At 44.9% G+C, this 123766-nt stretch overlaps 1 protein-coding gene across 3 annotated transcripts; it reads left to right on the plus strand.

The window, feature by feature from the left end:
* Positions 1-15387: 15387 nt before the first annotated feature.
* BCL11A (BAF chromatin remodeling complex subunit BCL11A) lies at positions 15388-115125 on the plus strand. Of its 3 annotated transcripts, none has more exons than XM_039240351.1 (5): positions 15388-15690; positions 22606-22935; positions 99441-99542; positions 104831-106573; positions 114616-115125. In XM_039240351.1, exons 1-5 carry the CDS (start codon positions 15636-15638, stop codon positions 114705-114707), a joined length of 2322 nt encoding a protein of 773 aa, XP_039096282.1. In that variant the 5' UTR covers positions 15388-15635; the 3' UTR covers positions 114708-115125. The 3 variants fall into 3 exon arrangements, with proteins under 3 accessions (XP_039096282.1, XP_039096283.1, XP_039096281.1); XM_039240352.1 differs by having other exon boundaries at positions 15521-15690; positions 104831-104973; XM_039240350.1 differs by lacking the exon at positions 114616-115125 and having other exon boundaries at positions 15521-15690; positions 104831-107039.
* Positions 115126-123766: the final 8641 nt, after the last annotated feature.

Consider the following 123766-nt stretch of genomic DNA (forward strand, 5'->3'; position numbering starts at 1 on the left):
TTTCCTCTTTATGTCTACCCTCTTAAGCAGTTAAAGGGGACAGAATACACAGATAGGAAAAAAAAATCTGTCTACAAATAGATAATGGGGATGGGTGTGGGTGGAGATGTAGGATATTCAAGTCAGATTTGATTTTAGTGTCTTTGATACTGTCCGTTGCTTTGGTAGATTTTTCTTAAGGAAAGGCGCGCACGCACGCGCGCGTGCGCGCGTGTACACACACACACACACACACACACACACACACACCCTAGATAAAAGCCAGTGAGTTGTTAAAAATGAATTTGCAGCATTAGAGCTGTTAGCATCATTCAGCAAGCAGCAAGCTTGATAATTTCCAGGTGTTGGGGAACGCTGTTGTCCGGGAGCTCTTACAGAGCTTATAAATCCCTGTTGGGAGGGAGAAAAAAAATCTTTAGAGGTGAATGAAATATCAAATCACAAGACTCCTATGTAGATTTATGATTGCATAAGAAGCTTGATCATTTCCATATACTGAAATGTGCTGTCCTCCTGAGCCTGCCCAGCCCTTCCAGGAGACGAGGCGCTCCGTTCTGCCTTGATCAATGTTGACTATGAAGCAAGAAAGGGGGGGGGGGAGGTGGAAAGCAGGCTGGCACCAGATGGAGCGGGGTCTCGGGAAAGGTCAAGGTTAGCCCAGGCTGCTATTGAGTCGGTAGCAGCCTCACAGATAGATCTCTGCCTCGAAGGCACCCACTGGGGCTTCTCAAAATCAAATCTAATAGAAAAGGCAGTCACAGAATGAAATCGCTTCATCTGAATGCTAAAATTGTTATTAGGCTACATTAGAGAGATATCAGGCACGTGGTTACCAAAAAAGGGAGCATGCCTAGCAGTTTGTGTCTGAAAGAAAAGCTATGAATATGTTGATAACATCAGTAATGGGCAAGTAGAAGAGATGGATATCTTTTTTTTTTTTGTCTGAAGACCAGATTAACATATTAAATGAACATTGTTTTTCTCTTTTCTGCAGAACTACCTTATATTTTGAATTGCTTGGAATTCTTTGAGAGGGGGGCTGTGAAAAAAGTCATTCAATCCAGAAATAGGTGATCCTTACTGATCAAGAAGTTTGACTCACTTAAGGAATTTTGTTAGCATCTTTCACCAGGTGTGTGCCTTTGGAAATTTATTCCTCAGGCATTACATCAGGGGTTGACACTACCATGGAAATAAGTCTTTCTGGCTCTGGATCACTGGAAATCTGTCAGAGGCCTTCCTCCTCTCCCACTTCTTCCCCACCCTCTTTTTCCTTTTGCATTCTTTTTAGAGAGAGAACTGCTTCTGGAGAAAATCTCATCTCCCAGGCAAACCCAGCCTAGGAGAGCGCTTGAGACCAGACATACATAGCCTGTTAGTGTAGCCACACTAGCATTTTTCAGACAGTCTCTCCCCCCAATTATCATAATGAAACCCACATTAGCTGTTTTTAACCTACAGCACAGCCATATCTTAAAGAAGGATTTAGTCTTGTAAAATAAATGCGGGCTACACTAGATTAAACACGATGACTGCACTCCAAGGGTTAATAAATTTAGAATTAACAGATCATCCCAGCTTGATACAGCTACTATAGATGATTTAATATGCAGCCTAAGTAGGTTGACAGTCAGCTCACAGATGCAGATAAGATCAAACAGTCTCTTGATTCAATAGATTGAATGGTTGTACTGAGTGTCTAGAAGGTGAGTGACAGAACATATATGGTAGGGGTTCTGGTAAAGAGGAGCTTCGATTCCCAACTGGTGTTTTGTGCACTGGTTTTCTTTCTTTCTTTCTTTCTTTCTTTCTTTCTTTCTTTCTTTCTTTCTTTCTTTCTTTCTTTCTTTCTTTCTTTTCTTTTCTTTTTCTTTTCTTTTCTTTCTTTCTTTCTTTCTTTCAACAGTTAACCTGTAGCAATAAAACCCATAGCAGGGAGCAGGGCTTTAAACATTCTCCTCCTCATGTAGAATAATGGGAGCTTGTTTAAGTTTTGAGTAAAGAAAAGATGGATACCTTTAATATCGAGATCTATTTCTAATTAGTTCTGCCTGGTAACTAATATCCACTGGTTCCTGTCCTTCTCTCTCCTTACAGGCTTCAGGTCAGGGCTCCACAGACGGGATGCAAGATTCCTGGATGATGCAGATAAAGGCAGGCTCATTGCTAAAATTATATAGGTAATTTCCTCAGCCCTCTACTGTGCTCTAGCTGTGAAGATCTGAATATGGAAATGAAGTGCAAAGCTAAGGTGAAATTCAAACTCCAGTATGTAGCCACTGCAAGACGTGTACACTAGGAGAGAGCTTCCATGTTTGAAATTGATGGTAAAAAATAGCAAAGCTGGAGGGTGGGGGACTTTGGGGCACTGGGAAGCTGGGGGAAGCTGGGGGAGTGTCCAACAGAAAAAGTTCCGAGTATCTATGCATCAAGGCTTACCTTGGTGGCTCTATCTGGAGTCTAATACCTAACTGAGCTTTTTTTCCCCTCCAGTTTAATTTCCTTTATGTATTCTGACTGTAGTATTTAAACAAGACAAAAACAGTTTTCAAAGAAGTGTGTGTGTGTGACCTGATGTGATAGACAAGTTTACAACAGTTTTTATGATTTGATCAAGAGCAAGGGATTCTCTTCAACCCATTAGACTCTGTCATGTGAATATATATTCAGGTAATTTAAAAATGCATATTATGTATTCAGTAGACCGGCACAGGTCTGAATTGTATCGGGTTATTTTGTTCTATCACCCCCCCCTCGAGTCTTAACATGAAAATCTCTAATAGAGTGACTATAGAGCTACGGTAATCAGTTTTCCAATGTTCCTAACTTGGTTGTTTCATTTATTTCTTTTCTTTCATTTTATTTTTGAATATCAAAAGGTCCAGTCCACCACTATGAGGTAATGGCCCACAACATTTTTCTTCAATAAATAAAGCCATTTGAAACTGAATAATAGCTCCACACACTGTTAACACCTTAACTTTTCCCTCCTACTCTAATGTCCTAGTGGGTAGCATGATATTCCTCTAATTCAGAATTTATTATCATTAGTTGGGGCGCCTGGGTGGCTTAGTCGGTTAAGCGTCCGACTTTCGCTTAGGTCATGGTCTCGCGGTTCGTGGGTTCGAGCCCCGCGTCGGGCTCTGTGCTGACTGCCAGCTCAGAGCCTGGAGCCTGTTTCAGTCTGTGACTCCCTCTCTTTCTGACCCTCCCCTGCTCACGCTGTCTCTCTCTCTCTCCTAGAAATAAATAAAACATTTAAAAAAAAAAAGAATTTATTATCATTAGGTAACCTCCAGAGAATTCTTAAAACAGTTTCTTCTTTTCAAAGTGCAGTTTTAGATCTTGGTGTAGTGGTTTTTTTGAGAAATAAAACCTATTTGTGGGTAACCTGCGTATTTAAAGGTTTTGAGATAAAAGCAGATCTTCCCCCTTTTAGGCCAGGGAAGGTGTTTAAGGTGTATTTGTGACGGGCAAAAGGAACTCTGAACGTGGGAATGGCTGTTTCTGGAGCAGGGATGGTCGGCATTTATTTCACGTATTAACCAGATCTAAATGCTTCCGAATTTTATTTTCCCTTTCTTGGACAACCTGTGATTGCAGCAGGGGGCACTACCAACATACGAATTACTTGGGAGAAAGGAACTCCAGCTCTCCTGTTTCCCCGACTACTTGGAGGCAGAGCCACTGAAAACAGTTATCTCTCAGAAATTTGCATATTTATGGTGCCTCCTGCAGGTTCTTGTGATTGCTTTACAGTCAGGAAAGGTAACAGAAAAATATATATCCTCCTTTAAAACATGAAAAAGGATCATATAGGAACAGTGACTCTAATAGGAGACTAATCCTTGCAAAGCCTGTAGCATGAAATTCGTTCCTGGAATATTTTTGTTTTGGTTTTGTTTGAGGATTTGAAGGGAATATTTTGGAAGTTATTGGACGAGGTCCCTGATTCCTTGAAAATAGATAGAGGAAAATACTTAACATCTTGAGAAAAAAAAATTAGCATAGACTTACTTATTCACTGAATGAATACCTCTAAAGAACAGAAAATTCCTTACAGACACAGAAGAGCCACCCAATAGATCATTTAAAAAAAAGCCTGGTTCCCTGGCACATATATTTTTTTAGTCCTAGTCATAAGCAATGCACAAACGTGCAGCGTAGCTTTGGATATAAAAGTTAATTAGGTCTCAGAAGAGAATAGTTTCATTTTTATTGGCTCTGAGTTGCAAGGATACCTTTGATACACCTTTTCTTTGAGCCCTTTTTGACCTTCTTTGTGGAAACTGTACATGGGCCACTCGGGCGTGTTTGGTTCTGGATGCCAGATTTCGGCGACTCTGCTCACCTCCGAAAAGCATCCCACCAATGTAAACAACACAACTGAAGTTACACCCAGGAAAAAATCTAATGCTATCCCCACCTCAGGACTAAGATGCAGTTCATGTGATATTTTATTAGGGGCTTTAGTTCAGGGAGAGATTTCCTGCACTCCTCAGTTGGCGATACCTGAACACAGGAACATGGAGGCTGAGACTTTAATTCTGGGTTGTTCAGTTTCCGTGTATCTTCATCAGGACCTCATCCTCATTTTATCATAAGCGTCTCTACTTAACCTCCTTCCGTTTTTAGGCCAGGGCTCCTAAACCATTACGACAGTCCTGAGCAAACCTCCTTAGTGATGGCGGAGCTCCGCCATCCACAGCCTCCTCTGTAGCCCATCCTTTGCTATGGAAGTGCCTATCAAAATCTAGGGGATGAAAATAATTTTTCCTGCAATTAGACTTTACATAATAAAGACACCATGTCGTAAAAATAATATGTGCTATCAATAATACGTGGTGACATAAATGTCCAAACTGTGAGCAGAAGGATTCTCTTATCACACATTAGTCACCATAGCAGTATGTGTACTTATGTCCTACCTTTCAGTGCCACATTAGGCGATATATCTGTTTGTTATTCTGGCGAGGGAAATTGTCATTAAAATAATTACTGCCATCATCTTATTATTTCAGTGCAAGTGTATCCACAATGTTTAAGCATTCGGTATTATATTGAAAAAATATAGACCTCAGGATTCATTTTTATTTACTTGCTGCTGGTCGATCCCTGTCTCTAAAAAATGAAACTCAGGGTTCTTTTGTCGCTTTTGGCTCCCATAGTGGAAAGTGTCTTCCTTCTAGAATGTTCAAAAATTCAAAGCAATGAATCACAACTTCTAAGCATTGTCACAAGTGTATTAACTTTGAATGTTTCTAGGAACGAGATACCACGTCAGTCTTACTGAGGGTAAAATAGCTGAAAACACAAGCCTGGCCTCAGCTTAAAAATACTGTCTTTGTCACATTAGTTTTAAGGAGATTGAAACACTTCAATGTGAAGACCAGTGGAAATAAAACAATCCAGCTTGGAATTCTAAAGATGTTAGTAAAACTAAAGTTATATCAGTTTTTTAAAAAAGTCGTCCCTCTTTGGTTTGCAGCTGATTTTCAGTTTGATTTATTTATGCTAAAATAAAAGAAAAAAAAATGAAACTTAAAAGTTCCCATGAAGAAGAGTTAACTTCCTATCATACGCTTTAAATGAGCATATTTAAAAATTTCTAGACTCTTTAAATCAACCCATGCAAAAGATCTATAGTCTTTAGCAAAACTCATTTATTTGCTTAATATTCAAATAATTAACAAATATGCTTTCTCTCCCCATGTTCACAGTCTGAGATCAAGTTTATTTTGAAAATCCACTAATCTTGTGTTTTCTCCTACTAATTAAGCTTGGAGTTCAAGATTCGATATTTTGAGGAGAGAGAGATTCTTTTCCCATCTTATGTGAAGAACACATGCTGATATTTCCCTTGCTTCCTGAGCAAGGCCACAGAAATCACTGTTTGTAATAAGTAGTAGGGTGGATGCGAGTATAAGTCTCTATGAGCCTTGCCTCCTTCAAATAAGAACCAGCTAGAACAGGTCATGATATTTGAAGAAGGCAGTATTTGAGAATCAGGCTCCAGAATTAATCTCTCAGAGTTACTCTGTGTTATAATGCACTCAGATTTGAGCTGTTCGAATATTTTATTGCATTTCAAAATCTGAGAACTGAGAACAATAAAAGAAGACATTTGAATTTATGGTAGATAGGATTTTGAAGTTCCTGAAAATCTAAGTGGTCTACTTTGTAAGTCTTTATACCTGGACCAGACATTTTCCTCATGTCCTACTCTGTGCTCAGGGGGGAAAATGATGAAAATGATGGAGGCTCTGCCCTCTAAGCACTGACAACCCAGGACTTGAGTCAGGTAGTGGCGGTGGTTTTTATGATGTAAGTTATTAAATAAAATATATACAGAGAGACATCCAATTGTTTCCACCTGATGCAAATGGGCTTGCAGTTTATAATATGTCAGTTAGATAGTAGTGCAAATGGCCTATGCTTCTTAACTATTTAAAAAGTGAAATAATATAACTTTCCACTGTATGCATATTTACTTTATTAGTGAGCAAACACAAATACTTGAATCTTTTTCACCTGTAGCAGCACCTGAAAATGCATCTGTGGAATTCACTCCTTGATCAACAAATGTATTAAATGCCCACTATGCCTTAGGGAAGTGAAATAGCATCATTTTCAAAAGGCTACATTCACAAATGCATGCTAGAAATAGTCTATAATATTGCCTACAAAACAAATGTAGTACAGAAAACCCGTTTCTCCAAAGTAATTATTTAATAACATCATGAAAACTGAAAACAATAGATTATCACAGATATTCATGACGAAACCTTATTATTTAGCATTCTTATTTATGGGAAACCAAGTTTCTTTCCCTAGAAAGTAAAAAGTCTTGTGTCAGAAGTGACCAGAGCAGTGTTCCCTCTAATCAGGTCCTGGCTAAAGGCTTAGAACTATTCAAATCAGAAATGTGAAGCCAGGGCTATACAAAGCAAGGATAATGGTGTGCATCAGGATGTCTCTGGCACGTGTGACTTGTGAACTTTATGCGATATGCTTGTGCCTGTGTGCTTGCATTCTAGGGCCTTAAAAATAAAAGCCATCTAAGAGTAGGAATCATGTCTCATGACTGTTCAGTGCAGTGCTCCATAAAAAAAGAAAGAATAACAATTCTTAGGACCAGATTTTTCATTTTATAGAAACCTGGAGGCTTAGCTAACTGACCTTGTGCGAAGGATTTTTTTTTTAAGAGAAAGAGAGAGAAAACAGGCAAATTGTGTACAAGCAGGAATGGAAACCTAGAGAGATTTGTTTATCTTCCACCAAGCTGCCAAAGAAAGATGAAATAAGAATAGGCATTTTCTACAAGGAGAGTTCCCTTTGCTGAATTTGGCAGTAAAAACAAATACTAATGATTAACTGTCAGGAGAAAAAGGTATCTTAATTTCTGGAAAAAGGACCAGCATAGTCCCAGCTATTCAGTGATCTCTGGGAATGGTCGGCACACATCTGGAGTGATTGTGGGGCTAGGCATTTGTGGGGTTTATGAGAGATCGGCAGAGAAGGAACTTGAGCCTGGTGACATGCCTTGGTGACTACTTCTCTTCTGTCACCCAACTAATGCCAGAGAAGACCAAGTAAAGCTATTGTGAAGTGAGAATTGTCAAGGCCATACTGGTACATGATGGGTTGTTTTGGCGGTCTGATTTCCATAAGAGAGAACAGAGAAAATAAACTGCTGCTCTTCTTGTGGAAGTGAAAAGATTTCTACATGGAGATATGGTGGCTGCATAGTTCTTGGTGGGTCTTTCTGTATGAAGTCAGTGACCTTACTGTCTCCAACAACACCCAGTCATGGCCACATCTTGGCATGTGTGTGGGAAGGGCACAGGGTAACAAGCGTTTGCAAACTTCCTTTGAACTCATCTGCTACCTGGTGTTTGTTTGTTTGTTTTGTTTTGTTTTTTGTTTTTTGGAATAGCTAAAACAAGAAGAATTGGAGAAGCAAGGGTTTGAGCTTTCTACCTTCACCTTTCATCCTGTTTTTACTGCCCTCTTCTGGACGTATTAACTAGAGAAACTACCACCAGCCCTATCTCCCACTCCTGTGATTATCACTACCATCTCAACCCCCCCTACCCTCCAGCTCCTCTGCCATCACCTCCGTTACCACTACTACCACTGCTGTCACCACCACCACCACCATTACCACCACCATCCTTGTTTTCCTTATGATACAATCAACTACATCCTCACCAACAAACGTTAATTACATATTATATTGGTGGTATATCAGGTTAATCAAACATATGGCAAAACTCTGGTCCATTAGATAATCCAAGGTACATTCTTCATCTACCTGTGAACAACGTCAGGCAGAGGAGTATTTAGTGTTTGTGTATATGTAGTCCTTGGGTAGTTCAACGCTAGCTGTAACTTTCTGAGCAAACCAAGTGATACCAGGAAGACTGCAACTTTCTGAAATAAGATGTTAATACCTCTTTTATTTTTTGCCACATGGTAGATAGACTAGATAGGGAAGATTTGAGGTGCTTTATTTCTCTTTGGTAAATTTATGCTTTTTACCAGAATGTAACACAGAATATACACATCTGTGGATGTATATAAGGTTGCAACACTCCTTGACATATAGTCTGAATTTTAATTGTTTCTTTCCATCCCTCTCCTCCTACCTTCCCGTTTCTCTTTGTATATATGTATATATATTCTAGGATAACAGAATAATAAAAACTTATTATAACAGCAAAGAGTACTTGTCCAAATAAAGGACTAACTACCTATGAAATGTCCTTTTAGACAGTGAAGTCATAGTTAGAAGTTGGTAATAAGACCATCTGAAACCACTAAAAATCATTTCTGTGCTGCTCTGTAAGGAAGACAGGGAGGTTAAGAGGGAAGGAGTGGGGATGGGGGGTGGGGAGAGAGAGAGAGAGAGAGAGAGAGAGAGAGTTCTCCAAAAGCTTTCTCAGCTGAGTTATTCTGTCTTTTATAAAACAACTTCACATCTGGACTGATAAGTTGAATTCCACCCAGTGCCATTTAAATAGCCTAAGTTATAAACCTCTTAAACTTGAGGTTTATAATAGAAACACTGACAGACCCTTAACTATAGTGCCTCTATAGTAATGAAAGCACAACTATTTCATTATAGCAGTGTCTGGCAGGGCCGCTATAATTAAGAGTCTGTCAGCGTTTCCATTATAAACCCAAATTTTAAGAGGTTTTTAACTCACATTGTTTTAAATCACATTGGGCTGAAACTTGCTGTACAAAATGTCAGACCAGATGTGGTGTGTGTGTGTGTGTGTGTGTGATGTTGCTTTTCTTTTTATTTAGCCCTCCCCCTGCCAAAAGAAGCAAATAGGTGAAGCTTGTTTTTGTGATTGGGTGTGATTGGGTGTGAAAAACAGATACTGGAAAAAATGATTCCCTTGTTAAAAGCAGAAGATTCAGAGGGAGCAGAGAATTAAGTTTGAGATACTTTTAATTTTTGGTTGTTTTGATTGTGTTTTTTCCTTTAGAAGTGCTCTCATTTGGGAAACCAGCCTTGTGCATATCCAGAAAGCAATGTTAACAAGGGGATCTTTTGGTATTACATTCCTGATACTGGTTTATTTGGAAGATATTTGATAATGTAGGCTGCTGGAGATGATGGAACTATCTCGCATTTGTACTCTTAATTGTTCAGTTGCTCTAATATTTGGGATAATCTTTTTGAACTCACCATCCTTGGTGGGAATCACTTCTAAGCTAAAATTAGCCCTTACAATGGGGTTGCCTGATCAAAGCCTTCCTGGTCTCTGGGGGAAACTAGTAGAATTTGAATGGTTATGTTGGTTTCATTTACACGGTAATAGGATTTATTCACTTACTCCTTCAAAAACCATTAATGGAGCATCTACTGTGTGCTGGGTATTGAAATACTGTGTATTTCATACTGTGAAACTAGTATGCTTCCATTGCAGCATGTTGGACTGGCTTTATTGCCCAACACCTATTTGTCTTTGATGTCAATGTTAGAGAGCTAAATTGAGTATTTTGCCTAGCAGTGTTCTAACCAGAACTCCTTGTTGTCTTCAAAAGGGCCTCTTGCTTAAATGGTGAGACTGCTTCCCCCTACCCATACATTATTGACTCAGCACACAGCAACCCAGTCTAGAGGCAAGTATAGGCTTATTTAGAGCAGATTCAGCTTTTTTCCTTCTTTTCTTCCCTTCTCCCTTCCTTAATCAGTCCCTCTCTCCCTCCTTACCTTGTTCTCCCACCCTCCCTCCCCCCCTTCCTTCCTTCCTTCCTTCCTTCCTTCCTTCCTTCCTTCCTTCCTTCCTTCCTTTCTGCCTGTCTTTCGGACAGAAACATCCAGGTATGTGAAGTAGCCTGCCAGCCAGCTAAAGGCCCAGGGAGCCTCTGGAGAAGTACCAGACTAAGTGTCCCCGCGCCCCCCCCCCCCCAACCTCCCTGGGGAATGTCTGCCTTTGCATAAGGTGTAGACACTTCCCTCAAGGGGCCTCCTTAGGTCTTAGGCTCTGGATCACACTGGCAGTAGAGGAGGAAGAAATGTTATAGGGAGGTGGGGGCTGAGGGAGGCTGGAGAGAGGAAGGATAAGTGGTCCTTCCCACCTTTCAATTTGGGGTGCCCACGTTAAGGCCCACCCCCTTTCTCACACACGACTTCCTATTTTTTTAAAAATAATTTTTCCTTTGTCTTAAGGACACTCTAGCACTCCCAGCCTCAAGAACCCCAAATACAAAGCTTATGCCAAATACAGAATCTAAACCTAAGTTATATTTTTATGAAAATGACTGCCCATTCTCTATTTTCTGGACTGCTATTAGACAAAAAAAAAAAAAAAACCCTCCAAAGAACAAAAAACAAAAACCAAAACCAAAAAAAAAGACAGAAAAAAGAAAAAAAAAGACAGAAAGAAAGAAAGAACGAAAAGCAGAAAAAGTAAAATCAAAAGCGAGGTGGAACTGATTGCAACAATTTTTTAACCATTCATTCAGTCATTCATTTATTTATCTTTAAGCCTGTAAAGGTGTTTCCCCCTAAAGGCAGATAGTGAATATTTTATTTTAATCTTGTAGTTTCCAATGAGACAGACCTTTTAACCCTTCATTCTCCAGCTCAGCCCGAGTCCCCCGCGCCAGGCGATCCTCGGCACGAGGGCTGGGACTGTATTAAGTCTCCCTCTTGGAGCTGTTTGTTGACCACATTCACGTTCTGAGCCCTGGAGCTAAAAGCACTTTACACCATAAAATAAAAGCACTGTCTTTTTTTCTAAAAGGTTACGTCTGGAGGCCACGCGGCTCATACTTCATACCGAAAACTACTGAAAGGACTATGAAATCCTCTATGATTTACACTCTCTCACTGCATTAGGGTATAGATCTACTCGACTCTAAAAATACGGTGGGTTTCTAACCGACGTGAATATATGTGCATTATTTCAGAAAGTCTGTTAGAAAACTTGTCAACACATTATAAAGCATAAACCAGGACTTGGCTATTAAGTGCGGAGATCAGAGGCGGAATATATACAGCAGGAAGTCCTGGGGAGTCTCCTCCGCGGGCAAGATAAAAAGGGGGAGGAGGGAAGGGGAGGGGTCGTCTGTTGGCCTGGAGTTTACATTCAATGTCGTCACCAAAGGTTTGGGAAAGAGCTCACGGAGCGTAATTAGCAAAGGTTCCTCAGCTCCAAATGAAGTTAACTGAACGGCCAGAAAATAATTTTAACGTTGTCATAATTTATTACTTTCTAAAAGCCACTTTGGGAAAGGTAAATACACTTATTGTGTATCCAAGTGTGCGCGTTTAACGTGACCTTTCACCCTCTACAAAACCACCTGCATCATTAATCAATACTTATGTAATATTTTTAAATCTTTTAAAACAACACATTTTTCTTTCTTTAAACACGCATACAAACCTTTCCCCACCCCCTACTTTTAGGCGCTTTAGCGAGCGTCCAGCAGCAACGAGGGAGGGGGCGTCACTCGTAGAGTCGAGCACAAGGGACCAGCAGTGGGGGTGCGTGACGAGGAGGGATCAAATGCCAATACACAGCCCAGGTTTCTGGACTGGGTGAAATCAGGCTGGGGGAGGGGCGGGAGCAGAGGGCAGTTCCTATTTCACTCTGGGCATTTTATGATGGTGGAATTAAATATATGTTAATGGTGGAAACGTCGCTGCTTACCTCTCCACTGGCACCTTGAGAAAGCAGCTGCAAAACTGGATTTTTAATGTATGTTTTAAGATGTGGTTTCGGAAGGAACCCCCTGGAATCTGAAACAAGTGCAATAACCTGGCAGACCTACTTGTAACTAAGTGCTTAATTTCCTATGATTTTTTTAAAAAAGAAAATCAATAAAATGTTGCCAGTTATTTATTGGAAATAACCACAGATAGCGGCCCTGATAGGGTGCCGGTTTTAGAGAGCACACACTTGTGTAATGAATTGTAATTCAGAAGACTGTTAAATGTGAACCACAGAACCTTTCAGAGGTAATAAAGTCATTACTTTGTACACTACAGACAACCCTGAAAAGCTTAATACACACCATTATATATAAATCATACATATATATTTCCACAACACACATTCGCCCATTTATATACCTTCTCTATACATAGACTTTCACGGATGGATAGATGGGGGACACATTTAAATTTGAAAAACTCGGTTCTGAAAGAATCTGACTCACAATTGTTAGCTGATGAGGCTTTTATCTTATTTATTTTTCAAAGACCTCTCAGTTGCACTTTCTTCTTCCCTCTCTTCGCCTTCCCTCCAACCATTCATCTCCACGCACCCTGTCTCTTGCAATGACACTATTTTGGTCTCTCTAAAGCTAGTTTAAAAAGATTAAAAAAAAAAAAAGACAGTAGTGGGAGATGCCGACCTGCTCTGAAGAACTCATGAAAAAGGGGAAATGGTGTAACGCACACGCTACAGAGCTTTACTGCAAGTGAATCTTCCTGCTTCTTAAACAGGATTTGAACGCCAACCCCCACCCCTAAGCTGGAGGGAAACAATAACAACAAAACACATTTACGCAAACGCAGTTCAGCACACATCTCTCCTAATGTTGGGCATCAAAACCTCCCTTTCTTCCTTAGTGGGGCCCGAAGCTTCGCCGAGCCAGGCAAGCTAGTCCTTTTCCAATAGGTTTGAAACTTTACTAAGACAACACGGAATAAACAGCCGTTTGCCGGCGCGCCAGGGAGGTGGGTGCGCGCTTGCAAGCCGGGGGGCTTTCGCTTAAAACAATAAAGCCCCCAGCCGGGTGGGTGAATTTACAGAAACGACGTCCCTTAGACTAAGGAGGGGGAAAGAAGACGCGAGGGGCTGTGGAGCCGCTTGGAGGAGAGGGAAGGAAGGCTCCTTGCTTTGCAGACACACACTCACACACGTCCACCTGCAGCTCCGAGTCTCGCGGGCCACAGCGACCCGCCTCCACCCTTCACCCCCCCGCGCCTCCCTTGGACTTGAGTCCATTTGCCTCTCCCCACCCCCCACCCCCCTGCCCTTCCGGATTTGGAATCGCAGCTCGGTCTCCGCGGCGGCGGCGGCGGCGGCGGCGGTGGCGGCTGAGGCTACAGGGTGGCGCAGGCAGGCGGGGAGGCTGGGAGGCGGGAGACGCCGGGGGACTTTGCAGACACGTTTCTGAATAAACTTTCCAATCGCAGGGGGTGCTGTTGCTGTACATTTTACGTAAAACTGAAAGTATCCCACGCCAGAGTGAAGCCCGCTTTTTGACAGCGGCAGCACGCGCGCGCGCGAGCGCGCGCGCGCGTGTGTTCTGTGTGTGCGAGAGCGCGTGTGTGCGTTAAAGAGACAGGGGTTTATTTCCAACAGGTCTTCCTTAATTTCCCGGGAACGTCTGTAGAAAGGCCAGAGGGGCCTGCAGACTCCAGGGTGTATGCCTTGGCTCTGGGTGCCTGAGCAGCACGGCGTTGACCCAGGGTAGTCACTCCACCACCGTGGTCTTCCCGCTGCTCCTGCGAGCCAGTCGCTCTCTCTCCAGTCCCCATTTTCTTTCTCCGGGTAACAGCACAGGAATAGTTGTGTCCTGCCTGTAAGAAACATTTTCTTTCCATTCTTCTATGCTCTAGCAGTTGCTCTGGAGTGGGAGGGGGTGTGTCCGTCCCTGGGACCCGGCTCGAGGACCTCCCGCGGCGCCGGGAGCACGTTCCCAGGGACTGGAACTCTGGGGACTGCCCATGCTTTGTCCTCTGGCCCGCGGCCGCTCCGTGAGGTGGACGCCTCGGCGCCTTCCTCGCCTCGGGCCCCGGTACTCCCCTCTGGGGGCTGGAACGTGCCCCGAGTCTGGCTCCTCGTTCTTTATTCCTTGGCCTCTCTCTCCGCGACCCTGGGGGGCCTAGAGTCCGTGCTTCCAGTGGCAATCATGCCAGAGCTCTCAGATCTCAGGCCCCCCATCCCACTCGTCCTTGGGGGTGCCCTGCGGCCGGGACCTCTACCCCTTCCCTCGCTCTTGCCCCCTCTCCCCAGGCAGCCCCGGCCCCGGGAGGCCCCAGAGCTGCCTTTCCGGACCCGCAACCCTCCAAACTTGGGCTGGACTCCGTTTTGCCGCGCGCTCCCTCCCGCCTCCCCTCGCCGGCTGTGGAGCTGTAACTTGGAGGCTCAGCTCTCAACTTCGGGTGATTTTTCTTTGCTAGCCTCTCCTCAGGCAAAGTTTCCCGAGCGCAGCCGCGGGCTCAGGGTTTTCACTACGGCCCCAGGCGTCCGCACGCGGGGAGCAAGCGCGGCCGCTGCGCGGCGGTGAGGGGAAGTGGGTGTGCGCACGCAGGAGGGTGTCCGGGAGCAACTCTACCTGGCTTCCCTCCGCCCGCGCTTCCCCGGACCCGGGCTGCAGCCTCGCGGTACACTCTTGCCTTTTTTTTCTGTTTTGTTTTTAAAGTAATCTTTCATTTTAGGGTCCCCGTCCGGGCGGGGGGGAGCAAGGGCGCACGTCTTGCTCCCCCCCACCCCAGCTACCCCTTTCTTCTCTCCCGGCCACGCTGCCGCCACGGCGCTGGCTGCGGCCACTGGTGAGCCTGCGGCCCCAGCGCCCCCTCCCCTCCGCCCGCCCCTCCCCCGGGGGCCGCGTCTGGCGTCTGCGGAGCCCCCCGCCCCGCACCTCCCCCGCCCCGCACTGGCCATTGGCTTGTCCTGGTCTCTTTTTCATGTCCAGCCCCTGATGTGTGTCCATTGGTGTGAGCTTCCCCTTCCCTCCTCCCCTTCTCTCCTGCTCGCCCTGCCCATGTTTTGTGTGTCTCTGTCCATCCAGACTCCTGACGTTCAAGTTCGCAGGGACGTCACGTCCGCACTTGAACTTGCAGCTCAGGGGGGCTTTTGCCATTTTTTTCATCTCTCTCTCTCTCTCTCTCTCCCCCTCTATCTCTCTCCTCTCTCTCTCTCTCTCTCTCTTTTTTTTTTTTTTGCTTAAAAAAAAAAAGCCATGACGGCTCTCCCACAATTCATCTTCCCTGCGCCATCTTTGTATTATTTCTAATTTATTTTGGATGTCAAAAGGCACTGATGAAGATATTTTCTCTGGAGTCTCCTTCTTTCTAACCCGGCTCTCCCGATGTGAACCGAGCCGTCGTCCGCCCGCCGCCGCCGCCGCCGCCGCCGCCGCCCGCCCCGCAGCCCACCATGTCTCGCCGTAAGCAAGGCAAACCCCAGCACTTAAGCAAACGGGAATTCTCGCGTAAGTAACCCAATAATAGTAATAATAATTATTAATAATCACGAGAGCGCGCAGGACGAGAAGTAAGAGCGAGGGGGAGAGAGGGGTGTGTGCATGCATTTTTTAATTTTTTCACGAGATGAACCTCCGAGAGTCGGGAGAAAAGAGCTTAAAGGGAGAAAAAACAAACAAACAAACAACAAACCTCATCTTATTCCGAACCACAGCCGTACGTACACTTTTGGGATAGCACGCACCTTTTATTTTTATTTAATTTACAAAAATTTGACTCCTCCTCTTTCATGCTTTCCGCTGCTTTATTTCGCTTTTAGAAAAGGAACGCAATGATTTGCCCTCCAATTTTGCAAAATAATGAACAATGCTATGGATGCGTACAACTCTTGCAAACCTAGAGGAGGAAGCTGGAGGGGGAAAGGGGGGTTGCTTCCACTCACCGAAGGAAGGAAAACGGGGCGGGAGGAGGGAGCCCAAGCCAAAAAACAATTCCCAGGGAAAAAAGGAGGTGAGAATGGCTCTCGGACAGCGGCGCGCTCACGGTCAAGTGTGCACCAGGAGGAAAGTAGTCATCTCCACAATAGTGAGAAAGTGGGATTGTGGGAGGGGGCCCCCCGGCGCTCTGGAGTCTGCAGAGTGTGGAGAGGGGCCGCGGCGGCTGGGAGAGCCTGGAGACCGGGAAGGACCGGAGCCTCGGCCGGCGCTGCCGCCTTTTGTTCCGGCCCGAGGTGGGTGTTTGTCCCGCTGCCTTTTGTGCCGGCTCCTCGCGCTTGCCCTTCCGCGCCGCCGCCGCCGAAGGGCAGGAGCAAGGGCCCGGGGCGAGCGGGAGATGGAGGGAGGGCGCTCGGGCCGCCGGCGCCTGGGTTCCTGCTGCCCACCCCTCCCAGCCGAACCTCAAGTGGCGGCGAGAAGACGTGAAAAATAAAATAAAATAAAAAAATAAAAATAAAACAAGGCAAGAGGATATAGAATTTCTTGCCCCAAAACAGAAGCCGAGCGTTCGGTCAGCCGTTTTCTGCAACGCTCTCCTCTTTGACTCCCCCACCCCCCCCTGCAAAAATCTCAATCTCTATAAGAGGGAGAAAAATACAATTACCCCCTTCCCCAAAACCCCTTTAGTTGCAAACTTAGAGCGCCGGCGGCATGGAGAGGGAGCGAGGAACTCCCTCCTCTTACTATTTTTTGGAAGATTTTCAAAAAAAGTGGAAGTGGATTTTGATTGGGAAAAATCTCGTGTCTGAATGTTTACAAGCACCGCGTGTGCGGGAGCCTCCTGCCAACAAACAGACAGAGGACCGAGCGCGGCGCGGCAGCCCGGGAGCGGGCGGCGGCGGCGGCCGGGCCTCGCCGGGGCCTCGCCGGGGCCTCGCCGGGCCTCGCCGCGCCCCTGCCCTGCCCAGGATCGCCCACCCCGCGCCAGCCGCCCGCCCTCCCGCACAGCGGCAAGCCGTGCGGCGACTCCGCGCCAGCCGGGTCCACGGTGCATTTTCGCCCCCAGCACAATGCCCAGATCTCCTCCTAGCCCACCAGACTTCGAAATCGGCTGGGGAGAAACTCAGCTTTACGAAGCATTTTTATTTTGCAAAGCAACTGAAAAAGCGCGTCTGCTTCCCCCTCCCCCGCCCCCCGACATTCTTGTCCACAGCGCCGGACCTCGGGGAGGTCACCACGTGCTTTCATTGACCCCCCCGGCCCCGGTCTGGCCACTACCCCCCCCCCCCGCCTCTCGAGCCTCGCCTGGCCAGGTGGGGGGTGAATTGGGAGGGGTGGGGGTGGGGTGGGGAGGTGAGCAAGGGAGTAGTATGTGCGACTGCGTGTTCTGGGAGTGCTGGATCCTCGTACTCCTTGCACCCCATCCTTGAATTCCTGCCCCCTAGCCCGGGTCTGGCTCGGTCGGGGGTTGGGGGGGGATAGGCAGTGGTCCTTTTGAGTCTCTATGGGGTGGTGGGTGGGCTACTGTGTCCTGGCTAACAGAGTGCGTCCGGGAAGGCAGGCGGTGGGCACTTCGGAAAGTTTGGCAGCAAGGGAAAGAAAGGCGTGAGAGGGCCCACATCCCTTCCCTTCCTCATTCGTGACCCTTATTTTAAATTTTGATGCAATTTTAAAACACCACCTATACCCAGTTCTGTATTTATTAAAGGGGGGTGCGCATAAGGAGTTGGATTTTTCACTGGGCCCTGGAACTTGTCACACACTTCGGAAGCTCCCCCCGCCCCGGCACGTTGCGGGGCCCTCCCTCTCCCCACCCCCGCGCATCCCTCCCTCGCCGCTCTCCCCCGCCCCCCACTCCCCCGGCCGCGCCGGATGCGGAGCAGACGCGGCGTGCGGCGGTGTGAAGTTACAGCCCGGCCAGGTACCGGCGGGAAGGAAGGGCAGTGTTCGCAGGACTCGGGAAAGCCGGAACCTTCTTCTGAAGGATGCACTGGGGGCTCAAAGGACGGACTGAGGCGTGCAATCCAGGCTGCTCCCCTATCCCCCACCCACCCCGGGTCCACCTTGGGACATTCCAGGCTGGGTGCGTTTAGCTGGCCTCTAGCCCTGTCTCAGTGTGGGCTTTGGGTTGAAAGAGTAGTAAGGAGGGGGTGCAGGGGCCAGTTCTTCATCATTTTCTGGGTGCGCAGAGGGGGCGGGAGCCATTCCGGTGTTCAGGACCCCCCCTCCCCCCAATCCTCCGCTTCTTGGGCTGAAGGAGCCATTCGGTCGCTAGGAGGCAGAACAAGATCAAGAAAGCTCAGCGAACTTGAACCTGTACCAGAGCCTCCCCCACTCCCTGCTTTGCGTTTCTCGGCCGGGGAGGGACGAGCTTTGCGAGGGTGGGGGTGGGGGAAACGGACGGTTAGGCAGAATTCCCTTTCTCCCCCCCATCACCCCTTATGTCTTTGTTCTTCATTTTGACTTTAAAAATGCTTCTGGCCAGTGCTGCGAAAAAGCGCTCTGGAGCGCGGCCGACAATCCCGTGCGCCGGGCGCGGAGTGGGGGGCAGTTTTCGCTTTCTTTCGGGGCGGACATTTTTGGCAGGGGGAAAAGCGGGGGTACGCACTCTGTCTTCGAGACAAGGCCAAAGGGCGGGATCCAGCAAGTTTGCACTTAGTCTTCGGGTTCACTTCCACCCCCACACCCCCGCGCTAAGCACGGACAACGGCGGCTACGTTGGGCTTGCACAGCGGCTCTACGGCCCGACCCCTGACTCCCCCGCCTCCCGCAGCTCTCGCCTCAGAGCCCGAAATCACAACAATAGTAATAGTTATCATCATAATGATGCGGGCGAGCAGCGTCATTAATAATGAATAACCGCAGCCGCCGCGGCGCTGCGCACACTCGTGCCCGGAATTGCGGGAGAAACGCATTTGCAGAGAACCCCCAAAGTAAAAAGTGTGAGCCTGGGGACACAGAATGAATTTCAGGGCCCGCGCTTGAGGTGTGTGGGGGGATACGGAGACTGCACCGGGTTAACCAGCCGAGTTTTCCAGCCTCACTTCCCATCTCTCCAGCTGGAGGGGCCAGGGAAAGGTTGTCACCCTGAGGCCGGGCTGGACCGCGGTGGAGGCGGCAGTCGGGGCCCCTGGCTGCTCGTTGCCTCCCGGCCTGGCCAGGGCCCCACGGCCCGGCAGTCGCCGCTGCACGTGTTTGCAGCAAGCGCGGCCGGAGGCTGCAGCCTGCGAGCTGCTCGCTTTGTGCCTGAGTCCCGGCGCCCAACTTCACTTTCTGCAAAGCCCGCCCCCATCGGCCCCGGGTCCCGGGCCTCTAGCCTTAGCCTTCGCTTTTGTTTCTTTGCTTTTCCTCTGCATTTCAGACTAGGTTTGCTTCCTTACCCTGTTAAGACAATCAAAAGGAAGGACTTGGAGCGCAAACTTGAAGGCATAGCTCTTTTCCTCCCTCCCCCTCCCCCAGCAGCCTTCCTTTCCCTCGCTCCTTCCCTACATGTCTTCTAGAGCTTTTTTCTTTAAATTTATTCCTTTGCAACTGCAGAGAGGAAGGAGATCTCAGTCAGCCGCTGGGGCATTGAGACGTTCCGGTCTGTCTCGCTGTTTGAACGTAGAAGCATTTTATTTTCTATTTCTTTCTTCTCTTGTAGAGAATTCGCGGCTAATTATTATGATTATTTGCCCACTCCCTTCCACTTCAATCCTGGACTCCCCGCTTTGTAGCGGGAGGTTTAGGCCGGAGCTTAGAAACGTTGGTATTGTGGGGGCGAAGGAGGATGGAGTTGAATTGAGGGAGGGGGTAAAATGGCTGAGGTTAGGAATGTTTTTAGGGAAAGAGGAATTTGCATTAAAATACAGAGAAATTAACAGATGCCCAGAAAGGAAATGTTGATTACCACCGAGAAAAGATGTCAATGCAAATCAGTAGACTACACCAAGAGAATTGTATTTTCATATTTTCTTTGTGCCCCACTTCGTCTCATTTTTAATAATATAGCAGCAATAATAAGAACACGTTTTGATATTTCTTTGAACATTACTAGCCAAATGTTTTGCAAGAAGCCCGATGTTAGACGTATTTCATACATTAGGATATAATTCTTGTTAATTAGCAATAATTTACGTTAAGAGCATAGAAAATGTTGAGGTTACAGGTTTTATATCTGTACATTTGATCATCTTGTTATTTTCAAGAACTTTGCCTCCTATAAAATTAATTAGGTGAAATGTGGAGGTGTAATCAGCAACCTCTGAATTACCACTTCATTTCCTGGTTTTGATTGTAAATCAGTTCAGTCACTACATTTAGAAGACTTTAACCAAGTCTGTTTTGTACCGCATTACCTTTAACTATTTGATACCTAGGAGAATATTTCCTTTTGCTCCTAAATAATATTTCCACTTTCAGAAATATGTCAGGCCTTGGGGATAAAAACAACAACAACAAATCTTAACGGTGGAGTTTTAAAAATGTGGGGTTTTTTTTTTTTTTTTTTTTGCTAAGGTTCTACACAGTACTAACTTTAATAACACAAAATATTATTCCTGAATCTTTCTTTAATCTATAGCCCTCAGAACTTGCATTTAATGCCGAACAACAGCAAAAAGCCACATTTGTCAATGCATACTTAAAAATCCTTAATTCAAATAGCAGGGATCTTGGAGACTGACTTCCTTATTCAGTCTCTCACTTGGTCAAAATGAAAGCAAATGTAGGAGAAAAATGACATAGAGGCATAATGCAAAAGCACTTCTGTTTGTCTCCTTTTCTTTGAAAAGCATGCATGTGTGTTTTGTGTTTATCTTTGGCCAGTATGTTGGGCAAAGAAACATAAGTGCTTACCTTGCTGTCTTTATTAGTGGGAATATAACCTTCATATTCCTGTGGTGACCTTATGTTAAATTAGGAGGAGTACCAGCGGCTAGAAATTATGACATGTCCTACTTGAGCACAGGTGCAGCTAGGCAGGGCTCTCTCAATATTATTTCACCCAGCACATCTGGGAGTTACTCCAGATCTTCCCCCTCAATATTCAGCCTGGGTAGGGTTGAAATAAATTTAACCTGAGTTCACTGGATTTTTGCACTTTATCAAAATCGGTTCCAATATTCTACACTCAAATTAAAATCTATTTTTTGATTCTCTGTGGCTTTAAGTTCATTAAATGTGAAATTGGCAGCTTGCTAAAGAAGGTCAGACTGATTAACTGTTTAAGACTTGTACATTTTCTGCTTCAGTTTTATTAACTGGCAGCATCCTAGATGTGTTTTGTATTTTGTGATTTTTTTTTTGATAGGGTAAGCGTATGGTTTCAAGAGGAGAGACTTACCAACTCTCTTTTCCCCTTTGGAAGGCTAAAAGATGATAGAAGCTGTTCAAATGAGACGCTAGAGTATTTTGGTGCAAAGTTAAAAAAAAAGGAAACAGGAATGAAAGACATATCTACCTTGTTATACCATCCGCTAGTGATTATGTGTGTAGAAATAGTCCCATAATGAAGCGTTTTGGAGCTCATTCAGAAAATTAGTCAACTTTGACAACATTAGGTGAAGTATTTCAAGTCTAAAGAAAGGACTTCTCAGCCTTGTTCTGAAATGTGGCATTTGCTTGACCATTCTGATTTTTATGTGATGGGAGCCACCAAGTGCAAACATGTTTAGAATATTTTAGGCATTCCTTTCTTTAGAATGAAAAAATGACTAATTGGCTTATTTTCTTAAGTACTCAAAAGTATCCCATTTAGCTAATGTGTCTGAGAAGAATTGCCAGTGAATTTGGGATTTCTTTGATTTTGTGGCACTGCTGAGAGTGAGATCAGAAAGGTTTTTGGCAGTATGAATTATGCTACGTTATGATTATTATTTAGATCCGTTTCACAGGTGAATGCAGTCGTTTGCTTATTATGGCGGTGTAAATGTGGCACGTTTTGTGTGTGAAATAGTAGCTTTATAATTTACGAAGCTAAGTCTCTGTGTACTTAGAAGTATATACATTCACGCACAAAGGGTGTGTGTATTTATTTACCTCTCCTTTTATTCTTTGGCACAATACACAACTTAGTCTATAAGAAAAAAGAAATAAATTTGGTTTAAATCCATGTTTTTACTAGTCTTGGGGATAGTTATCATTTAAGCTTTCTTTATGTCCCCTGTGTTAACTATTTACTTAACAATCAACATTGTTTCTAAACTCTAAAACAAGACACAGTTTATAGTGTGTGTGTGTGTGTGTGTGTGTGTGTGTTTTCTCAGGAGTTATGCAAGTGAGATAGTTTTCTTTAAATATGTGGTGATTTGCCTCATTGATAAATTTGCTTTCTTGTTGATAACCTCCATATTCTTACACGTTTTAGGTGCTCATGTTTTCTGGGTATTATGTGAAGGAGGCTAGAAACACTTTATATGTGGTGGGATGGGATGGGGTTGAGAATGTATTTCCCCTTTCTCTCTATTCTCTGGCGCTCTAATAATTGTGCTTTTGTTTCTCCAACCACAGCCGAACCTCTTGAAGCCATTCTTACAGATGATGAACCAGACCACGGCCCTTTGGGAGCTCCAGAAGGGGACCATGACCTCCTCACGTGTGGGCAGTGCCAGATGAACTTCCCATTGGGGGACATTCTTATTTTTATCGAGCACAAACGGAAACAATGCAATGGCAGCCTCTGCTTAGAAAAAGCTGTGGATAAGCCACCTTCCCCTTCACCAATCGAGATGAAAAAAGCATCCAATCCCGTGGAGGTTGGCATCCAGGTCACGCCAGAGGATGACGATTGTTTATCAACGTCATCTAGAGGAATTTGCCCCAAACAGGAACACATAGCAGGTAAATGAGAAGCAAGGAGAAAAGCTGTTTGCATGTTTTCTTTTCATTTTCAGAGGTGCTGTAGCCAAGCACTCAGGAGTGGTGAAGAGCTTTCTGTATTTCTCCATGTGACTGTCCACGACAGCCCTGTAATGTTAAAATAATCATTTCTATTGCTTACGTCCAGAACACACAAAAAATAAATATTTTCCACTTCACTGAGTCAGATGTAGGTGGAGGAGGTGCGCACACCTGATACCCTCTCTCTGGATCTGTTGATGCTGAATTTTTTCCTTTTTTTCTCCCCTTCTCATTTCTAAGTGTTGAACCTTAGTAAGTATACCTGGCCCAGTTTCCAGTGTCCATTTCCAGCCATCGTGACAAGTCAGAGGCAGAAGTGGCTGTATAGTCATTTTGTAGTTTGGCCAATGACCTGTTTGAGTCAGAAGACCTGGTCAGACCTCCCTAGGGGTGCTGTTAGTTCTCAAGGCTTCCACAAAGGCGGGTGGGCTGACAGGGCGTTTTGGAGTGGGTAGAAAGAGTTAACTGAGTTTCAGGGCTCCCTTGGATCCATATTGGCTGTCAGCCCGTATGGGGCTGTAATTAAACACAGCCCCGTGGTGGGATGACACCGTGACCTTGACTTTAAGATGCCATTTTCGACTGGCCAGGCCAGAGTAGAGAGGGCAGTTGCTGAAGCGCACAGACATGCTTACTCGAAAAGTTTAAGGGCATGTTGGAAATTTCAAAAGGTTGGTTTGACAGGAACGGCTGCTCCCTGCAGCCTGCCTCCTCAGCTAAATGATAAATGCTTCTCTGTGCTCCCTCTTGTCTCTGATGTGGTTTTGACAGATGTATCTTGATTTTGTTTGTGGTTTACACAACCACATGTCACCCTTACAAATGTCCAGTCCAGGCTTCCACTGTTTCTGCTGTAACACAATGTAAAAATTCTCTTGGAAAAATACATACACATATTCAACAGCTTTCCTTCCTTTGGTTAATTTTAGCAGAGAGGTAGTTAGGTGTGTGAGTTTCTCAGCAGCTCACAGGAAAATGAATTAACGGCTAGCAGAGGGACTTAAATCCCTATCCTAAGTAATAAGCAGTGGCACTATATGATGACCCTTGAAACATTGTGTGTGTGTGTGTGTGTGTGTGTGAGAGAGAGAGAGAGAGAGAGAGAGAAACGAGTGATTTAACACACAAGACAAAGTGAATGCAAAGTCTGTGGTGACAAAAATGCCAAGCCTTCTGGTGGTTCCCTCTCTTCTGTTTCCTCTGACCCCTCCCCCAAAAGTCAGAAGGTTTATTTGGTTTTAGGAAAGATAGTGCATATAATCAATTGATTCACTGGAACTTATCTTTCTGACCTCGTTTGATCACAAAGTTGAACTGTAGTAGATCAGTGGTCCAGAGGGAATTAAATTTGTATTATTTCTCCTTCCCCTCCTCTGGAATTTGATCATTAAAATCAAACGTGGCCTTTCCTTTCCTTTCCTCTCCTCTCCTCTCCCCTCATCTCCTCTTTTCTTTTCTTTCCCTTTCTTCCCCCATGCTTCCTGCAATAACACTCAGATACTTTTTCTTTAGTAAAATGAGAAATTTGTACCAGGGAAGCTGCATTTACAAAATATTTTTCTAGAATCCACTGCATTTAGCATATGTGACATGTAGTTTAACATTTTATACCGCCCCCTCCCCCCCCCCCAAGTAGGATATAGCAGTGACCATTTCCATGTGCTGTCTTATGACTGGAAGGAAAATGTAAGGCATGATTAATGAAGCAAGAGCAAGCGGAAGGGGATTTGTCGTCTTTGGAGATCCAAAGCCTTTCTAAATCACCAAATATGGAGTAACACTTGCGTGATGTAACATCGTATTTACATATCGAGCTGCTCGTTTAAAAGACAAAACACAGTGTCTGTCAAGCAGGAATTAAAACCACACTTCTTAACTGAGGTCCCAAATAGGTTATTCACTCTCAGATTAACCAGCTCCAAAATTCTGTGCTTCTGTACTTAGAAGAGGAATCTAAAAAGCTGGGGCGGGGGGGGGGGGGGAGGCACTATAGTCAAAGCTTTTTACTGTTACAATTGTGAATGTACATAGAGAAAGAAAAGATATTTTCCTTAACTTCTGGTTCTCATAAAGGTTTTTTGTTTTCAAGACCCAGTATAATAGCAGAGCCCAGAGAAGCACCCCCTCCCTGCCCGCTGAAAAAAACAAAACACAAAAGAAAGAAAAAAGAAAAGAAAGCAAATTTAAAAGATGTTTTAGAAGGCTAACACTAAATAATTTCACGGAGATGAACAGCAATATAAGGTATCTGAGATGTTCAATGGGTGCACAAATGTAGCAACCCAGGTGAGGTAAACCTTTCATGCACAAATAATTACAAAGCCTTAATTCCTTTCATTGTGTTTAATCACCTGTTCCCATCCTGGAATTGGCTGGACATAAATAGCATGGTCACATCTCAAAGTGAGATGTCAGTAACTAGAATCACAATTTTTCAAATTCACAGTAATGAATTAAGAGTTTCCTATGGTGAAATTAACATTCTACCATCGCACATAAATTAAGATGCCCTGGCCCTCAGGTGCCTCTGAAGGGAAGTTCTGAAAGACGGCTGTGCACTACCAGCCCGTTCTCTCAAGCACGCCTTTACAATTCCAAGTCTGCTTTTCTTTCTGTGGTGAGGAAGGAAACAATAAGAATAATCATCCAGTAGATATTTGAATTGTGTCACAAAAAGAAAGGAGAAGCAATGCTCCATGTTAGCAGAGAGATCTATTGATGAATCTGTAGAAGAATATGTTTGGCAACCACATAAAAGGTAGTCGTTTAAGTGCGCTGTGTAGGAAAGGCTTTATTAAAGTGATGTAAGTTGGATTTGAGCTCACTGTGTGCTCTGTGCCATTTTATAGGCAGGAAGCAGGAATAAAACAGTGACAGATTTTCTTGAGATAAGTAAAGCTTAGCATTGGGGGCTTTCAAATAGGAGAAGAAGGTAGAGTTCTTTAAATCTTCAGTAAAGTGATAACGCATTTTGACTGGACATAGGCCTCACGAAGAGGAGCGTTTTTTGGAAAGGATGATTTTTTTACCTGGCAAATAGATGGCTGTGTGCTTCAACACTTCCCCCATGTAACGTGTGTGCTGATTAGGTTGCTTTTTTTCATTTCATTCACATATTCAAAATACTGTGTGGCTGTGATCCAGTGAGACCATTGACATAGTATTAATTTAACTGGAAATGAGCAGGTCATATTGTGTGGGACCCAGTTCATCTATTTGTATGTCAGATACTCACCATCAGATGTCAGCAGCCTGTGACTGGCAGTCAGGGCTTTTAATAGGGCTGTTGCTGTGTTTTCTAGTCTCATCTTTTATGATGGGAGAAATACTCATCAGAGATTAGTGAATGTGAAACTGGTGTTCACTTATAGAAAAGGCCAAAAATATTATTCCACAGTGTCAGCCTTGAGGTTTTGGCTTATGACACACGGAAATCTTTAAATTAGGGTTGGGCCAACGTGAAGTTAGCTTTTTAAGAGAATGAGGGAAAATAGGACCAGTCTTATAAAATGTAGTCAGATCTACTACTATTGGTATATAATATTTTTTCTCCTTAAAATCATGAACATAGGCTTTTATATCAGGATATTTAAAAATTAATTTGCTTAAGCAATATACTTCATAACTAGATAAAAATATATAAGACAGTTACTCTAATGGAGGGGGAAATACTAATTCAAAACCCGAAACACATCAGCATTTTACTTAAAGGTAAATCAAGTATAACACACTTAACGCTTTTCAGAATTTAGCAGATCAACTTGCCTTCTCTTTTTGTACCCATTCTGATTCTTTCCTAGCTCAGAATGAATTGGGGATGTATCTGTGTACTTCATGGTATAATTGTAAATGAGACTATAAATTATAGTATCCTAATATGAGTATTTTTAATTTCTCTTTATTTGTGTGATTCTGAATAAAAACCACTGACTTCTGAAGTGAATTTTTAGCTGAAAAAGAAAACAACAACCCTCCCCCCCCCCCATATACTGGTGAACATTTTACTTATTACCTTCATTATGCAGAGAATAGAGAATATTGTTCCTTGATATATCTATCTATATATCTCTAGGATTTTCACTGGTAGCCTGTGTTTGTGAGGCCACTACCCAGAGACTCATGTTCGTGAGTCTGGGAGTCCTATATACAAGCTGTATTTGTAAATAAGACCACGAAAGGTTGTGAACTGGCAGCTTGGATGTTTTGTCAAAGTACAATGTCAGAGAAACTCTCTCTAAGACAAATTGTAAATAGAACTGTCACAGTGATTGCATGATTGAGCCACAGAAGTGTCTTACAATTGTTGGCATTGTCAGAGGACTTTTGAAAGCTTAATTAAACACAGTGGCCCGCATGGCTGCTAAATTTACTTCGGAAAGCCAAAAAGGAAAAAAAAAAATCTAAAATGTGGAAGATTCCCAAAGATCTTAAAGTTCTTCAGACATTACCCTTCCGGTGACACAGAAAAGATGCATTGTGCATTTTCCTAGTTGTCTTTTATAAATAATAGTTTTGAGAATAGGGCCACGTGATATGAAGATCATCCTGTGTGTGATGTGGAGATTGTGTTAGTTTTTCTGTCTCCTGCTGTTACAGACAGTTAATGTAAAAATGGCCTTTTATTGGAAACACAAATATGTATTCACTTCAAGAACAGGAGCAGAGGGGGAAAGTTTCCCTCCCATTCTCTGTGTTCATTCTGTGAAAGCTTAAAAAAACAGTGCTGTAATTTCTTAAATCACTCCATTCCTTGTGTTGCAAGTTGTGCCTTTTACTTTAAAGGATCTGAAATCTGTTTTGCACACCTTTCTCCTCATGCATGTGGCATTTAATTGTGGAGCTGCCCATGGGCTGGAAAACGCAACTGGGTGTAGAAACGTGCAGGCAATGTCAGGACAGCGAACCTTAAGCTCAGAGAAGAGGAGAGTTGGATGCATATTAATGGCACATTTTCGAGTCCTGGAAAATCATTAATTTCACACCACAGCCTCCATGTAGTTTGGCTAATGTGGGAGGACTAAACTGGAGCATATGACAAACGTGCAAATCCTAGGGAAGCATTTTTCACAATTTTGTGATTTCTTAAGTGGAAGTGTTTAATAAAGGAGAATGGATGAATGGTGGCTTTTGCACACTAGTCTGTGAGAAAGGAAGAAAGTTTGGTTTTCCTTGGGGGAAAACATGAAATTGAACCAAAGTAGCACAGCTAGGGAAATGCACCGAAATCGCGGCATTTAGTGTTAATTTAATGGACTTTGGTTGGTCTGTTCACACCCTTTACTGCACAAAGGAGTCAGTTGACAAATTTACCCCAAGCCCAAGTCTGTTTTTACATACCGTAGTACCAGCTTTGTGCAGCAAAAAGCACTTAGCATCAAACTGGACCCAGCCTGGCACCTTGCCACTTTTTTAGCAAGAGATTTAATCACCAAGGATCTTTAGTACCTTTCTGCTTGTTCAGATTTCATTTGGGTCATGGTTATGTCAGCAGTGTTGTTATTACAAGGATTAAAAAGGAAGAAAGATTTTAACTTAGTGCCCGTTTTTAACATTGTCTCAAACCAAGCAAGTTTTTATTTTATGTGTCAATTTGGAGGACATTAATAAAGTTCATAAATATATAATTTAATGGATAATAACCAGTATTTTTATTTGTAATACAAATAGAAAATGGGCCATTGTATCCCTCCCTCTCTGTTCTTTCCGCCTCCCCAGGTAAATGTGCATCCTTAAACCATTTCTCCTTTACGTCCAGGGTATAGAGGCTCTGGCCAATATCAGTAAATTTACCTTTGTAATTTGCCATGTAGTTTTTACAACAATGACCTAATTAATTTGAGCACGAACCATATTATTGCTACTAGAGTCATTTTCTGTCACAAACTTAATTTCCAGGAAATGTAACCTGACGAATAAGAATGCTTTAGCTCTCCACATGTGCTCCTAGAGACCAAAGGCAGATTTAGAATAATAATAAAAATAATAAAATGCCAGCATTATTAAAGCCAGTATGCTTGATGCCAAACTCAATTTGAAGCCAGTAAACATCAGACTGTATTTCTAATCAGTTTTAGAATGTAACGTATTCCATATTGGGCTCACTGGAATCTGTCTTTCTGCTTTTTACTGGCCAGCTGCACTCCCTATGCATTTTTAAAACATTTCAGCAAAGGCTTTTGCTGTTCTTAGCAGGGTTAGTAACTTGGGGTCTATTTCTGAGCTCATTCGTCATTCTGCGATGGCATTGAGTTAGGTTGGCAAGGGAAGGATTTGAAGCATGGGGGGTGGTGAGGTCACTTCTGACCCCAGCAGGGAATAGGTGAGCTTCATTTGCCTTTACAATAGACGCACAGTTACTGCACCTTGGAGGAGCTCTCAGGTGCCGCTCAGATGGGCGCATGTAAATGCCCTGTCAGATGCGGAGCCGGAATATTAATGCCTCTTCCACCACCGCACCATAATAAAGCTGTACACAGCAAGCTTAATATGCAGCTAGTCTGGGGAATTGTGTAAACTTAGGTAGCCCAGTGTGAAAGACAGGGATGTAAAAATGCTCGATATGCTACAGTTTCCATTCTTGTTCTCCTTTGATCTACAGCAAAATGAAAACATCATCCTTTCCTCCTCTTGGAGTTGTCTCCCCAACTCTGCCACCTCCCAATCCACCACCAGAATTTTTTGCATGTGTGGTGTGGAGAAATGCGACATAATTTGCTTCGTATGGTTAATTACAGGCGCTTGAATATTTAAAATTTTAAATAGCCGCTGTTCCAGCTTTTCCTGTTAAAAGTATGTGATTTGAACAAAGGGATTACAGTGTAAATATTTGTGGTGATTTGCAACACCCCTCTTTCCCCATTAAACACACACACACGTGCACGTGCACACACACACACACACACACATTCAGTATAGATGTAGTGCTGACTTAACAGGCTTCTGTACCTTCATTTATACTTAAAAAAAATCAGCTCTCAACTGGAACTCCATTAAAACATTTTGCCATTATTTTTGAGTCCACTGTTGCTGGAGGTTTTAAAGAGGATTTTTATAATGTGTTCATTTAACAGAATCAACAGCTGTCAGAACCAGTTGTGGTAAATCCACAAAACGTACAAAGAAAATACACGCGTTTCCTGAAACAAAACACTTGGAAAAACAAGCTGCCAAGAACTGGCGAATGAGAAGTCTGCAGACAGGGAGCCGGAGTGTTTCATCTCTTGGTTCACCCTGGAGACTGATGTGAGCGGATCTGATGCAATGCCCTGGAAAGTTTACCTGACCAGGTGCCTGGTTTGAGGCAATGCATCGGGCAGGAGGGCTGGACAGGGCAGAGACTTGTTCCTTATTCTGCCCTCCTTTTTACTTTTTGATCTCTCCATGTAGATAAAATACCAAGTTCGTAGAGTGCTAACACAACAAATTATATCCACTAAAGGTGAGGTGATCAGATTTAAACTTCCTGTAAAAGAAGCCAGAAGGCGCCTAGCACACCCTTTTCCAGATAGGGTTGGCAGCGTGTTATGCAGACTTGCATCGGCCCCGCCAGGGAATTCCCAATGGGACCCTGGAGCAGGCATGTTGATGAAGGGGATACCTGGGGACCTCTGGTCACTCACAATGAGTTTCTGTTTGTATCTTCACTCTTGTTAGCCTTGGCAATGAACAATTACACCTACAATTTGATCTTAGTTTTAGATACAGGTGAGTCCACTGATTAAAAACTCCCATTAAAATGAAGAATGGAATTATTGTGAAGCCCGCGAAGGTGCTTTCAAAATGAACACAGGTGCTGTTGTGTCCCCCCTCCCACCCCCGCTCTCTGGTTTCTGTTTTCTTTTTGAATTTTCTAAAAAAAAAAAAAAATACAAAACTCAAAAAAACACAAGGAAGCCTCGTGCTAAGCATCAGGGCATTTAAATTTATATTCATCAGTTGTTCATTTTCTTGGTATGTAATGATGTGTAAAAAAAGCTGCAAAAAAATCACATCTGTTAATTTTTAGGGAAATAAGGTGTAGCTTGAGTTCTTACCTTAGCTGGAGTACGAGGCTCTACACGCCACGTCTGATCTCTTACGATTTAAACATGGAGTTTCTCTTTGGGCCAAAAAAAAAAAAAAAAAAATCTGAAGCATTTCCCTTTACTGACTCAGGGGATACCATGATTTCATGATTTATTTACATTTAGGGGGCCGCTCACAGTGAGCCATTTACTGCTCATCTGAGCCCCCTCCTCCACAAGTCTTTGAGTTCACAGTTAAAACAATACATTAACCAGTGTTAAAATTTAAATCTCATGGGTTTCTCTCTCCTACTTCATCCCATCCTAAGATTAAACACACACACACACACACACACACACAACAACACAACTATTCTTTTGCATTTAAAAGTGAACATTGGCTAGTGAAGAATGATTTAAAGGCTAAGAAAATTTTTAATAATAAATCGTAACCTTCTCATGTTATGTTTTTGTTATGTTAAGGGGAAAAAATCAATAAGGAAAAATTTAATTCTGATAAAGATACTCTTGGATCTTTGAAAACAACTGCTGTCCTTTTAACTAAAACATTTGAGCAGCTTCAAAGACTATGTATTTCTTCTGATCTTGGAGCTGTGTGACTGGTAGCAAGAAGGAAAAAAAAATCTTATTCTACATACAAGTGGATTGCTTAACAAGTCTGCACAGACACGTACTTGTTTGTACAATAGAGATAAAAATTCCTGTATAAAAATAATTCAGCTGCTGACAGCAGGCATTGTTGTTGGACCTGTCTTTTGTGCCTGTCCCAGCTCTGGGCCCCCTCTCCCCCCTATCTGCTCGGGACAGCTTGCTGCCTGCAGACTCCTGACCAGAAGTTAATTGCTATATATTAAATATATAGGTATTGTGTCTAAAGAGGAATATCTGGAGCCTCCCTATATGCATTCGACTCTACTTTCTGATGTGATTGCAGTACTGCCAGCAAGAGGGTGGCAGGCAAACACTCTAATAGGGAAAATGACTTGAAGGCAGTTAAGGGAAATTTGGCCTTCAGGTCCCATTTGCTCTGCAGTGTAGCATCAGTTTCTAAACTTTTGTTTTTAATCTAATTCTGATTTACTCTGTCACATCCCATATCAACCCTCATTGAACTCTACTCATGTAGAGTAACATTAGTGTCAAACGGAATTGGTCAGGACTGTGGACCTGTGGCTCATACAGATGGTTGTGGATGTGAGTTACACGCAGCTCTGCATCCTTTTCTTTCTAATAAACGTGAAAATGGGGCACATTTCTGAGCAGGGCCCGTGGGTAAGAGAGCCAAGGAAAGAGGGATAGTACCTGGAGGTTTCCCGCCCCCCCCCCCCACCTCTTTCCCACTTCCTTGGGATACCTGCATTTCAGGTAGTAAGATCCACTCTAGGAAAACATCTGAGGCTGGGGGTGAGGGTGAGGAGAGAGTGGCAGAGAGAAGTTATTGGCGTATTTTCAGTACGGGTTCAAACACAATCACCAAAGCAGAGTCTTCTGGATCCAGGAGCAGAGCAGTACGCACCAGACGTGGGCCTTTCAGAGCGGTTATTCCCAGTCAGACTTGTTCTCCATCCTAGCTAGGTCTTAACGTGGGCTTTCCCTGGGGTTGGGTGTTTGAGATGGGGCCCGAGGAGGCATTCACTGGGAATTCTATCACAAAAGTTTCTTAAATATCGTGAGGTGAGTAAGGTGTGAGTTAGCATTCAAGGTGTGAGATAGATTCTCCTCCATACTTGTCACTGGGAAGCATGAGACTCCAAATTCCCACTATGCTCCGTAGTAACTCTGGTGGGGGGGCGGCAGTGGGTGGACATCACAACTTTCTGAATGTCAGCTGATGTCTGCATGACCTGTTCGTCCTGAATTAAATGATGCCAGTGCAGGATGGCGGGGAGGGGGGCGGGGAGGGAACCCCCAGGAAGAGAAATACCCAACGACAGGCTTTTCACTCCCCAGAAGTAAAGCAGATCTCACTTCCCTGCCTCATATCCTCTCCTTTCTTGTTCTTTCCCTTTTGGAAGCAGAAACTTCTAAAATGAATGCCACTCCAAGGCGACGAAAAAGCTGTTTTTATACCACAGTGGATGTTTACACAGGAGACTCAACTTGAGGGGAAAAAGGCTTTTTGGGAGGGTGGTGGGACTCGTGTTAATCTGTTTTGTTGGAGGACTGTGCAGTATATTGCCTGTGAGCAACTCTGGGCTGTTTTTGATAAATTACCATGTTTAGAGATAGGTTTGGCTCTTAAGGGCTTAGTTTTATGAACAAAGTCCGTAACGATGTTTGCATCCTCTGTTTGTCTCTTAGCCCCCTTTGGCTTCACTAGAAGCTCAATGTTTAGTTTAAGCTCAGTCTGGAAGATATAACAATTTTGCATTAAAAAAATGAGGAAATCATAGGAAGAAAAACCCTTTGCTTTTTGGATGAATCTTACTGATAATTTGCTAAAGCTCATTTGAATTTTAAGCACTTCTTTAATCTTCAAAGGCTAAATTGCTTTATGAATATGCATGGTGTGGGCAGACTTCAGTTCATTACCTAGTTGTAAATTCTAATGACCATTAGGTCCTTCCAGTAATTGCGAATTGTTTTGCATTTTTGATTGGCCTATTAACATGTACATTCGGTGCACATCAGGCTGGCCTGTCAGCCTGCTGAAGGAGAAAAAAAAGGTGAAAATTGTTTATAGCACCAAGATTCTTAGATTTTCAATCTTGCAAAATTGATGATGTAAAAAAATTAAAGCAGTGTTTTTTCTTCTCAAGATTGAAAGTTCACCAAGAGATTTGACATATTTAATTTACATGATGACTTTGCACTCCTTCATTAATGCAATTTGCATATGAAGCTGTTGTTAATCACTTTTGATCATGTTTTGTGTATTAGCTGCCTCAGTGGCTCTCCTCCTCGGATGCCCCAGTAGAAAGGAGCAAAATGATGCATCTTCTTGCCAAGTTTCCTTTAGTGAATTGAGGAATTAGAAGTCTAACCTTGAGTAATTACATATGTTTTATCCATTTTCTTTTAACATTAAGTACAGTTGGTGGAAGTGTTGGCTGGAAGTCGTTCTCATTTGGGGAGAAGGCTGTAAAATACAAGTGTGTGATTGAGGCACGTCCCAATCTGTACAGAAATATGCACAGGCCGTCCCTGTTTCCCCCCACGAAAGTTGTCGGGCAGTTCCATTGTTAAGCAGCTTGGTGGCGGGGAGACTTGAATTTCCCAGCGTATTAAGACATCAGGCTTCTCCTTTGGAAGAGAGAGGGCTACGAAGTACAGACCTGCGCTACAGTGCTTTGCATTTCTTCTTTAAGTGTGTGCCTAGCACCCGTGCGTCTCAGGCCAGGGCTTGGCAGACGTATTTACCTTTGAGCTCAAGGAAGTCTTCCCGTGGCCTTGTCCAGCTTCTGTTCTCAGCCGCTCTGTGTCCTCCCCTAGTCGCGAGAGTAAATCATGGTCTCTGGGCTCCTGGGTGCCTCCCGAAAGGTACACAAGTGCCCTGGTTGTGAAAACAAGGTGCTAACTAACGGTTTCCGATTTTTGAGAGCCTGTGATTTTGGTATTTGCCTTTGCTGTTGAATAGCCTGTGCTGTATTATTGATGCTCATCTTTGGTCTGTGAGTTTATCACTGGTTAACAAGCAGAATCAGAACACTGAAACTGATATTCTGATTAAAAGGAATGTTTAATGAAAGAAAATAAATTGTGATGGAAAATGAACAGTGTGTAAGAAACATAACTACAATTTTAACCTCCGAGGGACCCTAGCACTGCCCTAACGTGACTTCCATCCATACCATGCTAAAAGCATGCTTCAGTTCAAAGTTGTTAATATTCAGCTGGGAAACAGTATCCAGAACACAAATAAATTATTAAGTGCATGAACTTTTTAGGCAGTAAGATGAACTGATGGGGTCCATCTGTGAGATCCAGGGGCTTTTTATTTGTGTGTGTCGAGCGATTCTGCCCTCTCCGACTTCACAGCCTTTGGTCTCCGGCCAACTGCATGCATAATTGATTCCACACGCACTATCATTTTCTTGATGTAATTGCTTTACTAAGATATGATGAAATCTAATGGATAATTTGCTATTTGAAAATGGGCAAAAAAATGTTCATACTTTTTATTGGGGGGCGGGCAAGAGAGAAGGGGGTATTCCAACGACCTGGTATTTAAGAACACAAAACAAAACGAAACCGGCAAAACGAACTTCTGCACTCTGCTTCAATCACATTGGTTTGGGTAGGAAGGTCTTTGTGACATATGGGAGCCAATGTGTAAATCTCTTTCTATCTCATATCACCCTCCTTCATTCCTTCTTTCTCTGTCTCTCCCCCAAACTTTACAAGCAAGTGATCCTAACAAGGTAAAAAGTAAACAATTTAGTCATCACAAGCCTTATTATTCAGTCTATCCAGGAGTTTTGCCATGTCGGTTTATTTAACTTCCAGGAATGTAAACACTGACACAGCCCTAGAAGCAGCAAGAAAGATTACAGTATTAGAGTTAAAAACCGTGAGCATGGAGGAGCTGTGCTTTATACTCAGCTATAATAACACTTTACGTTGAAACATAATGGTAAGTCAAAACTGACTGGAAACTTCTGCTTATATGGAGTACAAATTTCATTCTAATAGATTGGCATAATCTAGTGTACCCAGAGTAGATTGTTATATAATGGGGAAACTGTATAAATGTCAAGTACACAAATAATTCTATAGGACGTAAATGAGAAGTATTAGAATTTCTTGAATCACCATTAAATTTTGTTGGTGGGACAGTCTCATTGGGTCCCTCAAAATCATGTGTGGCTTTGCATAAGTCTTTTAAAAATCTATTTTGAGGGGATTTACGGACGTTGAAACATTGTTTTAATCCAAACCAGTTCATGCTTTAAATGTACCTTTAAAAAATTGTACTGTTTTTTTAAAGTACTTAAAGGGAGTGGAAGGGTAGAAAGCACATAAAGTGAATCCATCTCACTGTGGCAAACTGTTTTTCAAGTAAAGTCATAATAATGAACAACACATGATCTGAAATTTGATCAGCAAACATGTACTTATGCCAAGGAATTTTCTTTCTCTTTCTTTCTCTCCTTTTTTCCTTTCTTTTCCTCCCTTCCCCCCTCCCTGCCTTTCTTCCCCTTCCTTCCTTCCTTCCTTCCTTCCTTCCTTCCTTCCTTCCTTCCTTCCTTCCTTCCTTCCTTCCTTCATTCCTTCCTTCCTTCCTCCCACCATTCACATACCAAGGTTCTGTAAATCAGTAAAGTAGGGGGAGATCGTATAATAATACACAGAATGGCACAGCAAAGCTGTCTTTTGGAAGAAACATTAAATTTACCACCACTAACAACAACAAAAAAACCTTTTTACCAAACTGGAAATGACAGAATAGTTTTAAAAAAGAAAAAAAAAATCCACCCCACCTTCTGATGCTCAAAACTTCAAACTATTAATAGACCACCAGTGAGATAGACTGTCTTTGTGCCTTGAAATGCAAAATGAGGGAAATAATTAGCAGAGGAACAAAATTCTCAAAATTTGAAGAACTTCTGTGATTACTGGGGGTACAGTGAAAAGAAAATGCAAATTTCTTCCTGATCTTAATTAGATTCGATTGTGCGGTGGGTGTGTTGGATTTGGGGGGAGAGGCGGGGGCAGAGAGCGGGGGAGGCTGGGGTGGGGGTTGAGGGGAGAGGCTGTGTGATGTGGAGACAGGTTAACAGGGCCTGGTGGTGTGGCAGGAGGAAAGGTGGCTTCCGGCACTTGCTCGTGCAGTAAACGGTGTGCTGATGGGGCGAGAATCCTGAGCCCTTAATTTAGCTGGGCTCATTTCCCCTGGGTCTAGGGGATTCATTTGAGGGGAGGGGTGGGTACTGAAATAACAGCCAGGCTGCCTTAGGAAGGGGAAGCAGCCTGTGGGTTACTTTCTCCGACCACAAGGGAAAGCTGTGTGAGACGTTTCGGGCTCCGCCCTGTACTCTGTGGCCATCGCTCAGCCTCTTACGGGGGCATCTGCACAGAACCCCCAACACCAGAGCACCCCCGCCCAGCTGCTTTCCCTCCAAACGTGCTCTTTAGAGTCCACTGGTGATGGTTGGCCAGAGTCCCGCCAAAGTATGTGCAGCAAGTTTCACTGGCTGGATTTCCACTTGCGTGAAATAATAAAAGCCCTGGCCAAGGCTTATGAATCTATTTTTGTTTCATTAATATTATTTATTATGTATTTTATTAATATTTTTAGGAGGGACTGTGCTCTCATTTGACCATTTGTAGTTATAATTAATACATTCCGTACTGGTTGTAAAAAGTATATTTGCATTTAATTCCAAGTCAGGCTAAATTAATGGATATGATTTAAAACAAAACTCACTTAAAATATTCTTGCAGGGAGCAAAAGAAGGGACAGCCCTTGCATTAAATTTGTTTTCTGGGTGTCTGTGGTAAGAGGCTTGAAAGGATTGTGTGGGTCTAACGGGAATCATGTGTGTGTGTCCGAGGGACCTGGGGGCCACACAAGGGGGAGGAGGAAAACCCGGGCAGGGGGAGGGGCAGCCAGGAGCTCCCATCTTTACTTTCTGAGGTTACCAGGAGGGGCTTAAGCAAAGTGGTCAAGTCCATCTGCTCCAGGAAAGGTGGTAAAGAAAGGAGGTTAGTGGCAAGAGGGAAGAAGCACAAAGGGAAAATTGTACATTGGGAGCGTTGCTCTCGCGGCCGTGGTGTAGACAGACTGGTTTAGCAGACAGAATGATAGATTGTTTTGTCAAGGGTCCCAGGGTGTGCCCTGAACTTGAAGCACTTTGTTTATCTTGAATAGAAAGGGAAAAGCACAGACATAATCGATGTCTAGTTTTTAGGAGCTCGAAAGAGGTAGGAGAACAGAGAGGAGTCGGAGAGGTGGGGGAGGTGCAGGCCTTGGTTGTGGCTGTCCATTAACAGATGAACTTGGCCGAGGGCCAAGCTTTAGATGCGAGCATGTCAGGGCCCCCGTGCAGCCGAGCTTTTTCAGTATTTGGGGTTTTTTTTCTTCCTTTTTCTTCCTTTTTTTCTTAAAAAAAAAAAAAAAAACCTGCCGACAGTACATCAAATGCTCCCAGGTCTTTGGCTAAAGGCAAGAAAAAAAAAAAAGACACAACTCAATTTTTTCCCCTCTGAACCAGTTGAGGCCAGTCTTTTGGCTACACACACAGGTTCTATCATCTTTCCTGACTTGCCATTGGGAAAAAAAAAGTTGTGATAACGCCAGTAACCCGAGGGCCTGGGACAGGACAGGTTCGGTGTGTTCAAGAGACCAGCGTGTGTGAGCGCGTGCGCTGCGGCTAACGTGTGTGTGGAGGCGGGGCGGGGCGTGTGGGCCTGCGCACAGGTAGGAAATCGGTGGAAACAAATTCCTTTCTTTTTTTATTTTTTGTAGTGTTTATTTACTTTTGAGAGAGAGAGACACTGAGTGTGAGTGGGGGAGGGACAGAGAGAGGGAGACACCGAATCCGAATCTGAATCCGTAGCAGGCTCCAGGCTCTGAGCTGTCAGCAAGGAGCTTGATTGGGGACCCAAACTCAGCAGAAGGGAGAGCTTGGCCTAAGCCTAAGAGGAAGTCCCTCGCTTAACGAACTGAGCCACCCAAGCGCCACCCCCCCAACAACTTTTTTTTTTTTTTTTTTTAAAGTTAGATTCCTTACTGGGAAAGACCTGTGATTTGATCTGTTGGTGGCTGGGAAAGAAAATAACGCCGAACCAAGACACAGGAAAGGCCAGGGGTGGGGGAAAAAAGCGCCCCCGTTGGAAGCACAGCACTTGCCGCGCAAGGCTGATGGCAAATCCATGCGTCTGGGCTTGTTTTATTCTCAATTATCTTATCTCTTTGGTCTATTTCTGTGTTTTTTTTAGTTTATTATGACATTATGCATTCACTTATGAGTGTTGGCAAGCAAGAGTCATCAGCCCAATAACTTCCTGACATTTTTAGCTCTTTTAATGTGCAGTCTTTGCCCTCCTGCCACAAGTGGCGAGGTAATTGAATTTCCCTGTTACTTACTGGTGGGAGGCATGTTCTGGTTCCCACCAGAGGAGCCGCTGGCGCTAGAGCTGGGTTCATAGAATTCTGCCTAGGGGACACGGGGGCTTCCGAGTGGTTTGGGGGCCTGTCCGAAATGCAGTCCACACAATAAAAGATATTCCCCCTCCCATCATAGACTTGAAAAGGCACCAGTGTGAACGGCTATATAAAATAGGATAAAATCATAGTTCCCCAGGCTGAAGCCTCAGCAGGGAGGTGGACTTTTCTCCTCCTTCTCCTGTAGCAAATAGAAACTGGGAAACATTGGAGGCCTCTGGGCTCATCCCACAGATAACCCCAGACACTCAGCCAAGCCCTTAGATGCTGTTTTCACTCCCACCTATGTGTCTTCGTAACCTGTGTGGTAAGAAGGGGAGGAGGGGCTGTAAGAAGGGAAATAAGCCCTTAAAAATACATTTATTCTCTTTCATCTCCCCCCCCCCCCCATCTTTAAGCCGCTGTGAGTACACGAATTAAAATGGGAAGAAGCACTGACATTTCTAGGTGTGTGAGCTTGGGCAGATTTTTTCATTCTCTAAGTTTCCATTTTCTCCTCTGTAACATGGGGGGAGTCACAGGACCCACCTCACTGGGGACATTGTTAGCTTTGCGGGAAAACACTTGTCTGGTACCAGGTAAGCGCTTGAGACAATCTGGGTACTATTATGATTCTGACTCATGGCTTAGCACTTTTTTCTCCTATAAGAACTGGGGGGGTCTCAACATAGTTCCTCACAGTGTGGGGGTAGCAGGTTGGGATGAGAGGTAAGCCGAGCAGGGAGGGTTCTAATGGGCTCAGAGCCTCTTTTTGCCTCCGGGTAGGCTCCTGTGGGAGCCTGTGGGAAAGGGACTGTTGAGGAGAAACAGCGGAGAGTAGCCATTGTAGATCTGGGGAGGTGGGGCGATTTGAGGGGCTTCTCCCCACTGGCAGCTCCCTCAGTGCTTGGCTCCCTACAGACATGTGCTGTATCACCAAGAGAGTGTACCTGGGTATGTGGCATGGTCACTATGGATTCCAGTTCACTGACTGGTTGGGAGAGTTTGGGCAGAACGTTTAACCTGTGTGAAATGGAGGTAACCCAGGGCACCTCCCTTATACAGGGTCCACGCAACAAGTAAATGAGAGAAAGCACATACATCACTTGCCACACAGGACACACTGGCAGAGTTGCCATTGCTGTACTATGTGTCTGATGCGTTGTTACTCCATCCACCGCAGCCCAGAAAGGAGATCTTATTAGCCTCATTTGGTAGAGGAGGAAATTGGGACTAACCAAGGGTTAGAGAACTCCCCTGAGGGTTCACAGTTGTTAAGGGTTTTAGCCCTTTGCTTCCAGTCTCCATCCTCTGTGACCTCCCCAGAATGTTTGCAGCTTTCCTCAGTGGAGCTGGACACCAGTTAGGTGGCTGGTCCTCCTGTGGGTTCTGTGGTCAAGTCTTTAGTCTTCTGGGAAAGAGAAGAACCTTCTCTTCCAGTTCCTGGGCGGTTGTCCTGAGCGTATTGGCGGAGCCTTGGAGCTGTTGGAAGGAGTTGTAATGTGAGGAGTTCTGCTTTGCAAGTAGTCACTTCTCCATCTGTCCAAAGTAAGCCCGAAATGGGACAAGGGTCCTGTGAAGAACAGGAAGGTTTTACTGTTTGTGTGTGACTTGGTTAGGAGATGGCAGTGGGCTGACCAAGAAACCAAGCTAGGATGTTTAAGGCCTGGTGAACCCTGGCTTTCAGCATTTCTGTTCTCTTGTCTCTCTGGTGTTCGCTTTACTCACCATACCTTAAAGGTGGAGGGGGAGGGGGGAAGAATCAGAATTCTACTCTGAGGGGGAGAGTTAGGGAGTATGTGTGTGCATATGTGTGTCTAGGGAGTGCTGGGGGGTAATATTCTGCTCCCAGGAGGTTTCATTTCTGGCTGGACAAGGGCTGTGGTAAGGCGAGTCTGGAAAGCATGCTAGGAGACCTGAGAAAATTTTTGAATGGAAACTGCAGTCAACAACTCCATATGATCCACATGTGGCTTTCCCTGAGGCGAGTTTTCAAGTGCATGGTGGCCTCCCCCAGTCTCTCTGCAGGCTGCTCTGACACCATTAATATTTGCTGAAGCAAGACCCGAGGTTCGTTGCAGAGGGATTACATAATGTATTCCAAAACCAAATGTCAGGGTTGTCCTTTTATTACCCATCGTTTTGAATTGGCTGGGCCACCATCGACCACCATTTATATAGTTTCAGAGTCCATTGGGTACTTTGGAGGCGCCTACTGTGTGCTAAGGTCCCATGGGGGAACTGAAGAGTTGGCTTCAGCAGTGACAAGAGTTGGCTGGGAGCTCTGCTCACTTGGTATGCTCTTCTATTCTGTTTGAACTGAGGGAAGTTGTTCAACCAGGGCGTTGTCTTTGGCATGGATCCAGATGGTCTTCTGCGTTGCGGGTGGGGATGAAGGGGGCTGCTGAGAATACATGGGGGTAGAGAACTCCAAGCCTTATGTTTCAGTTCTCATGCTGGGATCCCTGGGACTACTGGATCCTTGCTTCCTTGCCCCTTACCTCTTCCCCTGGTTCCCCACATTGTCTCTACCTGCCCCAGGTTCAGGACTGTGGCGGTATTCTCCCATCACCCCAGAAGAGAAGTTCTGAGTTTTGTTCCTGGGACTCCTAAATTGAAAAGCGGAAATGATAAAAGGAGTACCATTGCTTTAGAGGTCTTATTTTTCCCCTCTAGTTTTCTCCCCATTCCCTTGAAAATCAGGCCAGCTCTCTGATGGTGGCCTTTTGTTTCGTTTTCTTTTTTGGTTCTGCCTTCATTAAGGTTAGCACGAATTTAACATCCCAAGAGGCAGGCCGGTGACCCTTCAGGCCAAGTGCCTGGATGTGGCAACGCTATAATAAATATTGAATGGTGAGAGCAATGGAAATTTAACAAAGCCATAACTGAGGAGACCGCAGAGGGGCAGCGGACTGGTTAAGAGGCTGTTGGATGAGCTGGGTAGTATTTCTACTTCAACCTGATTGAAATGTCGACTAAAAATCAATGCTGTTGACTAGTGATAATTTACAATGTTCCCGGTGCTAAGTAGTTCCCCGCTTAAGAATGCGTTGGCTGGGCAGAGATTAGTGCAGGGAGTTGTGTGTGTCACAATGAATCAGACGCATTATAGGTCAGCCCTTTATTTGTTTCATCATGACTTTTACACAGTTGTCATGTAATTTATGGCTGCTTTCACGTTGTCAAACATTTTCATTGCATCTTCTTTTTTAACACACTCCTGACACAGACGCGCTGTCTTGGAAGGCTTGGTATTATTTCATAATCCGAGAGGAGGCCTATAAACCATCAAATTACACTATCTTCGGGCTAATCTAAATGCGCTGCAGATTAAAATCAGAGCTCATTTGTCCCTGATGCAAATTATTAAGTTCTAATTATAAATATCTATTTAATTACCCCATACATTTTTATTTTGCGGACCCTTTTGAGCACTGCTGTCTGCCGGGGGGGGGTGGTGGGGGGTGGGGGGGGTGGAGAGATGCATAGGAGACAATCTGCAGTAATTAATGTACACGTCCCAAATGTAAAGGATAAACATATGCTGCTTTGTTTGGCGTATTTATTGATTGATTAGATGTATAGAGACTTTGGCATCGGCACAATCCAAAGTTGAAATCTTTTTAAAAGTGAAAACTATTGAAAAATCTTTCGGGGAAGAAAAAGGAAAATAGAGCCAACCAAGAGCTTTCTGCTAGAATACATCATCCTAAAATATGGGATTTCACCAGGTTCTGCATTTGAGTCCATCTAGATTTTGTAGAAGTTAAGGGTGAGAGAACCCCTAACTGTTTTGCACCTAGAATATGAAATCATTGTTATAGAAAAAGCTGTAATATTAAAAAAAAAAAAAGTCATCCTTCTTTCCAGCCCTGTTGCCATTTTCTGCTAGGAAATAACAGTATCTGCCTGTAATAGGACAACAATCCATTTGAGAGCATTATGATAAACTATTTTTGATTACCGAGCAATAAAGTAAAAGAAAAAGATAAAATAAAAATTTGTAAAGTCCTTATAACTGGACGCTTACTCTTCTATGAAGGCAGTGGGGAAATTACCAAAACTGGCTTAGGGAGTAGGGATTGAGGTCTTTTGGGATTTTTCATTTTTCTATAGCCAAATTTTGACTTAAAAAATTTATCTGTTTTTGAGAGAGAGAGTACACATGAGAGTGTGGGAGGGGCAGAGAGAGAGGGAGACAGAAGATCCAAAGCAGGCTTGAACTCACAGCCCATGAGATCATGACCTGGACTGAAGTCAGAGGCTTAACCAACTGAGCCACCTAGGCACCCCACCGAATTTTGACTTTTAATGATAATGGAAAGACACTGGTCTGGGAACCAGTATGCCTGGATTCCAGCTCTGAACTGTGAAACTTTGGGTTCCCTTCCCCCTTCATTGGGTTCCCTTCATTGTAGTTTCCTTGTCTGTAGAATGGGTAGTTTGGAGCTGGTGGGTCTCTCCGCTCCTGTCATGTACTAGCATACACTGAACAGCATAAGCAGATTCCCTGCTTCCTCTCCTATCTGCTCTTTTTGGAATCCAGTTGCTGAATGGGGCTTGCCTGCAGAGAGGGCAGAATATTTTCTTTATTTGCCTCAAAGGAGGGAACTATGGTGGAGATTAAGTCTTGGGCTCATGATCCCTTAGCAGAAAGCTTAAGAGTAACTTTTAAATTGCTGGAAGCAAAATTGAAGCATGGTATAATGGAATGGTGATAATTCACAGAAGTTTCCAGCCTTACAAGATTTCTCTGTCTTTTAATTGTTGCAAGCTGGTTTTTTTTTTTTTTTTTTTTTTTTTTTAATATAAACTCTAAGGAGTGTAATGTGTATTTTCTCCAAGCTTGCTTTTTTGGGCAACTGTAGCTATGTCAAAATAGAAATACGTTTGACAAAGAAATCAGTTGAATTTAAACAACCAGGTATTTTAAATTCAATTAACTGACTGAATTCAGTGGTATTTTCCTTCTTCCTCCCCCAAAAGCTGGTTTCTCTGTATGGACATAGCCTACATATGCTGAGTTCTTGGAGTTACAAATTCTTGCTTGTTAAAGGCATCCGATGCAACATGTTTAGAAGAACTATCCCTCTGTTAGTGTTGAAGACAGCATAAATTGAGGGAAAATGTTCTTTTTTTATTCATCATGTAGGTAAAAACATATGGCCTGTTCTGGGACATGTGATCTTTGCAATCCATTTTCTAAACTTGGTGTTTACAATTGACTTTTAGCACGGATGTTTCTGTTTTCCACACCGTCCAGCAAATACCATGTATGCATGGCATTAAATTAGGTATAAAATGATGTTTTCAGAAGCATGCTGATAAACAACATTCAGGCTTACCCTTTGGATAATGATTATTTAAAACTTTCTTTTATTATCCCACGTGCTAAGAATCTGGGGGAAATGAACCAGTTGTGAAATAACGTGTTCCTTGTAGGACACAGGCACTCCTGAGATCTATAGCTTCAATAAAAAAGCAATTTATTTAAATTACTGCCTCTTTAATTTATAATGTTTTGGGGGATTTTTATTAGGAGTGCTCTATTAGGACACTGATAATCAGCTGTTTCAAATTTTGCATACTCTTCTGTCTCTGGCAGAAAAACAAAACAGAGCCAAATGCTAAAAAAACAAACAGGGAAAAGGAAAAAGTTTAGCCCTGACTCAACCCAAAGGAAGATAATGGGCAGACTGAGGGAATGGCGGCCACCCAGAGGCATTACTTTCCCCTTCGGTTATTACCTGAAGAGAAAGCACGATAGCATTCACATGCCAAAGAGACAGGCAACAAAATATGTATTCAGATATGAAGTTTAGGACTTCATAGCCCCTATAGTCTCTCTTCTCCCCCCACCCCGCATTCTGTTTTGCAAATGTATTAGCGGCGTATTGTTAACGTGTGATAGGAGCTACCGTTAGGACAGTCTGGGCTCGCTAATGGGGTCAGCTGTGTCACAACGTGATATATGGATTATGTTTACCATGGCATATTTTGTTTGTGAGCTGGGCTGTGAGATGGGAGCAGATGATAAATGAAGATACCCTACAGTTTTCACACTAGGTCCTATGGTCCCGAGTCTCCAAAACAATCAAGCACCGCTGATAATGGAGAGGCATTTGTGGGGACGTAATTGACTTCAAAAGTTTTAGATCTCTGGCTGAAATGTAGGATGTGATAGTCCATTAAGTTAATGTCTTTATTTAAAGCTCCTATTTGACTTAAATAAATTATTTAGGGTTTGTTGCTAGCACCTTGGTAAACTCATGAACCTTCAGGTTTGTTGAATAACTTTCCAGTGGCTTTTCTGTGCCTTCACGATTCATTTGCTTGGACTCCTTCCTGTGTGTTTGTAGGAGTTCTAAATTTCTTTCTCAAGTTTCAGTGGCAACGAATGATTTTTCTTATTGGTGTGCTACACCTATAAATGACTTTTCTCTTTTGGGGAAAAAAAAACCCAAATACAGCAGAACCATCTCTCCCTCTCTCTCTCCCCAAATACAGCAAAACCATTTCTCTCTCTCTCTCTCTCTCTCTCTCTCTCTCTCTCTCTCCCTCTCCCTCTCCCTCACCCACACACACACACACACACACACACACACACACACACGCTTAAATGTGTGTACTATACATATACACATATACATGTACACACATAGTGTGTGTGTAGATATATCTGGTGCTTGTATATATAGTGTGTGTGTAAATTTATATATGCACTTTCTCTGTCTTTTTTTTTTTAATGGTTGGTTTATTTTTTGAGACTGAGAAAGACAGAGCACAAGACAGGGAGGGGCAGAGAGACAGGGAGATACAGAATCCGAAGCAGGCTCCAGGCTCTGAGCTGTCAGCACAGAGCCCAACGCGGGGCTCGAACCCACGAACATGAGATCATGACCTGAGCCAAAGTTGGAGGCTTAACTGACTGAGCCACCCAGGCGCCCCTCTCTCTGTCTTTTATACATAGAGTTTGAAAGAGAGTAGGAAGATCTTCAGATTTACCATGATTCCATTAAATTAATATGAAAGTTTTAAAAAGTCATCCGTATGAATACTCCTTTTCATCAAATTCCTACTTAGGCAAATCCATTTCATGCTGTTTGTCTCTGAGCGTCTGCTATTCACATAGCTCTGGATTGAGGGGCAGTTTCAAATTTAGGGACAACAGTTTCAAGCTGAAATCATGGATGGCAGCCTGCACCCTTGGCCTTCACTGAGTTGAGGAGGCTGGTCTTTCTCTTGGTGGCAGGAACACTTGTTGCCTTGAAGTCCTCTTCTTCACAGTTCTGCCGCGAGTATATTTCCTGACCCGCCTCTGCATCTGGTTAAATGGACTTCAGTAATCTGTGCACGGTTACTTCTTACTTATTTTATATCCTGAAAGATATTAAGTCCAACAAGCTTTTACTCACCGAGTCTACAGAGAAAACGGCTAGGCAATTTTTGTTTCAATCTCCGTGTCTCTCTGGAGCACTAGTTCCAGAGGCTGATCAATAGGTTTTATTGTAGACCTTACTGTCTCTAAAAGCATTGTGACCTTATCCTGTCTAAAAATAGTATTTGCTCTCGCCTGCAGAACCTTGACCTGTGAAAACCCATTTGGAACATAACTGACATATCTAGTCAGCTGTATATCCAAGACATGCCCTGTGAATGAATTCCATGCAGAACTGTCCAGGAGAACGCTTTCTTCAAAGAAAAATAAATACCAGTTGTGAACACTGGGAGTGTGCTGGCTTGCCCAGAGAGGTGATGGGCCCCACAGTGGGGAGTGAGAAAGTCTCATGAACTAGGGGGCTGTTGAGAGGGGTGAAGACTCTTCCAGAGGACTCCCAGAGAGTGCATCTGGCCCCCAGTAGGGCAGTGCCAGGTGGCTTTGAACAAGGTCCATGATCCTTTTTAGAGAGTGTGAGTCCCTGAATGCTTTCCTTGGCACCTTGATCTTGGCACTTGGTCTTGAACCTCGGTAGAAGGGAGCCTCCGAAGCAGGACCTAGATGCAAAGAAGTATTTTGGAGTTTAAAGTAACTCCCCTATTTAATAATAAGGAATTATTGTCATTTTAACATTTTTAGCTGTGATAATGGTTTTGTGGTTTTTAAAAAAAAGTCTTTATCTTTTAAAAATACACACCAGAGTATTTGGTGATGAAATGATAGGATGTCTAGAATCAGTGTAAATAATCCAGTGGGTAGGATTGGCAATAGGGTTATAGATAAAACAAATTTGGCCATGAGTTGGTAGTGATTGAAGTTGGATGACGCATCCTGGGGGGTTGATTTGTACCATTCTCTGTATTTCTATATGTATGTGAGATCTTAGTGAAAATAAAGGTGCCACCTGACTGGTGAAGAGAAAAATGGCCTTGCTCAGCAGAAGTTGTTTCTTCACTAAGAATTCAACTCTGAGGTAGTGAGGGGGTCAGGTATCCTTTAGGGAAGAAAGTACTTGTGAGCTCAAGTCTTGTATCTAGAAAGTTCATCGTTAAGGGGGTCCTCTTCGAATCTTCACTGTGCACTGTGCTTCATTCTCCTGGAAGCAAAGCACTGCCCAAAATTTGTTTCAGCATGTGAAGAGGAGTTGCAGCTGGAGTTGAATTGAGAGTTCTGGCACCAGTGCCTCTTTCTTTGTGGTGGGTGTTGGGAAGAGCAGGTGGGACGTATCCATTTACCTGGTAGTGTTGAGGAAGATAAGGCTCTTGGTCCTCCCTGTGACCACTGAGCTCTGGTTGTTTGAGAAAGATGATTTACCTGAGAGGTAGGCTGACCGTGCTGTAAGGGAGAAGGGGACCGAAGCCCAGAGGAGGGAGTTCTGGGGCACAGCCTCTGGAAGATGGGAGAGTGTAGGGCAATGATGGAACAGCTGTAAAGGGGCATTTATTCTGTTCAGCAAAAGCCATCTCAGCTCAGCTTGAAAGCCAGGTCACTGGTGGTCTTTGTGCGACTGGTCACAGGAGAGCCAAGGCGGGCCTGGTCTCTGGCGCATCGGCCCCCTGGAAGCTGAGAGCAGCCTCACAGAGCCATTCCCAGGCTCAAGCCCCTCTGCTTTCACAAAATGTCTGCTCCTGCTCGCTTCCTGCAGAGGCTATTATTAGCAAGTGTCACTCGGTTATCTGAGAGTGGCGCTTTTAGCTGCCATCGAAGTGCCTGACACTTGGGTTTACAGCAGATTAAATTAAATTTTAGGCTGGTTTGGCTTCACTGGCAGTAGACAATAGGACCAGCTGTTGTAGAAATGTAACCTGGCACCCTGAAGAAACTATGTGAGTGCGCAGGCGCTCACGCGTGCACCTATGGGAGTTCTGAGCATGCAGGTGGCTCTTGGGCAATTAAGGACCTGACAAGCCACTGTTGTGGGAATGGCGAGAGGGCCATTGTCTGGGGCTGACCACTGGGTACACCTCTCTTTTCTCTTCTTCGCATTTCATCCCTTCCCCAAAAAAGTGTTTGTTCAGACAGATTGTTTCTCTAACTTGGTTTCATTGTGCTTGTTGACAGAAGGGAGTGTATGATGCTGGAATAATCTTTCTGCTGTTTGCACGTCCATGTCACTGTTTCTCTGCAAAGGGGCTCCGCGTGCATGAAAACACCAGTGGGAACCAACGGAAGGGTGTAGGTGATTTCGGGCTCATTACAACATGGTGACCGAGTTGATGTGATGGCTGTGATGGCTGGTGTAGGCAGAAAGTCTGGTTGCTCCCCTGTCCTGCCTTATACCTTCGACTCCTGTAGGTCCGGCAGGCTATGGGGAAGGTCTTCTCTTTTAGAGGCAAATGTCTTTGCTATCCTTGGCGCTTGGTATGCTTGTGCCTGTGAATTTGGGACCTTTATGCCTCTACTGTTGAGTCAGAGCAAAGTAGTGTATGTCAACATCACTTATTCAGAATTCTTCAGAACACTGCGTGGATAATTTCTCCTTATAAACAGAATGCAAATGTGTACATTATTGCACCAAAGGGCGATGCTCTTTACTTTTATAATCTGGATTTAAAAAAAATTCTGTGGCACTTGATTTCAGTTCCTCAGACTCCAGAATTTATACTCACTGATTAGAAATACATTATGCAAATAATTCAGTTTACATATCCAAATACTGTTTTGCATCATTCACACCTCATGTCTTGAAAAAAAAAAGTGAAATGTTTCCTCAAAATAAACAAAACCTGCAGAAGAGTTTATTGTAAGGGTGAAAATTAGAGAGGCACCCATTTGCCTGGGAACTTTTGAGGAAAAATTTCTAATGCTCGTGCATACATAATCTTGCAACGTTCCTTTTTTTTGGCTTTTACCCATAGGATATGCCATTCAAGGTATATCATATACATACATACATATATACATATGTATATATATGTTATCTTTGGCTTCCTGAATTTTTCAATTTTTTGGAAAAAAGAAGCAGTAGGCTACATCAGATCCACACTTGTGCCTATGTACTTAGAGCCATAAATGAAAAAGTTATGTGGAGGAAATTGAAGGAGATACAAAAATTGCTTTCCAGTGACATGGTTTTGCTGCTAGAGAAAGAGGAGAGGAGAGAGATGAAAACTTTTGATAAGTCTTGTCAAGAGAGAGTTAACTAAGCATAGCCATGAATGCTTCAGTTCCAGAATGGCGAGTGGCAGGGCCCTGCAAAAGTGTCTCTGCTTTCAGTGGCATTTTATTGTCATTGGAGTAATTCAGGGGAATACAGGATATGACCTCGAGGCCTTGTCTTTAGAAGCATATTCCCATGCCCACGTGAATGTCTAAACCAGTGGCTTTGACCTCATGTGTCAGAACAGAATTGGCGTCAGAAATCTGCCCAGGATTCCAGTGGTTCCTGCCTTACTCTCTGGGGCGGTTAACCTACTGCTGTTGCGAAGCATGTCAGGTTTCAGGAGGAATTTCCCTCGGAAGGACGGAAGGACGGCAGGAAGGGAAGCAGGCAGGCGGGTGGGGACCTTGCCTTTGCTCTGCGGTCTGAGTGCCGTCATCTTTCTCGAACGATGCTCCACACCCATCTCCCCTAACAGGTTACAGACACATTTTTGGCACCGCACAAAGTAAGCGTTCCAACATGTTTTTAATCTTTAACTTTCACGTCGTTAAAAGTCTGATGTACTGACTTTCAGCTGCCTGCAGATAGTTCAGGGCACAGCACCTGACAGGTGTAATGTTTTGTGTTTTCTGTCTCTCAATATGGAGGTTATGGAATCAAAAACGCTGCAAAATGCTTTAAAGATGTTGATATCCATATACCAAACTCTCATGGTCCCTAGGTTCTTTCTCGCCCCACTTTCACACCTCCATTTTTTTTGTTGCCTCTATTTGAAAGGGGCCCTTGGTGTACACAGGAGACAAGAAACTTCTCGGCTTAGTATTGTCTCCCAGAGGGTCAGTACTGGGAAACCGCACTTCTCTTCATTTTTTCTCAAGGGTTGAGCAATGTGTCCCATAGCTCTTTCAAAGAACGAAGTGTCCTTTTGTTGTGGGTCATAGGCAGACAGATTTGGTGGCACTGTGGCTGCAGGTCTGAACTTAAATGACGGATGGCCAGTGACAAGTAACCCCATGAACCACCGCTGTGAACAGCTGCATCCTGATCTTTGCCCATCGAGCAGCGGCATGTTGATGGGTCCGTCCAGCTTGACTGGAGAATGAATAGTAACTGCTGGGTCCTTGGCATGCCCTGTGGCACCTCCTTTTACACTGGAGTCCTGGAGGGACTTTTAAGGGAACTCGGTAATGGTAAGTGGGCTCTTAAACTCTCCTCAGTGTTCTCTGATGGGTTTCTGTGTTGTCTCTCACCCACCCCTGGTGGGTGGTGATTCTCAGATTGAGTGCAATGCTTCTCGCCTTGTCCCCCCCTATATCTGTGTGTGTGAGAAACTGACATTCTCATGTGTGATGCCCTCCCATGTGCTGTTTCTGGCTGGCCCCAACTCCTAGTCTCCATTTGAGTAAGCATATTGAAATTCAGGTGGATCGGGATGTCGTTTTATAGGACTAATCTCGACTCTGCTCTAACGCAGACACTTTACAAAGTAAATACGTTTTATTAATAATAAGTAATAACAAAATTATTGGGACTCACTTCATGCTGGGCTGCAGCACACCTGTGTGGAACTAAAGGTCTGATCTAGTACCTTCCTTATACAGTGGGGGAGCTTTGTGGACAAGAGAAGTTGAGGCCCCACCTTTTTGGAGGGTGTCTGGAGAGAGAAAATCTAGGCCTAATTTTGTCTTTTTAAATTAAGATAGCTAATATTTTTAAAGTGTTTAAAAAAATGTCCCCCTTTCTGAAAAATTGACTCTTAGGGCAAAGCTCTTGTTCCTTGCTGACCAGAGTATCTGAGCAATCAGAGAATAAAGTACAGGTTTTTGAGCCCAATTTCCTTCATGAAAGGGGGAAGTAAATATTTACTGAGCATCTTCTTTGTAGACATAGAGTCATGAAGTCTTATCATCTACCCTCTCAGTATACAGACGAAGAAGGTGGAGGCTGAGGAGGGGCGATGATGGGCTTGAGGCCACTCACTGGGCAGTGATAGAATTGGCGCAGAGCCCAGGCCTCACACCTTCACCTGGCTCGCTCTACCAACTCATACAGCCTCTCCTCACCCGGCAGGACCCGGGGTGACCCTCTGGTGCTTGTGCCGAGAGACTCCTGCTGCTTCCGGTGCTTTTATGTGTGCCGGCTAGAATGCTTTCCAGAACTGGAGGTTTGCTGAGAAAGACTCCAGAGAACGGTCGTGTGCTTTGCCCTTTCCTCCCAGCCTCCTTCTTTCCCTGCCCTGTTTTGAGCAGGCTTGCCTGCCGTATTTCCTGACGGGGCTCATACAGTGTGGTAGCTCTGAGGTTTGCACAGTGTGCGAATGGAACAGCTTGGCATTTTAATCCAGATCACTGGGCATGGGGGGATGGAGCTGGGGTGGGAGGGGAACCTATATCTTGTCAGTGGTAGACGGGTCTCGAGAATTGACCAGCTCAATGTCTTCCTCCTCCACATGTGTTCTATTTTTAAAGACATCTCTCAATAGCAGGAAATCCTTCCTTTTGTCTACCTTAAATCTCTTATGCTTCAGTTTAAACCCATTTCCTCTTCATTCTAGGGAAGACAGAGCCTCTCATCACTAGCTTTGGGCTGAAACCCCTCATATTTTACAGTTCTTTGCTCTGTTCCCTGCCACTTAGCCTTCTTGAATAATCTCAGTTCCCTGAACTTGAATTCATGGATCTATTATCTTTTAACCTGTTTATCATTTTTCTACTTCTCTTTAGACCCTCCTGCTTCTAACCTTTTTGAATCTTTTACTCAAACACTGGTCTGATTACTGTGTAGTACGCTGGCCAGATACCTTAGTATTTTCCACATTCCTTACTCTGAGACCTGCACTCGGGTATTTTGCTTACTTTTTTTAAAAAAGCAAGCATTCATGCTCAGCCTGGTGTCCACGAGGAATTCTAGCTCTTCTTCAGCCATCTTTGAGTACAGTTAAATTTTCACTCCCAACTGTATCGAAGCCACATCTCTCCTTTTCCAGACTCTCTTCTTTGTCCCTGTCCATACTGAACTTAGTTCTCCCCCGGTGTCCCAAGCCCTGTGGCCACTTCTCTGCTTCACCAGGTGACAGAGGGTTATGATCCTGCCTCTGAAGCGTCTCCTCCTTCTTGGCTCCTCTCCCAGTGACAGCTTCATGGAGGCTGAGAAATACAGTGAGTGGCCTTTCTTGCCTCACTTACTGCTGGTGAGAGAGTTGTTCATAACTTTCCGCTGACATCTGGAGAATGTAGGCTTTGGGGAGCAGAGCCCAGATTCCCTGGGAGCCAGCAAAGCCAAGTCTTTTTTGAGTTTCCAGCACAACTTGTGTTATAGTAATAGGAGTTGGTCATTGTGTTTAATAGTAAAACAAAACCTAAGTGCACATGAAAAGCACATCCCTTCTGTGTGCTGGGGTGAGGAGAGGTGACAGCAAGTGTGTAGGATGCTATGAAAAGCATTACGGACATGGGAAAGCATTTCAGAGCACACAAACATGGCATGAGTAATGTCAGGCTTATAGCCACAAGGCTAGATTTTCAGCCCTGCCTCCCTTTCATGTACCCTGGTTCAATCAGGACGTATATGGAGTGGTGAGAAGAGGGGTTGCCTGCCCTTCAGATTGCAGGGTATTTGTAGCCCAGGACCGTTTAGTGGGTGTAGGTCCAGTAGAGCCCAGAGAACAGCCTCTGTCTGGATCTTTCTCGGACTGCCTTGCTCACTTCCTGCTCTGCCTAGCCCAGAGGTGATTCGGTAATCCCCACAGTATGACCTCACAGTGGGTTAGGTGGCCTGGGAACTTTAGCCTTCAGTCTCAAGTCAGGAGCACAAATAAAGAAGCTGGGATGTTGAGTGATCAAGAATCAGTTGGCAAGTCCTACATCCATTTCTGACCCTGCTCCCAGGTGCTCTTCTGTTCACCACCACATTCTCCTTGGCTGAAAGCGCTGGGCTGTGTGTTTCAAGGAATAAAGAGGTAACCTGGTCCCATACGCGTGCACAGAGTTCTTGCTGCTGGGTTTGCCTTTCCCTGAGCTGAAGGGCTCCAAGGCCACTTCCCCAGCTAACTAAGAATGTGTGAGTGGGGACACAGCAAAGTCCTGACCCCTATCAGGAACTGGCTGCAGTCCCTCTGCTTCCTTTGGAGGAGGTATTGCCCCGGGGTTAGTGAGAGGGCATCGGTAGTATTCACACTGCCTCCTGGGGGTTGGTTTTTTCTACTGCCCAAACCATAACCGTTTCGAAGGTGGGGATCAGGTTTTATTTTTTTTTTGTATTTTCATGTCTCACATAATGCTGGTCCATATATGGTGTTTAGTTCATACTTTGTTCTGGGTGATTAACTAAAAATTGAAAGTCAAGGCTGTCGATTGGATCCCCTGGCTCCCTGTCGAGGAAAGGTGCGGAGGCTAGGTGAGTTTACCTTCCTCTTTCTCCCTGTGGAAAAGATGGGAAGAGGTTGGGATGGGTATGATGCCTTCACGGACTTCACTTGCAGGCGCATTGTCTCTTGATGGAGCAGTGAGCTCTTTGTAGCTCTGCCGCTTACCTGAAGTCGGTGTGGGGGAGGCTTCTCAGGGCTGGGCCAATCCTGAGAAGGGCAGCTAGGGCTACCCTGTGAGTGTCTGTAGCTGGGAGCCTAGCTCGTGTTTGGAAGGGAGTGAGTCCTGCTTTTCTTCTGGTAGTTCTGGCTGGTGCTGGGTTGGGTTTAAGTGGTGATATTCTCTTTCTTTCTTTTTGTGTATGTGTATGCAAGACCTTTGATATTTGAGTAGGGAAATCCTCTCTAATGCTTGGAATTCACAGACTCCGGCAGTGTGTTACCCTTTTCGGTGTGTTGTGAAGAGACTCATCCAGACCAACTAGATTTATTTGTACAGCTTTGATTTCTTTCATAAGAACAAAATTCCAATTTACGTTTATGTTTAGCTGGCCAGACAGCTCTGAGTCCCAGGACTGTCCGGAACTGGATTGCTCAGCGTGGCCAGGCTCAGCACTGCTGTCCCATCAGTGGCCAGGGTGCCTGTGGCCTATCTCATGGTACTGGAGGTGGTCCAGCACAAAATCACTCCCCTTGAGAACCTGCGGGAGCACTGCTGGCTGGAAGTGACCCTGGGGAAGTCTAGGAGTCCCTGTGCTCTGCCTCGGCCTACCTGCCTGCCTTTCTTTCTCAGGCCAGGCAGCATTCCTAACTCTCTTCTCCCCACCCCTCCCCTCCCTTGCTGTTCCTTCCCCTCCCTTGCTCTGTCTTTGGGCATTTAGGAGAATTCAAGATAGTGGATATAGAGTCCAAGTCTTCACCACAGGCCAGAAAGCTTCTTTTCCATAGAGGTGTCTGTCTGTGGAAGGTAGCGAGTTGCTGGCCTGTTGAGAAGATGGGTCTCTGGCCCATTGAGCCCCAGAAGTTTATAACACAGGACCCCTTTGTCAGCGTTGACCCAGCTGTGCTCTCTTCTAAAGCTGGGTCTTAACTTCTGATTTCCCAGAGACTGGTACGATGGGAGTATTAGTTGTGGCAGGAGGCTTTATTTTTCCTCCATGGTGGCCAGGGATGAGTTGGTTCTGTCATGGATGGGAGCAGGCAGCCAGCCCTTAGAGGGAGGTGGGGTCTAGAAGGGAAAGGGCAGGACAGGGAAGGTCCTGGCAGGACCTGAAGATAAGCTGCAACAAGAGAGAAGAAGCAGGAGTTCTTGCTAGAGACAGAGCCAGCACCCATCTCTGGTGAAGGTTCCCCTATGGGTGCTTGGCCTTAGGGCACCTGGACTGTGGCTTCTGCAGTGTAGCCTCAAGGAGAGCATGGAAGCAACATCTCCCTTACCATCTGGCCTTGAGCGGCCCTGAGGACTGATCCCAGGAGGCAGGAACTCCATTTAGCGCCACTCCTAGTACGCAGTTCCTTGTCCCACACTCTACCATCTTGCCATGGTATCGACTGCATAGATGGGGAATCGAGCATGATAGGGGGGTGCCTCAAACCTAATTAGCTTGTGAGTCCCTTACTCTGGTCATCCTCCTTCCAGGGGAGAACATTTCAAAGAGTTGTGTTGGATGAGAAAGACAAATTCATCACCCCCAAAGGCTTGGTGGCCTGTGGAGTTTCGTGCTGGTGGGGTAGGTCCTCACTATCCCTGAAACTCTTCTTAAAAAGTGACTGTTCAGTAGGCAGCCCATACGCTGCCTCTCTCAGGGGTAACTAGAGGTGGTGGTGTGGTCAGATGTAACTTGTCAGCTGTGCCCTGGGGTATCTGTTTTTGGGTGAAATTCATCTGTGCGGTGGCTAAGTGGTAAAACGCCTTCCTCCTGTGTCATCCAAAAGGACATCATGTGGGTGGGCAATGTGGTCAAGTGTACTCCTTCACTTTAGATGTGTGTTGCGGTAAAACCTGCCCGTTCTCCTACCCCTCCTTCAAGGTGACTCATAGTTGAGAAACTGAAAGAAAATAAGCCATCTTCACCAGACTGTGAACCTCTCCAGGCACTGAACCAATCTCAAGTGATGGGGATGTCCTGATGCCTACCTCACTGAAGCCTCTTAAATTAGATAAACAACATGGAGTTCTGCAAGGGCTTTTGTTTTCACAGGGCCAAAGAAGCAGAGCTGAGGAGAGAGGCAGATGCCATCTAATCTCGTTTTGTAATTCAACGTGTGTTTATTGAACACTTATTATGTGCCCAGCAGTGTATCTATCAGGTGCCAGATGTGCAGAGGTCAGCAAGAGTAGGCAAGCTTCCTCTCATGAAACTTTCTCATTTGGGAGATGAGTGTGTCTGTGGGCAGGGAGGGCAAATCCTTTCTGCCTGAGGGCCAGACACAGACATGCAGCTGGAAAATGGAAAGTCCCCAGGCCAGGAGAGGACAAGGGACTGGTCCGGGCCACCAAGCTACTTAGCATGGCTTAGCCACCATCCCCATTAGGTTTTTCTGAGTCCCCAGCCCATACTTCTTCTAGCGCATCAAGAGGCTGCCTTTAGCTACTCAACATTTATAGATGGGGATGTAGGTGCCTCTGAATTGCCCCCTTTAAATCATCGTCTCGCAGCTCCTGGGGAAGGTGAGCAGAAAGCTTCCTTTGCAGCTCACACTTCAAGTGTTTCTTAGCCTTCCAAGTTGTTTGGATAAAGTTGTGGCCCCAGGTCGCTGCACACATATTCACTTTGGAGTCCCTGAGACGCTTCTATGTCCTGGGAAGACTTACTGTATCTTTGGCCCACTTAGTACTAAGCACTGAGCCATGTCCTTTCTAAGGCATTTGAATGCCTGTCCCAGTTACTGGCAGGCCAGCTTGGTGAGTGGGGGGCAGCGAGTGCAGCACCTCATATTCTTATTTATTTGTTTGTTTTGAAAGAAAAGAATTCTCTCTTGCTTTACCCTTCTTCCTGTTCTTTTGCCTCCATGGAAACAAAATGCACAAAGCTTGGAAAAGAATTAGTGACACTCCGCCCCACCAATGTCTTATATTACGAGCTTCTTCTGCACCTACTGCATTTTCAACTTATTACAGCTTTTCTGTGGCTTGGAAAATTCGTTGACTGAGTGATGATTGTTTTCATGAAACAGTGCAACTTGTAAAGCAATGGTTGTCATTAATAGTGCAGTTATGTAGAGAGTAGTTCTTTAAGCCTTCAGTTTCAAATCAGATTAGCGCTCTGTTAACTTAAAATAGCCCCAAAAAAGAAGAAAGAAGAAGAAAAGAACTGTCGGAAATCAGAGGGAAATATTAGCATTATGAAACATGTTAACAAGTGGCCATTAGCACTTTATGTCTGCATGAATAGCATCTTTAAGTGTTTTATTGGTAACAGAATAGAGTGGAGTCACATAGAATGGCATTACTTTTCAAATTGGCAAGTTCTTTTAATTCAGACTTCTTGTTATTGCCTACTGGGGAGCATTTATTCACCTGTCAAAATGTACACCAGGGTGGGAAAAGGTACTTTAGCTGCTCTGGCTGATCCCCGGCTCTCAGGTATAAGGGATTTGTCCCTTTATCCTGTCTCCAACTCCCCCTGCCCCCTAGCACCCTCCCCACCAGCAGGACGGGTGAGTCTGAAAGCACAGAAGGTGATGAGTGATGCTATGGAGGAAGTGGCCCAGTGCTACGTAAGTATGTGGGCATATGCCTCTCAGTGTGCCCAGGCACGTGGCTGGCTGCCACAAGGTGTGTGTGCAGATCACTGAGCTGGGGGCGCCTGGAAGAGCTGCTGGTGGTGGCCACCTCCCCAGGCTCTCAGCTTCTTCTTCTGGAGGTTCCTTCTAACCCTTAGGGAAAAGACTCCATTTTGGTCTTGACTGGCCTCTCTCAAGAGCCCCCCACCCCATTCTTTTCCCTTTCCCAAAACAGCTGAACCCCTCTGCGTTATGATGCAACGTGCTGCTCCCTCTGGGCCTCGGGGCCTGTGGGGAAAATGGAATTTGGCAGAAATTCAAACTCCAAAGCCAAAGTGACCCCAGGTCTGGCTGCCTGATGGTTTTATAGATATGGTGTTGAGTGGCCTCCTGGCAGTTTGGGATTCTGGAGGTTCTCTCATTCATTTTTCAACACAGTTTTTGCAAACTTGCCATGTGCCAGGAACTGTTCTTGGTGTTGAGCGCATAGCAATGATCAAAGCATTCAAAAATTCCTGACCTTGGGGTGCCCCCATTCTAGCTGGGGAGACAGATAGTAAATGAATAAAAATGTGAATTATATAGTGTGTCAGACTGTGATCAAACTGCTTTGGAGAAAAATAAGGCGAGGGTGAGGGATGGGGAATGTGTGGTGGGCGCACTTTAAATAGGATGGTTAGGGATGGCCCTGCCGAGAAGCAAAGGAAGGCTCCAAGGAATGAGACAATCGGCCATGTGGATTTCTGGGGGAAGAGAGTTCCGAGCCAAACAAATAACAAATACAAAGAACTTGTGCATAGTCTTCCTGGTTGTTGGAGGAGGAGCAAGGGGCCCTTGTAGTCCGAGTGGAAGGTGTAAAGGAGGTGGGTGGGAGCTGAAGTCCAAGGGACAAGAGACCAGGGCCTTGTTGGCCATTGTGAAGACTTTGGCTTTGACTCCACGGCAGATGGAAGCCACTGGAGGAGTGGCATCATGTGACTTAGATTTCTAGAAGGTTACTTTGGCTGCTTTTTGAGACTTGGCGGGGGGTGGGGGGGGCGGGAGGTGAGGCAGAAGCATTCAGAAGTCTGTTGCCCAAATCCTACCCATATGATGGCAGCTTGGACCGTGGGGGTGGGCGTGTGAGAGGGGGCTGGATTCTGGACACATTTTGAAGGTGAAACTACCAGGACTCACTGACATATTGGACGTGGGCTGTGAGAATCAGAGGAGTCAAGGTGGACCCTAAGATGTTTGGCTTGGTGACTGGAAGGAAGGAATTGCTGTTAGCTGGGATAGGGAAGGCGCTGGGATGTGTCTGAGAGGATGGAGGTGCTCAGTCGAAGCTGTGGGGCTCCTCTTTCTCTTCCACTTAGAGCCACAGGTTGCTGTTAGACTGTTCTGCTCAGGAAGGGGTGGGAGGGAAGGGAGTGTGGCCCTCATGGGGCAGTTGGGAGACCTCCAATAGATTGCTTGTAGCTGAGATGACTTAGGCCAAGCTCTGACTTGTAGTTGTTTAGAAAAGGTGCTTTTTTTTTTTTAACTGTTTTATTCAGTTTCTTTCTCTATTGTTTGTTAGCTACCAGAGACAACTTGATCTTTTGACTCAGAAATATGTGCTTTGTGTCTTGCATTTCTTTCCCGTAGCTTGTTTTCTCAGAGCCCAGGTCAGTCATCAGAGGCTGCTGGTGAACCATGGGATTTGGAAATGGGTATATAAGCTGCATCTTTCCCTGGACTTCATTCTCTCCAGGTGCCGGAGGATTATCAGGAATCCACGGCCACTGTGTCATGTACCCCTAAAGAGTCCTTTTCTGAAGACGTCTCTGTGGCTCTGCTGTGCCCAGATCTGCCACTCCACCCAGGGCTTGGAATTTCTTATGGAAATCTGTTGTCCTCCTTTCCATAGGTCCTCCTCCTCCCTTTCCCCATTCCTGGAAAGAAGTTGGCTGGCAGATAGAGTGTTTTTCCTTGAAAGGAGAGAGGAGAGCCCTCTAATGGAAAAGTAAAATAATTCTCGGAATTCTTATTACACCCAAGCCAGCCAAAGCTGAGACCAAGTAAATTATTTGGGGGTAATTTGCAAGGGCCTGAATCAAACAAATTGCTTTCTTGCACTGACCTCTCAGCATGACTGTTTAGAGCAAAAGCTGGCAACGTTAGGAGTTTGATGAGAAACAAGAAAGAGTATTTTTGTCTGAGCCACTTGTGTGTTGAGGGTGTCTTCTAGGCTTTAGGGCTCAAAGGTGAATGAAGATCTTTTGCCAACAACAGGTTCCTTATCAGAGGAGGCACTCCTTTTACCTCAAGTCTCAAACGACCTTAAATAGCAGTGTTTAGAGCAACGAGTTTAGCATCCATCAAGTTAGCCTTAGTTTTTTCTTTATCTCTTCCACAGTGCCGGCTTTGCTACATGTAGAGCAAATGATTCTGGAATCCTAGGTGGCCCAAGGGAGAGAGCCCACAGTAGAGTCCAGTCTGCCAACTTAAAGGTCCAGCCTGTTGTCAAAGAGGCTTTAGGGGAAATCCAAATGTCTCCAGCCTTTCCCATGGTCCCAGATACGTAAGCACCAACCTCTTCCTGAGTCAAATGGAGATGGGTTCCTAACGTCTCCCTCCTCATAGCTCCACCCCTTCTTGACCAGTTTGCTGAAGTGCCTGGGATCCTTTGCCCACCAAATACATCCTTCCCATCCTGGAGGAAAACAGTGTCCCCTTCAGAAAGGGAGAAGTCCACTGTTCCATAAACTTACAACCACATTCCTTTAAAAATGTGTCTTGGGGATGTTTGTCTCGCAGCAGCTGGCAACTGCCTTGTTTTTGAAGATGTTGGACTCAGTGACTGGGCTGCCCTGTGGGCCCCTTCCACTACTGCAGGGAGAATGGTCTGAGGCACAATTCTTTGTCCCCCCAAGAAGCTTCCCTCTGGCTCCTCTGTCACATCAAGCCTTGTCTGCCACACTCTAAAAGAAGTGTGGCTGAGTTTGAGTTTCATACTAGTTTTTATTTCTGTAATTTTTTGTAGTCATTGTTTGGATGGGGGGGTTGGTAGGCAACCCTGGGGTAATCAGCACGTTAGGTTGGCTCTTTGAGATGAGTAACTACTTAGCTGTTGCTCAACTACTTTTGTTTGTGAACTAAAGGGCAGCAAGCACCATGACATGAGAGAATTTCAGGTTTATTGTGATTTCTTTTTTATGTTTGCATATGCCCTGCTCAGTGAGGGCACTACCTGTAACCCCACAGGAACTAACACCAAAGGCCATATGATTTTATTTGATTATAAAGCTTTAGAAATCTGCGTGTGTAAGATGTCTTTTGTGAATTTTTTTTTGTTCTTTTGCTTTAGCAAGTGTAATAATAATCCGTAGTAATTATCCCATAGTATGCTGTCCTTTGTTACAGGAGCACTGGATTAGTGTGAAAACGTGTCCTGTATACTGTTTCAACAGCTTGATTTTGCTTCTTCCTTTCCCCTTCCATCCCCACCCCTCCTTTTCTGTCCTGTGCTATTTGGAAGACAATTTCCACATTTCTGCCATATGTCTTAGAAAAGCTCAGGATTTAGAGGTGGTAGCAGACTTAGGCCAGCAAGCTTAGTTCAGGTGGGGAGGCAGCCCTGTGTAGCAGAGACTGTTATGCAGACTGAGAGCTTTTCAAACAGCTGCATTTGGAAATAGTGCTTCCCCTTCCCTGCCCTCTTTTCTTGAGAGACTCCCAAACATCTGAAAATGCAAAAGCACTTCACCAGGTTTTAACTTTTCTGGCTCAAACAGAAGCAGCTTCAAATCAACAAGAGCATAGCAGTCTTTGTATGTTTTCTATTTTTTGAGTGTTTCAAGCAAGACAGGCCCTTTCTTTTCTTCCTTTCTTCCCAGCCCCCTTTTCCTTCCTTCCTTCCTTCCTTCCTTCCTTCCTTCCTTCCTTCCTTCCTTCCTTCCTTCCTTCCTTCCTTCCTTCCTCCCTCCCTCCCTCCCTCCTTTCCTCTCCTCTCCTCTCCTCCTCTCCTCTCCTCTCCTCTTTCTTGGTGCCTTGTTTTGCATTCTGCTGAACTGGAAGAGCATTTAATCCTTGGCCTCCTGTCTGTTGAGATACTATGTTTTTTTAATAGTGCTTGTTTATGACTAAGGTCAAAGACAGTATTTCAGAACAAAAATTAGAGTTAGTTCATAATTGAGTACATATGTATGTAACTGTTTATTTTTATAGTTTGCTAATTTATTTTTAAACTGCTCAGTTATGCCAACATGTTTATAGCTCTGTTCATCACATGCCTTACCAGTCAGGGTGTTAAAAGGCACATGCTTCTCAATAGTTTAGATCCCAAGTTAAATTAGATAATGCTATCAGGTAGCAATTTAATTACATTAATTGAATGTTTAGGCGGAAAGGTAGTTTTGCAGAGGCTGTAATGAAACAACATTTATAAGTACCCATGTATAAATCTCAGCATTAGAGACATGATTTGAGGTTGCTGACAGAAAAATGGATATATATCAGGCGTTTAGAAGGGAATGTGAGGGGGTTCTATCAGCGGTGGTAAATGCTGCCTTCACAGTTTCGGAGGCTGATGGGCACGGCCATTTCCTTCGTTTCCTTCGTGAGCTGCCTTTATCATTAGTCCTCTGAGCAAAGACACACAAAGGCACTTGGGTGTGTGTGTATAGCCAGGGCTTTCCTGGGAGGCAGCATGCCAGCTCGGGCTGGCTCACTGAGCCTGAAAAGACGAGACACCATCTAGTGAGGTCTTTGTCACCTCGGAGGGTCGAGGCTTGGCACACTTGGCTTTATCTCCGTGGCACTCCAAGCCGGCCGTGTCCAGGATCCGAGGAAGGCCATCTGAGGGTTCCAGGGGATTTTACAGACTGGGATGGAAGCCACTGACAGAGAGAGCCCTGGGGCATCAGATGTGGCAAGTCAGCCCACAGCTCTTGCCTATGGAGGTGGCTTCCTGTGACGCAAAGGGAGTTAATTAAGTGAGGGGGCCGGAGCCCCAGTCCCTTGGTCAGCTGCCTTCCCTCCATGCCCTTGGACAGAATTGGGAGCGTTGGCATTTGGGTAGTATGACAGGCTGTTTGGGGCCCAGGTGTTCCTTCCCACCGCTCTTGATTTAGTGTGGTGGGTATCAGGTGATGGCTAGCAAAAAGGGATTTTTAGGTGTGCTAACAACAGATTCTTTGCCTCTGAGTAACTCATTGTCCTCTGACACCATCTGCTTTCACCCCAGCTGCAGAGCCTAGTGTGGTGGCCCGTACACCCTGCAGCACCCTGTGTGGGTTATTTACCAAATGCCACCCTGCCTCCCTCCCAGTACCTGGCAGATAAGTCAGGTGGGCCTGCTGTGGCTCCCGGGTGTTCTCTGGATGTGAACTTCTTCTGCCCACTGTTGTTTTGGGGGATACCGTCCCCCTCCCTCGGGTGGAATTGTTCCTGGCCGTATCTGTAGCCTGCCCTTCCCCTTGGGAGGCAGCCATGAATGACTTCATCTAAAATTAAAGACCCAGATGGAGGATTACCCTCCTCATCACAGACTGGCCACATTGGGTCCCTTGCCCCTGGGAGGGAGGGGAGTGAGGGGGAGAAAGAGGTTGTAATTTCAAAATACTCTTGCTTTGGTGGCTGGAAGGTGTCAGTCCACTGAAAGAGAGCTGAGGGAGCTGCAAGGAAGGGCGGGCAGGTGTGCCTTTGAGGGGAAGGAGGCCTGATGTTGGGGCAAGAAGGTAAAGGAGGGTTGGCCTGGCCCCCAAGGGGAGGGCAGACACGCTCTCATTCCTGCTTGCAGATGCGGGGTTTGTCCAGCTGAAAGCAGCCCCACTTGGTTGAGTACCTGATGAGTGATTTTCCCCAAGTTGACAGCTGCTCCGACACATTTCACCTGCAAGTCCTGACAGAGCGGTGTGTTCTTGTGGGGCTGTTGTTCCTGCAGTAGGCATTTGGAAGAATCTGGAAGAATGGGGTTCCAAGGCATGACCTTGAAGCAGTTTCTCAGTAGTGGTTCCTTCCCTCCTTGCCAACCCTGTAGCTTTTTTGTTTGGCTTATGAAAAATCAGACCCACCCCTTTTAAATATCCACTGTGCTATTAATAATGTGAAGAGAAATTAAATCACAGTATGTTTTTCTGGTTCTTGAAGAAGCCCTTTGATGAGCATTGTTAGATCTGAGCTTCATCTCGTGAGTAGCCTTGTGAAGAGGCAGGAGAGGGGGCATGTGAAGCCCAGACAGGTTAAAGAGCAGGTCTGCTCTCACACAGCTACAGGACAGACTTAGGGTTCAGACGCAGGCCCTCCATCCGTTCGCCCACAGGGCAGACAGTCGGGGCTTGCAGAAGGCTGCTCTTGGGTGGAAGATCTATTTGAACAGTTGGGAGCAGGGACGTCGGTGGGAGTGCTCCCTGCTCAGGGAGGCAGGTGATGGGAATTAGTATGATATTTGAGGGTTTGCAGGGGCAGAAATGTGCCTGACATTCAGCCTTTCTGTATACTTTTAAGAATTTATTGCCATAGCCCCCAAGCACCAGGGGAAATGTTAACTTGGAGAAGCTTCTCAATAAATACCTCAGGTACAGTTCCTGGTGAGCAGCAGTCCCTGTTTCTTGGCTCACACCTACCTGCCTGCCATGCTGAGAGAAGGCTCTGAAGAGGAGGGTCTGGGGGAGACAGACATACAGCTGGTCATTTTAGCACCCTTGGTCTTCTGTTTATATTTTCTTTTGACTGACTTTCCCTGGGTTCCAGGATGCTGAGCTCCCCTTACAAGGAGAGCATTAGTGTAAATCTAAAAACCACAGGTAGTTAGAGGTTGACTTGTTTGTTTTATTATACCTTCGTCTTTGGGAAAGTGGGCTGGCAAGGTGGAAGGTTCAAGTGTGTGTAATATTCTGGCATTCAGATTGGTGGTCTCCTCTTCCTTTGCAGTGGGTGGCTGGGTTGGGTGAACCCTGAAGCAACTTAGAAAGGGAAGGGTGGGCCAGACAAGTTTCTGGAAGGTTGTGCGTGTTCATCATCACTCCTGCATGTGTGCCAGCCAGCAGCTGTGCGTGATGGTGGGGAAACCGCCGTGTGGTGTGAGCCCTGGGTCTTGTTCGCTTGTGTGAAGTCTCAGTGGGCAGGTCTGTTTCATGTGTGGAGTCCTGCTAAGCAAGTGTAAGTCCAAAAGGAGACCAGAGCCCTGTGGTACAGGCTGAATGGTGCTTTTTCAGAGTTCTTAGAATGTGCCATCCAAAGCCATGAATGCTTCCAGTAGGCATTGGCAGATTTGGGGTTTTGGTCTGGTTGGGCCTTTCATTCAGTGTCTTCATTTCCTTCCTTCTTCCCTTTCTCCCTTCTTCTTCTTCTTTTTTAGATCAAAAAACAGTTGATAATCAATTCTTGGGTTTAGATAAATGCAAATCATTGTTTAATTTAAAAAACTTTGCAAAAAGAGTGGCATCTGGGTGGCTCAGTCGGTTAAGCGTCCGACTTCGGCTCAGGTCACGATCTCACGGTTTTTGGGTTCCGGCCCCGCGTCAGGCTCTGTGCTGACAGCTCTGATCCTGATTCAGATTCTGTGTCTCTCTTTCTCCCTGCCCCTCCCCTGGTCGCATTCTGTCTCTCAAAAATAAACATTAAAAAAATTTTTTTAAAGCGTTGCAAAAAGAATTAAACTCCGATGAAAGATCCAGAATACTATCCCTCTCAGCGGGTGTTGGGTTTGTATCTTTATCTCCCAGATCTTCTGGCAGGATAAACGAGTCCTTACAAAATGTCACTTTTCCCCGGCAGAGCCACCTGGGTGTTTGATGAAGGTTTTCAGAGCTAGGTCGGAATTGCTGGGCGTGGAAACCATCCATAAACCCTGAAAAGCCACCGGTGTGGGAGCTTGGATGGCAGGCAGGCCTGAGCACCACACATTCCTTTCCGGCGTTGGGCAGTGCAGGGGAAGTCTAACCAGTAGACAGGAGGCTTTTGCCCTGTCCTGGGAACAGACAGAGGAGAAGGTATACAGGGAGTTGTTACAGCACTCAAAGGAAGCAAGAGCTGGCTGTCTCCAAGGAGAAGCCTGGGCCCTCGAATGGCTGCCCAGGCTGGGGTGAGTGGTGAGAGTCAGAATCCCTGAAGGATTGGGGTTCCTTTGCAGCTGCCCCCTTTTCTCTCTTGGTTTTCTTGGTTGAACCTCAGTCTGTGCTTCCATTTGTGTGGAGACTGCCGAGGGTTCGAAATGTGGCCAACATGATGAGGGTGCTGGGGCCCCTCCCAGACCCAGTTTGGAGGAGGTGGCCCCCACCCCTGCTCTCACCCCTGAGGCAAGTGCAGTGAGCAGATCTGGGTCTGCACCCTTCCCCACAGATACCTTCATGACTAGCTTTGATCCTTATTTAAACACATTCCATGCATATTAACATGACAGACACATTGGTTTTGCTCCAAGCAAGTAGCAGGCTACCCTAGATGGGCCCTGGGCCCTTAAAGACAGGTGGGTGTTGGAAGAGAGTACGCAACAAGTCTCATTGTTCTGGGAGCCCCAGACGGACCAGTGTTCTCTCTGTGTCTTGCTCACTCACCTCCCCCTGCACACCACCACCCCACCTCCCCTCCCACCCTCCCAGCTCATTTTACCCATGAGAAACTTGACTCTCTTAGAGATTAAGTGCCTCCTCCTGGTCACATAGCTTCTTAGTGACAGGACTAGAATTTATGTCCTTTGGTTACCAGTTGAATGCTTTTTCTGCTCTACTATATTACCATGATCAGAGCCAAATTCTTTTAAAATTGGTATTTCTTAAATGCATATTTTAATATAAGAAAGCATGGGATTGGATGTGAATAATATTTTTTTGATGTAGGTGGAGGAGAAGGGGAGGAAGCCGACTGGGGACAATTCTAGAGCAATAGCTGAGATCTGTGAGGTGTGTGTACAGAGTGTGTGATGGCTGAGCATGAATATGTGCTAGCAGGAACCCACTGTGCTACTCTTCTGCGTTCCATGAAGAAGTTATTCTGTCTGTAATTTTATTAGGCTGAGACTTTTTCCAATGGTTTATTTTTCCGTTTGCTCACAGTCCATAGAGGAGAGCCAGGGAGGGAAGCCAGTGCGCTTGCACTATTTACTGAAGCCCTGACTTTGGAACTCAGCAGAGCTGCTGTGTGTTGCTTTGTTGCCCCGACTTTCACAGATCAGGACAATAGACTGTAAGCACATCAGCTCACTTGGAGGGACCTGATATCTGATTGTTGCCTTGATAAGTATCTATACAAATATTTATATGATTCTGATAGTCTTGGGTTGTGTTGTTACAACATGCAAAGCTGTCAGCTTTCCAGGACTTCTGGTGGTAAAGCTTCTCCATGGAATGAGGGTTATTTTTGATCTGGCCTTTCCTCCCTGAAACCCCGGTAGCCTGAGATTTCACCTAGTGCAACATGAGTTTGTAGAAAGAAACGCGGCCTTACCCCCTTCCATCACTCGCTGGTAAAATAACCAGAAGAGGCCATTCTGGAATGCAGAGAGGCTGGTGTAACTTCTCAGAGTTCTGTCTTCCTGCTCCCTTGCTTAAACTTTCAGGTGAGAGGAGCCTGTTGCTGGAATTAAGGAAGCAATATAGTGTTTTGGAAGGCCTTCAGCTCTGGCCACCCAGGTGAGCACCTGAAAGAGAACCTATAGACCATTTGGAAGTGACAAATTCTATTATAGAAGCATCTGTTTCCCTGAAGTATACATGGCTTCTTGGGACACTTACATTCTTGAGGATTAGAGCCACTAGACTGTGAGCTCCTTGAGGGCAAAAAAGGAGGCTAATTTCCTTTTGTTCTCCCTGCCATTGACAACACATGTGTGGAACAAATGAATGAAATTGGCTGCCCTTCATTTTCAAGCAGAATGAACATAGGTAGCAGTTCCAGAACAGTGATGTGAGTAAGTACAAAACTGGGTAGTTACTGACACATTCCAGAAACAGGTCTAGTTTTGGAAGTTATGTACCAAAGGCGTCTTGTATGGGAGAGACTCACATGGTGGCTGGAGACCACTACTGTTGACTCAGTCAGCCATGATCGGGCCAAGCAACCCAGGCTTTCCCCATGGCTCACACAAGGAGGTGGGGCCCCAGAAGTGCTCATGAGCCCACTCTGCTAGGTTATCAAGCTCTGGCAGCTCCTGAGCTCCAGACACTGTTTTTTTTTTCTAGGTAGTTTCACCGTAGACTTCTTTGCCATAGGCATCGTTGCTGCCGGCATTTTTGCTGCGTAACTAATTGGCCCTAAGGCGATGTTGCCATAAAAGGTAAAAGAAAAAATAATAACTGGTTGACAGTTTGGTTTCATTTCTCCATTGAGACAGTCCTCACATTTTTACATGGTATAAATCTTAGCTCTCATAATGGTCTGTATGGTGGTGTAGAGTTTGGAACCCACATTTCCCATAGAACTTTGGAATGTCATCAACAGACAAGTGACAATATGCCAAGAACGAACAACAGTGTAGAAGGCTTTCACAATGCAATACGAAGCCTGGTTATACATAAGCATCCTCGTATTTGGGTACCGATGCCTCTTTAGTGAAGGAAGAAATTTTAGCAAGAAAAGAAAAAAATGGGATGGTGAATGAGATGAATCAACAAGCAAAAATATGTATAATGCTATGAGTGAAAGACGTTGAAGACAAATGTGTAGGTACAGTCCACAAAATAAAGTCAGTTATTTGCACAGTATTGCCGTGAATCAACACTCTACATTTTGAATGTATTCACCTATTTTGTATTTTGCAATAAAGTCTTTTTAATTGTATTATTCATTTTCATGTTTCATTATGTCCTTCTAAATGAATGTCCCTTTTTTATTTTTTGTGATTTTACCTTTTATGGCCAGATCTGCCTTACGGCCAATTAGTTGCGGGGTGAAAATGTTTGCTAGCAAGGGGCTTACGGTGAAAATCTGCAACAGCCCCAGGAGGCTGGCAGCAGTGTTCTCATGGACATTTTCCTGATGGAGAGACTGAGGCTCAGGGATCTAAAAGAGCTGCTGTGGATTGCACAGCCAGGAAGTGATGGGAGGTGATGACTCTGGAGGTGATGACTCTACCTGGTTCTGGGATCCTGAGTATTCACCCTGGCCTCCCCCCTCCCCCTCGCAGCCCCCAGCTTGAACCATTGTGTCCCACTCTGAGCTCCCTGTTGACGTCCCAGGCCCGGCAGCCTTACGCCTCTATAGGTGGCATCACCAGCCTGCCTCTGGACTTGGTCCTGGGTGGTGGGGAGGACTGGGGCACCCTTCGTCCTTCCCACTGTCCCTCCACTGTTCACAGGGCCCTGCTTTCCTTCCTTTCCTTCCTCTGCCTGGCTCTTGGGTAGGCTGCATGCTCCGATGTGCACTCCTGCCAGGGATTAGTGCCCTGGCCAGGCCGCGGCTGCTCCCCCACCCTGCTCTGAAGGCACGTCTGTCAGCCCACAGGGGTGCGGTTCACAGGCCAGAAGTCGGAGGCACTCTGCCTGAAGGGACTGGTCCCAGGGAGCCTCATCTGCCTCCTCTTCCTCCCTGCCCTGGCTGGACTTGGGAGTTTTACTATCAGGGTCCCCTCTCCCATGCTAGTCCCTCTGCCACCCCAGGTGTAGCCCCAGACCTCTCCCGGCCTCTGGCTTTGCCATCCTGGGCAGCGAAGCAGGACTGTGGGAGTCCCAGCCCTCAGTGCCCTGGGTATAGCCCTGACATGCCATCGCTCTGGCAAGCAGCCTCGGGCAGGCCCGGGCAGAGCGCCGAAAGGAGAAGGAGCAAGGGGAGCCGCAGCAGACCAGAGAAGAGACAAAAGCCAGCTCACGAGCAAACTGCCTGGCGGTGGGGTGGGTGCCCTGGCTGGAGGACTGGCCTGGGCTGGCCTGCCCTGGGAGGAGTCAGGTTGGCGCCTGCTCCCTCAGAGTCTCAGGCCTGCTGGCCGCCCGCCAGCTGTTGGAGCTGTGTGTGGGCGGCGGACACGGTCCTGGGAGTCTTGAAGGTTAGGGGTTGGGAAGAGGCAGAGAGCGAGAACCGAGATATGTCCCCTTCCCCGCCACACACTGGGGCCCAGGTGTGGGCCCAGAGCTGTTTCACAGCAGCTGCCTCCTTTGAAGCGGAGTGGTTTTCCTTACTGTGGTCCATGCTTTGGTCTTGGGGATCTCACGGTCCCTGTGGTTCACTGACACCTGTGAGTAAGTGCAGGGTGGTTAGCAAATATTGTCTTGAGAAGGCCACACTTTGAAGGAGTTTGCGCCCTAAAGCTGGGTGTATCTGGGCTCGTTCACCCGCTGGCTGGGTGGCCTGAAACAAGTTGATCAACTCCGTTCAGCCTCAGGCTCCTTATCTGTAAAATGGGGATAATTAACTTCCCTGTCCACTGGGAAGAAATGTTCCGCTTGACTTTCTCCGAGGTGTTAAAGAATGTGTGCCTTCCCCCGCGGGTATTGTTCCGGAAGACACGAGGCATGGCGGTCTTTTGACTTCAGCCTCAGCACTGGAGGGAACTGTCCACCGACCTTGTGCAGGGCCAGCATCTGGCCGGCGCTCCCCCTCATCCCTCGGGCTCTGTGGCCAGACTCTGTTCTCCAGGTCGTTGGCTTGGGCCTGCAGATGGGAGAGGATGATGGCAGCCCCGGGAAACTGACTCCCAGGGGATAGGCCATAGGGTCATCTCCCAGAAAAGGCGGAGATAAATGGGCTTGTTGCTATAGTGTTCTTCCCTTTCAGTGCCCATTTTTGGAGAGTGTCGGAGGAAGGGAAACTGGGGAAGAGACGCTGCTCCTGCCTCACACCCCTCACCCTACCTGCTTCCTGTTCTGTTAGAGGAATGTAGTTTCTGCATGAGTTGGACAATCATCTGAGTTTGATCAAGGTTTATTGGTGATTCAAATATATGTGTAAGGTACATATGTATTAGTACATGAATTCGAGAGGCTTCCCTTAGCAACAAAGTTGCCAGGCTCTTCAGAGAATCAGCAGCCTGGACAACAATGGGATGGACCTGGCACAACCTCGAGCCTAGAGATGACCTCTGCAGCCCCCCCCCCCCTCCCCGCCGGCTTCTGGCCTCCTTGTTCCCTGTTGGCCTGCTTCCCTCTCTTTCCTGTTCATACATATAGGTGAATAGATGGGTAGGTCGGGTCGCCTCTGCTCATTTCCCTTCAGCATACTCAACCCATTTGCTATAAAAATCCAAAGACAAATGCAGGTGCCAGAGGCAGCTATGTTATGAATGCCCCAGGTTGCTTCTAAGAAGGGAAGGAGGTAGAGGGGAGCCCAGTGCTTCGCGGGGCTTTCCTGGTATTGGGAAGGTGCAATGTGTTGAGGCTGTTCCTGCCCATGTCCTCAGTGCACACCCGGCAACCTGGTAGGGACCCCTGTGTCCAGCCCAGCCTGGGTGTGCATCTTGTGTGCTTGGTCGGCACTGATAGGGGTCACCATGGGGAGATCTCCTTGGAGCACACTGCCACATGTCCTGTGAGCTGTCCCTGAGGCTATGCCCAGCCTGCAGTGTCCAGGGTCTCCTCTGCCAGGGCCCTGCTGGTTATCACTGTGGGCATTATCTCCACTCACCACCTCTGCACTCAGGGCTGTGGTGTCCCCTTGAAGAACCACACACCCATCCACCCAGGGGCCCTTCTTGCTTAGAGTCTGACCCAACTCCCCCCACCCCCTCCTTCAGGAACTTCTGACTCACCCCAGCCTTTCTCAGAGCAGTTCTTTTCCCAAAGGACCAGACCCAACTCTCTAGGGTTGCCCTGTGGGTCCCAGTCCCTCACCTCTTTGGGCTTGTCAGGTTTTGTGCACGGCAATCCCAGACCTTTGTGGGTTCTCGTGATGGCCCTCAGCTCATGAAGTGGTTTCATTTAGGACTGTGAGCAGGACCCTTTGGAGCATTTTCTAGTAGATGATTATCCCATCATCAGCAAAGGGAGAAATGGGACAAATAAGGTCACGGGGTCCTCTGGGGAAAATGTGTGGTGAAGATGAGGTGGTAGCACATGGAAAGGGGGAGTAGAAGACTGGTCTGGAAGGCCTTCAAAGGAAGCAAAGTTTGTTAAATTGCTCCATAAACTGCAAAGAGCCATTCAGTAGAAGCTATCAACATCATCGTCATCATCATCATCATCATCATCATCATCATTATCATGGTCGTTATCGTTACCATGCCTAGGAGGTAGGTGGTAAGTGACCAAGTTTCTAGCTGATTCCTGATTTTAGAGGCCATGAATTTGTTTACTTGGAACATTCCAATTCAGTTCAAGAGCTGGCCTTTGAGTCTGGATCTCCAAACTCTCTGATATTCCTCTGACTTCTTAAACTGAGGGCTAGTTTCTAGGGTTTGACTTGAAGATAGTTTTTATATCCTTGAATACTAGTTATCCATACTGTGAAAAATCTGAATGTATCAAATAGAGCAGTAAAAAGGTGATACTTCATTTTACCAAAGACTTCTTTTTCGCTTTACAAAGGGATCCACAGTGGTGTTCCTTTCCAGTGCAGTGTTTCTCTAGTTCAGTAAGTGTTTACAGGTCATTAACTATTCCATGGAAGGACTTTGGTAGGGAAGAGGAAGAAGGCTGCAAGGAAATAGAGTCATAGCTCTAGCTTAGAGATGATGACTCAAGAGAATTAGAATCTGCTGGCCAACAGGTGTCTGCAGAGTAGATACACATGTGCTCCGTATTGGGCGAGCAGTAGGGAGCGTGCTTCCTTCCCTCTGAGAACTTAGACACCCTTTGGAAGCAAAGATTTCCGGTGAGGTAATTGTAGAGACACTATGATGAAGACAGAAATCAAGGTGTTCACTCACCTCTTAATCATTGTTGATAGGGAAATGGGCTGTGCTTTCCAAAACTTCTGTATACATACTGCTTTTCAGGACTCCTGCTATTGCATATGGTGAGGGAGGTTTGAGGAAGGACTTGGCCCAAGACTACTCCTGGGAGCATGGAGAGAGCTCATGATAGAATGCAGATGGTTGGCCGTCCTGGACTTTAATTCAGAGTTGGCACTCCAGCAATGCCCCGGGCCCCTGATGGATGGTGGGAGAGAAAAGGTAGTGAGAAGAGAGGTTTGTATGAGAGGCAAGAGATAGACTCAGCAGGCTTTTCCGGAAGAGGTAGCTGGCTCAAATCTGTGTCTCAAACCAATGGCAAAGTGGAAGGTGGCCATTCTCTTTCTCTCTTCCTGTTCTCCTATGTGCTGCTAAAGTCACTTTGGCTATGCAGAGTGGATCAGGGGACAGCAGCAGATTTCTCAACAGGCAGTCAGTAGCAGCTCTGTCTCTGCCTGGGAAATGGTTTCCAGAAGCAACTGGTTGTGACCTGGACACCTGCCTCACAGGGCTAGCCTTCAGGATAGTCCACTCTCGCCCTTTCCCCTGTCTATGGCAGCCCGCACCAGCTTGCCAGGCAAGGCAGTCTGTAAGTGGGTTTATTGGCCTTCCACGGTAGAGGTCATAATTTGTTTCTCCTGCTTCCAGGGACCCTCCTTGGTCCTAGTATTCTGAGATTTCATGAGCAAGTGCATGTTCCCCATGTATTTCCTTGCATATGCCTGCTGTTCATTCATTCCCCATCCCCTACTGTGTGGTCCTCAAAGCCTTCATCATCAATCAAGTTTTCACGATGGAGGGTGGTCCTGGCCTCCTTCTCTAGTTTGTTCCTCACTTTTCTGGCGATCTTTCCCGGATCTGTAGTGTGTTTCTAGGTATTTACAAAAATATTCTAAGAAGAACGAAAATGTCTTTGTAAGGTGGAGACTCAGAGAAACGGCAGTACGTTTAGAACCTGGAGTGTGCAGTGTGCCACCTCTATCCCTGGCTCCCACAGCAGCATGGGGTGTGGGTCGATGGGAGAGTACTGAACGGCCGGTTACTGAGCAGGAAGGGAATTGGAGTTTGGCAAGCATCTTTTATGTAGATGTGCCAGTTGAAGTTCCCTTTTGAACATTTTGACCTTCAAAAGGGAAATCCCAAATTCTCAAACCACAGGGGGCCGCATCAGGCACGTAAAGTCTGCTCCCCAACCTGGAAGACAACCTGATTGCTTCCACTAGCTGAACCAGACTCATTTCTAGGGGGTTCTGCTTTGAGATACTGATGGATGAGCCACTGCTATGAGAAGAAACGAAGCTAGGCAGGACATGGAGGCTATCGAGAGTGATGTGGCTGAAAAGAGATACACAGCTGGTGTGTCCCAGATGCATAAGTAAGAACAGGTAGCTGGCATGAGTGCAGAGTCCCGCCATTGGTCATAAGAGAGATATGGCATCCATTCTTAGAACATACCAGGGTCAACACAACTGTAAGAATTGGTCTGGTACAAGCTAACAGTTGCTTTTATCAAAGGCCCCAAGGAAGGGTTTGGCCGCCGATTGGGGTGAGGGTGAGGGTGGGGTGGAAGTGGAATGGTAGATCTTCTGGTTTGTGGCTGTTTGCTTAGGTGGCCTCTTTCAGAAGACTCTCTTGGTGGTGGAAAGTTAGATTTTATGTCTCAGTGGGAATAAAATGATTTGTATGCATTGCCAGGTGGACTAGATCATCCATCCCAAAATTATAAAAGAGGAGAAGGCCCCCTTGTCTGCATTCTCCCCACTTTGTCACTATCCATTCATTTTTCATGTGTGTGTCTGTCCATCCATCTGTCATATACAGGCACTTATCAGGGTCTAGCTACCCTGCATTCCCAAATGACCCTGCCTCCCAGCTTCACATGGTTTCCTCTGTTCTCTCCCTCCCTCTTCCTTTTCTATTACTCTTGGGAAAGGGGCTGCTGACCTCATTTCTGCTGAGGTGTAACTAATAAATGCTAGGAGGTATGTGTTTTCTTTCACAGAGCATTTACTGTGTTGTAAGTACTTTCCAAATATTAACTCATTTTCTTTTCATAGAAATTCTATGAAGCACATACTATTATTATTCCCATTTTTCAGATGAATTAATTTTTTGTTCTAGCTGAAGAAATGAAGTGTGCTGGTGCAACACTATGAGCCAGGAATGATTTGTCATCACAGAACCAGCATCCATCTTCCCAAGTCTGCCTTTGGCTTTGCCAATGGAGGTTAGGTAGTTGGAATGCACACTTCTCCTCCCTTTTGATATTTCATCTCAACTAGGGCCGTTTTCACTCTCCTCTTGCATATCTCTGCAAATATGGCATGAGCTTTGTAAGTCCTTAAGGAATTAGAGATCATTTATTCCAACCTCCTTGTTTACAGTGTGGTGATTGGGTTTCTAGAGAGGTGATTGGGTTTCTAGAGTGTGGCCAGGCATGGTCACCTGGCCAGGTGGTGGCAATGTACAGATGAGGAGCCAGGATTCCCACTCCCAGCCCCTCTCTTCCACTGTCCCATACCACTCTGTCAGCACCACTGTCTCCCCACCTCACACTTCCTCAGTCTATTTAGCTAAAGGATCTATTGCCCCAGGAATAAGGATTTGCTCAGGTGTCTTCCATAATGTAGGTATGTGTCACTCATGAGGCTTCATTTTCTCTTTCTCAGTTTCTTGCCAGGAGCAGTCTTTGTTCTGTTTTCTTCAGCTTCTTCTTCTTGAGTTGTTGTCTTTAAGATGGCTACCCCCTCTTGTCCACTTCCCCCCTACTCCCATGTCTTCCCCTAATCTGCTTCTGCCACTGCTTGGGGCCATGTGGCTCCTGTTGTGAGGCTCTAGCTCCTTCAAGGATCTTTCTGCTTCCTGTTCACCCATTGTCCCCCAGCCATGGCCTGTTAAAGCTGATGAGAGTGGGGGAGGGGTGAAGAGGGTGAATCTTCATTTCCTCCCCTGGCTTTCTGCTGTCCACAGCACTGGGCGGCAGCAGCTGTTTCCCCCTGGGCTGTTGTCTGAGAAAGGCCTTGATGTTGTCTTTCTTCCCAAGGCCTTTTGGCAAGGTAGAAGTTATCTCCAGAACCATTGGCTGCTGTTCAACTATACAGCTAATGGGGGAGGTCAACCACCTCCCTCTCTAACCTAGTGGGGGGCTCTTAGGGCACTCAACACCACATTTAATTGTTACCCCTGACTCCGAAGGGGCCTCTGAAGGTTTGAGGCCTCTATCACTTCCTTAGGGTAATGGAGAGGTTTCTGCTTGGAATAAGGTGACATTTGGTAATTGAGCCAAACAGATGGCTGGGATACAGGCTTTGGAGTTGAACTCCCAGGAGACTGGGGTAGAGGTGGGGCTGGCTGGAGGGTGACCAAATGGAGGCTCCCTGGACTCTCAAATTCAAAACTTTATCTCTGTTCTCAAAACTTGAGTTGCCCTAGGTATTTACCTAAGAGAAATGGAAACATGCATTCATCCAAACACATATACATAAATGTTCATTATAGCATTGTCCATAATAGTCAAAAAGTGGTAACAACCCAAATGTCAATCAGAGGTGAATGGACAAATTGTAGCACAGCCATACAATTGAATACTCAGATATAAGAATGACATACTAATACACTTCAGCAACATGAAGGAGGCTCCACATCATTCTGCTCAATGAACAATTAAACACAAAAGGTGACATACGTTTGATTCCATCTATATGAAATTCTAGAAAAATCAAAATTATAGTGACAGGAAGTAAATCAATGATTAAGAAGGGTCAAAATTAGGAAAGAGGATTAAGGGGCCTGAGGAAACTTTTCAGAGTGATGGGAATGTTCTCTATCTTGATTTTGGGGGAGGTTATACAACTGTATACAATGAGCACAATTCATTACACTGTACAGTAAAGTGAGTGACTTTTATTGTATGTAAATTATGCCTCAATAAAGATAAAAAATAAAAACCAACCGTTTGAGTTGGACCAGCATGGAAGGCTGTCTGTCTATCTCTAGCCTTTAACTGTTTGCGTCATCTCAAGACTTCAGCCATCTCTGAGGGGGGCACCAAAGAACATTTAATGGAAATCAGAATGCTCTTTGGATTCTGAGGAGATTTCATAGAAGTTGATAATGAGTGAGAGAGAGGCAGAGGCAGACTGAGATGGTGTTACCCGCCATGAGCAGAGCATGTGTACCTGTGTGAGAAAGGCATGAGCACTTGTGAGTGTGTGAGGAAAGGAGTAAGTAAAGGGTGGGTATTTGTTGCATAGAATTCCATTGGGCTTTAATAAATAAAAAGAGGAGAAGGTGCCCAAGTCAGCCTTATTCATCGGTAGACCTTTTCCTTGAGTACAGATCCTAACTCTGTAATTGTCTGGGGAATTCTTATAGGGTGAGCATTTTTATTTGTTTTTGATATCCATCTTCCTCTCCAAATTGTCTCTCATGCAGAGTTTTCAAGGTAGCATAAATGTGATATCTGAACTTTTACTCATTTATTGGCAGACTTGTATGGAGTCTGTTTTCTGAACCCAGCTTGGTGCTAAGGCTGCATAGATTTGGGTCTTTAACATGGAATGCCTCTGTGCATGCGTGGTGTTGGGTCCTGCCTGGCCACATGGCCTGATTCTGGGTCTTAGCTATCAGGATGGAGGGGGGATTCCCAGGGGACTTTGATATGAACAGCCTGCCCAACCTTGATAATTATGGGCAGCATTTCAAATAATAGTTATATTAGTTGCTACCTTAGTTTTTGCCTGGTCTCCTCTTTACTACACCCAGTAGCTGAAGGGGGCCAAGAATGTCTATGTTTGCTCTTCTCTGGCATCAAAATGAAGTCCTTTTTAGTGATGCTGGATTTAAAATAATATTAAAAATAACGTTTTTGGAACTTAGCTTTTTGAATGCAGGATGTGCTTCTGCTGAGCCTTACTTTTTTGCAGACGACCATGGTTAAAATACAGCTGGAAAGGGGGTGCCTGGCTGGCTCAGTCAGTAGAACATGTAACTCTTGATCTCGGGTCATGGGTTTGAACCCCACGTTGGGGGTACAGTTTACTTAAAACACACACACACACACACACACACACACACACACATGGCTAGAGAGTTGCACACCCTTAAAATTGGTTTTCACATTGAGAAGATGTTATTTTTTGGTAACTCTGACAGCAAGACTCAGTTGTTCTGGCACAGGCTCTGGTTGGCATACATTCTCCTCTTCTGCTCTTCTCCAGGGTGTGGGGTGGCTGTTTAAAGAGGGTGGATATTAATGCTAATCTTTGTGTAGCATAACATGTTACTGCAGCTTGCCTTTTTTATCTGGAAGTTCAAGCAGATATCAGAAGGGAACTGTTTGTGGGTACAGAGATGGTTAAAATTACCATTATGGCCAGAAATGATATAAGTTCCCTTTTAGGAAGGTAAATCAGTTATTTAACCATTATTTGTTGAATTCCTAGGATATATATTTATCATATTTCACAGGCTCTGCTGGGTACTTTGAAATAAAATTAAAATAAGTAGAGAATCGTGTCCCTTCACTTAAGAAGCACTTTGGGAAGACATGGGGTTAAGTAGAATTGTAGGTAAGCAGAGATGTAAGGACTGGATACGAGTCCAGGGTGGTGCAGGAAATGAGTGTTCTATGAGGCTGGAGAAGGAAGAGATTGATTCTTATGCTAAGTGATTAGTAGACCTTTAGCTGGGCCTTGAAACATGAGTGGGATTCCAGGAAGTAATAGAGGAAGAAGAAAAGCCAGAAAGGAAATGAAAATGGAGAGGACTTTTACTGGAGCAGAGTATTTTCACTGGTGCAGAGAGGGAGCTAAACCTAGAGAAGAAATGTGAGGCTGGATTATGGAGTTTTGAACGGTAGCTCAAGGAGCTGGACCATATTCTGTTGACCATGGGAGACTATTGAATTGTTCTAAGCAGAGGATGAAGGCAGCATTCTAGGAGACATGAATTGAGGGTTCTGTCCGCAGATGGGGCAGGCAGGTTGTTGGATTCTCTCTGTAATGTTCTTCCTCCTGAGTTCTCCTCTGTTGACTTATATGTTCTAGAGCAGGGAGCTGGTTGACTGTATGGTTTCCTTTCACAAGCAGAGTAGAACCAAACACTGTAGGATGCTAGCAAGTGGGCCTGTTCTTAATACAGAGGAACTTTGAGGTCTTGGAAAGTTTTCAATGAGCCCACATCATGGATAAGGACCTGACAGGAACACAGTTTAGAAGCAAAAGCTCATCAGGTTCCATATTGTTCTCTTGTCTCTCTCCTCCAGACCATCCATGTTGGGGAATTATTCAGGACATGGATAATTTTTCATGGTGGCATTTATCATTTTAGATGTGAGGAAACAAGGTAGGCATCAAAATCCCTATCTTTATAAACTCTCTTTAATAGCATCTTCCTACTTTGGGTGTTAGGAAGCTAGCCTGAATTTAATGAACTTTTTGTGGATAGAGGAAAAGGAAATTTGAGAAAAAGGATAGTAAGTAGGCATTTGGAAAGGAAAGAAGGTCTGTGGGCTCAGGAGATTAGCCAGGGAAGCACAGAAAGTCCACCTAGGAAAAAGCAGAAGCCCTAGTGAGCCCAGAATATTCTGGAGGAAAACTAGGCTCTGTTCAGATTTGAGATGGTCAGAACATCTCTTCAGCCTCCTTCATGGTACTTCTTCTTGCAGGCAAAGTTTTCTTTTGAGACCAGCATTAGTCAAACAAGTATTTTTTGTTTGTGGTTGATCACTTGGCGTGCAGCATGGTTCGTTGTCCTGGACGATGAGGAAGCCATTTCAATGGCGGCCAGGGCAGCTGTGTGTTCACTGCAAAGGAATAACAGCTTCTAGGAGAGTTTGGTGGCTTTGGGGAAAAACTCACAGTGGCAGAAGTTAATTGGAAAGTAGAGTAGAACTGATTTCCAAAGGCTGGCATTATGTGGATTTGGATGTGCTGTGGGCAAAACGACATAAAGGAAAGGGAATGAGAAATAGTGTCAGTGACTGGCAAGGACCCTATTGGCTGGTAAACTAGTGTTGACCGCTCCCCCAATGTGAATTTAGTGAGGTAGTTTCTACTTTATCTTCCCCAAACTCTCTGAAGTAACAGTGTTATTGGGGTCTGAGACATCCTTCAGGAACTTCTTGGCCACCTATTGTTTATAACTAACAGCAATTTTTTCTTTTTTCTTTGAAAGTAAATTCATTTTGGATAGTAGTGACTTCAGGCTGTTTTTGAATCTTTGGCTATTGGTTTGAATTTTTTTTTTATTATTTTCATATCAACCAAAGCTAGAAAGTTTTACCAAATCTCCCTGCAGTATAATAAGTGTTTCCTTTCACCGGGGAAGCAAACTATTTACAGCCCTAACAGGGTTTACAGTGAATTGTATAAGTGATACTGACTTCTGTGTCAGCAAAAAATGAAACAAAAACTGATCATAGATGACATTACCTAAATGACAGTACGTACGTGTGTCCTTTCTTTCACATCTGCTGTAATCCTGTTATGGCATTGTCCTATTACCCCAAGTACTGTCATCTTTAAATGCTGTCAAATTGTAACTGGATTGCCAAGGACGGAGGAGGGGAATCAGAGAGAACACAATGGCATTTCCCAACACACCACAGAAATGGTTCTTTCCTATCCCATAGGTTGAATTCTTGGAGAAATTGTTCAGTTAAAACGATGACTCAGGTGTCTTTTACAAGCTTTGATGAAATAGCCAGATTCACTCGTCATGTTCCTAGAAGGAAAGAAACATTCTCTTTTAACAGCTAATGAGACACACTCTTCAAGGAGAATGTTAATGTTTCTGCATAATGAGAACTCCTTATAAGTAGTAGTATTGTGTTTTCAAAACCGGGTCAAAAGTAATAGCAAAGAGAGGGCTTTAAGAGTTTAAAAGCCAATTGTTTCTCATCATGTTTTCCCAGACTTGGGTAGGAGACTCCATTTTAGAGATGGGAAACTGAGTCCTAAGACATTGAGAGCCAGATGTTATTGGACAGTTGGAGCTGGGAACATTCGTGTTTTGGGTTTGTGCCACATGTCCCTATTCTTCCTTATATGTTTAGACCAGATTCATATCCAGATTTCGCATAGCACGTTCATAAATTTCCGGTATTCACCTTTCTGCAGCATCCATAGGTAAACAGGTTGATGGGGAGTTGAGTGCATTAAAATGAAGCCTCTTGCTTTTTGCATGCTATTGCTCGTAAATAAGGGAGTGAGAAATGTTTAACCAAGAACCCTTATTCAGGCTAGCTTAGCTGCCACAGAATAGGGCTAAATTTAAGGGGACCAGCTAACACTTCTTTCTCATGCCTCTTTGTTTTTTCTTCTTTATTATTACTTTTTGCTTTGGATTTTATAACAGTATAATGTAGTCTTTCCTTTATCTGATTCTGTATTCATTTTTAAATATATAATGTTGATTAGTGTGTTCTATTATTTATAGCCCTCCAGAAGGATCCCAAGGGAAGATAATCTCCATTCAAGGAGATGACTTCCCAATTTCCATACAGATGATGAAACAGTAACTGCCCACTCCACGGCCTCCCTCCTGAGTCTTCTTCTTACACTCTCGGTGTGTGGCGTGTGGGCCGCAGACACCCGAAAGCCTGACTGGAGGTGCAGCATGGGATGTGCTGACATTAACGCGAAAGGACTGGCTAATTGACTTGCAAAATATAGGTTAGGGAGTTTTATGGGATATCAAATTATCTTACTCTTTCTCTGATTAAAGACAAAATATTATATTAAGTAGATCATTACATGGGTAAAAGGTTAGGCCTTCACACACTTAGAGGCCCAGCGTTGGCTTCCCCCACTGCTGCCGTGTGGCAGACGCCTGTGGCAAATAGCGGACGGACGGCAGGGAGACTCAACTGTTCACAGAAATGTGAAACGTCTGAATAGAGAAGTTAGATTTATAGGGGGGAGCATTTGCCTTAGCTTTGAATATCCTGAGTCTGTTTGATTCTGATAGAATAGACTCTCAAAATTAAATATTAATTTGTTCTGATTCTTTTCCTGTTAGCAGGGAAAAGGACGAAGACATGAAAGAGGGGGGCGGTAAGTGGCGGGCAGAGTGGTGGCCGCGTTTCAGAGATAGGTCACTCTCCCCGGTCTGCCCGTGAGTGGCATTCACAGGGCATTGAGGAGAAACATTCTGTCAGGGGATGTGGTCACTCTATGACTGTGAGCTGCTTGTCTGTCACGCCACGATGCCTTGGTCAACCGTCTAACATTATAAAATTCTTCCTGAAAGAAATTTCAGTCCTAATCCTGATGCTGAGTTGGAACCTCCACGCGTCTGATAATAATCTGCCAGCTAATCCATCATGCTGCTCATTTCTTTGCATTATTTATTTCAAAGCCTGAGGACCTCAGGCCACCACAGGGCTTGTGGTTTGTAGACAGGGACAATTTCAAGGCTTTGCCAGGTCAGATGTATTGCAGATTGGTAGATCTTTAGAAATTATCTCTTGAAGTGTGTGTGTCTCTGTGTGTGTGTGTGTGTGTTGAGTATACGTTTCTTGAATTTCTTACTTCGGTACTTAACTACACGTGTGTGTAAAGCGGACCATCAGCATTTGCCACCTTGTCTCTCTTGCTCTATGAGAAGCCATGGTTGCTAGATGGGAGGTAGGCAGGGTGGGCCAGTAAGTAGAGCTGTGGCTAGTGTCTTGATTTGATGGGTAGGGGAGAGAACAAATCACAAGTTATTCCCTGGACATGTGCCAGGGTCCACCTGCATAGCAATGACCCTGAAAGTCTCAGTACCAGCCTCTCCAGGATGTCTTGACCTTCAGTAGCCTTCTTGTCCAATCCACTTCAGAATGGAGAACAGCTTGCCTCTGTGCTGTACTGTTGACCTGCTGACAGACAGGAGTGTTAGAAACTTTGGGTAGATATGGAATTAGATCCCTAAGTATACTAAACAGACCTGGTGTGTTGCTGGGGGTGGGCGGGAGCAAAAGGTTGGAGAAAGAAAGTAGAGGAAACATGAAAATATGCAGTCTCCTTCCCTAGCCTTCTTGAAAATGGGGATCAGATGCAGCAATATCTGTTTCAGAGAGAAGACAAAGCCATCTGTTGGGCAACGGAGTTTGTCTGGAAGACCTGGAATTGCTGTGTGACCTTAGGGAAACCCTCACCTTCTCTGGGTTGAGCTCAGCCCTTGGTTCACCAGGGGCAGTGCTGGTATTTATAGACCATGTTTGACAGTCCCGAGTGAAAGGCAACTGCACTTCTCACCTCAGAATAGCAAACGTTTCTTATATGTAGGTTGCTGGGACAGCTTCCTAGCAGCTTGGTGATGTTGGATGAAGGGTTTTTCTTTTGAAATGAGTTGATTGGTTTTTGCCACTTACCGCATTCTTTTCTGGGTCTAGGTGTTTTTTTATTTTTTCTACACAGGCAGTGTCTAACGGAATAGGGAGTCTGCTCTGGCTCACACGATCCTGTTTCGTCAGTTAGCTTTAAAGGCACCGAGGGTTTTCCTGGGACTGGTGTCTGGAAGCTGATGGCCAAACTGACAGCAACAGGATGTGGGTGGAGGCCTGGGCCCCGTTGGGATTAGAGGCCTGCAGCATCTTTTGGGGATGCTGTTCCTGGGAACCTTGCTGGGGTCGCCTTGCCCCACCCTGCCCAGCTGCTGTGACCTTAGCTAATTCTGGGTTGGTGTGAATGCATCAGTCTAACTTACGGCATCCCACCCCATCCCATCCTGTTGCATTTCATAAGCTAGCAACTGTGGGGCTGGGCTCCCATTACCCTGAGCTACCTGCATTGGTTTGCAGGACCTCAAGGAAGAACTGGGTCTTTTTAGGGAATTGGGCCCAGTATCAAACTTGGAGTCAGCGTGGGAACCACAGCAGCAAGAGATATTGTCTTCCGGGGGGGCTGTCCATTGTTCTTGGCAGGGGTGTACAAGTAGTTTTTATGTTTCCTATTTTGACTTAGATACTGGTTTCTTTTTTGGCCAAGTCTTAGGCAAATGCCACAGAGCATTCCCTTTTGGCCTAAAATTGATGAACTTTAGATGACTTTGATGAAAGAAACACAAATTTACACGCACATGGTCATGGACCCATCACCCATCCGCTTATCCACCCCAGCACATAACCCAAAATGAGCTCTTCCTAAGTGAGAATTCCTGTAATTTTGAGGTCTTCCTTTGGAATGGTGATAGGGGCTGAGGTTTTCTGCTTGAATTGCTAACCTTTCCTTCCTTCTTCCTCCTTTTATTCCTCCCCTTTCAAGTTCCCCTTTTCCTTAAGAAAAAACATGTGAGCCATGCTGGAAGTATAGACTTGACCTTCACCTCGCCAGGTGCAGCTGCTGACCAGTGCAAAAAAATAGGAAATATTTTTTTTTAAAAGAAGGTTGGGGCACGGGGGGAGGGGAGTTTCTGTTCCACAATCACTGCTGTTTCAATAAAAAGCAACCTGGTTTATTTGTAAAACCTACTTCCCTTTCTGTGAATGTGACCGTTTTCAATAGCAGAGGACCCTGATGTGTGTGTGCGGTGTGGGTGATGGGAGGGAAGGTGACGGAAGGGAGACACTAGAAAGAGGTGGAAAGGAGAAGGAAAAGGGGAAGAGAGAAGGCAAAGAGAGAGGCAGGAAAGGGGATTGAAATTTGAGCTATTTTTAGCTGAATGTGCATGCAGATTTCATCAGGCTCGTTGGCTGTGGGGAAACACTGTGTGGGGACAGTCACCTTGCGTGTAACTTCCTGCATAGCGGCCATGGTGACTAAATTTTCTGACACTGTCAGAGTTTGGTCAACCCTGCCAGCTCCTGGAAGGACAGCCCAACAACTGTCACAGGCAAAGCATCAAAAGCGTGAGCTGTCGATAGTGACCTGCATTTGCAGAAAATCTGAGGGCTTTCTAATTAACGGAGGAGCTTTAAATTAGAGTAAAGCTGTTCGACAAGCCCCCTTGGATGCGGGAGTGTCACAGCGCAGATAATCATTACATCTAACAAGCTTCTGATTTTTCACAGAAGCTACGAGGTGAACTCGCTTATAATGGTTCAGTTTCAAGGGGGAAAGAATGCCACCCCCTCCCCAAAAAGGAAGAAGGGAAGAAGGAAGGGATGAAAGAACAAAAAGGAAAGAAAATAGGGGGGAACAAATGAAAAGAGATTCTCACGTGCTTTAGGTAAATGCTCAGATCCCATCCCTGAATTCTTGCCTTTGTTGCTAGCGGAGGCATTCAGATACATCTTCTGTTTTAGTTTTTCCTTACTGTAATCCGTGTCTGCTAATATACCAGCTCGTTCATTTGAGGTTTCCCAGAGACAAGCATCTTCTGTGAGTTATTTCTGACCATCGTGCATTCCACAGGGTCTGGATTGTTGAAAGCAATGCCCCAAACCGTAACAACTTGAACATTACAATGAAAACACATGATACAGACAACAACTGATTAGGCTTCTACCTCGGATGGAGAAACAGACTAGAAGCTGAAGGGGACTGCAGCTGGACCTGGGGACTTGCCTGAGATCACTTGGGGTTCATCTGAGCTCAGGCCTCCTGAGCCTGTCCAGTGCTCTTTGCACAGGGTGGGGGGACTTGAATTCCAGTTCGAGGCGATGATTTAAACCAGCTTTGAGAAGCCTGAATGGAGCTGATCATTTGTGTGCCTTCCTTTGTGGGTGTTCCGCTTGCAAGACTCTTTCTTTACCACGGGATACACTTCAGAGGAGCAGAGGGCCGTAAACCTGGGTGGTTGGCCCCAGTTGCTCAGGAAGTGCTGTGTTAGGGGCAACACTTCTTTTGCTTGCGTGGGTACCCTCCAAAGCACCCACGCTAACCTTGCATGTATTCATGGGAAATAAAATAATGTAAATCACACTGCCTGATTTTTCTCAAACAGCTTACAAAGTAATCACAGGCCGAAGTGCAGGATTTCTTGCAGTGTCTTTATCAGTAAATCAGATTGTGAGCATTTATCAGCACAAGTTAGATTTAAACATCATTCCTGTAATGTTTGAAAGAAAGATTTGTTTCGGTGGGGACTCTGCCAATCAGTGATCTTCCAGCTTGACTCTGCTATCAATTATTGCTGCAATTATTTGTCTAGTTGGATATTTAAAATGTCATCAGAAAGAGATGATTACATATTCCAGAAAGCAAGGCACTGTATAATCAGATGAACTGAATCCAGTTAAATGTAGTGTGGTACCAACCTGTCCTTCAAAGTATGATTGTTGAGCTACCATCAGAGCAGCAGCCTTCTGCCTGGTTTTCAGGAAGCTGATCTTGACCTTGGGATGCAGTGTGCTGCGGGGGTCGGATGATACTCAATTATGGGAAACTTTCCAAGTCTGAAAGTGGAATTGCTCCTTCAGATACACGAGAAGTGCATTTTGGTTATCTCATTCAATTCATCTGCAAATCTATAAATAAGAAGTCCCTCTATTCTTCTTGCTTCCTGTGGATTTAAATGCCAAATCCTGATTTGTGGCAAAGTTGTCACATGCCCCTTTTCCCACTCTCTATGCTTGGTGCCCAGGATCTAAGCAGTGGCAGTAGAAATTACAACTGTTTGGAAGCCAAGAAAAAGCTCCATTTCTCACTTTTCTCCAATTCCGGATATTCTCGGCCCTGCTCCATCTATCAGCCTTCTCCCCACACACCTCCTCCACTGCACATCCTCCTTCTGTCCGCTCCACGAACAGGAAACAAATGTAGCTTCAAATTTATTTTTTATTATTATTTTTTTTTTTATGGAGGAAAAGAGAGCACAACCTGAACAAACAACAACAAAACTCCAACCAGACTAAGCTCTGTAGATAGAATGGTCCCAAATGTACAGGGACTCCCCCTTAATAGTCTGACCCTGTCTCTGGGCATCAGGGGTGCCCTGCTGAGTAGGATGTTCAATCTGAAAGCGACAGCAAAGCCTTTTGCTGGGAAACATTAGTCCATCCTCATTCTTAGACCTGACTAGAGGTTGCAGAGACATGCTCTGAATCTAGGTGGGTTTCGTGAGCTGGAGAAGGTGGTGGGCTGGCTGGCAGGGCTTTTCCCAGTTCAGTTCCTACAGAGCATACTGAGCTCTTATGGGTCCACAACGCCTTGGTGGTCACAGGCTCTCCCACCTGAGCATGGAATGTCCTGGGGGTCTGTTAAGAAATTAATCTCATCTGCGAAAACAGAAAAAGCACCTTTTAAGACATTGGAGCCTTGGGTTGTGTGCGCTTGCGGGAGAGAGAAAGATGAAAGGGGTGGAACATCAGGGGAAAAAAAAGACTTTAAAAAAGTCACAACCCATTGAAGTGGAGAAAAAGCATCGCCCCTGCTGTGATCACTCACAGCCAGGAGCTGGCAGTGGACAGCCCTGTCCCCTTTGTCCCTTCTCCTTCACTGGCTGTGTTCTAGGACCCTCGTCTCACATGGGCTTCCCTGCCAGGCCCTGTAGCTTGTGGCCTGGGTGGCCTCAGTTCCAGCTCAAGGTGACCCAGGTCAGCTGACCACACTGCCCTTTTGTCGGGGGGACAGATACTGCTTTGACCCTTGAAAGTGGGTTATCTGCTTGTGGTGGGTGAGGTGTAGCGTATTAAAACCACAAAACAAAGATGTGAAGGGCCTGGTTAACTCTTGAGTGATGGAGAGAGGGCCCTAGCTAGTTCTGAATGTTTTTACTGTTCTTGGGATTCCTGCTCTATGTTTATTTTCAGGGTGTATGTTTCTCTCTTCATGCCCTCCAGCATGTCCCAAGCAGAGGTTAGGGCCTGGGCTTGGGCACGGGGGCTCTGGGTGGAAAGGGAATTCTGCGGGGTTGTGTCCTAAGCCCATGGCCGTGGTTTTACACTCCAAGGTCCTTGCCAGTCCCTCGGCTGAGAAGCCTGGGCCTCATAGAGCACAGCAAGGCTTTGCCTTCTTTCTTTCCTGGGCCTCTGCTGGGCCGTGCCAGGAGATGGTGCAACTTGGGTGATAGGGTGTGGGTGGCTGCAGGTGTTTTCCTACGTCTGAGGCAGGGAGGCAGCTGAGACCAGCCAGCCAACCTTCGATGCACCTTCCATGCCTAGCTTCCTAGCCTTATTTAAGCCCTTTTAGTGGAGCAAAACCATGGGTTCCAAATAGAATGATCTGAACTGAAGAACTTCACACTGTTCTTTCTCTTGGGGCAGAAAGATAGGGGTGTAGGTGGGGGATGAGAATAGAGGGAAGTGTGGGAGATTACTAAAAAAAAAAAAATTGAGAGAGGGAAAGGAAAGGGACCCAGATTAGGTAATTGGGGCCAATTCACCAGAAGACTTCAGAAAATTTGACATTGATTGTAACTCGTCTAACTGTAATTACGCAGCATTTGGAAGGTGAATTATTAACCTGATTGTCCATAACAGCCATTGAGTAAATATACAATTACCGATTGCCAAAATTGTACAGTGAACCGATGGGCCAGCAGCCACTTTCAAGGGGCTGTAATCATCTCATGGGTCAAGGCTGACCTGGAGGTTCCTTGGTTAGTGAATCATTTACTGGAGAGACTTCAACAGCCTTGGGAAGGGAAGGTTCCCTTGGTCACTGCTGGCTCCATGGCAGCACCTTCCAGCCAGGTGGTTGAGAATAAAGAGCTCTCGAATGTGGGAAAGTCCACTGAACAGCACTCAATTTCTGAGTGCTTATTGAGGGACTTTTCTTTGCCCAGAATAGTGTCGGGTCATGAGAGGTGGACGATTCCGTCTTGGTTCTCCGAACCCTGGGACTTTAGTTGAGGAACCAGTGCTGGTTGATACGCGATGATCTCATGGATCTCTGGACCCAAGAGAAGTGTAGTGTAGAGCTGAAGACACAAGAATGGCATATCCTTTGTATTCCCTTCCATTGCCTACCCAGGGGCCTTTGTGCCCGAGCTCCGTGAGCCTCAGTGCCCCCAGCCCTAGGTATAGGGGGGCAGTAATCCCAGTGGGGCCCTCCTCCCCGGGGAAGTCCAGAGCCCTCTCACACTGAGGAGCCAGCCTGTGTCAGCCAAGAGCCTCAGGCCATAAATGCAAAGTATGGTTGAACAAAAGCCGCTTTTGAGTGAGAAAGCGGAGTGGAGTTGTCCCAACCTGTCAACTTCAGATTTCTTTCCTCCTCCCCATAAATCAAAAAACGGTTGGTGGAAGGGAGGGACAGAAGCGTTTCATTTTCAGATTTTGTAAGAAAATAAAATCAAATCAAAAGAACCTGTCCCACGCTGATACCTTACATGCCAGGTTTGAGCCTGAGGCAAATTTTTGTGGCCATGTAATAAGCCTCTTTAAAATGGTGACAGACCCTTGACTCTTTGCCTTGAATTACACTGATAAAAGACATTTTATTGCGTTAGAGCTGGGGCAGGAGTACAGGATGGTTCTTGCCTGGTCGGCCTCTTTGAAACCATGTCAGCTCTGCTGTCCACGCTCCCCACCGTCTGACAGGGTTTGAGCACCATGGCAGCGGAGATCTGTGGGCCTGTGACGGAGGGGGCTTTCTACCCAGCAGTGGAAAGCTGAGGCTCTGGATGTAAAAGGATTTCAGCCTGAGGGGCTTGTTAGGGAGAGTGGAGTGTCTCCGTTCTTGGTAGACATGAGAGATCTTGACATTGGTGGTTCCAGGTCATTCCCATGGTTGGGACTGCGCGGAAATAGAGCATGGCTGGGAAAGCTAACCCTCTCCGACCTATATTTCCTAGGTAGTCTTAGAGAGATTCCAAAGAAAAAATGATTCCGGGGTCTCCCCTGAAGTGTAGGGCCCCTTTATCCCAACACCCCCTTGATCCCTATGGAATACAGATACGGGGATTGTGGCCCCTTAGCCCAGGGAGGCCAGGCCTCCACAAGCTGAGCTCCCAAGTGAACCTGTCCACTGCGTAGAAAGGAATTGAGATGGTGCATTCTTGGTTTGAAGAGCTCAGAGGTGTCTGATAACTTTGGGTGTTACCTCTGCTGAATCAACAGAATTAGTAAACCCAAGAACAGCCAGCACCACCCACTCTGTGGCTGGATTGGGAACTCTTGAATGAGTACAGATGATACATGTGGGCATCTCTTTTTATTCAGGAAATTCTTTCCAGGTTGGTCAGTGGTATAAATGAGGGATTAGAAATTGGGTAAAAAGCCAGGAAAATAACTATAAAGCAAGAAAATAGGCCTCAGATAAAGAGACTGTGTCTGCGTCGCCTTTGTTCGGCGAGACTCTGTCAGAGAGGTTAGGGCTGACCCTGTAGCTGGGCCACTCTGTGCCCAGAAGGAGGGAAGGTGCTGAGGGACTGGGGAGACGGTAGCAGAACTTAGTTGGAGGAGCTTGTGGGCGGGCAGAGGCCTGTTTCTGAAAGAAAGACTGGCTGCCTTGGGATGAGGCCTGGCCTCACAGGACCAGAACCCTCCTTGATTCAATCTCACCTCAGGCGAGAGGGCAGCCTAGTTTTGTTCCCGAAGAAATGTCAGAGCCTGACCTGCTAGACCATTTTTTTTTTCCTTTTAGTTTGTGGAGCTTTGAAGTCCTAAATTAGTTCTCACAATTTCCGAGCACTTCTGTGTTAACCATAGGATGTGACAGGTTTTCATTTTGGAGAAAGGCCAATTTTGGTTCTAAGGATCCCTCGGCCAAGATTGTCACAGAGCATTTGGCCTATACAGTCTGCCTTCCCCACCACCTCACAGACACAGACAGACAGACAGACAGACACACACACACACATACACACACACACACACACATACATACCCTACCCTATAGTCCCAGGAAGGCAAGTGGTTGCCTGTGAATGGTACGAAGACTTGGTTCTAGACAACACACTCTGCCTTGGCTCACCTTGAGAGCTCCTGAAATGAGTGGTGATGAGGGGCAAACTTAGTGCCCAGGAAGGTAGACTGGACTCTGACTCCCAGCCCTGGCTTCACAACCTGCAGCAGGACACTTTGGACATCTACTGTTTCCTCCCTGGGGAGGTGAGGATAGCATCTTCCCTCATCCGGCAGGATCACCATGGGGCCAGAAGGTGAGGAAGATGCTTCGGGAAGAAGAAGAATGTCTCCAGAGAGGCCAGGACCTACTTCCTGAAGAAGGGGCTGGGTTTGGAGGCCTGACACCGCCTGCTCGGGGCTGCCTATTCTTTGGGGCCCTTTTCCCTTGAGTGGTTGCACAAATCAGTCCTGGAGGATAAGACAGAAAACTCTCCAGCTCTCTGGGTGGTCAACCATGCCTCTCCCCTGCCTTGTCTCTCCGGCACCACCACTGGCCCCCTGCTGACTTCTTCCTCTACAACAGCCGAGACACCTGAAAACCTCAGGGATCTCCTTATAAGTGCTAAGCTTGGTTTGCTTAAATTTATTATCCGGTTTCCTTGAGACTCATGAAAATGGTGGCATAGAGGCATAAATTACATTTGTCCTGCATCGACACCGATAAAAAGGTTCGGGGTGGCCTCTTCAGAGTAATTTGGGAGTTGCGTGTTCTGTTGGCTTTGATAGACAAGGCCTCTACTCTGGCTGGGGTTATCAGAATTAAACGTTTGCTAAGCAAATGGTCAGTCTCATTGGATCCATCTTTATAGCCCAAATGCCTTTTCCTCCCCTCAGGCATCTAATACTTAAGCCAGGAGACACTCAAGCGCGTGGTTTTCAAGGCTTTCTGGGAGTCTGGGACTATAATCTTCCATCCTTTTCTTCATTTCTCCTGTGGGTAGGGAGGCATGAGTGGTATCTGTGAATATATTTGTGTGAGGCTGGACAGGCGGGGTGATAGAAACGAACTCAGAGCAGCTTCTTTTTATCACTGCCCCCTTCCAACCACAAAGGTGTTGCAGTTGAGCCCCACCTTCGGAAAGCCCCAATATGCACGAAATCTCATCAATGGCAACTGATAAATTAGAGGGTGATTTTTCACATTACAGAAAGATTGTTAACTTTTCAAAAGGTTTCGCCACAGGGTTCCTTTAAATAGTGAGCTCCCCCACTGAATTTAAAGTGTTTGTTTACAGATCATTAACTACTTGACAGAGAGGTTGGGGAGGGGGTGGAGGAAGAAGCACTTAAAAGGTAAAATGTTAGAAGCCCTGCCAATTTTCGATAGGCCTGGAAGGGTGATGAAACATCTCTGAAATTATGTCGGTTAGCAAATGTGATTCAGTTTACAGAAACTCACTTTACACATGGCTTTCCAGGAACCCTTCGCGCTGGTTGAGGGCAGGGACCACAGGACACTGGGGCCTTGCCACCCTGGTCTGAGGTGGCCTGGAGAGGATTCTGGCTTTCCTTGGAGTCCTGTGGGTGCCAGGCTCTGGCGTGAGGCCCAGCTTTGCCACTGGCCTTCTGGCACGGACAGCAGAGACCTTTTCCCTTGACATTTAGCCTGAGTTTGTGAAAACTTTCTTCCTGGTCCTCTGTGACCTTCATTCTCTTTGGCTCTGGACCCACCTTGGTTTCCTCCTTGAAGCTCAGACAGGTGAGCTTTGTAAGATTGTGCCCCAGGAAGTGAAATCCACCACTGGGCCTACTTTCTGAGCCTGAGAATTAGCCTGGCAGCTGGACCCGGCCCACAGTGACCTGGAGGGTCCTCCTACTCCCTGCAAGGTCGCTGGGGCACAGGCCCTTCCTGGCCCGCTTTTAAGATGGCCCCTGTTGGGTCTCTTAACTGCATCCCAAACTCCTGTCCTATATCTGGTCTCAAGGAGATTTCGACTGGCATGGGAAACAGGAGGAAGTCATCATGCATCTCTGATCCAGTCTTCTCTTTTTTTTTTTTTTATATATATATTTTTTATTTATTTCTATGAGAGAGAGAGACAGCGTGAGCAGGGGAGGGTCAGAGAGAGAGAGAGTCACAGACTGAAACAGGCTCCAGGCTCTGAGCTGGCAGACAGCACAGAGCCCGACGCGGGGCTCGAACCCACGAACCGCGAGATCATGACCCAAGCGAAAGTCGGAGGCTTAACCGACTAAGCCACCCAGGCGCCCCCAGTCTTCTCTTTTTAAGGATGAGAAACTTAAGGTCAGAAAGGGGAAGGGATTTTCTCAAGGTCATGCACAGCTGGTGAGTGGCAGATTGGGACTGGAGAATCTGGATTCCTGCCTTTGTGCCAGCAGTCTCTCGAGAGGAGCAAGTAACTGACCTCCTAAAGGAAGAAAAGATTCTGGAGAGTGAGGGTCAGTGGCGTTCATAGGGAAATGTATTGGGCGAGGGCATCTTTAGAAGTCATTCTCAAATATCTCAAATAACCTGAGAAAGACCGCAGGTAGAGGAGAACATGCATGCACGTGCCGATGCATGCACTCACACACACTCACACAGTCATGCACACCCCACCACGCACAAACAAAATCCTCACGTAAGGACTCAGAGAGCAGGGGTGAGGGCAGCCCCCCGCCCCCCTTACCCATGGCTTTGAAGAGAAGAAAGGAGGGAAATTTGGAGGGAAGGTCAAGTTGATGACTAAAGAGACAAAGCAGTGTAGGAAAACCTCCACATTTCTTGCACAGTCATTTGTTGAGAATGTGTCAGCAAGTACAAGCCCATCTAAAACTGGCAATGATACATCTGAAATAGATTATTTAAGCCAGGGAGGCAATATTGCAAAGAAGAACGTGGCTATCAACACTTGTTTGTCTGACTCAGAGGAATAAAACACACTGAATCCTGCCTCAGCAGACCACCCACCATTCAACAGGGAAGAAAAATGGCGGGGGGGGGGGGAGGAGGAAACAGGACGGATGAACTTGCATAAAGAGTTTCTCAAGCGTCTGCATGGCCGTGTCCCTTATTTTAAGAAAATGTGATATTCGAAAATAGGAACTTGTGAAAGCTGAGGGCTTTGCAGACGTCCTCATAAGGTTTATTTAGACGAACAGATCCTCTGTTGTCAACTAAAGGGTCGGTGTACAGTATTTTGATTTACATGTAACTACCTGTTGGGCCCCATTTGCTCTGTACACACCGTGGCCTTTGCTCCTCTGAGCATCTGTACCTGCTTTTGCTTTTGTCTGGAAAGTTCTTCCTCTTGGCTCTCCAGGTGCAGTTCATAAGTTACCTCTTCCTGAAAGCTGCTCTCCTCCCTTTCAAGTGGAAGTAATTTCTCTTCCTTTGAATTTTCATAGCAGCTTATCTGTGCCTCTCTCATGACATACTTTCTGCATTGGAGGAGAGGGATTTCTGTCCAGGTCTTCTCTCCTCTGTTAGTTGAGGGCTCCTATCGGCAAGTCTGTGTGGGTTTTCTTTGTGTTGCCCCCAGATCCCGGCCCGTTGCTCTGGGTGTTACAGGCCCTCGGTAAATAGTTGTTGAATGAACGCATGAGAGAATGAATGAATGGCATTAACCTGGGTAACACGTTTTGCACAGTGAGGTACACAGTTAAACAAAGGAAAAAAAAATCTGTCCTAAGACAATTTGTCTTTATAGAGCTGCCCTTCCAGTCTCCTTGATTAGTTCCACCATTCTAAGGCAAAAGCTTAAAGTGTAATAAAAATTTATCTAATTCACAATCAAGTGAAAATACTTTGGGCCCAGAGCCAAAGAATATTATTGGAGTGCACTTTTTTCAACACCCTAAATTTAACCAGCTGGAATTCTTTTTTTAAGTACCATCCTATTCAACCTTTTGAAATGAAGGATTTGCCTTTTAGTGGGAAATCTGCATTTCAACACAAAGATGGAACACGGTGTCTTTGGTTTAGTTATTCTTCAGAAAAGCAAGCTTGCTTTATCTCTCCCTCTCTCACTCACTCTCTCACGTTCTCTCTCTCTCTTTTGAATTATATGCTTTGCTTATGTTAAAGACACAGATTGCAGAAAATTTTGTTTAGGCCTGACAGATTGGTGGCTTGCATTTTTTGTATTTTTATAGATAAAGGGATATGAAAGGTGTCATCTCTCCTTCTCCCTTGAGTGAATTTCTAGGATAAGAACTCAAAAGGTGAAATTAGTTTTTAGATAATCAAGGCTATGAGAGGATAGAGTTGGTGAAAAAAGAAAAAGGGTTTTTAAATGGGCGATTGATAAAATTAGAGTCACCACTGAAGGATTAAGGAATATAGAGATCATGAGCAAATTTCAGCAAGGAAATTTTGTTAAGTGTGATATCTCCAGAATTCTCACTTGCTTTTCATCTGTACAGGGCACACTTTTTAAAGAGCATCACAATTGGGTAAAATAAAACCATAGCTAGTTTAAAAAAAAAAAAAAAGCAACGATGGAAAAAAATGCTCGTTTAAATGCTCATTTCTAGAACAAAAGGGAATTTAATTTTGACAATATCAGAAGGTTAATTAAGAAGTCTGTTAGCGATGAGAAAGCTGGCACATTTTCAGTTTAGATTGACATGACTCAAGACATAGGCATAGCTAATGTTTGCTCTGTAATACTTGGATAAGTCACAGAATCTGAGGTAGAGGAGCTGGTATTATCTATTGTAAACGGAGGGTTAAGAGCTAGAAGGATGTTTAGTGGACTTGCTTTCCAGTTAAAGAAACCTCTATCCCAGACTAGCTGCACTTGTTATTTTTGTGATTTGGATCCAATAATAGTGATAAAATTGGAATTGGTTTATTCAGGAAACTGTACACACTTTTAGGATGCATTTTAAGTGTAGTCTGTAAGTTGGCTACTGGCTGGGGAAGAGGAGATTTGAGGATCTTGGCGCTGGAAAAGAGTGTCAGGGTCCTCTATTTTGGCCTATATCACCAATATAGAGATCTTTCCCCATCACGGTGGGTTGTCATTCATTCTTTTCTTGAAGACCCAGAATGAATGAGAGATTAGGGCTTCCCAGGGTAACGCGTTCCACTTGGGGACAGCTGTACTCCTTTTGTGCCCTATCTAATTGGAAAAACAGGGAAGTTTTCTAGAAACATATGAAAGGATATATTTCCTTAAGAAAGGAAATATATATACACATTTCAGGAAACATCAGACACCTATATCTCTATGTACTCCTCTAGGGAGGCCTGGGGATTTAATATCCGATAAAAGTTGGGCACTCCGAACAGTCATTAAATGTGTTCGAAATGATGCTTTGTGCTTAGCTGTTTCGGCACATGTGTAGATCAGCACTATTACTTGTCGATGAGAAGGACTCTAATGTGGCTGCGTTACATACCCAGTGATTAATTTCAGAAACAAGCAGCATGTCAATAATAAAGGAGTCTTTGAGATGTTCTTGAGGAAACCTGAAACTTGACTCAAGGACCTTACATTCCAGGGACATCCCACTGGGCTCATAGAGCTCTGCATCAAAAGTTGGTACCTACTGTATATAGAAATGTAAAGTGACCAATGTGTAACATTAAATCAAAACCATTCCTGATTTAGTGCAGATTTTTAATGAGACCTGAAAAAATAAGATTCCTTCTTTTTCATTCAGCCGTCAGGAAACATTGCAACTTAATAACGCGAAAGGCATTTCTGAGGCCCCAGGTGGAGATGCTGGGTCCAGAGAGACCTTTATGAAACAGAACAGGTTAAAACACCTTTCACCAGAAGAGCACAGGCGTTTGGAAAGACTGATCCAGAAGAGGGCAACACATCACGTTTGTGAGCCCAGACAGGGAAACAGAGTCCAGTTTTTACCCCACCCATGCAGTGTGCCACAGCTGCTTCCTCAAAACATTTCAGCTTTTATGAAAGTGATGAGGACACCATCTGTCTGACAGAAACTGGTTTGGATGTTGTCTAGTGCAAAGAGCATTCTGTACTTGATAGAAAGCCTGGGTTTGTTCCCTGCCCTTCAATGAGGGAGGGTGGAATTCCACATGTAGCAATTCTTAGGGATGTCCCAGGCTTGCTCTGTTTTTGACTGTTCCAGTCCTGAAAGAGGTGAGTCTCAGAAAGAAAGGGACAAAAGTCTCATAGCCACTCTGGCTCCCTGCCAGAGGAACATGCTTCCAGCTTCCGTTCCTCCCCTTACCCCACGACAACATGGTCTTAAAGTGGACTGTGTGGAGGACTTGTTAAACATAGATTGCTGCATGGCCCCCACCCCCAGGTTGTTATTCAGTAGGTCTGAGGTGGGCCTGAGAATTTGCATTTCCAACAAGCTCCAAGCCTTGCTGATGCCAGGCCTGGGGCTGCACTTTGAGAACACTGCCCTAAGAGAACCACCAAGGAAACAAAAGAGAGCAGAGCTAGATCTCCCGCTTTCCAGCCAGCTACCTGAACCCACCACTCCCTGGGGGTAATGGAGAGAAAAGGCCCTCAAATGGGGTGGGGGGTGGGGGCGGGCAGGTAGAACTGCTTGTTGAGTGTGATGCTTCAAAGCATTAATTGTGAGACTTTGCCTAAAACATGATGAAATAATTGAAAGCATCATAGCAAGAAGTTAAACCCTAGGGAGGCTGTTAACAACTTAGCATTTCCAGTTCCTGTGGGAATGTCGACAACTTACCAAGGAGAATGTGTGCAGTGGGAGAGGCTGCAGAATCAGCTGGGGTTCCCCGTTGCCTGTGCCTTGACGCTCTTCCTGGAGGAAGAGAAATACAAGTATGAGTCTCTCAGAAGGGCAATGTCAATAGCTTGTTAAGCTGATAGGAATGGGTGTGTCCCTCTTAAGGTGGCCAAATTCTGCAGGGGAAGCGGATGGTAGAGGGTGAAAACAGTGGGGGGCAGGGAAGCCAAGAGGCCCAGGAAGCAGATCAGGTGTTGTTTTCCAGTTTTGAAACCAAGTCAGTTCATTTGGACCCTCTGAAAGGCCCACTCAACACCCCTGGGTTGGACTCCCTTCTGAGAGTTTGCGGTGAGAGGTTGTTTCTCCTAATGGGTCGATGAGTGCCTCCTCGTTGGCACTCCTTGGGCAGGAACCAGGGGGAGGAGATAGATGGATGTCCCAGGAAAGAGCACTGCTGGGGCAGCAGGAGACTTAATTCTGATCTTCACTTTGTGGTTAACTTTCAACCTAGCTTGTGGGCTAGTCACAAGCCCTTAGTTTCCCCATGTGTCAAATGAAGGCGTAGACCTGATGATCTTGAAAGTTTTTTACAATTCAAAAGCCAAAAACAGGTCATGGTGCCAGATACCCAGATACTCTCCTTGATGAGCCCTTTCTTTGCCATGTGGCCTGGCCCTGTGGGGAAATGGGCCCAGCCGCTGCCCCTGGAAATGCAGCTTGTTCAGGGCTGACTGGTGTGTAGACAGAGTTACCAACCAGACAGAAATGAAAGTAGTCAGGCCTGGGATAGATTAACAGTCCTCTCATTTCTTGCTGGAAGCCTATCAAGGCACCTCAGAGTCTCCTCTTAGACTAAATGACAAGGAATTGAAATCAGACTGTCCCTGTGCAGGAGCCCAAGTACCTTGTTGCATTTCTGCTAGGGTCATGGAGGTACCTCAGTTGTGTGGGTCTCCTAAGAAAAGGCTCTCAGTCTTGGTGACAAACCAACTTCTGAAATGGCTAAGATGAGAACCAAGTAAGGAAATGGATTCTCCGATTTCTTGTTGAAAAACAACAATGACTAAATCGGTAGTTAATTTTACCCTATGCTTTCAATACCCTGTTTGTAAAAAACACAGTCAACTGAAGACATACTTGTTTTTTAAGTCCAGTCTTTGCTCTTTTGCTGGTTTGTTTTGTGGCATTAATTCTGTTTGGGGCTGGAGAGGAGGATATGCCTCTGTAGATGGTCTCAGGCTAGGCGAGGCCTCCACAGCCAGCCACCCTTTGCAGACCTAGGAACAACAGAGCTTGACAACAGAGCATTAGAGCTTCCATGAGCAGCATGCCATTGTTACCCACCACGCTCCTCAGGAAAGGAAACCTTGTGCTGACTGCCCTGGCTGTTCTTGGCAATGTGAATCTATATAAGGAGAACAGGATGTATTTTACACTTGGGACCTGCTATCCTAGAGCATAACAACAACACTTTTAAGTGCTCTTAGTATTAAGCTAATGGAAAACATACTCTGTTTACTCACCATCAAAGTCTGTTTTTCTTCTCTCCCTCCTCCCCCAATCATCACAAACTCCAGGCCTCTAGAACATACTGGGTATCTCCTGCTCCATCTCTTCTACACTCTGTCTCAAGGTTGACCTCTACATGGTTGGTTAGCTCAAGGTGGACTTGGAAAAACTAGGAACTTACCACACAAACCATATAATCCCCAGGTTGCACAAACCAAATATTTCTTTTCTCACCCAAGTCTCAGAGCTAGAAATGCTTGATTTATTGCTAGATTTATGTTTATTAGTGTGAGAAGTCATTTCTCCTCACCAGAGTGCAACCAAGTGCAGTAGAATGGAGAAGGTGGGCCGCTTTTTCTGGGTGCTGCTATTATCAGAATGCTGGTTTATCCCTGTCATTTAATAGTGGGATTCCTCACCCTCAAGGTGGGGACTTGGCCAGAGTTATCATAACCCCAGAAGTCTAGTATTTATTCTCCACTGCTTTGTGTTGTTGAGAAGCCATGTCTATATGAGGTATTTTGCTGATGGGATTTTAGAGGGTGGCCCGTCCAAGTCCCGAATGCCTAAGATTTCCCTATCTTTGGAGGTGCAATCCTAAGTACAGCAGTTGCATGTTATTTATTTTTCACTTGGGCATGTCTAGTAAAGTAAATGTATGCATGTGAACCAGCCTTGCAGATAAATCCCTCCATTTTACCAGTCTGCCCCATAACGTTGCCAATTTCCCCCTTGCTATTTACATATCCCTTATAAGACAATAAACAAACAATAACAATCAAGCAAAGGAACCAAACTCCCCCCACCCCCCCAAAAAACACAAGTCCCTTCTCTTTTGTTGAAAAAGACCGAAATCAAAAACAAAACAAAATTGTGGAAATAACTTCATCACTGTTTTTTGGGGTTTGTTTTGTTTTGTTTTGTTTTTTTGATACAGGCCTTGGGCCTGTTAAGTATCTGCAAGGCTGTTGTAATGATGTTAATCTATTTTAATGGAATTGAAATGTGATATCCTGTGGTTTACGATGCACATTGTTTATAGCTTTAGTGCTTGATTTTGGGTTTCTTTCACAGATAAACTTCTGCACTGGAGGGGCCTCTCCTCCCCTCGTTCTGCACACGGAGCTCTAATCCCCACGCCCGGGATGAGTGCAGAATATACCCCGCAGGGTATTTGTAAGTTGAGCATTATTTCTTCTACAAATGTCCATGTGTATAGAGATGAGCGTTTCTGGAAATTACCCTTACTTTTTAAGTACTGAAAGGAGTTACTTCCAAAATAGATTGGCATCCGCATATGTATTATTCCATTACTCACTTGGCACCCTCTCCCCCCTCCACTCTACCCTCTCCTCTCTTTCCCTCCCCTTTTTTCTGTCATTCCCACTGAAGGCACGGAGCTGACAGTAACTCGTCCCTGTGGGTCTCCTCCCCAGGGTCTTACCTGGCTCCATGGCCTGTGATCATAGACCTGTGTGTGTTCAGGGCCCGTTTTATTGCTGGACGTTCACTTCCATGGCCTCATTTAGGACTTTGAGTTTATCCCCTGACATACTTGTTAGCAGAGGCCAGAATCCAAAGAAGTCAGTTTAGAGTTACTCTACAGTTATTCTCATGCATGTTATAGATGCATTTACATGTGTATTTAAACATGGTATATTTGTATATGTACACGGTGTATATGTGTTATATATGTGCACACACAGATGATTTCTACTTGTTTTTCTCCTAGTTTTAGAGAAAAATGCATAGCATTGTTGCTTAAATTCAAAGATACCACTATCACCACCATCACTACCATTAACACCAACCACTTATGTGTGCAAGCCAACTTCTATGGTGGGGACCTTTTTATGAAATTTAGATTTGTATGTTTATAAAAATGCTTTTGAAAGATGTTGTTCTAGAAGATAATACAGTTTGCTTTTCTGTGTAGTAATAAATGGTATGAGTCATGCATGGCTAAAAAGTTGGATGGGGGTGGGGGTCGATTCTTCCCCAAACATGAAAAAGCAGGTTTAAGAAAAAAAAAAAAAGCGTGACACTTCATTTTTATTTAAGGAATTCATTTTTATCTTGAAAGTAAGTGAAAGGTTACCTGTTGTGGAAAGAAGAGAAAGGGAAGGTGTCATGGAAAGAACATAAGGAAGAGCATGATGATGGGGAGTTCAGCTATAAAGGGGACTGGGTTTTAGATGGGAGAGGTAAAGTAGACCCAACCATCTTGTGAAGGGTGTCTTCAGGGCAGGGCATGCGCCCTGAGACCAAATTTGAAGCCAGCTGTTTATTTTGTTAACTCCTAGGTAATCCTAGGTAACAAAGAGTTATTGTATGAATTTCACAAGTCCTCAAGTCCTGAGGGCTGGGCGGTGCAGGGGTTAAAAGCACCTCTTCTGCCATCCCCTCCCCAACACGAAGCTGGGCCTAAGCCTGGGTTAGGTCACTGATTGCAGAGTTTAGGGGGTTGGACTCATGGTTTCGAGTCCCTACATGCTGACTGGGTGGGGAGCGCTCTTCTCCTTTCGCTGGGGGTGCCTGGGGCCCCTCACTGGGCTGTGGGAACAGAGCCACCCTTAGAAGGAAGGGATGAGAAGGGAGTAGGGCAGTAGAGAGGAGGGCGGAGCTGAGTGGCCCAGGGCTGCTGGCCTGGGAATCAGTTCAGGTTTCTCTGTCTTCCGCTGACCCTCCCGAGGGCAGGGGTGGGAAACTAGGAGCCTGCTACAGAATCCATGTCTTCTCCCCCTCTTCCCGCAAAGGGAGGGTACCTAGTTTGCTGGTGCCCGTGCTGGCAGGACCAGTTTAGGAGTGACCAGACAAGGTATGTGGAAATGGCTTGTGGAGTTCCAGAAAGCATTCGAGCAGAGCTGACCCCCACGCCACCCAGCTGCCTTAACCAGCTGCCCTTGGCTTGCAGAGCACTTAGCATTTCCCTGTGGCTTCCCTGCTAGTGGACCGCAGTCATGGGCCTTAAAGTGGCCCCTCCTGCCACCCACTATCCAGGACCTCCCTCCCCTTGGCCCGAGGCCTGGATTCTGGATTCCACCCTTCTTCTGGAAGCCCTTCTGGGTGTACAACCTGGTCAGTCATCATGCTGGGTAACTAATCAAGCCTGTGAGTAATGAAAACTCACATTCACCTTGGACCTGGTAGTTTACATATGGCTTTTATACCTGTCTGTCATTTCAGCCTCACAGTTCTGTAAGGTACTGTTTTTGTGCTCATTTTAACAGATAGGAAACCTAAGGCTCAAAGAAATGAAGTGTCTCAAAGCCATAAGCTGGTAAATAGTAGAGGCAGACTCCCTTGTTTTTCTCAATCCTAAGGCTTAGATCGCATGACTCTTTAGCATTGGTGACAAACTAAAAATGGGCTTATTCCTCCCCATCCAATAAAATGAAATAAAATAAAAGCTGGTAGGTGAGCTAATGGCTGATTTTAACCGTTTGAGGCCTGGAGTTCCTGTGCTTGGGGCCAGGACTCAGTTTATTGCTCTAAATCAAAACAATCTCCGTGAATGCCCAATGAGGCTCTCAAATTGAGAAGTTGATTTTCGTCAGAGTAAATGAAGAATATTATTATATTTTACACGTCAATAAATCAATGTAGCCCTAATTTTGCCACGCAGGAAATCAATTCAGTTCTTTCTAAACCATCAAAGATGTTATGAACAAAGTAATTTCACAAATTATGGCAAGTAACACATTTATTGATGACTGCAGTTTAGGAATTGAGAATCTGTGTGCACTGTAATATAATATGGTGCACTGGCGTGAGCTGAGTGAAATACAGATTATATGGTGAAACTGTAATGCATCATTTGCTATTAGTGGACTGGTAATAATTACCAGTTTCAAAGCAGCTCTTTTGATGTAATCTTTAGTCTCAATCGTAACAGCCCTTCTCATTGACATTATGATTACACTAGCTGCCCTCATGATCTAGAATATCTAGTTGATAGGAATACTAAAATGCGATAGTGAAAACTGTATGTTGTATGCTCATTATAAGATAAAATGCTATCTTCTCTGACCTGATGTATGAGAGGAGAGGGTAACAGCACAGTGTGAGCATAGTGTAGCACGATCACATTGCTGGCTCTGAAAACAAAATTTTAGGAGGTTCAGAGCAGCAAAATAAGATGGACTTTGCCTGTTTAAGCCTTTTTAAGGATACAGGTGAGACCCTTGATGCAGTGCTGTGCACATTTTGGCTCTTAACCATAGCCATGCTCAACGTGCGTGCAAAAGCCAGCTCGCTATTTATGGGTCCAGTCCTGGGATTCAATAGAATATCATAAGCGAAAATATGATTTTAAGGCATTTGGAGTGATGAAAGTGTTAAGGACTTGTTTCAGCTGACAAATCTCCTCTTTACTTATCCAATCCGGATTATCAGGCTAAATGTATGATAATAACGCAGAGTCCTAGAGAGGCAAAGGAGAAAGCCACGGAGGGTCATGGTAGTTGGAACCAGATAAGTTTTTTTCTCCTGCCTATTTAGAACCCAAGTCATTGTTCAACAACAACAAAAAATTTATGAAAATACTCACAATGATACTTTTTATTTCCCTTTGAAGAGAGGAGGCAAACAAAAATAGGCAGATAATGTGATACTACTGTCAGCGTTTTCTTTCAAAATCTTTCTGCCTTTTTTTCCCCCTCCCTTCACATTAGGCAAATGTTGGAAACCTAATTTTGGTATCTTATTATCTAATCTTGTTAAAGAGATTTACCCAGGAGTGGGATATATTGAGTGAGATTATAAATGCATTGTAAAGTAAATTACAAGGTCAGGGCAGGGAGTCCATTATTCAGACAAGCGCTCTGAGCAAGGCTGGCTTGTTTGGGAATGCAAGTGTTTGGAGCTCCTGAGAAGACCCTGCCAGCTTTTCTTTCTGACTTGCTAAATGGAGGAATCGTAATTGATTAATTCCTCATTCCCACTCTAGCTCCGTGGTAGATTTTTTTGCTTTTAAAAAAGTTACTGACAAATACTAGCTGGGGCCTTAAGCGACTCCTCTAGTCCCCCTTTTTAAAAGACGGGCTAAAGTTTATTTCTCATTTGTGTTTCATGCACTGGCTTTTTGAGATCCCTGGGAAGTTCATCTATTTTTCTCAACCTTGCCCTTTGGCCACCAACATTTGGGCCCCATTTTAATGCCGTAGTTGACTGGTAAACTGTTAGTTACTCCCTTGGTGTATATATATTTTTAAATTTAGCTATCTCCAAAAGTGAATGATTGTGAAGTCAAGCTGTCCCCCTCTTTGCCAAAGTGGCATTTACCACTCTCGGGTTCTTTTCAGTGAGAGAGAAATAATGTGACTTAAGCAGGGCCCCTCTCCAGACGGCTTGGCTACTGGCCAAAGAGTTGACTAGCTGAACTGTATCTTTCTGTTTCTTTCTCAACTGGAGCTGAGGCTCAGCGGAGGGCGCAGGATGTTGTATAATTTGGTTCACGTTGTTAGCCTCTCAAAATAATGAGGAGGAGGATAGTGTAGCATTTCTCAGCCTGCTGCCCGTCATGGTGCTGGCTGCTTTAACTGTTCTTAAACTAGGATGCTGTGTCTGCTTAAGTTGGCACCAGCCACTCCTCCTAACTTCTCCAGACTTGCATTTGTTTGACTGGGGGAACAACTCTTAAAGATTTGATACGGCCTGTTGGTTAAATCCGAATTAAATTTCCCTTTTGAGATTTTTTGCAACATCCCTTGAGATAAAAATGGGAGTTCCCGTAGGGTGTTGTGGAACCAGAATGGGGACTCACCAGTCCTCACACAGGCTGGGATGTGAGAATGTTGCTAGTCTCTATTCTTTGGACTCATTTTAGGAGTATCTTCTCATTTTTAACAATATCAACAATTAGTGTGTTTCAGGCTAAGATTAAAAGCATCTCTAAGGCCATAGAGAATTGTAATGAGTTGACCTTCTCTTTTTTGATATCCCTATGAAATGATTGCCTATTTAGAAAGTTCACCTGCCACCCAGGGGAGAATAGAACGATGGGATTTAGGAAGCAGAAAATTTCCCTTAGGTCACCTTGTCCAAGGCCCTCACTTAACAAATGAGGAAACGGAGGCACAGAGATGAAATTGCTTGCCCCAAACCACAGCTGGTGACAGATGGGAGAGTTCAGAAGAGGTTTGCTGAGGTTTCCTAGAATGTAGGGATCCTCATTCTCAAGCTTGAATTGGTCCAGATTTTTCTGCTTTGGAGATTGGACTTAAAATTCTTAGAAGTGAATGAAATGGCAGAGAGACCAATTCGACAAATATTTATTGGGCACCAACCACCAGATGTACCAGGCACCAATTCTAGGCACAGGGAATGTGATAGATCAGTGAGGGCTTAGGCCTGTGGGGTGGAGGGCTGGGGGCAGGGAAGGCTGGAGGTGAAGCATAAATAAGCAATTGCTAATGTCCTCCTCTGTGATTAAACATTGATGTTGGTGTTGTATTATTTTGCAGGTAAAGATGAGCCCAGCAGCTACACATGTACAACTTGCAAACAGCCATTCACCAGTGCATGGTTTCTCTTGCAACACGCACAGAACACTCATGGATTAAGAATCTACTTAGAAAGCGAACACGGAAGTCCCCTGACCCCGCGGGTTGGTATCCCTTCAGGACTAGGTGCAGAATGTCCTTCCCAGCCACCTCTCCATGGGATTCATATTGCAGACAATAACCCCTTTAACCTGCTAAGAATACCAGGATCAGTATCGAGAGAGGCTTCCGGCCTGGCAGAAGGGCGCTTTCCACCCACTCCCCCCCTGTTTAGTCCACCACCAAGACATCACTTGGACCCCCACCGCATAGAGCGCCTGGGGGCGGAAGAGATGGCCCTGGCCACCCATCACCCGAGTGCCTTTGACAGGGTGCTGCGGTTGAATCCAATGGCTATGGAGCCTCCCGCCATGGATTTCTCTAGGAGACTTAGAGAGCTGGCAGGGAACACGTCTAGCCCACCGCTGTCCCCAGGCCGGCCCAGCCCTATGCAAAGGTTACTGCAACCATTCCAGCCAGGTAGCAAGCCGCCCTTCCTGGCGACGCCCCCCCTCCCTCCTCTGCAATCCGCCCCTCCTCCCTCCCAGCCCCCGGTCAAGTCCAAGTCATGCGAGTTCTGCGGCAAGACGTTCAAATTTCAGAGCAACCTCGTGGTGCACCGGCGCAGCCACACGGGCGAGAAGCCCTACAAGTGCAACCTGTGCGACCACGCGTGCACGCAGGCCAGCAAGCTGAAGCGCCACATGAAGACGCACATGCACAAGTCATCGCCCATGACGGTCAAGTCCGACGACGGCCTCTCCACCGCCAGCTCCCCGGAACCCGGCACCAGCGACCTGGTGGGCAGCGCCAGCAGCGCGCTCAAGTCTGTGGTGGCCAAGTTCAAGAGCGAGAACGACCCCAACCTGATCCCGGAGAATGGGGACGAGGAGGAAGAGGAGGACGACGAGGAAGAGGAAGAAGAGGAGGAAGAGGAGGAGGAGGAGCTGACGGAGAGCGAGAGGGTGGACTACGGCTTCGGGCTGAGCCTGGAGGCGGCGCGCCACCACGAGAACAGCTCGCGGGGCGCGGTGGTGGGCGTGGGCGACGAGGGCCGCGCCCTGCCTGATGTCATGCAGGGCATGGTGCTCAGCTCCATGCAGCACTTCAGCGAGGCCTTCCACCAGGTCCTGGGCGAGAAACACAAGCGCGGCCACCTGGCCGAGGCCGAGGGCCACAGGGACACGTGCGACGAAGACTCGGTGGCCGGCGAGTCGGACCGCATAGACGATGGCACTGTTAACGGCCGCGGCTGCTCCCCGGGCGAGTCGGCCTCGGGGGGCCTGTCCAAAAAGCTGCTGCTGGGCAGCCCCAGCTCGCTGAGCCCCTTCTCCAAGCGCATCAAGCTCGAGAAGGAGTTCGACTTGCCCCCGGCCGCGATGCCCAACACGGAGAACGTGTACTCGCAGTGGCTCGCTGGCTACGCGGCCTCCAGGCAGCTCAAAGATCCCTTCCTTAGCTTCGGAGACTCCAGACAATCGCCTTTCGCCTCCTCGTCGGAGCACTCCTCGGAGAACGGGAGCTTGCGCTTCTCCACGCCGCCCGGGGAGCTGGACGGAGGGATCTCGGGGCGCAGCGGCACGGGAAGTGGAGGGAGCACGCCCCATATTAGTGGTCCGGGCCCGGGCAGGCCCAGCTCAAAAGAGGGCAGACGCAGCGACACTTGTGAGTACTGTGGGAAAGTCTTCAAGAACTGTAGCAATCTCACTGTCCACAGGAGAAGCCACACGGGCGAAAGGCCTTATAAATGCGAGCTGTGCAACTATGCCTGTGCCCAGAGTAGCAAGCTCACCAGGCACATGAAAACGCATGGCCAGGTGGGGAAGGACGTTTACAAATGTGAAATTTGTAAGATGCCTTTTAGCGTGTACAGTACCCTGGAGAAACACATGAAAAAATGGCACAGTGATCGAGTGTTGAATAATGATATAAAAACTGAATAGAGGTATATTAATACCCCTCCCTCACTCCCACCTGACACTTCCTTTTTTCACCACCCCCCCTTCCCCAACGCCCTCCAGCCCCACTCCCTGTAGGGTTTTTTTCTAGTCCCATGTGATTAAACAAACAAACAAACAGAAGTAACGGAAGCTAAGAATATGAGAGTGCTTGTCACCAGCACACCTGTTTTTTTTTTTCTTTTTCTTTTTTTCTTTTTCTTTTTTTCCTTTATGTTCTCACCGTTTGAATGCATGATCTGTATGGGGCAATACTATTGCATTTTACGCAAACTTTGAGCCTTTCTCTTGTGCAATAATTTACATGTTGTGTATGTTTTTTTTTTTTAAACTTAGACAGCATGTATGGTATGTTATGGCTATTTTAAAATTGTCCCCGATTCGTTGCTGAGCAAACATGTTGCTGTTTCCAGTTCCGTTCTGAGAGAAAAAGAGAGAGAGAGAGAAAAAGACCATGCTGCATACATTCTGTAATACATATCATGTACAGTTTTATTTTATAACGTGAGGAGGAAAAACAGTCTTTGGGTTAACCCTCTAAAGACAGCACGGAAAGAAAATCTCTATGAGCTAAATGTCTGTCTCTAAAGGGTTAAATGTATCAATTGGAGAGGAAAAAAAGGCCTTGAATTTGACAAATTTTAACAGAAAAACAAAACAAGTTTATTCTATCATTTGGTTTTAAAATATGAGTGCCTTGGATCTATTAAAACCACGTGGATGGTTCTTTCTACTTGTTATAAACTTGTAGCTTAATTCAGCATTGGGTGAGGTAAGAAATCTTAGGACCTAGCATATAATTCTATATTGTATTTCTCACAACAGTGGCTACCTAAAAATATGACCCACTATGTCCTAGTTAATCATCATTTTCCCTTTAGTTTAACCTTATAAGCAAAACTGATTATACCAGTATAAACGCTCCTTTGCTCCTGGTGAGAGCTTAAAAGAAATGGGCTGTTTTGCCCAAAGTTTTATTTTTTTTAAATGATGATTAAATTGAATGTGCAACGTGCAAAAGCCCTGGAATACAATTAAATACGTTAGTAAGGAATTCATTTTATGAAGATAACTTGTTTTAAATAATGTTTGTTCAAGAAATTCTGGCACCAAAAGAAATAGATCCAGATCTACTTGGTTGTCAAAGGGACAATCAAATTGATAAACTTCAAGACCTCGTAGACCATATTAAAAAGAAGAGACTGACAACAAGGTTTGACAGAGGGTAACAGAGGAAGAAAACATGTGATCTTTTAGCACAACGTGGTACTATTTGCCATTTTAAACTAGAACAGGTGTATAAGCTAATATTGATACAATGATGATTAACTATGAATTCTTAAGACTTGTGTTTAAATGTGACATTCTTAAAAAAGAAGAGAAAGAATTTTAAGAGTAGCAGTATATATGTCTGTGCTCCCTAAAAGTTGTACTTCATTTCTTTTCCATACACTGTGTGCTATTTGTGTTAACATGGAAGAGGATTCATTGTTTTTATTTTATTTTTTTAATTTTTTCTTTTTTATTAAGCTAGCATCTGCCCCAGTTGGTGTTCAAATAGCACTTGACTCTGCCTGTAATATCTGTATCTTTTCTCTAATCAGAGATACAGAGGTTGAGTATAAAATAAACCTGCTCAGATAGGACAATTAAGTGCACTGTACAATTTTCCCAGTTTACAGGTCTATACTTAAGGGAAAAGTTGCAAGAATGCTGAAAAAAAAAATTGAACACAATCTCATTGATGAGCATTTAAAAAAAAAAAACTAAAAAAAAAAAAAAACTTTGCCAGCCATTTACTTGACTAATGAGCTTACTTACTCGGACTCAACATTGCAAGCGCTGTGAATGGAAAACAGAATACATTTAACATAGAAATGAATGATTGCTTTCGCTTCTACAGTGCAAGGATTTTTTTGTACAAAACTTTTTTAAATATAAATGTTAAGAAAAAAATTTTTTTAAAAAACACTTCATTATGTTTAGGGGGGAACTGCATTTTAGGGTTCCATTGTCTTGGTGGTGTTACAAGACTTGTTATCCATTTAAAAATGGTAGTGGAAATTCTATGCCTTGGATACACACCGCTCTTCAGGTTGTAAAAAAAAAAAAAAAAACATACATTGGGGAAAGGTTTAAGATTATATAGTACTTAAATATAGGAAAATGCACACTCATGTTGATTCCTATGCTAAAACACATTTATGGTCTTTTTTCTGTATTTCTAGAATGGTATTTGAATTAAATGTTCATCTAGTGTTAGGCACTATAGTATTTATATTGAAGCTTGTATTTTTAACTGTTGCTTGTTCTCTTAAAAGGTATCAATGTACCTTTTTTGGTAGTGGAAAAAAAAAAGACAGGCTGCCACAGTATATTTTTTTAATTTGGCAGGATAATATAGTGCAAATTATTTGTATGCTTCAAAAAAAAAGAGACAAACAAAAAAGTGTGACATTGTACAGATGAGAAGCCATATAATGGCGGTTTGGGGGAGCCTGCTAGAATGTCACACGGATGGCTGTCATAGGGGTTGTACATATCCTTTTTTGTTCCTTTTTCCTGCTGCCATACTGTATGCAGTACTGCAAGCTAATAACGTTGGTTTGTTATGTAGTGTGCTTTTTGTCCCTTTCCTTCTATTCACCCTACATTCCAGCATCTTACCTTCATATGCAGTAAAAGAAAGAAAGAAAAAAAAGGAAAAAAAAAAACAAAAACAATGTTTTGCAGTTTTTTTCATTGCCAAAAACTAAATGGTGCTTTATATTTAGATTGGAAAGAATTTCATATGCAAAGCATATTAAAGAGAAAGCCCGCTTTAGTCAATACTTTTTTGTAAATGGCAATGCAGAATATTTTGTTATTGGCCTTTTCTATTCCTGTAATGAAAGCTGTTTGTCGTAACTTGAAATTTTATCTTTTACTATGGGAGTCACTATTTATTATTGCTTACGTGCCCTGTTCAAAACAGAGGCACTTAATTTGATCTTTTATTTTTCTTTGTTTTTTTTTTTTTTTTTTATTTGGATGACCAAAGGTCATTACAACCTGGCTTTTTATTGTATTTGTTTCTGGTCTTTGTTAAGTTCTATTGGAAAAACCACTGTCTGTGTTTTTTTGGCAGTTGTCTGCATTAACCTGTTCATACACCCATTTTGTCCCTTTATTGAAAAAAATAAAAAAAATTAAAGTACACAATGTAAGCTTCTTGTGTCCTCATTTGACACACTCTGTAAATTACTTTCAAGAAAATAACAGGTTTTAAGAGAAGGCCAGTCAGTCTTTTTCAGGATTATTTCTATGGGCATTTTGATGCGTGTATTATACCCTAAAGGAACATAAAGTGCTTACTATATTAAAATAGACATATCTCAAAACACGGAAATAGTTTTTAGATTTTATAGTTCTAGAATAATTTTCAAGAAATGGAAAGTGTTTTCAGTCTGATGTTAAAAACTTTCCCTTCATCTCTTAATAATCCATTCAGATATAAATGAAAAATTGACTGGTAATAGCATCTTAAACTTTTATTTCCTTTGGATTTTTTGCTCTTCTTGTTGTCTGAAAGTTCTTTTCTATTCTCCCTTCCCTGCCCTATCTTAGAACATAATGTAAAAAAGGATTTTTTTAAAAAAAATCAGCTCTTTCGTTTCCATATGAGTCTTTCTTCATACCCAAAATAACCTCATTCCCCTCCCCCCCATAAATATCCAGAAACAAAGGCATCAGGTTAATGAGAGAGAGAAGTAACCAGTAGTTCAGCCAGATTCGGCAAATCTGTGGAATCAGCCACTGATTTCCTGAGATATGTGGTGGTTTGCCTTGTGATCCTGAGATCCCAGGGACCAGAGATTGGAACAGATCTTTTAGGAGTTTTTATAGTGTCTTCCTGACTGATAGCGAACAAGAGGGGGGAATATCCTTCAGTGATCTTGCCCAATCAACAGATTCATGAAATGAAACATAGCTTTTGAAGAGCAAGTTAGGTCCATTATAAAAACCCCTCCTTAGAAATCTGTGTTGTCAGTTTTACAAATACTGCATGCTGCAGCATCTATTTGCTTTATTAAAACACATACTTCTGTGATACTGTCTCCCTGTTCCCAGTGTAGATGAATGGATACAACGTTGTTCTTCTTTTTGTAAAAACCAAAACAAAAGCCGTTCTGTTGTCTTCTTGTGGTAGCATTTTCGTTGCTCAGTTCTTATGCCCTGGTGCCTGTGAGGTGGCCTTTTCATGTAATGCCTTTTATCTGAGGCAGGAATAGTTTTATCCTTCTAAAATACACGGAAAGTAGGTGTAGTTTTTTAAAGCCAGTTTGGGTGGGAGGCAGAGAGTGGAGGCAGAGAGGAATTCTGGAAGAGAGGATTTGGGGCTGGGTACAGGGCCTGGGATCAGATGGACATAGCTTGCAGAACTTGATAATTGGCAGTGACCTGAGAGGGGATATTTGTGTTTTCAATTAGGTTAGTTCACAACTGAATCCTGGATGCCATTCAAGATAGAAATATTCTCCAGTGCCATGCCGGTTTGCGACTTGGTGACTTCCACCCCACCGTATTAGATGGCCCTAAAACCGCTGTGTGTCCCTATTACTCTTTTATTAGGAGCTATGAGTGCAGCTGTGCAAGTTTTATATACAGTGTTCGTTTTAATTTTTCAGTATATGATGCTCTTAGCATAATTAGGTTTTGCATCCTGACAGACAGAATTAATGGTAGATACTGTATACTTACTTGTATGTTCAAATTTCTTAAATCAAACGGGGGTGGGGAGGGGTGCAAACATGTGATAAATCACAGATTATGTTTGATTTACATGGTCCCAAAGTTAAATAAATTTATTGGGAGACACGTTCTTCAGGATACTCAGTCTCCTGGCTTATTGAAGCCCTCTTATAAAATATGATTTCTGAAGCTGAGTGAACATGAAAATCTAGGCAGCAAGAATATAACTTATAACTGACATCTGTATCTGGAACCCCCAAATTAAAAATCTTAATGCAAAAATAACAAAAAACATTCCCGACAGAGGATAAATTTATGATATTTTTTAAAAATGAGGAAATACTAAGGATATTAACAGTTTTCGGAACTCTCAAGTTTATGCGACACCCCAGATGTGTTGATGCAGTGTTCTTTACGTACCTGAACTCTTAATGCGTCAATGTTCCCTTTTCTCTTCATTTTGAGAACAGCTTCATAATAAACAGGAGTACAGCAAATACTATTTCTCAAAAATTTTAACTTTGAAACCCTCTGAGTGCATGGCCTACCCCCATCCTGAGACCATTTCCTATCTTCTCTTTGTTTAGAATCCTACAAAAGGACTGAAACCAAATCATTGTAAAGGTGGCTAAGAAGTGGGGTGAACACTTGTTTCTTCCTTTATGCCAGCCATGGCAGGAAGTGTGGAGTAGTTGAGTTTTTCCCAGGGCATTTCTGTGCTAGAACTGTTTATTTAAATACCATGTTTGTGTATGTAATGAGTCCATACTGTACACGTTCATAATGCTGGAAGTGAGGATTTGAAAGGCAGTGGCAGTGGGGGTTAGATATCATTTCATTTGGAGAAATCAGGAAAGGAGGTGATTTATTCACAGACACTAAAAGTTTGTTAAAAGGTGCTCGGATATTTCAGGCTTTCCTGAAAAGGAGTTGAGGAGCCTCAGGACCCATCCTGTACTACTTCGAACACTCCTCTCAGAACGCGAGGGGGGAAATACGGTGTTTTGTTTCTTTCTTTCTTTTTTTTTTTTTAAACCTTTTTCCCCCGCTCCGCGTGCACACATAACCGTGAATTCTTAGGACTGTGTTGTAGTCATGTTCTCTTCATTAAGATTCTGTTACTCCATCGTCCCTGGGCCTGGTGTGTTCAAGAATGTACCCATCCCATTCTCTTCTTTTTCAGACAACTTCCCATTAAAAAAAAAAAAGAAAAGAAAAGAAAGAAATGTGGGAATTTTGCCAGTGTGAGGATGGGATTGGCAGTGTTCTTTAAACCTGCTTGGAAAAATGTTTTTTAAAAGACCGTTAACTTTTAACAGGCACGAGACACTTAGCAAATTTTCCTAAGTGTCTCCTAAGGCCTTGCCGCTTTCCCAATTAAGACTAAGTGAACCCATGTTCAGAGCAACGGACATCAGAACACACAGCCAGAATTGGGATTATGGACATTTATTCCAGGGCTGCTCTAGCTCCGAATTGTAGACATGGGTTGTTGGGTGTGCACTTTTCCTTGCTGTCATCTTGTTATCCCATTAGCCCTCTGTTTCACTGAGTAAAGCACATGGCCAGTGAATCAGCCTTTAGGGGGATGGGTCTGTTTCTCTCTCTCTCTCTAGTTCCCAGTGTCATATGTGGTCATGGGAAGCGATTAATTCCTCCCTTCCAAATGGGAAAGGAGACCAGTACAGTTCACCTGGGTCGTTTGTACTCAAGAACCTAAACTTGCCCGAACACAACTCCAACGGTTGATCCAAATACTGTTTTTTCTTTCTGTAAAGTGGCAAAGACTACTTAAAGGGAGCATATATATCAGGTCCTTGTGATTCAGCAGAAAAGGCAAAGTAAGCGATTTCCCCAAAGTCTCTCCTGTAATGCAGGAACCCCCCCAAACCCACAGGGGGCTGTGCTTTTCAATAACGGTGAGCGTGGTACATGCCCGGGCTGTATTTTGTCTGTTAGGGCTTACAATACTCGTAGCAGGTCTGACAAAGGGGTTCAATGGGGGTATCAGCCAGAGGGGCCTCAACGACAGTGGCAGGGCTGGACTGGGAACGGGGTTCCCCAGAGCCCACCTGGACACAGGAGGCCCCCCAGCCCCGAGTCTCCACTGCGCGCAGGGGGCGTTCGGGAGAGCAGCTGAGCTCCAGACCCTGGGCCTCCTGCAGCGCCAAGTCTGGGGAGAGGAGGCCCCAGGCCCCTGCTTCGGGTCGCCATGGCAACGAGCCCTGGAATGCCACAGTGGTAGCCCTCTTCCTCGGCACATCCGGACTCCCAGTTCTGCTGCTTCAAGTCAATGTAACACAGCAAAGGGAGGAACCCCGGAGGAGAATAACCACTCCCTTCTTCCCTTCACCATTGCCTTTCCCCCTTACCAAAAAGAAAGAAAGAAAAAAAAAAAAAAAGAAAGAAAGAAAGAAAGAAAAGACAACTGCATGTTTGAAAGAAACTACAGGCAGTTTTTGGTGCAATTTGGGAGCAACTATTTTGGGCTCTGGTTTCCTCTTCAGAGATGTGTTCGCCTCTTGTAAATCGTTGGCTGCTTTGACGTTGAACTTGATGACATTTCATGTTTTTGTTGTGCTGCTTTTACATCAATTTTGAGTTTTTGTTTCTTTATAATTTTATTATTATTTTAAGGAAATGTTCCCCTTCCCTCCTCCCTCCCCTGTTCTCCTCAACCAAAGGACTGTTTCCTACTCAGTTTTCTCAGTCATAAGGGAAAGTGTTTCCTTCCAGGTGTGTCCCAAGTTTATTAGGGCTACCATACGATCGATCGGGTAGCGGGTCTGGGTCCTTTGCGGGGAGGGCAGGGAGGGAGGCATGGGAAAGGCACTCAGGGGGCAGAGATTTGGGTGGGGAGGGGACTGGGTTTGAAATCATGTTTAAGGTGCCAGTGGCTCAACCTGTGGTTGATTTAAGTTATAATTTTAAAGAGCTAGTTAGAGAACAGAAAATCACTGGGCCAAGTCACACCTGTACTTTTTTTTTCCCCCTCCTCTGTCTCCAACCTCTTTCTAGGTTCTTCACACACCCCCATTCGGCGTAGTGCCCAGAGAACTCAAGATGTGTGGCAGTTTTCGGATGGAAGCTCGAGAGCCCTTAAGTTCTGAGAAAATTTGAAGCCCCCAGGGGCGGGGTGGACGCGTGCCGCCCAGCCGACATCTGCGTGGTCTGTCATCCTGCTAGTTTGTGATGTTTTCTGACAGTAGCCTCCAAGAAGCCGTTGTGCGAAGACAGAGTCCTGCAGAGTCCTTCCCGCCCGGGCCTGCAGTGCCATTTTATTTATATTTTTTAATAAAAAGTAAAAACAAAAAAACAGACCCACATTGGAACAGTGAATCAGTCCCATATAGAGGGCCCATGGACCATCGGTGTCCTGAGTGACGTCCTGGGCCTTTTGAAACCAGCCAACCTAATTACCTGTATTGTGGAATCGAGCATGAGTCCCCCAACCCCTTGTTTCTATACATTCTATGTTGTCTTTTAAAAAGTGTGCTTAACATTGACACAATAAATGTTGGAGCTTTAGGTGGTGTTTGCTTGTTCTTTAATTATTAATGCTTATAAGACAATGCAGCTGCTTATGACTTTGTATTTCTGTACCCGTTTCCTGCAGACATCCATGGGGGGGGGGGGAAGGAGGAACAGATTTGAGGAATGGGTAGGAGGTGTAGGAGGGGAAAGAGGTTACTGCTTATCAGATGGCATAAATTTTCAAGGAGAATCAACATGGAAAACTTGGGAATAAATCATAGCAATATCATAATTAATGTAGTCGTAGTGTTGCTGTTTATTAATGCTGAAGTGTGGTTTTCCTAACTGTCTGACTTATAATTTGCATACCATTAAATAATGCATAATATGGCACGCTGAATTCTGTTTTTCAAATATATGCTTTTGGTGGCTACCATGCAGGATTTGAATTTGTCTTTTAATTTAGCTCAAGAAAGATAACGTCATTGGGCTAGTGGTAAATCCCAAAGAAGGTGATAAATGTCAGTAGTGGCTTATTAAATATTCCAATTTTAGGTTCCCAAACTGTGGCAAATTTATCTTAATACAGACAAACAAACACACCTAAAACTTCTTTATTACTTACATTACTTACACCAGGAAATTTGGGGCAGATTTTATAAGGGGAAAAATTGTAGGAGGAAAGAGGTTCCTTTTGATTATAATCGTGACGTCCATTCCTTAGAAATTACTGACACAAATAAGTTAGGTCTACAAACAGGTGATAAAAATCCCTTCTGGTCTAGTTCATTTGCAAAGAACTTTTCTCAATTTGGTGTTTTCTATTGCCTGGAGAACCAGAAGAGAGCTAGAAACAATATAGCATATTAAAATAGGTTTATAAATAATAGAACTCAGACACCTGTGTATTATAGATTTACATGTTGGCTGTGAACGTAAGTGGGGAAAATCTTACCCACTCACCACCCTCTGGCTAGATTGCCTAGCCTAGTGAGAAGATAGCAAGATAATTGGCATCTGGATTCTTTCCTGCTTATTCATCATAAATAATGACTTCTTACAGTAGTGCATTGCCTTATACTTTATATAGTGCTTTCATGTACCTTATTTCATCTGATCCTTGCTGGGACAGACCTCACAACTTGCACTCTGTGGGTGAGAAGACTGAGGCGGCGACAATCAGGGAGGAGAGGAGGGAAGCCAGGTGTTCTGTGTCTAGTTCAGAGCTGATTTCCCTGAACTCTATAACTGACCAAAGAGAGTGTCTCTCCCTGTGCTAGCACACAAGCCGTAGAAGTTCATAAACACACCCAAGCGTGGCTTATACACACACAGATCAAGGATGTCCATAGGTAAGGGCACATAAAGTTGTCTCTTTATACCAAGAGCTGTGTGCACTGCAGGAGAAGCTTGGAGCAAGGGTCCCTCCTTGCCATAGCTCCTTGGTGTCTTTTCCATGACAGATAAATAACCCTGATTCACTAGGTGGCCTTGAAGAGTTTTTGAGAGTTCCTCTCACCTAGGTGAGATGGGACTTCCAGACAAGAGTTATTTCATAGAGAAACACTCTCCCTGCCCCATGCTCTGCCTTTGTGTTGTTGAAACCTGAGACCAATAGGGATTCTGACAGCATCTTCCTTGAATGTGCTAAGCTCCTTGCTGATACCTAGAAAAAGTGACACCTTCCAAAGGGACACCTGACTGAAATAGAACTATCAGGGTTTTTTCGTTTTTGTTTTTTTGTTTTTTGACAAGTTAAGCCTTGGGAACTGCAGTTGGTGTTCACTACACTCTCATTTCTGGTCTATGTTTCCACCACCGCCTCTTATTTCTTCTCAGCGTCAGCCAATGGGCAATCGTAAGTTACTGCATAATTGTAAATAATTGGATCCATTGCAAATAAATGGATATTTCTAGAAGTGGGATTTTTGGTTTTTTGAGGGGGTAGGGGAGGAGTGAGGGAGTGGGTAAAGGGCATCTTTCCTTCCTCCCCCTTTTGGAAAAGATGCTTCATTAAAAGAATAAAGACCGTCTCCTTCTCCCCATATCTTCTGTAGCTGAAAGAGAATAAGAGTTCATTTATGAAATTCATTATGAAATGATGGTGTTGTGCTAGGGCTAGAACTTTTGAAAACCCACACAGGATTGATGATTTGGGAAGACATCCCCCTGTGTGATATGTCAAGGTCATGGTTATCTGTGAATGGTGGAAGCTGAAGAAGGGACTGACAAATCTGATCAGGGTCCTCACTGTGCCCTCTCCAGAGAGTGAAACTTCAAACTGCAAAGAGATTAATTGCTTGCCCAACACGTACTGAGCACGGATTAGAGGACACAGTCTTGGGTACTCGGGAGGGTGGGGACCAAATACGGGACATTGTGCTTACCCTGCGAAACCTGGTCTATCTATGAACATTAATTCTGTGGTCTGTCCACACTATCAACACTGAACAAAAAGGTCTGGTTAGACTTCTGAGTCCATGATGGCAAGACTTAGCTCCCGTATCACCTCGCACCCAGGCTTTTGAATATTGACAGTGTTGGAGAAAAACTGGTGGTAGTTTAAAGAAAAATTTAGGCAAGGAGAGCAAACTTGGATTCTACTGAGGTCTCACTGAGTGCCCCAGACTTGAGCAGAATGTCTCCTGGTGGCTTTTGCTTAGCATTTTCAATAATATTTGTATTAGAGTCAAGTCTTGCAAAAGGTGAGGGACATCTTTCAAGTTTTGTGTGCACTGACATGATTTTTCCTTTTTTTGAGGGCTAGTTGAGATCGGTGTTGAAGAAGCTGATTATTAACATTAACATATTTTTCCTCTGTGTTAATGTTTATTCTGTCAAGAATTCTTACTTTACAAATCAGTGTCTCCAGGAAGTAGTGGTAGAGAGGATCAGAATCAAAGTATTTTGTAGGCTGTTTCTTTTTTCCCATGCCATGCTTTGGCTCCTTTTGGGATACAGTGTGAGGAAACAGATTTGAGGAATTTGCATACTGGCTGTGAAGTTGATAGGAAGTTCAACTGGAAGTTACAAGCACACTGTCCTTCTCCACGGATCCATCCTGTCCGAGTTCCTAACCAACAGGGAAACAATAATGCTACTTCTTTTCTCACAGTCTCTAGCAGAGACAGTACTCTTCAGTTTGCACTTACATTAAGATGATGAACTTCACCCTTCCAGAAAAATCCAGAAACATAATTATTTTCCTTCCCGCCTTAGTGTAATTATGATACCTCCTTGTTAAATCACGTTACCTTTCCCCTGCCTTTATATTTTTAAAAAATGCTCCCTGAAAACCCTTAAGGTTTATAGAACACTTTTATAGACATGGTACAACCAATTTTCCTAGAGATTTTAGAAAGGTAAGCCAAGAGCAGACTAAAGCTGAAAGGAACCACAGCCATCAGTCATTTTACAGATCAGGGCAGGAGAGTCCCAAAGATGAAATGAAGGATCTAAGACCACACAGCTTGGGGGGAAAAAAGGAGAGCCGAGTTCCAAACCACACAGTTAGTAGCCGAGTCAGAACTGGAACTCAAGTCCCCAGTGTCTTTGCAAAGGAATTCAAGCGGCCAGTCTCTCCCTTGTGACCTCCTGAATTCAAAAGCAAGAATGGCAGGAAAGTGTGCATTACGGAAGGTTTTAAGAATAAAATTGAAAGCTTGTTTTGGTGCCAGTCCTACTGGGGAGCATGTGAGCATGTCCCCTATTTCAAGGGTTTCTAAGCAGCATCCCGATGGCAGAAAACATTTAGGTCACTACCTGGAAGCATTCCTTCTTCATTTCACCCCTCTGATGGTAGGAATAAACTTAGGGACCAAGAATTGCTGCGAGACAGCTTTTAAAGTTAAAAGGGCATAAAAAAGAGCTACTCATCAAACCAAATTCATCTCAAATGACTTAAATAGATTTCACAATCTGTTCCATTTTCTAGACAGGATTTAAGAGAAACACCCACTTAATTTGAATTTTAAGGCCACATCACATCCTGTTCGAGAATCCAAATAGCCAATGGCATGACCTGAATCTTGTTACTGGGGATATTTAATTTTGAGTTCGAAGATGGTGAAATAGCAATGAACTACAGGGAGGGTTGACTGAGATTGTTTCCAGCTCTGGATTGTGAGGACTAATCACCTTCCTATGCTATGGAGGCCGTGCATTCTTTTTCTGTGCAACATGAAATCTTACTCACTCGCCGCTTGGTAAGGGGCTCCTGGCTCTGTTAGAGATGTACAAATCCTGTCTCACCCTTTTATTAGATCTGCTGTGTTCAGTCCTTCTGCCACCATTTCTTTTCTTGCCAGCCACCCTTTGATTCATGTTCACTCCTTTGAATGGACATGGGTTGACTTTGAATGTCTCTGGGCCTGATGGGGCTGCAGTTGTGTGCAGCAGCTGTTTAGAGCCTGCGAGGGCAAAGCCATCCCTGAAATAGGAGCCGGACAGCAGGAGGTCTCTCAGAGCAGCAGCGAATCAAATATCTCTGTCAAGGATGGTCTGAGAGGAAGTAATTTGCCTGATTTTGTTCCCCCCTGGTGATAGTTCCCTGAATTTCCTGAAATGGCACTGCCAACAGGCAACTTCTGCCGACTTCGCTGTCCCTTTCCGCTCCTGTCTCCTGGCTGACATGTCCTCTCTCCTCAGACACATCGAAAGCCTGCTGAGATGACCGAGGAGATTACCTTCCACGGGGGCCTAAGGTTTGCAGAGTTGCTCTGTCCCCATTTCAGAGTGCCCGATGTTTCACCTGTTGCTTACCGCACCACACAAAGGGGAAAAACCAAAATGCAAATACTCCTTCTCAGAAATTCACTCAAAGCTCAGAACTCTGAACATGAGAGATTTCCCTTTAAAGCAGTCCCCTTTGTGCGGATTTGCCTGTAGCCACTACGCCTTGTTTGTGGAGTTCTTTTCATTTTTCAGCTTCTTTGAGAGTACGTTTTCTTTTCCCTCTGACAGGATGATGTACTGAGGATGGATTCCTGGAGGTTATAGTGCAGGCCAGCAAATGGTGCCAATCTCTGAGTCGGCATCTCTGGGCTGTGATCTTGGCTTTATCTTTGCCATGTTCACCCCCCTGGTGTCCCCTCTCTCTGCACTTGACCTTATACAAAGCCCATTCCTCCCTCCGAAAAAGGAAGGGTGCACCCTGCCTCTTCCCTCCTACTACCCAGCAGCAGCCGGCAAAAGTCACAGTTGTATGAGCCACCGAAGCGCTCCAGACTCCCTGTAGGAATGGGGGTGTTGACATCCGGTCTTGATGACTATGGGCAAGCGGGGTTGTGGTCCACCTTAAAGGTGGGCTTTTCTTTGCTTTTGGTTAGTAAGGCCATTTTCTTTATAACTTTATGGCACAAATTTTAAAAAAAGATGCAGCAATTTTTGTCGGAATCTAAAGCTGTCATCATCTTTCAAAAATGTGAGCATTTTTGAAATGGTTACATTTGCAGTGCTCAGGGTGCATTTTATCACTTGGGTACCCCTGAAGGTTGGAGGTCCCTTTCTACCCCTTGCCCTGCTGGTGGATAGCAATGGAGGACCTTGTGCTCCTCACTGAAGGTTGCAAGGCACCACACATCCATTGCCTGAAGACTGAGAGCCAGGACATGTATGAAATATGATCTCTATTGAACACCAAACGCTTCTCAGCTGGCAGACTGCTGGGAGCTGGGGAAAGAGCAAAATAGAGGTTAAAATAAAAACACTAAGGGGTGCCTGGGTGGCTCGGTTGGTTAAGTGTCCAACTCTTGCTTTCGGCTCAGGTCATGATCTCACAGTTTGTGAGACTGAGCCCTGAGTCAGGCTCCACTCTGACAGCATTGAGCCTGCTTCGGAATCTCTCTCTCCCTCTCTCTCCCTGCCCCTCCCTGGCACTGGCTCATGTGCTCTTTCTTTCTCTCTCTCTCTCTCTCAAAATAAAGAAATAAACTTTAAAGTAATCATAATAATAATATTAGCTAATGCTTATTCAGAATTTACTATGTTCTAGGCATAGTGATAAAAGCTTTCTATGCACATTCTTATTTCTTCTTCATAACCATCTTGTGGGGTAGCTGCTATCATTATTCCCATTTTACCAAAGCCTAGAGAGACTAAGTGGCATGTCCATGGTTGAACTGCTGGCGCAGCTATATACGCCTCTAGAATCCTCACTCTTAACTTCCACATGTTGACTTACAGATTCTGTCTCATTCTAGAATTTTGTCATCATATATAAAGCCAAGGTGGAGGGTCCCCTATGAAAAAACAATCACAACAGTGCAGTGCTAATTAAACTGCTTAGAAAGCATCCCCAAAGGGGCGTTGCCTTCAAGGTTCTGGTCTTGTTAACTCTTGAGCAAGGTTAGTGTCAGTGTTTCTCAGAGAGCTTGCATTTTTGTCTGTCCTTGGCATTGGGAGGACTGGTCTGATTTTGTGAGGCATATCTGAGAAATTCACTCATGCACCCTCTCCATCTGCAGTAAGGCTCATTCATTTGTTCAGTCCACAACTATTTATTAGGTCCCTGCTCTATACAACCTACTGAGCTAAGTGCTGGGGAAAGGAGGCAAAGAGGTAAAGGGCACAGTTACTGCCCATCAGATATTACCACCAGTGGAGAATTAAATTAATTAGAATCCTACTGAATAACTAGTTAAGCTGATGCAGTGAGAACAGGGGGCCTTTTAAAATGCTAATATATAATTCACTTTGCCAAGGTAGACAGCAGGCCAGGCCATTCAGCACTCCCAAATGAATGGAAATGTTATTCTTTATAACTTATCAGTAGGACAGGCTTAAAAGTTGTTTTCCTTTTCTTTTTTTTTTAAAGGTTATTTATTTTTTATTCTGAGAGAGGGTGAGTGGGGGAGAGGCAGAGAGGAGGCAGAGAGAGAATCCCAAGCTGGCTCTGCACTGTCAGCACGGAGCCAGACATAGGGCTTGAACCCATAAACCGTGAGATCATGACCTGAGCTGAAATCAAGAGTCAGACGCTTAACGGACTGAACCACCCAGGCGCCCCTTAAAAGTTGTTTTTCAAACAAACAACCCAGTGAAGAAATGGGCAGAAGATATGAACAGACACTTCTCCAAAGAGGACATCCAGATGGCCAACAGACACATGAAATGATGCTCAGCATCCCTCCTCATCAGGGAAATACACATCAAAACCACATTGAGATACCACCTCACGCCAGTCAGAGTGGCAAAAATGAGCAAATCAGAGAACTCTAGATGCGGGCGAGGATGTGGAGAAACGGGCACCCTCCTACACGGTTGGTGGGAATGTAAACTGGTGCAGCCCCTCTGGAAAACAGTGTGGAGGTTCCTCAGGAAACTAACAATAGAACTCCCCTATGACCCAGCAATAGCACTGCTAAGAATTTACCCAAGGGATACAGGAGTGCTGATGCATAGGGGCACATGGACCCCAATGTTCATAGCAGCACTCTCCACAATACCTAAAACATGGAAAGGGCCTAAGTGTCCATCAATGGACGAATGGATCAAGAAGATGTGGTTTATCTACACCATGGAATACTACATGGCAATGAGAAAGAATGAAATCTGGCCATGTGTAGCAACATGGATGGACCCTGAGGGTGCTATGCTGAGCGGAATAAGTCAGGCAGGAAAGGACAAATATCATATGTTTGCACGTATAGGAGGAATAGGAGGAACTTAACGGAGGACCATGGGGGAGAAGAAGGGGGGGAAATGGTGTGGGAAAGGGAGGGAGGCAAACTATGAGAGGCTCTTGAATGCTGAGAACAAACTGAGGACTGATGCGTGTGAGGGGGGAGAGGGGGGAGATGAGCATGGAGGAGGGCACCTGTGGGAATGAGCACTGGGTGTTATATGGAAACCAACTTGACAATAAACTATTTGTAAAAAAAATAATAAGAAACAAACATTAAAAAAAAACAAAAACAAACAAAAAGTTGTTTTTCAAATGGTGGGGATGAGTATACATTGATGTTTCCTCCTGTATTTGGTCCAGTCCTTCTTGTAAATAATAATAGCAGAAAATGTAGAATGAGAATAGCAATGGAAACACAGTTTCTTGTCTTGTAAATCAAAGATAAGTGATATCTATATCCTATATATCCTGTGAGTATATTTTATATAAGGGATAAGTCCATGCATATCCCCCCTCTGCGCTGACCTGTGACAATGATTACCTACTGCTAATTCATTCTAAATGAAATACGACCAAGAAATCTTTACTTCTCCTATGTGCAGTCTGATGATCTCTTTTGGAATGTCAGGATAAGCCAAGTTTGTTTTCCCCAACTACAGTGTGCAAGGTGATATTCTAGGCACTGTGGGCAACTATAAAGAAGTATAAGACCCAACCTCTGCCCTCAAAGGGATTATAGTTAGTCCTATTAGGAGGACAAAATTATAAGCATAAAAGCAGGTAATTAATAATGAAAGGGTGCAGTATGAGTAATTCAGAAGTGAGAGCTACAGGGGTGCCCGGGTGGCGTAGTTGGTTAAGCGTCCGACTTTCGCTCGGGTCATGATCTCGCGGTTCGTGGGTTCGAGCCCCGCGTCGGGCTCAGTCAACCGCGTCGGGCTCTGTGCTGACTGCCAGCTCAGAGCCTGGAGCCTGTTTCAGTCTGTGACTCCCTCTCTCTCTAACCCTCCCCTGCTCACGCTGTCTCTCTCTCTCTCTCCTAGAAATAAATAAAAAACATTTAAAAAAAAA

This window comes from Hyaena hyaena, unplaced genomic scaffold (genome assembly GCF_003009895.1).
Source record: "Hyaena hyaena isolate Hyena2069 unplaced genomic scaffold, ASM300989v1 scaffold_173, whole genome shotgun sequence".
Lineage (NCBI taxonomy): Eukaryota > Metazoa > Chordata > Mammalia > Carnivora > Hyaenidae > Hyaena > Hyaena hyaena.

Bases quoted from the DNA above. Each gene is read 5' to 3' on its own strand.
- BCL11A (XM_039240350.1), top strand. From the start codon at position 15,636: ATGTCTCGCCGTAAGCAAGGCAAACCCCAGCACTTAAGCAAACGGGAA. The intron at 15,691-22,605 runs GTAAGTAACCCA...CTCCAACCACAG, and splicing joins AAGCAAACGGGAATTCTCGC to CCGAACCTCTTGAAGCCATT. The intron at 99,543-104,830 runs GTAAGTTGAGCA...ATTATTTTGCAG, and splicing joins ATATACCCCGCAGGGTATTT to GTAAAGATGAGCCCAGCAGC.